The sequence below is a fragment of the Drosophila albomicans genome, chromosome 4 (genome assembly GCF_009650485.2).
Source record: "Drosophila albomicans strain 15112-1751.03 chromosome 4, ASM965048v2, whole genome shotgun sequence".
Lineage (NCBI taxonomy): Eukaryota > Metazoa > Arthropoda > Insecta > Diptera > Drosophilidae > Drosophila > Drosophila albomicans.
Window position 1 is genome coordinate 1,433,527 of NC_047630.2, and position 109,600 is coordinate 1,543,126.

At 33.3% G+C, this 109,600-nt stretch overlaps 6 protein-coding genes and 1 long non-coding RNA gene across 26 annotated transcripts in view; 4 read left to right on the forward strand and 3 right to left on the reverse strand.

The window, feature by feature from the left end:
- Nucleotides 1-3,055, reverse strand: part of LOC117573223 (uncharacterized) — a 3,549-nt gene extending 494 nt beyond the window's left edge. The window contains 3 exon segments of the mRNA XM_034256256.2: nt 1-92; nt 94-1,401; nt 1,790-3,055. The exon segment at nt 1-92 is cut by the window's left edge and continues 494 nt beyond it. Coding sequence (XP_034112147.1) covers nt 60-92; nt 94-1,401; nt 1,790-2,635 — 2,187 coding nt within the window. The 5' untranslated portion in view covers nt 2,636-3,055 and the 3' untranslated portion in view covers nt 1-59.
- A 2,896-nt stretch (nt 3,056-5,951) lies between these two features.
- Nucleotides 5,952-43,819, reverse strand: LOC117573221 (paired box protein Pax-6). 8 transcript variants are annotated; one of them, XM_034256250.2, is made up of 14 exons: nt 37,862-37,956; nt 37,597-37,686; nt 34,586-34,939; nt 31,189-31,323; nt 31,093-31,131; nt 21,079-21,244; nt 19,574-19,771; nt 15,888-16,453; nt 10,238-10,323; nt 9,908-10,166; nt 9,271-9,366; nt 7,841-8,377; nt 7,264-7,371; nt 6,397-7,191 (listed from the first exon to the last, which is right to left on the reverse strand). In XM_034256250.2, the coding sequence occupies exons 3-14, from the start codon at nt 34,926-34,928 to the stop codon at nt 7,031-7,033; spliced, it is 2,694 nt and encodes an 897-aa protein (XP_034112141.1). In that variant the 5' UTR covers nt 34,929-34,939; nt 37,597-37,686; nt 37,862-37,956; the 3' UTR covers nt 6,397-7,030. The 8 variants fall into 8 exon arrangements, with proteins under 8 accessions (XP_051862197.1, XP_051862199.1, XP_034112145.1 ...); XM_052006238.1 differs by lacking the exon at nt 37,597-37,686 and having other exon boundaries at nt 5,960-7,191; nt 37,862-37,959; XM_052006236.1 differs by lacking the exons at nt 37,597-37,686; nt 37,862-37,956 and adding an exon at nt 41,543-41,609.
- LOC117573126 (inhibin beta chain) lies at nt 43,751-58,289 on the forward strand. Its single transcript, XM_052006288.1, has 7 exons — nt 43,751-43,881; nt 46,938-48,083; nt 49,524-49,675; nt 49,875-50,619; nt 53,869-54,149; nt 54,206-54,852; nt 55,434-58,289. Exons 2-6 carry the CDS (start codon nt 47,048-47,050, stop codon nt 54,848-54,850), a joined length of 2,859 nt encoding a protein of 952 aa, XP_051862248.1. The 5' UTR covers nt 43,751-43,881; nt 46,938-47,047; the 3' UTR covers nt 54,851-54,852; nt 55,434-58,289.
- A 5,756-nt stretch (nt 58,290-64,045) lies between these two features.
- On the forward strand, nt 64,046-79,576 carry LOC117573217 (apolipophorins). The gene is made up of 8 exons (XM_034256233.2): nt 64,046-64,160; nt 64,445-64,538; nt 66,816-66,845; nt 67,198-74,426; nt 75,717-75,937; nt 76,318-78,445; nt 79,002-79,122; nt 79,182-79,576. The coding sequence occupies exons 2-8, from the start codon at nt 64,472-64,474 to the stop codon at nt 79,502-79,504; spliced, it is 10,119 nt and encodes a 3,372-aa protein (XP_034112124.1). The 5' UTR covers nt 64,046-64,160; nt 64,445-64,471; the 3' UTR covers nt 79,505-79,576.
- LOC117573224 (lipoma-preferred partner homolog) lies at nt 79,577-85,331 on the reverse strand. Of its 2 annotated transcripts, XM_034256257.2 has the most exons (9): nt 84,943-85,331; nt 84,405-84,870; nt 82,872-83,125; nt 80,969-81,022; nt 80,538-80,835; nt 80,175-80,465; nt 80,036-80,093; nt 79,856-79,976; nt 79,577-79,790 (listed from the first exon to the last, which is right to left on the reverse strand). In XM_034256257.2, exons 1-9 carry the CDS (start codon nt 85,156-85,158, stop codon nt 79,668-79,670), a joined length of 1,881 nt encoding a protein of 626 aa, XP_034112148.1. In that variant the 5' UTR covers nt 85,159-85,331; the 3' UTR covers nt 79,577-79,667. The 2 variants fall into 2 exon arrangements, with proteins under 2 accessions (XP_034112148.1, XP_034112151.1); XM_034256260.2 differs by lacking the exons at nt 82,872-83,125; nt 84,943-85,331 and having other exon boundaries at nt 84,405-84,660.
- LOC127565780 (uncharacterized) lies at nt 82,200-82,974 on the forward strand. The gene is made up of 3 exons (XR_007955169.1): nt 82,200-82,497; nt 82,603-82,781; nt 82,845-82,974. It is a non-coding gene; the product is annotated as an uncharacterized LOC127565780 (long non-coding RNA).
- Nucleotides 85,332-86,415: 1,084 nt separating the features above from the next.
- On the forward strand, nt 86,416-104,167 carry LOC117573225 (calcium/calmodulin-dependent protein kinase type II alpha chain). 12 transcript variants are annotated; one of them, XR_007955161.1, is made up of 16 exons: nt 86,416-86,564; nt 88,757-88,984; nt 89,050-89,144; nt 89,207-89,266; nt 89,458-89,512; nt 89,812-90,137; nt 90,213-90,307; nt 92,692-92,814; nt 92,884-93,172; nt 94,834-94,890; nt 96,352-96,417; nt 98,831-98,909; nt 98,986-99,080; nt 99,150-99,264; nt 100,763-101,092; nt 103,936-104,167. XR_007955161.1 is itself a non-coding variant. In XM_034256264.2 (16 exons), exons 2-16 carry the CDS (start codon nt 88,920-88,922, stop codon nt 100,905-100,907), a joined length of 1,596 nt encoding a protein of 531 aa, XP_034112155.1. In that variant the 5' UTR covers nt 86,418-86,564; nt 88,757-88,919; the 3' UTR covers nt 100,908-101,202. The 12 variants fall into 12 exon arrangements, 10 of the variants coding, with proteins under 10 accessions (XP_051862203.1, XP_034112152.1, XP_034112154.1 ...); XR_007955160.1 differs by lacking the exon at nt 103,936-104,167 and adding an exon at nt 101,669-101,910; XM_034256264.2 differs by lacking the exon at nt 103,936-104,167 and having other exon boundaries at nt 86,418-86,564; nt 92,884-93,010; nt 93,080-93,172; nt 100,763-101,202.
- Nucleotides 104,168-109,600: the final 5,433 nt, after the last annotated feature.

Genomic DNA, 109,600 nt, shown 5'->3' on the forward strand with positions numbered 1-109,600 from the left:
TAAAACATAACAAATCATAACAAGTCAAAATTCGCTTCCTTTTCAAGAGCAAGCACATTCTATAACTTGCATATTGCTCCATGTCGATATTTTTAGCTTATCACTATGCTCTTCGTCCACATGTAATATCTCGATTTCGGTGAGCTTTGAAGGGACACAGCACGGTCGAGGTACGCGATTGTGATCTTGTTGCCATATTAGACTCTGCAAAAGTGCATGGTGGTGAGCTGGATTGTGGCGTGGAGGACATCGACCCTTGCAATATCCAGCATCGAAAGTTTTTGGCTGAATGATAAATTCGAAACCCTTGATGTTCTTGAAGTCAACGTCCAATTGATGTCGACAACACCGTTGATGCGCTCTATAGCAACTATTTGGCAATTTTTTTATGGAACCTTGGCCTTGTCCATAACGATGGTAAAAATAGTCGTTATGACTTTGATTGTTCCACTTCAAATTTAGAGTTTGTGGGTGAATTGCTTCTTCACTGTGCGTCCGACCAATCTGACCAATAATGTTTAACACCGGCGTCAAATGAAATTGGTCTTGGATGTGGTGGGATGTGGATTCAATTAAATGCGGGTTTAATGTTGAAACTTCACTTAATATCCTTGCTCCTATACGTTTACACTTATCGCATTGTATTTCAATGCCAAGATTTTCGCGAGACTTGTTCAGCCAGGATCGAACTGCTACGGTCACATCGAATTCCAGCCATTGACTGTAAGTTTCATCTCCTCTCGTGGCGCTATAATTCAAATCGTTATCGAACTCAATTTGACGGCCGTCTAGAATTTGACGTTTGTTCAATCTCAGCAATTGATAGACTTTTAAATTTAAAATGTGTTTTTTCCTTTTGCTATTGTTTGGTTTTGGTTTTTGAATGAATGTTTTTGATTTAGGATAGTTATTAATATGATCGTTTTTACAGTCCGTTCCGTTTTGTGCATGCTTTTTATAATATCGATTATTGCTTTTTCGACGAAATGCTTTGGAATCAGTTTCTACTGACCTTGAGTGTATAGCCAGCGATGGATTATATAGAATCATTAGCCTCACATTAGCCTCATTGATTTGCTCGTAGTTGAATTGAGCATCATCTACCATTAATGGGAAGTGTAAAAGAATATTTGTCTTATCGTTTTCCTCCAGTTTGTTATGATTGCCAACACGTCTATGGGAATTCTTAAAGTGTTTCGTTGATCTTATGGCACGTTCACTACTATGCCTTCGTTTACGTGTAATGTCCTTAAATTTACTTGTTACGATGCTATAAATCTGAAGATGAGTTGCAGTATTCTCCATGTCGCCATCGTCATTGTTTTTCCGAATTTCTCTTTTTCTAAGGCGCTCTAAGTATTCGATATATTTCCTTGAGTATTCGATTTGGCTTATATTTGCCTGTAATAATCAAAATAGTTAGCATCGGGTACTATGGGACAAAATTTTCACAGATTAAATTTAATAATAATAGAAATAGAAATAATAGAATAATAATAGAATAATAGAAAGTTTATGTTTATGTTTTTTTTTATTTATGTTTTACAAATAAAATTATACAAGCAATTAAAAATAAACTAAAATATTCTTGTTGTGTGTGTAAGAGAAATGGAAAACATAAAATCTAATGATAAAATGAGAAATAAACAATTATGTGCTATTTAAATTGATGATTTAAAGTAAATAATTATTGCTATTACTGAATATTGCCAAAACATGAGTATTAAAAAAAAACAAAAAATTGTTGCCACACTTTAACGTTATCTTAGTTATTAGATAATCGTCTTACCTTTTTCATATCTGGAAGTTTTTTTAAGCCAAGTCCATTCATAACTAGTTTGGTTAGTTTATCTTGACTATTTTTTGAGTTTTTGTATATATTGTGATTGTTTTTGTGTTCACCTGATGTTGATTTCAATATTTGGCTGCTAGCTTCTTTTTTATTTATAATCTTATGTATTGACGCAGTACTATCTTTAACATTAATATATCGTTTAGTTCGATTTGTCGAGGCAGAAGTGAAAGAATTCACGTTTTGCACGGAATTTGTACTTAAGAACTTATTATTTGCCTCATGGACAACTTGAGCGTAGAAATGTTTAGATTGACTTAAAATTATCAGACTATATCCGTTTTCCTTTCCGTTTGAATGATTGTTATAGTATTCGTAGAAGCTTAGTGGATTTCTTCGAATAGTTTTAGGTATTTGATGAGCCTGATGAGTTTTGTTACGTATAATCTTGAAGCTGTTTACAACTGAATTGGAGTTGGCAATTGATAAAGGAATCGGGTCTAAAATATTTTGAGCATTGGTTTGTTGTATACTTAGGAATGGCAATAGTAAGACAATGATAAGACATAATTTTGTTAATGTGTACGATAAATACATAACATGTGTCCGAAGTCGTTTCAGTTGTTGTATTGCCAGTTCCCGTTCTCTTTTAATATTCAAGAGATTAAATACAATATAATATTTGGATAGATGTTTACTAGCTTCTCCTTTAATAGAATAAATTTGGCGTGCACCTTGCACTAGCCCATGTCGAAGTTGTCCTCCAATTCCTCCAATTTCGAATTTATTATAATTCCAAATACTTTTGATTATTTCGGCATTCTGTTCATTCTGCATTGGCATTTTTATACCACATGGCCTCAAAAACGGCTTACATGAGTTATATATATATTTGATATTTTGTAGATCGCTCGCTACTCTTCTACTCAACAGTTAATTTAAGTAAATTCGCTGTCTGCGTCAGTTGAACATTTTACAAATACTGATAAATTAAAGTAGGCTCCTCGCAAAGTTAAGATTAACTTTAAGATCACAGTGTAACTTAAAATCTTTAATTGCATATGGTTTTGCATACTATATATACATACATACATATATGTATATGTATGTGTGCGTGTTTGTATGATTACAATCTTGTGTTTCACATTAATAAATTCCACGCATTCATTTTGTTTGTTTATTTACTTCCGAATGCAGCAAACAAAATGACAGATAGAAAGCTAAACGAACTTGCTAAACCAGCACTTCAGAACCGACTGACTCACTGAAAACCCCAAAGCAGAGTCAACCGTCAACATTAAACAGCAACAGCCGCACAGTATATGTATATACATACATATACAATATATATACATACATTTGTATATAATCAGACTCATGCTAGTATAGACAAACATACAGACACAAAACATATGACGACATGACACCTACACAATAAAGATGCTACATTGGTGATCGTATATTTAGTAACACTTATTTTTACCACAAATTTCGATAAATGAATATTTTTTTTTTCTTCTCAAGGAACGTATATTTCTATGCTAGTGCATTTTTTGTTTACCCTGGTTCCACCCACACACACACGATACCTTACAACCCTACTTATTCATATTCGTTGACATTGTGTCAAAGGTGCATTCAAATTGACTCTTTTATGCAAAAAATGCTGAATGCAAAACCTTTATGCCACGACAATTCATCGCTATGTAAATAACATGATAAAGCCGACTTCGCGATTTCCTTTCCGTTCTGCTAAAATAATATCAATAAGTGGTCAGTGCAATAATTCTGTTTTCAGTGAAATCACTGTCTGGGCTGTTTCACATATCTATGTAATCTTCGGTTAGGTTAAATCCATAGTACATAGCTGAGAAGAATGCTAGAGAGCCTCGTCGATATTTCGTAATCGATTGCTGGCTATCGCCTCTGCCACATTTCCTACTTCGTCGCTAGGTGGTGTTTTACCAAAACGACACATTCTACGGTCGTCAGCGCCATCTGTTAGACTTTATGCAATTTAGATTTATGAACAACTTCCGAAAAATCCATCGAAAACTGCATTATTGGCACGACAGCCGGCTGACTTGCAACTTCGAGTTTCGAACCTCGGACGCAAAGCACAACTGTACGGTTTTTTCGACATGCCAACTTTTTAACAAATTTGAAATTTTATTCAAACAATATTATTATATTTAGAATCTGTTAATCTTATCTATCTTATTCATATTCGTTAACATTGTGTCAAAGGTGCATTCAAATTGACTCTTTTATGCAAAAAATGCTGAATGCAAAACCTTCATGCCACGACAATTCATCGCTATGTAAATAACATGATAAAGCCGACTTCGCGATTTCCTTTTCGTTCTGCTAAAATAATATCAATAAGTGGTCAGTGCAATAATTCTGTTTTCAGTGAAATCACTGTCTGGGCTGTTTCACATATCTATGTAATCTTCGGTAGGTTAAATCCATAGTACATAGCTGAGAAGAATGCTAGAGAGCCTCGTCGATATTTCGTAATCGATTGCTGGCTATCGCCTCTGCCACATTTCCTACTTCGTCGCTAGGTGGTGTTTTACCAAAACGACACATTCTACGGTCAGCGCCATCTGTTAGACTTTATGCAATTTAGATTTATGAACAACTTCCGAAAAATCCATCGAAAACTGCATTATTGGCACGACAGCCCGCTGACTTGCAACTTCGAGTTTCGAACCTCGGACGCAACGCACAGCTGTACGGTTTTTTCGACATGCCAATTTGAAATTTTATTCAAACAATATTATTATATTTAGAGTCTGTTAATTTTCTTTAGCAAAAATTATGGTTAAAGTGCGCTATTGAAAAATTTATAAATGTAAAACTAATGCATTCATTTGCTAGTGGGGTTCAGATATCTTTGCAAGCTGAAAACTGCAATTTTGAATACGTATTATTCAGTAGTTTTAATAAATTGAAATATGGCAAAAAAAACTGTTGCTGTAGTTAGGCCTAACTTGGTTTTGATTGATAATCTGATATATTTTATACTCTATGAATATATGTATTTTCAATATATTTTGAACTGTTGTCGTTGCCGCTCAGTTGTTGCTACTGGCATTGCTGTGTGACACCTATCGACTCGACTCTATTCCAACAGCAGTGCCTGCCGCTGCCACCACTGTGAAGGCCTATCGATATCAATATAAATTAGGGCAACCGCAATATAAAAGCAGCAACAGACATTGATCTTGTGACTTTTATTAAATTCAATATTAATGATTATTGTAAAGTTGGTGAACCAATTCATTAGTTTTGAACAAATTAAATGGTATGATCCATTTTCAAATCGCTATTACTTATCGATGGCCGGTTCGCTATCGGCACTACAATGAGCAATGAGTATGGCATCGATACATGACGAGAAATAATTAAATAATTTCAACCGAATAAATGGAACGATATTATTGCCGTTATACATATTTCGCCCAATTCCAATAAATATTTTCATATAACATTAATTTATTTTCATATAAACATTTTGTAAATTCTAGTATTTTTATAATTTAATTTTATTTATTTCTAGCATTTATTTTAGCGCGTATTTTTCTTGGTTCTAATTTCGACTATGTGGCAACCTTCTGGGACATATGGCGCGACACAAGCAAACATGGCGTTTAAAAAAGTGTATATCAATAATTAAATTAAAAAAAAAAACGAAAAAACACTTCCAGAGAAGCGGTCACGAGCATGCGCCCAATCGAGTATAGACGTCAATCATCAAATTTCCAATTGGCGGAAAATCTTTGTAAATTGTTTAGATGTATGTAGTTGCCATCTAGCGTACACATGGTCCAGCTGAGGGTCTATCGCTGTTTAGCGTAACCGTGACATTAAATGGATATTTTAATAATAATTGCAACACAGAAGTCTTTTAAAATTGTGGTCTGCGGAAGAAGAATAGTCTCTCTATGTAGGAGTTTATCGAGATATCTGACTAAATAAGATTAATTCGACTTTCAGAGAAATATACATACATATCTATTGTGCTCAAAAAATTGTGTTTATATGACTATGACGGACAAGCTTTCTTCCTTTATTATTATAACAGCAAATATTAAGAATAATATACATAAATATGTACGGGCTGGTAGAAATGAAAAATTTCATATTAATTTTTGAGTTGTTTACATTTATTATATAATCGTTTACATGTGTGGGTTTTACGAATTATGAAATATGTAGTATTTATACAGATTTTGGTATATGCTTTCTTATTGATTATCGGCTGCATGATCGAGTATCGAGTATACGTTATTGGAATTCGAATTACATAAAATTCGATGTACAGGCGAAGTTTTATATTAAATTGTTACATCAGTAAATATAAATATATAAATAGTTTTCTAAGTTTATCCATATATAAATAATTCAATTAAGTAATAATAAAAATTCAGTATTTGAAATGTATTTGTTTTCTAAACAATTTCGTTGATATTTCTATTGCGTTCAATTTATTCATGAGTTTTTTTTTGTTTCTCCATGTAAATGAAATATTCAAGCAAATTTTCAGATGGATATCGCAAAATGTATAATTAAATAAATTTTATTTAAATTTTAGTTATAAATTACTTTTTTAATCTTAACAGAGAAATACAATTAGCATAAGTGTACTAATTTGCATACAGTATCACTATGTACAAATTTTTATTTTTATTAATTCCCCAATTACTTTTGTGATTAGGAAAACTTTCACTTTTGTTTTTGTGATTTTAGTTAAAAGTATCTTTAGTGGACTTTTTGGTATATTTGTTGTATTTCTATCTTTTCATACCCTTCTTAAAATATTTGTAATAATACATTATTCATTTTAATAATCATTATTAGTATGATAGAGTGTGTTTTTTGATGTTGAGTGTGCTATGTTTTTATATATGTATGTACATAAATAATCAATGATGAATCAATGTATTAAATGCAAAGTAACTAATTGTATGAGAATTTTTGTTATGAGTTCAGTTCGTAGAAAATCGTCGAGATTTCGTATTTGTGTGATATTGATTCATTGATGATGTATAACAATTAATAATGTATTTGATCAGATCGGAGGGTAGAAATTTTAAAATAAATACTATATTTAAAATTTCGGTTCAAAGATATCGAAAAAACACTCCGCGTGTAGGTGTCGTATAACTTTGTGAAACATCTGCTATCCCTGATGTAGATGTACTTGTAGAATTAGTTGCAGTTCTCCACGGCCTATACAAGAAATAAGTCTGATGTCTCCGACTTAGTGCATGCACTGCCAGTTGGCGATGCGGCTGAAGCTAGCGAGTTTGCTCTAGTTGCCGCAAGAGGCGAGCGTAAATCTTGATTGAGACCCGCTTGATTTTGTCCACATTCGTAATAATATGATGAATCTATATTATCAATAAAACAACAATAACGATATACAAATATATAAATTGTAAGTGCCTTTTAGAAATACTTACTGATTAATCCACTACTAGTGCCATAACTGTACGAACCATAAGCACCACCATATTGTGTATAGGCAGGATTATATGTGTAATCTGTACTTGGCACAACTGGGCCGCATGCTGCAAAGAAACACGTAGGATTTTCAAGTTCAGACAAACTATTTTGATAGGATTTTAAAGTTATCGACTGTTTATAATTTTATGCAACAGACTGCGTTCAATATGATGTGCAAAAAAAAAAGTTTCTTCTGTTATTATACCCGATACCCAAAGGATAAATGATGTTTAGAAAAGTATTTATTCAACCTAAAGCATCAATTTTTTTCTGTTAAAAGTAGTGTGTTCCAAACTCAATTAAAGTATTTTTAACTTCCCTGTGTTGGATAAAAGTACAAAACACAAAACTATATTGCCAAAAATAAATTGAATCTTAAAGGTTTGGAGTCTCATAATGTGTGTACATACATACTTATGTGAAATATTATATAATAAAGAAAGAGCCACCACCAAGTAAATGTATAGTGATACAGATTTCAACGTCGACTTCGAAGAACTTGTGAACTGAATTAGTTTTAGTAGTAGCACTTGCCTGCGGAGTAGGGACTAAAACTGGGAAGCAATGTGGGCGTCGTATAAATCGAGGCATTATTGCTGTTGCTTATTGAATTGGCCTCGACTTCGGCCTCGGATCGTATTTGGCCCGTCGAAGAACTGTTAGTGCTACACTGTGACTGTGACTGTAGGAGTATTAAAGAAGGTGGGACATTGATATTCGTGCCTTCTTGTTGATGTTGATGTAGTTGTTGATTCTCGATATTCATCAGAGGAGCTATTGGTATATCATGATGTTCGGAATGGCCTATTCCACTGGCCACTGGATGCTTTCCAAGGTCATTGCGATGTTGGCTCTTATTATTGCACTTTTCCTCTCCCGTCAAATCTACGCTGCCGGACTCCTTTGTTGTTTGATGATCGTTTCGTGGCTCAACTTCAACTCCAACTCCAACTCCAATTGTCGAATTATTGCAACTTGCAGCACTTGACTCAATAATTTCCATATTCGTTGAGTTTCTGTCGTTGTCCAAGTTTGTTATTGTTGCATAACTACCATTTTCGATGGCTATTGCTAATTGTTAAAACCATTGTATAAATTATTGTACTGACATTTTAAATGTGTCGAATTTTTTTGACGTTTACTGACATGTGATTTAATATACAAACAACCAACAAGCCATAAAACATGTAATTGGCATTTGCTCTGTGTTTCAAAACCAATCCAAATTTATAGCTATAAAATCGGTAGTTAAATAAGCACTAAATGCCACTCAACCTAATAAGTAAAATACCACTGGCGATGTTGTTTTCTTTTAACATTTTTGGGAAACTATAGTTTATAGGCTTCCATAGAGTCGAAATTAACAAGTCTATATCAAGAATATGTATATTTTAAAGGTTTTCAGATGCCTTTTTCTATCTTATGGAGTGGGTTTTCTGGTATTTTATATAATACACAATATTATTTTATTTCATTGATAAGGTTTATGCTTATGTAATTACTTTTTACTCGGAATTTACGAAACATAATGCCAAAATCGTATTGCCAAACGCAAAGAAAAAAACAAAATTATGACGAAAGTGACGACGATCCTATGAATTATATGTAAAAATATTTTAATTCAACAAGTGTAGCTAAATGCGATTTAATTAGACAATCTCAAAAGTCTTGACTTTTTTGTTACGTAACACCATCGGGTTTATTAATTTTGACCAAATTAATTTTTTTTTTTTAAGTGGCTACTGAATCCCATCATTTTTTTTTCAATTGATGTTCTCATTTTTATTTTTCAATATTTTGTTGTAAATGTCCATATTTAAATTTCAAAAATTAAAAATTAATTTGCAGTTTGCAAATAAGGAGAAGTAAGTAATTTTTGTTTTCGGATATCGTTGTGCATTTTTTATGCAAAAAACATATTGTTCAGCCGTTTTGTGACGTTTTACGTTTTACGTTTTTCTTACCTGTATAGAAGGGAGGAATGGTCTGTTCCTGTACATTTGTGCTAAATTTCATATCTTGCAAACTTATAGGCACTAGGGGCGTCAACGAATTGTTTCCTACAGTTACAGTTCATAGATTTAATGAACCAGCATGGCACATACAATCAAAATAAGAGTAGACCAAAAAAATAATAAACAGTACAAAATTAATAAATAAATAAAACAATACAATTTTACAAAATACATGTAGGTATATAATCTGCAGTCCTTTGCAGAGTGGTAATGAAATTAAACTCAGAGTACAAGTTCAATCTAAACTGAAAGCTGTTAAAGTACTTAAAACTATCTTTGATAACCAAATTTCTCAAATTAACTATTTGTCGAAATTAAAATTAAAAAAATTAAAATTGGAACACGTGTGTCAATAAATATTTATAGTACCATAGACTCTGAGGATCTAGGTTTTCCTTAAGACATAAGCCTATAGCTATATCGACAAGTATACACATATTTTATGGAATGGATTGACGCTAGTTCGCCCTCGAAGGTAAATAACTGTGTTATCATACCTTACAAATTAGTGTGTATAATTTAACCTATATCCTAAACGATTATAAACGATTCCGATGACACTCAAAACACTCGCTTTAAGACTCACCAATTGAGGATCCGATGGGTGGCGTATATAGAGTACTCTGGCTTTGTGATATTGTTGCAATACTATCATATAACATTGTAGAATCATTCCCAATAGTACTCCCGACGCTTGCACTAGCACATGAGATTGAGTTGGAGGAAAACGCATTAGGTGGCGCCTCATAATAAGTAGGCACGCCGTTGCTGCTGTTAGTTGTTAAATTGCCCAGTTCGGAGAGCAATTTGTGCTCATCTTTGATGCACCATTTGCCAGACCATATCTAAATGGAAGTAGAAGTAGATAAGATGCATTGAAATTGGTGGCAAAATCGGACTGATCGGCAAAATTTACGTTTTGATATATATGGTCTCCACCGTAAGCGAACCTCTGCCGCTTCACATCCTCCTCAACATGCATATTTACATCCCGATTTTCATCTAAAAGATAGCATATAAGTGTAAATATGTCGAATTATTGTTAATTTTGGTATAATAAATATTGTCAACAATATACAATCATGTCATCTCTATAAAATAAATGTGTATAGCGGTTTTAATAAACTCTTTTTTTCTTTCTCTATTTCTGTTACTATTAAAGCGAGTCCAGCAGAGCTCTCGGTTTGCGTAACCTTGGTGTGTATCGATTGCAGATGATAACCAAATTAAATCGTATGTCCTGGCTACTCTCCGCTAAAAACAAGCTTTCACTGGACAACAAAGTTCGAATTTTCAAGTGCATTTTAGCTCCGAGCCTGTTCTATGCAATACAGGTGTATGGAAATGTATGGTGCTAAAATGCACCTCAACAAAATACGAGTACTTCAAGCCAAGACGCTGAGGCGGATCTCAGGAGCTCCATGGTACATGAGAACGGCGGACATCGAGCGCGACCTCAAAGTACCAAAAATTGGCGATAGATACAGATACAGACAATTGCCCAAAAATATACAGAGAGGCTTGGAGGTCACCCTAACAGCCTGGCTAAGCGCCTAACGCCAGCTCATCGCACTACAGTCAGGAGAAGACTTAAACGATGTCATCCTCAAGACCTGCTGGCTCGGGTCTTGACCTAATAATTAACAGCGATTTCCTTATATCCTTAGGTTCAATTTACACAATCTTTATTTACTTTATATTTATTATGTGCTGCTGACATAATTAATTTTCTGTTTATTATTTCTGATTTGTTTAAGTTGCACCTTTCTTTGTTATCATTTCGTTATTATTTTAATAAAAAAAAAAAAAAAAAAAGTCTTAAAATGATCGAATTGGGGTCGCACATCAGAAGTGGGATCGACTTATCCCCTAGTTAACTCTGACTACCGTTTGTGCGCTTTACTGGAAATGCAGCATCGCAGTTTAATAAAAGTAGTAAGTGCCGTGAAAAATGCGAAAACGGCATTTGCCGAGGTTGCGTTGCCGAGGTTCAATCCTGATTCCAGTGTAGCTCTCTGGTCATAGCACTGAGCAAATCATTGATATAGGACCAATTTAAAAACATATTTCTGCAACAGTGTGAAAGCGATGAGACGCCAGCAGCAATGGTATTCAGTGCCTTCAACATCCATCCGAATATCGGGGAATGCCTTGCTCTGTAAGCTCTGTAAGCCCTCTTGAAGCCGATTGGTGATAACGCATGCTCGACTATGTATTCTCGATGAGCATCATCAGGTGAGACGATATATATTTATATATCCACAAACGGATATTATGTGCCTGCAGAAAATGTTTGTAAATGTCAGAAGGAGTTATCTTCGACCCTTTAAAGTATATATATTCTTAATATATATATATATATATATATATATGACGATATAGCCATGTTCGTCTGTCCGTCTGCTAGTATGGACAGCACTTGTTATAATGACTACAGGAAATTTGTAAGATAAAAAAAATATAAAATTTGGATAAAAATTGTAAGTTTTAAATGCAATCAGGTCTTAGTTGCTTTGGCTAACAATCTGATATTTTTTGTACCAGATTGAATTATATTATATGGCCGGTATCTCATAGACGAGCACACTCGACAGTAGCTTTCTTACTTGCTTTCTATCTTCCTGAAAGAAAAAGATCTTAGACAAAAACCAATGCTCAAAAATTGTTGCCGTGATATTTGTAATTTTTTTGGAACATTCGAAAGACAAAACTAGTTTAAATTGAATTAATGAAAGAATTAAAATTAACATTAGAATAACCATAAAAATATTTTACAAATCAAAAATGTAAATAAATATACACTGTTGTTTGTTAAATGATTATTAATAGATTTATTTAATATAAGTACGCGGGTGGGAGTTTTGTAATATAAAATACTCGTTTCAGATTAAATGTTTCGAATTGTATCAACTTAAATATCAGACGACCGTTCTGCTTGCGACTTTCTTCTTTCGCGTTCTTCTTCAACTGTGTTCTCCTCTTCGTCCTGTGTGACCGTCTTTTGCGTAGCCTTTAATACCACACCTTGCTGCTGCGGTCTGGCAACGCGTCTACATACTACTTTACATACATATATGTATTATATATAAATACCAAGTAAGAAAGCTACTGTGCGACTGTGGGTAGATACCTGCTACCCATTTTGAATAAAAGCAAAATGTTACAGTATTATTCTGAAAATATACAAAAATAGTCTACAAAAATACTAAAAGTATACTAAATGATATATTTGGTATATCGATATAGTACGACATTCAAAATATACCATAGACGGCACAATATACAAGATTGTCAGCCAAAGCAACTAAGACCCCTAGTAAGTAGGCGTTTTTGCCCATACAAAAGTATTTCTTTAATAACTTCGACATTTTTTATCTGATCGCAACAAAATTTTCAGGAATCACAAATACTATCGTTATTATTGTATATAGTATACCATGCGCGACTCTAGCTATAAAATTACGCTTGTTATTCGATTTTTGTTGATTTGCGACGTCTGAAGTGGGCGTGGCAAAAATTTGAAACAAACTTGATCTGCGTGCAAGCATAAATGCTGTCGCAAAAAAATTATAGATCAGACGGACATGGCTTCCTTCTACCTTTTACATACATTTCTTGCCGGTACAAAGTTATAATACCCTTCTACCCTATGGGTAGCGGGTATAAAAGTATACAACAAATATATGTAGTATATAAATAAAAATATAAAAGTAAGCTTACGGGCGACTTATGTTGGAAAATATAGAAAATATATAGTTGGCTCTCAACGTTGATTAAGGGGTTAGATACTTCAATCTCTTATATATATTTTCTGTTTGCAAGAAGTTAGAATTTACATCTGCAAAAAGTTACCGAGAATATCAAAATCCTATGTGGTCGAGGATAAAATTGATAGCACTTGGCAAGTTGCACGGGAAAGGTTAATATTTATTGGCGATTAATAGTGTGCGACAGCGGCGAAAATCCTTTTGCGGCCTTAATTAGGGTCAATGTTCATCAACAACCATGTTTCTACACATGTATCTATGAATATAATTCGCAACATGTGTTGCTAAATTCAAACCCCCTAGTCAATTAAAAATCACATAATTATAAATTTTTAAGTGGCTATAAAGGTTGTGGTGATGGTGACTGTGATGGTGGCAAACAAAGTTGTGATTATAAGGATGGCACTGACAAAACTACCCGAGCGTCAATGGGGATATCAAATTGAGCAATAAGAAAGACGCAAAAATTTAGTAAAAACATAACGAACGCTGTGCACTTGTCATTTTCAATAATCGCCCACTAATGGCCATTTTCTTCGGAAAACTCATCCCTTCGAACTTCGAAGTGCTTGTCCAGATTGCCCGTGTTGTCCCAGCCAGACGAGTTCCCAAACCGAAGACACAAACCAACTAGCGAACTAGCCCACTTGCTGCTTTACACAGCGATGATTTTTCGTTAACAATACCCTCACCCCCACACTCGTCACAGCCTCTTCATGCTCTTAGGCCAGCCACCAGTGCAGCAATAAAAAGAGCAATAAACCCCGCATCTGAAATGAATATCTCATCAGAAGACCCTCGCCATCATCCATCCTTTACTAATGCGCATGTCCCGCTTCATTTTGTTTCGTATTCGGAGAGATTGTTTATCGATTCCCTTAGGATACGAGTATCTGCTGCCTTAGAGTGTTTTGAGCTTGAATTTGTGGCAAATTTGTTAAAATGACTTCGATTTACGGCGACTGAAAGCACTGCCAAATCTCATCGCGCCTCCCTTCTCAAATATGTCAAAAGTGGAATGTGGGCGTGGGCCATGAGCTTCACCCTTCTGCTACTGCGTCAATGCAGGGTTTGTGTACATCTGTCTATGTCTGTGTAGCATCATACTCGTATGTAACAAAAAAAAATTAAGGTTGTGTGATAATATAGTACCATACGGTTGCAAATTCGTTTTAGAGATTTATTTGTGACCCAATTTAGCAAGAACAACATAATTGTCACAACGGAGTTGTCTGTCACACTACCAATAATGTTCATTTTGAGAAATGTAGTAATATGTCCACAAATCGTAAAATACTGTGATGATTGATTCGTAAAATGAACAATGATACTCGTATACTAATATAACAAGTGTTCTTTTAATACACGAAAAAATCTCGATTAAAGAGAAAGAAATAGAAAAAGTAATATCAATAAGATGATAAACATACTTTTCAGAAAAATAATTATTTATTATTATATTATATTTTCTTTTGTGGATCTTTAGCTTTTGTAGCTTTTGCCTGCAGAAAGTAATCATATAACATGCCAAGTAAATTTTTTTAACAAATCGACTTTGGAATACATGTTCACTTATTTCTTGGAACATCCATTGATTATGTGGATTTTATTAATATTCACTGTATATCCGAATTTAAAAAGCTGATGATTTTGAAATGGATACTGCCACTACTGCCTACTACAAATCGATTTCGAAATAAAATGGAAGCAAACAACCAACATTCTAATGTAAGACACTTACATAATTTCTTTATTAAACATACTCGTAAATATAAATTGTGGCATCTCAATTCAATTCATAAATGCACTTAACCGACACGTGTCCTATGACATCGCAGTCAACAAAACCCCTTCAAGAGTGAACAGCAGTAATTTAATTTACTTGAATACTACTACGAGAATAAAATGGGTTGTTGTTATTCCAAAGGAGGGAGGCAAGAATAAATATTTTTTATAATTTATTTCTATAGTTTTATATTTCGACGTTTTTTCGCGGATTCTTAAAGATTGGAATTAGGCAATTTTAAGTCAAATCGCAGTAGCAAATATTTGACATGAACTTCAAATGTTTTCGAATCTATAATAATAAAATTAACATTTTTAGGTATTGTTATTTCTGTACGTTGAGCGAAAACTTTTAATTGCAGGAGACAGTCTCGTGAATGAGATTCAGACTGGATTTGACATTTTGACCCCTTTTCTGCAACTAAGTAACACTCACGTATGAATGGGCATTTCCAGAAAAAGTTCCACAAAGCCAACAAAATATAAATTTAGTAAAAAAATAAAAAATCATGAAAATATTATATTATGTTTAAATTTAAAGTTCAAAACAAGTAAGATGGGTAAGGTACCCGTTTTGAATAATAGCAAAATATTGTGGTATATTTTTCTTCAAAATATACTAAACATACAACAATCATATAAAAATATACTAAATTGTATATTTGGTATATTGATATGGTACTATATATACTCAGTATATACTATAGAGTGCAAAACATACCAGATTGTCAGCCAAAGCAATTCGACGTTTTTATCTGATCGCAACCAAATTTTCAGAAAACGAAGACTATAGTCATAATAAAAATAATAAATTTTGGACCTCACAAACTCAATATAATCTATTTCTCTATTCGGAAAAACTTGTGTAGTTATTTATGATATATTTCACGACATTTGTATAAAAAACGTATAATAAGTTATCTTTAATTTAAAATCTAAATTGATGCGATTTGATGGTTTAAGAAAGTTCCTGTGAAAATTGCAAAATCAAAACAAAAATTATAAATTTCTTACCATGTCCTTCGATTCTTTTTCGTTTGCCGTTTGGATCCGATACGTTGTTGTTAACGGTATTGTTGTTATTGGCGCTTTGCAGAGGGTGTGCATGCTGCAGACCTAGTATGCCATTTATGCTATATACAGACCCAGAACCGGAACCGGAACCAGATGAGCGCTGTTCGGCTACTTGTTCGCTCGTGGAATTGGAGGTATTTACATTGGAATTCCGACTGCTGTTGTTAACTATTTCTTGGTTAGAGACAGGGCCCGGTATTGATATCGTACTGGAACCTGTGGCAGATGTCGTTTGAGCGATAACTGATGCTGCAATGTTGTTGTTGTTGTTATTACTATTGTTGTTATTGTTGTTGTTGTTGTTGTTGTTGTTAATGATGATACTGGAATTGCTGCGGGCAGTTGTGACGCCAGTTGTCAGCGACGCCTGCTGCTCACTTGCCGCTTCTGTGCTGCTGTCGAGGCTTTCACTCGCGTTGTGGTTACTGCCAAGACTTTGTGGCATTTGTTGTTGTTGGTGGTGATGGACATGCTTTGCTTTTTCTGCAGCTTTGTTTCGAACGATCCTGTAGATTATATTATAACATATATTCTCAAAGTCAACGAATTAAGTTAATGAAACCGATTATTAGTATATACTATATATGAAAGGTAACTGATAGACTTAGCGTTGAACTTGTAAGTGTTATTATTTGTCTTCGTCTTAGCGTTAACAAACTCTAAATTATAGGGCTGCAAGTGCAAATAACATACATAGTGTGTACATACTTAGTTCACAAGAGAAGAGGTTATTCTCGGTGAACTGAAGACAACAGTGGGAAATTTTCGATAATCAGAATCGTTAAATTTTGATAGCGACGGTATCACAAACAAAACAAGTAAAAAAGCTACAGTTAAATGTGTTCGACTGTGAGATACTCGCTACCCATTTTCAATAAAACCATATTCAAAAATATACTGAATTAATCTACTCAAAAATACCAAATGTTACCGAAGGAGGTATTATGTACATCGATAATAATATATAAGTATTTTTTAAATGACTTCTAGAAATTTGATACATATACGGACAGACATATGTACATCGTCTTGGCAATAGCCAAGAAATATTGAAATAGCTTTCAATATTTATATAACCATGAATAGCGGTATTTTCTTTTCTCCTCTTTCTATCAAAGAATGATCTTTCCAATGAGGTATCGTTCTAATTTGTCTTTCGTAGGTTATTTGCAATTAGGGAAATCTTACACCCAATTTATATGTACTTACATATATACATACATACGTATGTAAGAGTGTGTGAATGTTTAGTAACTCAGTTAAGCTAAGTTATGCGCAACTACTTTTACGGGATTTATTTTATATTGTATAACTAAGTGTATGAGAATTCGCTCAATTGTCAATAAGCTAAATCACAAGTTCTAAGGTTGTAGGACTATAATTTTACGACATTAATTTTTACTGTTGTAAATTTAAATCAGAGATAGAAATGAATTTTAAATTTGATTAAAGGAATTGATTGACGATGTCCTAGATTGGAACTTAATTTGTTTGTGTTCTTGTCTCAAATTACATTTTCGACGGCAGTCGGTCGAGCGATGTCCTATCAAATGAAAAAGGTGTACATAATAATATTGTAGTAGCTAATATTGATGTCGACATCAAACTCTATTCAAATTGATAAAAATGCTATGACTCCGTTATCGGGCTAACATACGAGTAGCATATTTGAATTGTCCCAGGATTTGGTGGCGGGTCAATTCAAGTGGAATTAAATCAAATTATGCTGTACACACAAAAAAAAAAACAAAAAAAATAGAAATAGAAAGAACAATCGCATCGGGTTAAAAGTGGGTACTTTTGGTATTTCGGGCAGTGAACACAATTGAGACATATGTTTAGGATGATGCTTCATACAGATACTTTTGGTGGTGTTTCGATTTGTTGGTTTAGCTTGCTTGTTTTGCAACTAACAACAGAAGGGACGAATGGCTTACGAGTGTATTGAGTGCTAGGTAGCATAAAGTCAGAATGTAAGTGCCACTCACTCTTGGGATTTGCACGTTTTTATACGAGACTGCGGACTAGGTGTCTACCCACGGCTGGTATGTCACATTCACTTGTAATTGTGCGAGAGTGATTCATCATTGCACTGTAACTGAACTGAATCGAACACACATTCTTGAATTAAGGCATGCTTATGCTCATTATTGCCTGAAATTACTCATCACATCATATTACGCATCTCCCTTCTTTGGCTTTGCATACATACATGTACTATGTATGTATGTAGTTCATTGTCGTCATCGCCTTCGTCACCGTAATTCGCAGCGAATTGATTTTGAATGGCTGCACGTGTAGATTGCGTGCTTATGTGTGCGTGGGAGAGTAGTGGTCATATTTAAATCCCCAGATAAAGTGATGTGTTCCGTTGCGGCGAATTGTTATTGGTATGTGAGGGAGGCGAGAGAATGAGAATGGGAGTGGAATGTACGAACACGAACAAGTGCGGCATACTTTCAGGCGTGCATTTTAATCACCCACCAACACACAGCATTCGCGTCGTTGAAATTGTGTGGAGCTAATTTATGGTATTCAAAGAGCAGCTGCCGCCTGCTGGCTGCTGGCAGCATCAAATGCCAAAATAAAATGAATTATGGTCAACAAGGAAGTAGGTACATTATAAACTTGTGTCGTAAGCACGATGAGAGAACGATGGAGATGATGATGGCAATGCCACCGGAACACGAAAAGGAAACGAACTTTTGTGGTGGTCGTGTGTCAAGCATTGCGCCGCAATTATGAACGCCAAAAACTACTTAGATATTTTTATTAGCTTTTTCGCTTGCTACTTTTGGTAACAGACACCACACCGCACCCATCAACCGGATGCGGAAGCGACTATCATGACAACAAGCAAACATCGCCATCAGTATGGCGATTCACCCTTTTAATAAGTATTGATTTAGATTTAAGAAGATTGTTTATACGAGCACCTCAGAAATCATTAGTATTTTATATATGTAGGTACAAAAAATGATCACGTATCACTTTGAGATACTCCTGGTAGTAAGTAGTAAAAATAGAGAAAACTTTTACGACCAAGATTGGCAATGCTGATCCTGATGACCGTAAACGCAGCAAACAATAATTATATCCACATGCTGTTTATAATTTTTGGGATCTTGAAAAATTAATTACTTATACGATTTTTAATGTTAAATGTAAAGTTATAAATTGTAAATAATCTTGACCAAAATTTTACGACTATATTATAATATAATATATAACATTCAAAATTGAATGCAAATTAATAGAAGAAACTTAAAAAAAAACGGATTGACAGAGAGACACAGCTAACTTAAATTTTATAGTTACGCTGATCGAAAGTAGATTTATAAAAGAATAGAATATATAATATAATTATAGTGTCGACGGTAGCTCCGTTAAAAAGTCAATACAAAATCTTTCATATCAAAAACCTGTAATCTATTATTCAATTAAACAAATTTAGATATTTATCATTTAGGTTTGTCTATTTTTATATGTAAATTATTTTGATGTTATAAGTTATCTCTGTAAAGAAATTATATTTTATGTGATACAAGAGATTTGATACTCTTAACATTATAAAAAATATATGGTATTTTGTTAAGATTTAACATTTATATATATATAACACTTACCTGTTAATAGAAGAAACACTTGGAACGTTGTCCTGCGAACATATTCCTTCAGCGAGCAATCGATCACGAATCTCCCAAGCGAACATTGTTGGATTTTCTCGCTTATAGTTGGCTATCGCATCGACTACTGGAGGGGTGGCTACTTTTGGCTTGGAACCCCCAATGACTCCGGCTTTAAAGCTTCCAGTTTCATAATATCTGTAAATTAGGTGATTTTCAATACAACCGGTTACATAATATGTAGAAATATAATAATAATAAAAAATGAAACAACGGTCATTACTTTTGGCCGCAAAAGGTGGAATGTAATTAAATTTATTCGTATGCGAAGAGATTTTTCTTTATTATTGAATAACTTGATTTTTTGTAGGACAGATCAAAACTACTCTATTCGATTTGCGAAATAGTGGAAACGATAATTGTACTACTGATTTTTTTTACAATCGCTCACTGATTTATAATTTAGTGATAAAAGTTTGGTTGCATTCTGGGCATTCTGTTTTGCGTTCGAGCGGCCACACTCAAAATTTATCGGTGCCCAATTTGTATACCCGCAGGAAATTTATGTAACAGGTAGAAGGAGGCAGTTCTGACCCTATGAAGTATATACTATATATTCTTGATCAATCTAGCCATGTCCGTCTGTCTTCGTATGAAACACTGGATCTCAGAAACTATAAGACAGCATTTGTTATGTTTGCACGCAGTTGAAGTTTGTTTGAAATTTTTGCCACGCCCACTTTCGCCCCGCTAATCGACAAAAATCAAATAACAAGTGTGATTTTAGGGGTAGAGCCTCGAATTTTGGTATATAGCTATATATGGTTGCTATCAAATTAAAATGATCGAAGTTATTGAAGAAATACTTTTATATGGGGAAATACGGCTACGTACTAGGGGTCTTAGTTGCTTTGGCTGACAATCTGGTATATTGTGGCGTCTATGGTATATTTTGAATGTGATATACAAAATATACCATTTGGATTTTTAGTATTTTTGGTATATTTTGAGAATAATACAGCAATATTTTACCTTTATTCAAAATGGATAGCGGGTATCTCACAGTCGAGTACACTCGACTGTAGCTTTCTTACTTGTTGCTTACTTGCTGTGAAAGAGGGGACTCGATCAAATGAGAAAACACTGAGTGGCTGTGGAAACAGCGCATGAGCTTGGAAAAAATAATTGTAAAGTCAAATTTGATCAACAAATAAGGCATCTAACTAAGCATCAGCGCGGTAATATTCCTAAATTAGACCACATTAATATAATTTACGATTTGCGGACAATCTAAAATAAACTAACTCTTATAGAGTGCTCTATCTGGACAGATTGGTCATTACTAAATCGTCTCGGACGCTGTTGAAGAGTATATATGTATATATTCTTTAGGGGTCGGTTCCTTCTGCTTGTTACATACATTTGCTGGAGGTAAAAAGTTCTAATAGAATAATGATGTAGAAGACTACATCATGTATCAGTGTATCAGTACATAACATGCTTACCTTGATAAAATTTTAGATACGCATCCATGGCTTACTCTCAACTGGCGAGATATGTCACAGGGTCGCACTCCGTTGTGGGCCAGTTCTACAATTCTTTGGCGAACAACATCGGGTAAAGGTCGACCATTAACAAAAACACCTCCCAGCTGATTAACTCCACCGTGACCTATAGATAAAATAAGAATTTGATGTAATTATTAATTTTAATTTAAACAAATATTAAAAAAAAAACATTATTTTAAGAACTAGAGTCTTATGTTATAATTATCTTAACTAATTCCTAATTAATTTTAGCGTAGCAGCGTATTATAGTACAGTGTATCCAATCTACCTTTAAAAAGAGAGTGAGAGATCGAGAGATTCACAGATACTGTATATATCTGCTGTGGCCGCGAAATATAATATATCTCTGAACAGCAGGAAGCAGATCATTTGAAGTCTTATTTCTGGAATTTGGGAAAAATTCGATAGGACGAAACGGTATGTAGTTCACATTTAAAATTAATAATAAAACTCATAGGTGCCGAGGAATCAAGAATTTTGCTAAATTTTGTAAATTAATTGAGATATTTTATAGTTTATAAACATTAAAACTGTCAAATTTATGTTCGCATCTGCATATTTTGATATTTACTATCCCCGTTTATTTTTTTCTATGCCAGCATTTTCTTGTCCGAACACGAAGACCATCGGTCGGATCCGTGCGTAATAAGCATTTGCTTGGTATATATGTACATATGTACATACATATATCATAGTACATATGTTCGTCAATGACCAAAAATAAACATGAAGCGTATATTGTGGAGAACATTTGTATCAGTATGTTTTATTTAATATTATAGCTCAAGTAAAAAGGCTACCATCGATTGATAGAGTAGACTAAATTAATACACTGCAAAAATACTAAAATATGCATGGGTATATACATGGTATATCGTTGAACTATACAAACAGTATAAAATTATTTATAAAATAACTTCAACTTCTTTTTATCTCATCGTTTAATCAAGTGCAACTGTAGTTATGATTGTATGTAGTAAAACACTTTAGTTATAAAATTAGGCTTGCCAATTGATTTTTTATACTTGCTACCTATGGGTAGCAAGAAGGTAGAAGGTGCTTGACTGTGAGATACCCGTTATCCATTGTTAATGAATGCAAGACAGCACATCATTATTCTTAAAATATACCAAAATACTATACCACAAAAATACTAAAAATATGTTGGTGTAATGATAGGAGTCGTGGCAAAAATTTTAAACAAACTTGATCTGCGTGCGAACATAACAGTGCTATCGAAAAAAATTATCTCTATCTCTTATAGTCTCCGATATCTAGGTGCGTATATCGTCTCGGCTGTGGACGCTGATCACGAATATATATACTTATAGGTTCGTAGATACCTCGAACTGCTTGTTACATACATTTCTTGCCGATATAAAGTTATAATACCCTTCTACCCTATGGGTAGCGGGTATACAAATTAGATCCATCCATCATATTTAGTAGAAACAACTTTTTTAGTAGGAGAACGTGTTAGAGGAGAACATAAGCATATATACACGTACATATGTATGACTATAGTTCACTTTACTCTCGAATATTAATTATTGCACTGCAAACGTGGCACAAAGAAGAATCAAACGATACCGACGATCAATAATTGTTGAATATTCCGAATAAACGAACAGTTTTAATCTAGGAATCTAACTGCAGCGTTGACAACGAACTACACTAATATTCACTATATGTGTTTAGCACATTGCTATTAAATTTGCTGCATCCGTAATACACATTTTGCGTTCTTATATATTTTTGACAGTTTCATTTTTATACCCGCCACCCATAGGATAGAAAGGTATTATGACTTTGTGCCGGCAGGAAATGTATGTAACAGGTAGAAGAAGGCGTCTCCGACCCTATGAAGTATACATATTCTTGATCAACATCAACAGCCGAAACGATCTAGATATGTCCGTCTGTCTGTTTGTCTGTGTGTGTCTGTCCGTCTGTAATAATTTTCTTCGACAGCATTTGTTATGTTTGCACGCAGATCAAGTTTGTTTCGAATAACAAGCGTAAAGCTTGAGCTGCGAATTTTGGTGCATACGATAATAACTATAGTATTTACGATTACTGAAAATTTGGCTGCGATTAGATAAAAATTGTGGGAGTTATTTAAGAAATACTTTTGTTTGGGAAAAAACGACTACTTTGGCCGACAATCTGGTATATTGTGCCGTCTATGGTATATTTTGAATCTGGCACTGTATCTAACAAATTTTGGTATATTTTTAGCATTGTTGTAGTATTTTCGGTATATTTTGAAATAATACCGGAATATTTTGCTATTATTCAAAATGGGTAGCGGGTATCTCACAGTCGAGCACACTCGTAGCTTTTTTACTTGTTTATTCTTGTTCATGTTCATTCGTGTCAACGCGAACCAATTTTTCCAATTTCTCCAAGCGCTATCTAACATTTCGCAATTGAGAATTATATTACTAACACTTAAAAATTATTTCATAATTATTTAATTATAACATAACTGTAACATTTCTTCGTCTTGATATTTACTATCCCCATTTTTTTCCATGCCTAAATTTTTTGTCCGAACGCGAATAACGTCGAACATCGGTCGGTTCCGTGCGCAATAAGCAACACATATGCTTGGTGTCGCTGCCACCACTTGAATGTATGTACATGTACATATGTACATATGTTCATCAACGACCAAATATAAACTCGAAGTTAATATTGTGGAGAACATTTTCTATCGCTCAAAACCTTGAGCGTAGATAAGTAAATCCTTCTTGACGCGATAGTTTTTAAAGTTCCTCTATTTGTATATTTATTATTGATCAGTGAGACCATATAGGCATGTCCATGTTCATACGCACAGAACACCTAGATCTCAGCGTCTATAAAATATAGAAATACAATTTTTTGACAAGCCTTGTCACCCTTGTTGCACTCAAATCAAGTTTGTTTACGATTTTTGCAACGGGAAAAACTTCTTAGTTTAAAAAAAAAAAAAAAATCATCAAGATGAAAATAATAGTTTTCTACCCAGGGTATAAATATTAACGTAAAAATGCCAAGATGCCAAGATGATTTAAATTATTTTCTCAGTACAACGGATGCCATGCAAATTAAAATCAAAAATGAAAAAAACAAAAAAGAATAAAGAAACAGAGCCGCATTTAATTGATGGCAAGAATGCAGTCCTAATGACAACCATATTATTCTACTTGTATACTGACTGACAAGCTGTCAGCTTACACACCTCATTTACTTTTTTGCACTTGTGAAGACAGAAAGTCTTCAATATTAAATCTCTAATTAAGAAAATCTATATATATATACATATGTATATATTCTTAACTCATCTGTGACATTACTATTAACTAAAATCTCAAATACATATGTATATGTGAGAAGCTGTACAAGCTATTCTGTCCGAATAGCTCCAATCCAATTATTATTTTAGTATTAGCTTTATATGTAAGTAGGAATTGGTTTCAGTAGATTGATATTAAATATATTTTTCTCGCTAGTCGCTCCCATTAATATTTTACACAAACAACTTTAATTTTAACAAAATGATCGTAATCAAATTATTGTGTAAGAATACTGTAAGCAACTCGCGATCCCTTCCATGAACATAGAAGACAATTGTTTTAAATCAGTCGCCCTTACTCACAAGCGAACAAAATTCAATTGCGACATTGATACAACGATCAGATCAACAAAAACGTCAAAAGTATGCAAACAATGGCAATTGCTGGAAATGTGCCAAATACGAAAATGATAATGGACTCATGAGACATAAAGAGGGTTTAGGATTAGTTTTTGCCTAAGAAACAAATGATATCTGCCCAACCATTGTGTTTGTGTACTCAAAAATACAATATCTATTGACATTCAATAGATACTACATTAAATGACGCTCGCTTGTTGCTAAAATCGGACAATAGAGCCTTTATTGTCCAGTACATCAATATATGTATCCCACTGTGCACACATAAATCTGTCCGAAATACTCTTCTAACGACATGGAATGCTATTACTATTTGATGAATCATTTGATATTATAGTTCAAGTAAGAAAGCTATCATCGTTTGTACTCGACTGTGACCCTACTACTAAAATAAACCCATATTTGGTATATCGTTAAACATTATGTAAAAACAGTATACAATTATTTCTCAAAAATAACTTCTACAATTTTTATCCAATCGTAGCCTTATTTTCAAGAATCATAGCAACTTTAGTTATGATTGGATGTACTAAAACACTTTAGTTATAAAATTAGGCTTGCCATTTGATTCTTATACCCGCTATCCATAGGGTAGAAGGGTATTATAATTTATAATTTCTTTTCGACAGCATTTGTTATGTTTGCACGCAGATCAAGTTTGTTTCAAATTTTTGCCACGCCCACTTCCGCCCTCGCAAATCAACAAAAATCGAAAGACAACCGTTTCAAAGTTAGAGTCGTGAATTTTGGTATATACAATAATAGCTATAGTAATTGTGATTCCTGAAAATTTGCTTGCGATCAGATAAAAATTGTCGAAGATATTAAAGAAATACTTTTGGATGGGCAAAAACGCCGACTTACTAGGGGTCTGAGTTGCTTTGGCTGAAAATGTGTTATATTGTGCCGAATATGGCATATTTTGATTGAGGTACTATATATATAAATAAACCGAATATACCATTAGGTATGTTTTTAGTATCTTTGTAGAATTTTTGGTATATTTAAAAAAAAATACCGCAATATCTTGCTTTTATTCAAAATGGGTATCGGGTTTCTCATAGTCGAGCACTCTCGACTGTAGCTTTTATACTTGTTTTCGGTTTGGGGGGGAGAATGTGGCGTAGCAAAAATCTAAAACACATTTGATCTGAGTGCAAACATTACAAGTGTACAATACAAAAATACTAAAAATATGCTAAGTGGTATATTTGGTATAATGATATATCACTACATTCAAAATATAACACAGAGTGGAAAATATACCAAATTGACATTCAAAACAAAGACCCATAGTAAAGTGGGCGAATTTTCCCACTCAAAAGTATTTTGTTAATAACTTCGACAAATTTTGTCTGATCGCAAAATTTTCGGGAATCATAAATACTGTAGTTATCATTGAATGTACCAAAATTCGAGACTCCAGCTTCAAAATTACAGTTGTTATTCGATTTTTGTCGATTTGCGGGGGCGGAAGAGGGAGTGGCAGAAATTAAACAATTGAAACGGACATGACTATATCGTCTGTGGACGCTGCTCAAGATTATACATATACACTTTATAGGGTCGAAGATGTCTGCTTCTGCCTGTTACATACATTTCCTGCCGGCATAAAGTTATTATGCCCTTCTACTCTATGGGTAGCGGTTATAAAAATGATATATTAGATACAACTTCAATTACATGTGTAATATTCCATCATATTTTGATTGTAACGATATGCCGTCGAAAGATCCATAGTAGAAACAACTTTTTTAGTCAGAGAACGTGTTAACGTTGATTATGCATTTGATTTGACTATGAACTTTGATTCCTAAAGAATATCACATCAATGCTATGCAAACATATGCATATATGCACGTATATATGTATGTATATAGTTCACTTCACTTTCGACAATTATTTATTGCACTACAAACGTGACACAAAGAAGAATCAAACGATACCGACGACCGATAATTGTTGAATATTCCGAATAAACGAACAGTTTTAAAGTGCAACTAAAGTAATCTCGGAATCTAACTGCGGCGTTAACAACGAGCTACACTAATATTCACTATATGTGCTTAGCACATTGCTATTAAATTTGCTGCATCCGTAATACACGTTTTGCGTTCTTATATTTTTGACTGTGCCATGACGTTTGGCGACTTTTTATTCTCGTTCATGTTCATTCGTGTCAACGCGAGCCAATTTTGGTTCTCCAATTTCTCCATCTATTTCCGTTTTCCTGCGCTTCTTTTTTTGAAAATCTTGCAGAATTTTTTTTTAATATTTTGTTGCTGACGCCATCGCCGAGAATTTACTTATTATAAATTGTTCCTTTTGTTATTTTTGTTGTTCTGTGTCGTGAAATATTTCTGGGTTTTTTTTCCGGACTGTTTACTGTTAGCCGCAGAGATCCTGCGCACAGTTTGTTTCTTATCTCTATTTATCTATGCGTGCGTCATGTGTATGTGTGGTTATGAGACTGTGTGAACTGCGCGTGTTCTTGGTCCTTTTTTCGCTACCACACCGTACCGTACCGCACCGCATCCGTCCAACCACAATAGCCGCGCATACTTCGCGACCACGATTCACGACAATTGTCCGACTCTCAACTCCATACACACTATGTCGACAAGAGCCAATGAAGACGAACTAAAGCGAGCACAGAGACGGTCGCACAGTGAAGAGTATTTTGCCATCCATTCTTGTACTGGTTAGGGTGATGCAGCTGCTTTTGTTGGCTGACGATGCTGCAGATAAAGGTGTGGCAAGTGTGTATGAGAAAAGTTTTTGATTGTGGTTGTGTCTAGAAGTAGCGTTGCGGCTAGATCTGTCGTCCGTTTGGATTGGCGCTAAATGTTTTTGCATTCAATTTGGCCATGTAAAGAGAAACAGAGAGAGTAATAGAGAAAGAGAGAGAGAGACAGAAAGAGTGCTTTTCAATATATTTGGCTCCTGCTTATTTTCCTAAATTAATTGAATCCTAACTCGTAAATCTCAGAAATGTTATTGTTTTCTAAGTTTAAAGAAATAGCGTTTTAGTTTAATTATTATTATGTACATGCGTTGTTGCATCAAACTCAGTTGGATATTGAGTAAGCCAAATTGATGTCGGTTTGTCGCCTTGGTCAACTCACATATGCCACTCATACATATTTACGTCTGATCAGCTTCTCTCTCTCTTTCTCTCTCTCTCTGGGTGGAAACACACACACGCATACGGAGAGCGAGTGAAAACGTAATAAGTACGCACGAAATTTCCGCCAATCGGAATCAGGAGAATATTTGCTCACCACCAATCGCAGCGGTTGTTTCGACGTGGTCGTTGCCACTGTGGCTCGTTTCTACCACTCAAGCAATTTTGATTCATCTAACCCTCTAGCACTCTCACTCACACTACGCATAGCTACACTTGCCACCTTGTGCCTTGTGGTATAACCATCTCTTTCACACTTGCTCACGCTTTCGTTTTCTTGACGAAGTGAAGTAACATGATGATGGTCGTGTGTATGGGCTAGTGTGCTTAAACATTTGCTATTGCCACCGCTATTGTTAATTTTATTACTGCCTTCTAATCATTGGACTTGTTTCATTCGGTTTATGACTATGACAACAAGTTGTTGTTGTATAAAGACGAAGTAATTCGTCCAAAAGTATTAACAAGCAGATCCATTACACACACATTCACATACATATATATAGCAAAAACTGGTAAACATGAATATTGATGAGCAAATGGCAGATAGCAAGCAACGCTCTCAAACCTTGGTGGAAGCTGCGTACATAATTCGATAACTAATTATTAATAATAATAATGCGTGCAAAAGTTTGGTCAACCTTTATAATATGCTCAAATACGTGATACCCTGTAAATCTTACTTTGAATACATTGACACCGTACATATTCATGGACATGAAATCAGTACTTTCGAGTGAATTAATGAAAGGAATACACATTTATTTATATTGCTCGAGATAGTTCGTGGTGATCTATCAAAACCAAATACATATATTATTGTAGAATAACAAACATTTGAAAAGCTCAACATAGTAAACAGAAAAAACAAAGAAAGTGTTTTAACCTAATAATAATATACATGTTTTTTTTTGTTTATATAGATTTTATCCATATACACTGGCGTGTAAAAAATGAAATTTAAGTTTTCTTGTATTGAAGAATTATTTTGCAAAATATAAATGTAACGAAAATCAATTGTATGGCATTCGAAATTACATATAAACTACTCTAAACGCAATTTAAAAGCCAATAGAACATTCTATTTTAAAAAAATTTACGATGGCAGATGTGTCTAACGTATTAAATAAATATTAGACTGAAAAGCCAAGCAAAGTTTTTTATATGGGTGATCGAAAATATAAAAGAATAAAAGGGTAATATTTTAAAGCTAAAATCTTTAATTTATTGCTATATTAAGCTTTTTACTCTTTTTCTCTTTTTAATGTATAAACATATATGTACATATATGTGTTAAATATATAATATATTCTCAACTACTCCACTGAAGATGAATCATTTGCAAAGATTAAAATGAAATTATAAAAAATATTTCCATTAGTCTGATCAATTATGCAAATTATTTTCAAATTTGAATACCAGAATGTCCCAAAGCAAGAGAATGTAATTTGAAATGTTTTTGTAATGTACGAGAGTTTCAACGCAATAATAATTAAAATAATTCCCAAAGGATATTTACCGACAAGTCAAAGCAGAAGTTAAAAACGATTTGTCAGTTGCGAATTAACAACGGAACAAAACAGAGAAATTCACATATTGTTCTTTACTTCTGCCTGTTGTAAATAACAGTTGAACATCCCATTGGGAATTCAGGCGTTGGCAGAATGTTTTGGGAAATGGAAATAATGACACTTAATCAGTTATATTATTATGTCTGTTAATAAGAGTGTGTATTTATTTGATTTATATTCAAATGATAGGCAAATACAGAAGTTTACACATAGATTGCCGGCGTTACATTTTCATTTTGTTACGCAATGTTTTTATTATTTCGGAGTACATTAAACGATTATAAACACTGTTTGCATAATTAGTATTACATTCAAATCAAATCTATAACATCGCTCTAAATGTGGGGCATGTATAATTTGACTTTCGTCCAATTAAATTGTTTATCCCGACTTCATTGTTCATACCGCTGACTTAAATGTATTTTCAAGCAATTATTGGTATCATACAATACCAACATCGATTAGATTCACCGAGTACTAATAAAGTGCAGTTGAGTAAAGCTTGTCGCATAAAATACCTATGTAAGTAGGCGCCCCTACTATTGTTGGTTTCGGTACGGTACATTAAGATGCAGAACATGCAAATTAGAAATTTGGAAATAACATGTTTGTAGTCTCTTTTTAGTCTTAATCTAAGTCAGTAAAATTTTTTGTAGCGTAATTTAATCTGTGATTGAATCTTGTGGGAAAATGAATTGGCCCATGGATGATGCATTGCCGTCAATGAATCCATTCCATTGATTTTCCTCCCTGTAATTGTATATGCAAGTTGGCGAGCACTTTGCATATCAAAATCAAAGCGCTTTGAGTTTCACATTTCCGGTTACCAGAGAAAAAAGCAGAAGACAAAGAGTCTGTGGCTTTCATTCATGAAAGTACCACATGTTAAAGTTGGTCAAGTGCATTGTGGTTATAGAATTGACCAGAATGTGACTCTGAACATTAAGTAGTGACTATCCCTAGTGACTACTAAGGAATCAAGATTGAAATGTATACCCTCTATTTAGTGAAGTCAACTATTGTAACTACTGTAGCCGCAATACGTAGAGAACGGATATGGAAACCTTTTACCACCATGGAAATGGAAGCAACACGCTCAACAAGTTGTCAGTTGCAGTTGAAATTCCAATTGGAGTAAATGAAACACTGGTCAAGCTGGTCACTGGTCATCTTAACAAATCTCCACAAGTTGCGAAACTAAAAACTTATTTCATGGTTCTTGTGCACTTTTTACTCAATTAAAACAGAAGAAAACTACAGAGACTTGAAAATTACGCCCGACTACATATAGGATGATGATCTTTTGACTATAGCACATCACTCTGTTGCCACTGTTACTCCACAGAAATAACATATTAAAAGTTATAACCAATATATAGAATAGAAAATCATTAAATCACATTAGTCCATAATCAAAAATTTTGTTTTGTGAGTTGTGCATTCCTTATAGCTTCCTTGGATAGATTAAAGAATATGATTCTTGAAAATGCACTTACCATCTCCGGAGATACTGCCTTGTGAACTATGAGAGTCTTCTGAAATTTAATGTCAGCATCATTAAATGAAAATAAATGATTATAATAATGTCGTACCCGTATTGTTTTGGGTATCATTCAGCGATGTAATCCATTCTACAGTGCCTTGTGATTGACCTAGGAATGCACTTCCTACTGGATTTGATGCCTCTTGTATTGACGGTGAAGCAATTGAGTAAACGTCAAATTTAACTGCAAAAAAAAAAAACAATTTCCTGAAGTTTTAAAACATTTTGACATCAATTAACTAATTCATATTAAGCAAGTAGAATTTTTGCAAAATATGTTTAAAACTATTGCAGATCTTTTAAAACTTGTAATTCAAAGTGTATCTTGTATTTTCAATAATCAGTTAAATAGTTATTTATAAGGTAGTGCTTGTAACTTGGTATATTTTTTATGTTCACAATGACCAGAAGTAAGTGTATTACATAGTCCATTTGATTTATATGCTTAAAGACTTTATACATGACAAAAGTACAAGTCGGAGAAGGCAACATTGCGAATAAACGTGACTAGGGAAACAGAGGAATTCAATGAATTTAATGCAAAGAGAAAAATAAGCATTCAACAAACAATGATCGTTCTACACTGATCAAAATCTCTACATACTTAGCTATATTAGACATAAACATTGCAGATGTTTTATAAATACATATACATAAATATACTAAGTAAATTAATTAATTACGTTATAAATAAATAAAGTTAAACTTTTAGGTATTGCCATAAACGCCATAAATTGAATTATACAATATAAGATGTCGCGTACGACAATATTTAAGGTTTAAAAACATTTACCAAAACATTTTTTATTTTGTATAAGATTATTAAGATAAATCATAAAGCTATTTACTTTTTAAAAGTGTTTCAGTTTTCAGTGAACACGAAATTTTTGGCAAAAGAATTTGCCATATTCTTTCTCTTTATGAATGGTAAAAAATAGCATATCTTTACGTGGAGTGTGCTTGACTGGGATATTCCCGGTACCCATTTTCAATAAAAACAGTACGGTATCCTTAAAGTTTACAATTTAAAGTTTAAAATTTCCCAATTCGAATAAGATTGATTATTAAGTTCAAACAGATACAAAATATACCAGATACCAGATTTTCTATCAATCAAATTTTTTCAAATACCTCCTAAGATTTTTATTTCATCGTAACTATTTTCGGAAATCATAAAAATTATTTTTTGAAGCAAAAATTTCTAAAATCTACTCTAGCTTTAAAATTACAATAGCTATTCGATTTTTATGCCCGCTACCCATAGGGTATACATAGGGAATACTTTTCCCATAGGGTATACATTTCCTGCCGGCACAAAGTTATAATACTCTTCTACCCTATGGGTAGCGGGTATAACTAGAGCTCTATCTATTATAGTCTTGGAGATCTAGGTCATGGCTCCATGGCATCAACTCCGCTGTTGACGCAGATCAAGATCACAGGTGCTTCCTTCTAAGTATTACATACATACATTGAAAAAGACCAATTTCTAAAATCAAGAAAATTGTTTTAAAAATTGAGTTTTTAAAACAAGTCCACTTGAATAAACAAATTCTTAAAACTAAGAACTTTCGTCTGAAAAATGAGAAATCCCCAAAATGAGACCAAAAATACTACATTTTGGGTTTGAAATTCTGTAATCCACAAAATCCCTATAAAGTTTTCCTTCATTTAGTTGAAATGTCACGAACCATTCTTGATTGCAGTCTAAGAGAGAGTTGCTCCCGGGTAAATGCTGCTCGAATCAATGATAAATATTTCGTAAGTAGAAAGATTAACATACAAATGAATAACTCAATGCTCTAATTAAATAAAATAATAAACAAAAAGTAAAAATAACAAGTGCGATCTTATTCTTAAAACATACCAAATTCATTTAGCGCAAAAATATAATTGGTCTATTTATATATTAATATAATTTGTATATTTATACATAAATATACATATATATATATATATATATATATATATAACATATATTATAACATTCTAAATATACTATAGCTTACAAGAAAAGTATTTCCTAAATAACTTCTACAATTTTTATCTCATAGCACGATAAAATATTATACAAATTTTGGTTTGTACCAAAAATCCTTTTGTTTCAAAATTACGCTTTTTATTCGATTTTTGTAGATTTGGGGGAGTGGAAGTGGCAAAAATTTGAAACCAATCTATCTTTTATAGTCTCTGAGATATACGTGTTCAGACAGACAGACGGGCAGAGCGACAAACGGTCATGGCTATATCATCTCGTCTGTTGGCGCTGATCAAGAATATATATACTTTACTGGGTCGGAAATGGCTGTTATGAAATGAAATGCCTCTGCCTGTATGTAACATTTCCTGGAAGCACAAAGTTATTATAATATATAATAGTATATTTTTTGATTTTTTTATTATTATTATTAGACCAAAATCTTGATTTCAGAACTTAATTTTTTTTTTGTGTACACTATGTGTAGTCACAAAGTTATAAAACCTTTGTACCCTTTGGGTAGCGTTTTTTTTCCAACTTTTCCACCTGATATTGACTTTAAGCTATTGTTCTTATATGCAAGGCTAGTACGTTTTGGCATTTCGACAGAATATGAAAAAGCAAATGAAAATGCAAGGCATATATTAAATTATAAAGAAATAATATAAATAATCATGTTTGTGGAGATTAAGCTAATAAGTTGTTTCATTAAGTTGGCCTATGAATTTCATGCGGAAACTGTTTTCAATAATGGGGAGGAAACTTGTTTGCTTAAGTGATAATAAAAGATTAATATATGTAACAGTCTGATAAGTACATTTCATAGTCGGCTAAAGGAGTAACTAAATTTAGGAGAGAATACTCTTCATGTAACAAAAACCCGTTATACCCGAGACCCTAAGGATAGGAAGGTGTGATAACTTTGTGCCTCCATAAAATATATGTAACAGGCAGACTCAGGCATCTTCGCCACTTTAACTTTTGCAAATTTGGCTGCGATCAGACAAAAGCAAAATGCAATTCTTAGTTGCATTTATTAATAATCTGGAATATTTTATTCTTCATTGTAAGAGGTTATAATACTCTTATACCCTATGCATAGTACCTATAAAAATTGATGGCGGCAGGACTCGTAATGCAGGCCTTGTGATATAATCGAATTGTTGTGTACGTTTTCTATACATTTTGTGAGTCTAATGTTGCTGTGGTACAATGACATATTTATAAGCTAATACCTTTTATGTATCATGCAATTATCCCAAAAACTTCCGCGCCAGGATATAAATTATGCCCGATACATACATTTCCTGTTTGTATTTAGTTATAATTCCCTTCTGCGCTATGGGTAGTAAGGGGGTAACAACGTTGAAAGTTACTAGAATGGCGCTAGTCATATAGTATTTGTCGAATTAAACAACGCATAACTAGTAATTTATAATTGAAAATTAAGTTAAAATTAAGGGCTTACCTTTCGATTTATTATCGATTTGGGTTGAGTCTGAGTTGCTATAGACTAGGTTATTCACGTGTTGATGATGATGGTGCAGTGAATGAGTGCCAATGTTGTCCTCACCTGCTGTTGTGCTTTCAATTTGTGGTATTGGTATTGCAGGTAATGTTGTAGATGTTGTATTAATCTGCTGCGAGAGTTCGTGCTGCTGCTGCTGCATCATTTGATGTCGATGCAAATGCAGTGCTGAGTGGGGCTGGGATTGATGAGTAAGATGATGCTGATGGTGCACTAAAACCGGCGATTGTGTAGTTAGGCCGTGGCTCAGATGAGACGACGTCTGCATTTCCATTATAAGCATATCATCAATACCTGCAATAAGCGGCAAGGAACCAAAATATTATTCACAATTCGGGCGTACATTTGTTTATATATAGTACAAAATTGGTTCTAGATTTTGGTCTTTTTACCCTATGGTTAGAGGTTATAAGAATGATATAATTTATTTGTGAAAAATGGGTAAAATAATATAACATTTCGCTTAAATTTAAATATTATAAAAAAAGCTAGAAAGCTACAGTCTAGTGTGCTCGACTGTGAGATACCTGCTACACATTTTGAATAAAAGCGCAAAATATACCGGTATTATTTTCAAAATATACCAAAAATACTACAAAAGTACTAAAAATATACCACAATGGTATATTTGGTATGTCGATATAGTGCCACATTCAACATATACCATAAACGTCACAATATACCAGATTGTCAGTCAAAGCAACTAAGACCCCTAGTAAGTAGGCGTTTTGGCCCATACAAAAGTATTTTCAGGAATCATAACTACTATGGTTATTATTGTTTACACCAATTCGCAGCTCTAGCTTTAAAATTACGCTTGTTATTCGATTTTTTTGATTTGTGGGGGCGGAAGTGGACGTGGCAAAAACTTGAAACAAACTTGATCTGCGTGCAAACATAACAAATTTTGTCGAAAAAAAATTATAGCTCTATTTCTTATAGTCTCTGAGATCCAGTGTTTCATACGGACGGACGGACAGACAGACGGACAGACGGATATGGCTAGATCGTCTCGGCTGTTGATGCTGATGAAGAATATATATACATTATAGGGTCGGAGATGCCTCCTTTTACCTGTTACATGCATTTCCTGCCGGCACAAAGTTATAATACCCTTCTACCCTATGGGTAGCGGGTATAAAAAAGTATGTCCACTGACTGACTTCACCGCCTGCTTTGATGAATGAGCCCTAATAAGAAGAGACACTCGTTAAGAGGGTGTTTCTCATGTATTTCTCATACTACACTGTATCAGTTTATTATTTAACAGGTGTCTACAATTGTACCAAAAATCGTGACTCTAGCTTCAAAATTACGCACGGTATACATTTTTTTTGATTTGTTGTTCAAAATTGGTTGCCGCAAAAATGTAAAACAATCTCGATCTGCGTGCAAAAATAACAAGTGCTGTCTTTTATAGTCTTTACGGTGCTCATACGGAGAGACGTACAGACAGACGGAAAAGCTGTATCGTCTCGCTGATCAAGGATATATACACTTGATGGAGTTATGCCCCGCTCTGCCTGTTACTTACGTATTCCCTGATATTAAAAATGTGAAAGTATTTCTTGAGTATTCCCTGATATTACAAATGTAAAAGTATTTCTTTCAAAGAGCAGGGGACAGTTAGGGTAAAAGTTAGTTCTGCTTATTGTTATTTTTATTGCCAGGAAAATCATCAACCAGCTGATGTCGGTGTACTTGGGATCAACACACTACACTTCTGGCATTTTCCCGCTCAATGTGCACCCGTTTCATCCCTTGCGTGCCAACTACACGAGCTATGTTAAATATTAAAAGGCAAACGTCGAGGGCGCGCGCGCGATCTCGCGCTATAGTCATTCACCTGTTCTATTCTTATAATTTACCTTTTCCGAGTGCGCCTTTCAGTTCGTAGGGTCAAGTGCTGAACGCTTCGCTCGGGTGTATGTTTGTGCATGTGTTTTTGGGTATCAGCTGATGCAGTGTAGGTAACGCGCTTGATATTTTTTGTGATGCAAGTATGTACATACACCATTATCATTAAAATATTATATAATTTGGAGCCTTTGGCAAAAAAGCAATGTATAAAGTCCCGTTATGAGCGGTGTATTCTCTCCTCTTCTCTGTTAAGTTATGTTTCATCATATGCAAATCAAAGCTTAATTTTAAAGCAGTCCTGTTCATACAAGTCATTATAATTAAGCCAAATTTGGTATAAGGTATAAACTACACATTCATTTCTTAAATATCAATTAAGTGCTTGAGAGGTCTAAAAGTTCTATACGACAAAGGATAAAACATTTATAGTACTTACTTTGCAGTCCGTTTGTTTATAGACGTATCTGATCTACAAAATTCATTTTTCAACTAGTTATGATAAACACACAAAGTCTTTGGTAGAAAAAATTATTCTATACACTATATTAAATTTTGCTGTACATATATGTTTGAAAAAAATAATCATTTGCTGTAGATGATGACACTATTCAACTTCGCTATTATTTAAGTCACGGGCAGAATTTTATACATAAGTCAAGGCCCGCAAACTATCTTTCAAGTATTCTCTTTTTGTCTGTTTTTAGCCGCGTAATACTTCATTCAATTTGAATGAAAAATAAAAGTGGGAAAATATAAAGTTATTTTCACACAGTCGCGGCATAATAATAGCTTCGACCGAAGACTTAGACTTATAGTCTCGACAAAAACGGGAAAAATAAGCTCAAGGTCAGTAGCGTGGGGTAAGTTTTTATTTTTTTACAATGGAAACGTGCACCGATTAATACGTACATATATATGTCCATGCAAAGAGTATTACTTTGAATTACTTTGCTCTTGATCTTCAAAATTTCATTATTTGTGCTCGGAAATGATTCAGTTTAATACAAGAAAGTAACAACAATACTAATAACTCCAATTGATATCACACATATTGAATATTTCTAACAACGAATTTAAAAAATTTCACTTACCTGATCAAACAATAAAAATAAGTTAAGCATTTATTAATAGTTGCCAACTTTGATTTAGACCTCGGTTTAATATATGTATATTTAAATGCACTGTAACGAATATAATCACAACACACACACTGATAAATTTCGATGATTAAGTTACATTTGTACGAAAGCTGCGTTTATTTTGAATTTTTTTAAGTTTGATCCTTAAAATGGATCTATCACACTATTGATTGAGAGCGGTGAAGCGACGGTGAAGTTAAGAGGGGCAAAAGTTTACCAGCTACGCGATCCACACACTTGCTACTTAGAACAGCCTTCGAAACCTCGCAACAGGTGGCTTTACCAGGTGGATCGGTTAGACCGTACTCAAAGAGATCTCAGGAGAAACTGTTTTGAGGTTGCATACGAACTATCGACCGAAGCCAAAACAGTAACCGAAGTCGAAGCCTAGCCACAGTCGAAGAGCTGCCAAGCCGCGCTCTCACTCAAATCACCTAATGTGCTAGCTCGGCTTGTACATTTGAGTGTGCAAGTGTGTGAGCTACTCTCAAAAACCTAGGTTGAGTACCGATGACTGGTTACGGTTGGTTGAACGTCTGCTGTTTCACTCAAACCAGTGACTGTTTACTGCGGACTAGCGACTAATCGAAAGGGTGAGAGCTACTCACGTCGGTACGAGGGCTTTTTCTTCTTTAGCTTTTTTCAGCTTATGGGCTGTGCGATCAACAAAGAGAGGCGCGATTTATCAATCTTATATATGCATGTATGTAAAGCAAATTTATGTATGCATGTATGTATGTGAGTACAAAATTCATAACAATTAAATTCTACTGTACGTATAGTAAAGTACATACATAAGTCATATACACAGCACTTGTTATATAGGCATATTAATCTCGCATTTATTACACTAACTAAACAAAATATCCTATATGCACTACTGGTTTCAAATAAAATTAATGTATATGCATATACATATACATATACATATACATATACATATACATATACATATACATATACATATACATATACATATACATATACATATACATATACATATACATATACATATACATATACATATACATATACATATACATATACATATACATATACATATACATATACATATACATATACATATACATATACATATACATATACATATACATATACATATACATATACATATACATATACATATACATATACATATACATATACATATACATATACATATACATATACATATACATATACATATACATATACATATACATATACATATACATATACATATACATATACATATACATATACATATAACATATACATATACATATACATATACATATACATATACATATACATATACATATACATATACATATACATATACATATACATATACATATACATATACATATACATATACATATACATATACATATACATATACATATACATATACATATACATATACATATACATATACATATACATATACATATACATATACATATACATATACATATACATATACATATACATATACATATACATATACATATACATATACATATACATATACATATACATATACATATACATATACATATACATATACATATACATATACATATACATATACATATACATATACATATACATATACATATACATATACATATACATATACATATACATATACATATACATATACATATACATATACATATACATATACATATACATATACATATACATATACATATACATATACATATACATATACATATACATATACATATACATATACATATACATATACATATACATATACATATACATATACATATACATATACATATACATATACATATATACATATACATATACATATACATATACATATACATATACATATACATATACATATACATATACATATACATATACATATACATATACATATACATATACATATACATATACATATACATATACATATACATATACATATACATATACATATACATATACATATACATATACATATACATATACATATACATATACATATACATATACATATACATATACATATACATATACATATACATATACATATACATATACATATACATATACATATACATATACATATACATATACATATACATATACATATACATATACATATACATATACATATACATATACATACATATACATATACATATACATATACATATACATATACATATACATATACATATACATATACATATACATATACATATACATATACATATACATATACATATACATATACATATACATATACATATACATATACATATACATATACATATACATATACAAGGATAAAATAGATGTCGTTTGAATTTTTGGAGGCAGTAAAAAGGTGGAATAATTAAACAACAAGATACCCTCTACCCATTTGAATTAAAGCAAAACAGCGCGCATTTATTCTTAAAATATAGCTACAATAATATATACCATAAAAATAATAAAAATCTGCCAAATTGTATATTTTATAATGTACTAAATTCAAAATGTACCATAGACATTTTAATATTCTTTAATATTTCGACAATTTTTGGTTGATCGCAACCAAATTTTCATGTGCTGCAGTAAATTAATGTAACAGTCAGAAGGCGGCATCTCCAACCCTATAAAGTATATATATTCTTGATCAGCGTCAACAGCCGAGACGATATAGCCATGCCCGTCCGTCGGTCTGTCCGACTGTCGGTATGAACACCTACATAGGTCTCAGAGTCTATAGCAGATAGAGCTATATTTTTCTTCCAGTTTTAAATTATTGCTACGTCAACTTACGCCTGCAAATCGTAAAAAAATAATGGCATTCGTAATTTTAAAACTAGAGTCGATTTAAAAAAAACTACAATATTTATGATTCCTGAAAATTTGGTTGCAATCAGATGCAATTTTAGATGATGTTTAAAAAGTATGGCAAAGTTTGTTTAAATATTGGTATCAAAGCCACAAACCACTTATCGTATGAAGCCAATTCATTCATATGAATTATTGAACAAGCGAGTAAGAGGAGGTGATAATCATGCATTTATGTACATATATTAGATGTATGTTACTATTGGATATTATTATTGTGTGCGTATATTATAGATACATATGTATTACTATTGCATATTACTATCATAACGAGAATCTGTTGGGTATCTATTTTCTCCTCTTACTATCTCTCTTCGCCGCTCGCTAGCTAGCTTTTGCTTGCAAGGCTACTGAAACGGCGCGTGCCAAGCAAATGGAGCGACGATTACCGTTGCAAGCCACAAGTTGAGTAGAGAAAAAATATGTGAAGAAGGTTGCGATTGTAAGTTGATCACTGAACCGTCTCGACATAGAGCTCGTGTACTATAACAACTTGCGAGAAATCTTTCTTACCGAAATATTCCACATTAATCCTCTTTATACCACTGTTCATTTGAAAGTGAACCAAAAAATTGAGTGTCGTGTCTTACGGCACACGTATGTTACTCTTCCTTCGTAAGTTTAAGAGTCATAGTAATAGTAGTCGAGCACCACTTTTTGTATACAAAAATAAAAAAAATATGTTTAATGTATATATATGTACATACATATTCAAGCAAAAAAGTATCCAACTTCCAGTTTAAGTTTGTTCTTTCCCTGATCTCCCTTTTTGTATAACAGTTAATACCTTTTTGCGCTGCCCATAGCCCGCGCCTTATTTACTAAACACCTGTTTTTATATTTTCTTTTTTTTTTTGTAGATAGAATCGTGACGTGGTGATCAAAAACCACCCCATGAGATGTCATGCCTTCTCCTTTGTTTTATTCTTGTGTTCTTACTTCCTTTCTTCCGACCCTATTTTCCTTGTTGCTCTGCAATCAACTCGCAAGCTAGAATTCGAGTAACAAAACTCACCATCGCACAACAGGCAACAGGCACTGGGTTCAATGCTCTAAATTTATGTACACTGAGCTAAATTTTTTAAATCCAGACATTTAAGTTTACAGTCAATTTTAGTAAAAATATTGCACAATATAAAATGTATCATTTGTATAGAATATGACATACATGTAAACTATGAGTTTATTGTCATTTTTGAATTAATACTTGAATTAATTTGTTTATTAACACACTCGTAATCTACATTTAGTTTAAATTTCCTTATAAATTTTGAACAGGGTCAGACTATTTTTATTTTTTAAATGATTGCAGAGGTTTCAAGCGTAGTTTTTTTTAGTAAATAAATAAAACACAAGTTTATGTTTTAAAAATATTCTGGTCTGTTATGTATGTAAATAATGGTACAATATGCATTGGAATTTGTACGAGTTGTATGAGTTTCTATAGCACTGGGTCTTTCGTTTTTACAATCAGTATAGTATTCATATGTTTTCGGTATGAAATTCGGTATTTCAATCGTGGCTCGTGGCTTTTCACGGTCTACAAGCCAACCGAGACAGCTTTTCTGCCGTTTCTTTTTTTTTTTTTTTTTTTTTATATTGTCTTTGACTGTTGCTTTTTCTGCTGATGTTGTTACTGCTTTAGTACTCGTATGGTCGTTATCATTCCAAACACTCTTTAGTATGTTATTATTATATTATTATGTATTATATTCTCACTAAGTTTGGTACATATTAATACGCAATATTATGAGCTTAGAGATGAAAATATATGTAAATGTCAATCAAAATCAGATGAAGAAAAAATGTATTATTTCCTAATAATACCTCTACAAAGAAATTCCTTAATGTAAATAATTTAATAGAAATAGTATAGTGTATAGGATAGATAGTGTATTTTAAAGACAAGCAACATATAGTTTTTGGCATAGAAAATAATAATTCAATAATGTATACTAAAATACTTACATAGTAAGAAAAAAATTCTTAACATCCATATGTTAAAGTATGAATTTTATATCTAGAAACAATAATAGAGTCTGGAGTCTGAGAGTAGTGAAAATGAAATCAATTTGATATATTATTCGAAAAGTATGTTAACTTCATTAGATTTAATAATTGATCAAAGTAAATATTTAGCACATATTGCTGAAACAGTATCTATATATATACAATACCTACATATGTATGTATGTATATATAGAAGTTTGTCTATACATTAGTGGTATATTGTGGTATACTTATGCGTATACATATGCATGTATGTTTTTATGTGCTTCACGTGCACTCGTGTGAGTGATCATATATATTTATAGGAAATGAAGCAGCGAACCGTAATTCCTCAAGCCACTAACACAATGACAGAAACTCACCCGCACATTATGGGGCTCAGAGTATTTGTGACTATGACTTCAACTCCATGGCTTATAACAAAGTTTTAGCTTGTTTGAGATGTATGCAGGGAACTACTCAAAATGATAAATGCAATCACACATCTTTTAGTTTAGCTCTTCAAAATTAATTACCACCACTATCAACTTCATATTGAAACATCTGTATTTTCCCGAGAAATATAATTATAATATAAATCCATTGAATTTGAAGAATATATAAATTTATTTGGGCTACAATTAAAGTCATTTATTTCTGTATCTTCTTTCATATTTAAATATTACGGTTAATGAAAGAATAAATTGTTGGTTTTTAAATTACCGCCATTGAAACATTACCATTCACTTGTGTCGTCATTGTGTTAGTTTTCGCAGTGAATGGCAATTTTCCAGTGGTGATAATGATATTTGATAGCATAACATTTCGATACATAACATTCGTTTTCATTACCATTTTAATTTTTACAGTGGCAATATGAACTTCGAAACGGTTTCAAAGCAGTATTATTCATAATTAATACTTCAATCACACTACTCCATTGTAATAAAAAAAAAACATTGATGAAAAATTACATTTTATAAATTGGACAATTTCTGTGTAACCATATATTTTGATTTAGCTTAGCACTTAGTTGGGTACATACACAGCAAAAAGCTTTTGTCACGGTGCCATGACGGTCAGCTGATATCTATGTCAAAAATATCTTATTTTATACGCAAAATTAGGAAATCGAAAAAAAATGTTTGTAAAAGATTAAAGTATATAATAGAAGATGAAAATATGTAAGAGAAATTACTCAGCATTAATTAGTAGAATATAAAAAGTTTGGAAATAGGGCTTAACTATGCATATCAGATGCTAATCGAGTGGTGACTGACTGTTCGTTTATTTGTTTGCGCATTTCGTTATTTTATTTTCATTTAGTCCGTTAACGCCGAGCTGAATAAACGCGAAATCGCATAGGTGTGTGTGAAAATTAAATACTGGTTAAAATTACGAAACTGTAACGAAAACAGTGAGATAAATGTATAAAAAATTTAATATTTAAATCGTCAAATAAATATTTACAAGCAAAATAATTATTTACCATTTTATAGATTTAATAACTAACAATATTATTCACAAGCCACTCAAAACTTTGTGGCACATTTTGCCTGATAATGTAAATTAGAGGATTCGGCCTCGACATAACCATATAAATATAATAGCAATATACCATAGCAAGAGTAGTTGAATCAATTTTTTACAAATAACATGTATGTATATAAATTTGATGTCTTGATTTTGTATGAATCTTTTTCAATTAAGGTTACAATTATGTTTATGTTATTTTACATTTGTAGATAGTTGGATGTACGTATTCATATGTACAAATTTTATGTAGTTAACCACTCTTTTCCCAAGACTTAATATTTCTATGATATATGTAGATAGCTAAGGTATCCTTAAGCTATATATGTATGTATGTATATATATACATACATATGTAACTATATGTATTTACAAGTATTTGTACAAAGTAATAATACTCTTTTACCCTATGTTATGCGTACGAGTATAAAAAGTTCGGTAAGAGGGTGGCTCTATAGCCTTAGCCTGAACACTATTGAGTTATGAACCGGGATTGCCATTGCTTTGCTTTTCTTTCATGACCTTTAAAGCATCCCGACCCATTGCAGATACTTGTACTTTGTATTTTGTCGTGTTTGTTTAGTTGGCGTCGTCTCGTCGCATCTTTTTGACTGGCAGTAGTTACAGATTTTTTATGTGGTTATCTATAAGTATATAAATACTTACGTCATATGTCGTGACAAGTGCCAAGTATGAAGAACTGAAATTAAGACTAAGAAATTAATGCAAATATTTGTATACTAGCTAGCTTGGCTCACAGCTTCGCCCGAGTGGCAAAATAGAGATAACTTGCCTTCATACGACGATATACGACATAGGGGAACCTACTGAAGTCTAAAAATATATTGTTAAATTTTTGTAGTTAAAATAAAATTTTATTATAAAAAATGTGGTGTGTATCGACCACTCCAAATAACAATTACAACCGAAATGTTGATGTTACTTGACAAAAAAAGGGAAAACGTTTTGAGGCTATCTGATAAAATAGAAAATTTGCAAATCAGGGTTCATTTTTCATACTCGCTACCCATAGGATAGAAGGGCATTATTACTTTGTGCCGATATCGATCTAGCCGCAGACAAAGTGTGTTTTCAATTTTTGACACGCCCATTTCGCCACCGCAAATCGTTAAAAATTGAAAAAATGCGTAATTTCAAAGCTAGAGTCGCGAATATATGCAATAATAACTATAGTAATTGTGATTGTTTTTAGATAAAAATTGTCGAAGTTATTAAAGAAATACTTCTGTATAGCAAAAACTCCTACATACTAAGGGTCTTAGTTGCTTTGGCTGACAATCTGGTATATTGTAGTCTATGGTATATTTTGAATGTGGTACTATATTGATATACCAAATATATCATTTGGTGCATATGTAGTATTTTATAGTATTTTTTCGGTATATTTTGAGAATAATACCGCAATACTTCGATTTTATTCAAAATGGGAAGCGGGTATCTCACAGTGGAGCACACTCGACTGTAGCTTTCTTACTTGTTTTTTTTTTAATTATGTACCCGGGACTTGCCCTGTTGCTTATTTAACAATTTGTATCTGATCGCAACCAAATTTTGAGAGGCCACAACTATTGTAATTATTATTGTATGTATCTCAAAATATACCAGATAGTCTCGGCTGTTGGCACTAATCAAGAATATATATATATACATATATAGTTTATAGGGCCAGAGATGCCTCCTTATGGCCATTATGTTATGAAAAGCCTGCATCTGGGATTTTGCGGTATCAGGAATTACAATAGTAAGATTAACCTCTGATTAAGTATGGTTAAGACAAAATAGGTATGTTTATCTGTTTGTCCGTATGAAAATATATGTATAATATATAAATAACTCTGATGTGATCAAGTCCAAGGTTGACCTGTAGAGCAATAGAGTGACTGAATGCATCTGTGATCGTGTGTATCTATTGGATCCCAAGCCACTAGGTCGTCGATGAGATCGCGATGCCCTTGCCAAAGTGGGGGTATGTGTCGATATCCGAAATTTGGTTTCCGATCAGATAAAAATTGTATAAGTTATTTAAGAAGCCTTTGGTATAATGATTTGGTAGATTTTAAGAATAATACCGCTATATTTTGGGGTTTTTATACCCGCTACCCATAGGGTAGAAGGGTATTATAACTTTGTGCCGACAGGAAATGTATGTAATAGGTAGAAGGAGGCATCTCCGACCTTATATCAGCGTCAAAAGCCGAGACGATCTAGCCATGTCCGTCTGTCCATCCGTATGAACACAAAGATCTCAGAGAAAATAGGAGATGGAGCTATAATTTTTTTTGACAGCATTTGTTATGTTTGCACACAGATCAAGTTTGTTTCAAATTTTTGTCACGCCCCCTCCCGCCCCCGAAAATCAAAAAAATCGAATAATAAGTGTAGAGCCAGAGCTACGAATTTTGGTGTATACAATAATAACTATAGTATTTATGATTCCTGAAAATTTGATTGCAATCAAATAAAAATGATTAAAGAAATACTTTTGGATGGGCAAAAACGCCTACTTACTAGGGATCTTAGTTGCTTTGGCCGACAATCTGGTACATTGTGCCGTCTATGGTATATTTTGAATGTGGTATTGATATACCAAATATACCATTTGGTATATTTTTAGTAATTTTTGTAGTTTTTTTTTTGTATATTTTGAAAATAATACCGCAATATTTTGCTTTAATTCAAAATGGGTAGCGGGTATCTCACAGTCGAGCACACTCGACTGTAGCTTTCTAACTTGTTTTAAATCGATTGCGAGTTTGTACAGCCGAGCAGTTTCCTATAGCTTTTTTACTTACTGTTGTACATTTATGAAAAAGTATTATTATTTTTAATTGTTCACAAATATGTTCATATTTTAAATGTACTTGCAGCCATTGATAAAATCATCGAAGTGCCTTTACGAGCTATATGAAGCGTGTGCAAATCATTGGAAAAAAAATTGAAAAGTGCCTAAATGATGTAGTGGCGGCTCAATAAAAAAATGGTGTTTGACTTTGTACCACAACAACTGGCTCCATTTGGATGCCGAACTGCCACCAGCAGTAGCTGCAATATCAGTAGCAAATGTTATTTCAATTGTTCATGCTTCTGTTGCCGTCAGGGATGTTGCACTGTCATATCTTGTTGCTGCTGCTATTGCAGCAGCGAATTGAGTATCAACTTGTGCTGCAGCAATCTCCGCCGTTCATCACCTACTACACTAAAGCCTTTACACAAAAAGTGGAACGGCAGTCTAAGCGTAATTCCAGCAATAGTCCTGTCAATTATATATCATTGGTTAGTTCAAATCATAAGGATATTAGAAAGCGTCTTGCTGCTGCATCGTAAAAAAAAGAATCCGCTAGGAGTAGCAATTATAAGACGCTTACACAGTGTATGGAAGACATCACCGAGTGTTAGTAACAGTGCCAATCCTCAGTGCTTAGATCTCCGAAAGGAATTGAAAGAGCAATGTCGACATGTACATATGTGCTATGATATTGCCAATGATCAGCAGTTAAAGTCGAACAATTTATGCAAAATGTTTTGCAACAACCGTAAACGACAACGAAGGCGTAAGCGAAGGCGTAGAAGACGTAGGCACAACAATAATAACAATAACATTGGCAACAGCAAGCAAACAGCAAGCCACAATCGAAAAAGGCAGCAGCAACCTAATAAACGATGTGATATTCGATGCTGCCAAAGCAATATGCCTCCAAACTTTAGTCTATCCAAGGCTACTTCTGAGAATATGCCTGGATCTATGTCAGCCCTCAGTGAATTCATGTACTCGTGGACATTATCGCACTCCCATGTGCATTCTATAGACACTTTGCCACGGCATTGCTTTAAGGCAAACCGGAATCGTGCAAATTTTGTTTGGCTGTTAATTGGACTCTTCTGGCTGGAAGTAAAACTAATCAATTGCAATACAATCAATGTGAACAGTGGTGGCTATGTCTCGAATCTTGCAATCGTGCAAAAAGCATGTACGCTATGTCAACTTGAGATGGCAAACATTTACGCAGATAAAGGTAAGTGGCTAGTGCTCGTTAGTTATTTCATTTCATCGGATTATTATCATATCCATCGAATTACACCTTGTACGTGAAGTAATTTACGATCCTAGATCAAATTTTTCAAAGGTCCCGCAGATATCAAAACCAATCAAGTTCCAATCACAACCTAACTTTAGGTGTCATAAAACCCAATTGGCGTTACTGTTCATATTTACGTGCAGAGTTGATGAAGATTTAAAAACCATTATTTGGGCTCTCCGGTACCTTAAATCTCACAATTTTGGCTTTAAGTTGGGATCTGGTTGGTTTTGATTTCTGTTACACACCCGATATGTATGTTCTACATAAACTTGCAATGCTATTTATTTACTATTCTTTTCTATAAGTATTAGAGCAGACAATATTGGGCAGTTTAGTTTTCATATTCAGTAAAAATAGATAGAAGGTATTTCACAGTTACCACCTTCGACTCGCCATTTTCCAGCACAAAAAAAAACACAATTCTTCAAATATATGTCGTGAATCTCTTTTATACGGAGGAAGAGAGTAGACCGCTATAATTAATCTTAAATAATTTAATAAAGTCAACAGAAACTAAAAAAATAGATTTACATAAATATTGTACTTTTTTATAATTTGAATTTTACACAAGAAAATACACAAAAATATTAAATATGGAAAACTATTGGTTTACAAACCAAACATTTGAATTGTCGATACACAAATTTCTGGATATTTAATCTACAAAAAGAATTTGTGTTCATTAGGACTCATACAAACATTCAAACACATACATACAATTCCCAATACAGAAAAATTTTGTTTCCTTAGTCGAAAGAAACCCACCGAAATATGTTTGAAAATTATTTTAATTTAGCTTTCAGAATATTAATTGTATATAAACTACTTTAAAATTAGTAGGTATTTTCAGAATCGAAAATATGACAATCATCTGTTTTTATTCACTCCATTGAATGAAAATGAATAAAATAAAACTATTTTTATTTTGAGAAATTACTTATTAATTCTCATTAATTACCATTAATAATATTGGATTTAAAATTAATTTGTTAGTTTAAAATATTACAAAACAATAAAAGAGAAAACGCATTGGGCAAAGAACTGTTGTGATTTTTGCAAACTCATATTGAAAAGTACATATGTACATATTAAAGAATAATAAAGTTGGTTTTCTCACTTGTTTGGTATGTTTATACTTTAAACATCACACTTTCATTTTCTAACTGGCTCGCATAGTTCAAAAGCTTTTTACAACATGAAATTCAGAAAAGATTTTCATAAAATAGTGTAACTGTGTTTGAACAATCTGTATTTTTCTTTTCGAACCAAGATGAAAGGAAATATACATATACAAATATGCCGCTGCATAGGTATAACTGTTAACTTACATAATTTTACATTACATCACACTTTACAATTGTCACATTTACACAGATAACCCTCACATAGACTACAACAATAACAATAACAATAACAATAACATGTACAATAACAATGACTTCAACAAGGTAAAAATGAGTCGTATCCATAAGAAACCTGATGATCACTACAACCTCAATACCAACAATAATAAAAATAATAATAATAATAATAATAATAATAATAATAATAATAATAATAATAATAATAATAATAATAATAATAATAATAATAATAATAATAATAATAATAATAATAATAATAATAATAATAATAATAATAATAATAAATAATAATAATAATAATAATAATAATAATAATAATAATAATAATTATATTTACTATAAAAATAATCATGATAATAATAATAATGACCATCATCATATTAACAATATTATGCTCAGCGATCGTGTGCGTTTGGAGTCAATAAAACGACAGATACTCAGCAAACTTGGACTCAGTCAGAAGCCAAATGTATCGCATCCTTTGCCGAAACAATTTATCTGGGAGACGATTTATCGAGCGGATGGTGGCCTTAACATTGCGCATGATGACACATTTCAGATTAGTGGAAGCAGTCGAGTAATCAATAAAAAGCCGCCGAAACTGCGAAATTTAGTGATGATCAATGACTACAGTTATAAAAATGATGCCAAACAAACACATCGCAGAAATTCCAAATCATCGAATTGGGTTCCACATAATCCAAGAACTTTAATAGGAATAAAATCAGACTCTAAGGAGTGGCGAAATAGGCAAAATAAAAAGAGGAATCAAAGGGCAAATGCTTACAATAAATCAACATATCTTTTAGATATACATCGTAGTAGTGATAGTGTTAACACTAACTCGGATAACGCGAACTATCAACAACAGCATGATCCAATGTATTATCGTAATATCAACAACGGAGAACAAATACATTCAAAACTGAAGGATCTTAATGCAAATACTAATAACAACGCTCCCACACAGTATTATACCAATTATGAAGAGGAAAATATGATTCACGAGTCTATACCTATGGATATACCTGATCAAGATGCACTTGGATTTGAGCGCGAAGACTTCTTTGGTAACACTCAAGAGATTATCACATTTGCAGAGGAAGGTAAGGAATAAAATCATATTAATATATAAATCCAAATACATCTACTATGTAACATTCTGTATCCTGAATAACTGGCAAATGCTTAGGGGTTGCAATTTTAATTGTAAGACTGTCTAAACGTTAGATATAGTTTTCACATTGAAGACTTCAATATTAACTAATAGTTCTAATTTCCCGCCTTAGTGTTGTAAATGAAAGAGCAAATAATCTATTAAAATTCGTTCCTAACGCGTTGTTACCACATGCGCGAAATCGTGTTTTTTCAGTGCAACTCCAAATAAAAAAGAAACATTCTGTATTCTGACTGACTGGCAAATGCGAAGAGCTTGCAACTTAAATTGTGAAACTGCGTGAACGGTAGATCTAGTTGTCACATTCATTCCAGTATCATAGTATCGATGCCCTTTATTTATTTTTTTTTGGAAATTACGGAACGAATTGCCGCCACGAAAATGTTTGACGAGTGTTTTCCGTTACCCATAGGGTAGAAGGGTATTATAACTTTGTGCCGGAAGGAAAGGTATGTTAGAAGGCATCTCCGACCCTATAAAGTACGAGTATATATATTCTTGATCTAGCAATGATTTGCCTTTATTCAAAATGGGTAGCGGGTATCTCACAGTCGAGCACACACGACTGTAGCAGCTACTGCTACCTAAGCACCCGTTCTAGCTTAAATAGACCTAAATATATATTTAGGTAGAAAACAATAATTCTTACTGCTACTACTAATACAGAAACAGTATGTATGTGTGAGTCAGTTTTGATGAGTCATTTGTGGGGTTTATGTCTGCTACTGCATACAATGGAAGGAGATTAGAGAAATAATACTTTTAGCATATACAACGCAATGCGTAGTAGTGTAGTGAACAGAAGCTGGTGTAAATTATTGAAAGAGGGCTGGAAGTTGTACAATGCTGAATGAGTTTTAAACTCAACTGCAATTTCACACGGAAGTAACGTACATACCACTGTTCGGACTCATCAAGTATACGGCCTCTTGCTTCTGGCCTGAGGCATAACCCCTTCTCACAACCTAGCCCCAATTCCCTGCTGACTGTCAACGAGTGTGAATAAGCGGCGAAGTATTATATACCTACTGTCTGAGTGTTTAGCTTAGACAGTGTACGTGAAGTACTTTTACTATTGTTCTAAAGTGTGAAGCAAGTACACCAGACACAAAAAAGGTGAAAACAATTTTAAATTTGTTTGAGTTTTGAATTGAACTAGAATTTTGCATATACCACATTATCACTAAATATACACAAATTTGTTACACTTTAATTCTATCAAAAAATAAATTACATATTTTCAACCTAAAGCACCAATTCTTAACTTCAATTAATTATGGAATAACCAATTCCGATTTTTAATAAAAACAAAACGAAAGCTGTAATATATTTTCGTTAATGTATACTAAATTAATATACCGAAAAATAACAAATAATATTTTTACATTAATTTATATATGCCATAGATATAAAATATTAAATTGTCTTCCAAAATTCTATGGCTTTGTTAATTTTATCATAAAGGATGTAGTTATTATGACATGTACAACAAGTAAGAAAGCTACAGTCGAGTACACTCGACTGTGAGATACCCGCTACCCATTTTAAATAAAAGCAATATATGTTGCGGTATTATTCCCAAAATATACAAATATACTGCAAAAATACTAAAAATATACCAAATGCTATATGTGGTATATCGGTGTAGTACCACATTCAAAATATACCATACACGGCACAATATACCAGATTGTCAGCCAAAGCAACTAAGACCCCTAGTAAGTAGGCGTTTTTGCCCATACAAAAGTATTTCTTTAATAACTTCCAAAATTTTTATCTGCTCGCAACCAAATTCTCAGGAATCATAACTACTAGAGTTATTATTGTATATACCAAAATTCGCAATTCTAGCTTTAAAATTCCGCTTGTTATTCGATTTTTTTGATTTGCGGGGGCGGAAATGGGCGTGGCAAAAATTTGAAACAAACTTGATCTGCGTGCAAACATAACAAATACTGTCGATTATAGCTCTATCTCTTATAGTCTCTGAGATCTAGGTGTTCATACGGACAGACGGACAGACACACAGACGGACATGGCAAGATCGACTCGGCTGTTGACGCTGATCAAGAATATATATACTTTATAGGGTCGGAGATGCCTCCTTCTACCTGTTACATACATTTCCTGTTGGCACAAAGTTATAATACCCTTCTACCCTATGGGTAGCGGGTATAAAAATCGCTTTTTGAGGATAGGTAGGCTAAAATCTAAATCGAATGTGTACTGCCTTCAATAATAATAAATGTCGTCAATAAGAAACTTTAGGCCTATCTCATATAGTCTCTAAGATTTATCTTCATACAGACAGACGGGCATGGCTTCTGCTTTTTCTGCTGGCACCACTTGTGTTATATATTGTTTATCCTCTATACTTTTACTGTGAATAGTTCTGTTAGTAAATCGGGAGATTTATCATCGAAATCAAATAAATATAATTTATAGATAGAGTTGTGCATCCGTTTACTCATAATGGGAATATAAAGAACAAGCTAGAGTCGCTACCCATTTTGAATAAAAGCAAAAATACTACAAAAAATACTAAAAATATACTATAATGGTGTATTTGGTATATCAATGTAATGCCACCTTCAAAATATACCATAGACGGCACAATGTACCAGATTGTCGGCCAAAGCAACTAAGAGCCCTTGTAAGAAGGCGTTTTTGCCCATACAAAAGTATTTCTTTAATACCTTCCACAATTTTTATCTGAAGGCAATCAAATTTTCAGGACTCATAAATACTATAGTTATTATTATATACATAAAAATATGCAGCAGTAGCTTTAAAATTACGCTTGTTATTTGATTTTTTTGATTTTCGGGGGCGGCCAAAATTTGAAACAAACTTGATCTGTGTGCAAACATAACAAATACTGTCGATTATAGCTCTATCTCTTATAGTCTCTGAGATCTAGGTGTTCATACGGACAGACGCACAGACAGACAGACGGACATGGCTAGATCGTCTCGGCTATTGATGCTGATCAAAAATATATATGCTTTATAGGTTCAGAGAGGGCTCATTCTAGCTGTTACATACATTTCCTGCCGGTACAAAGTTATAATACGCTTCTACCCTATGGGTAGTGGGTATAAAAATTGACTTTCGTGCATATTGAACAATGTCAACCGCTAGTACTAAAATCTACTGATATATATGTTGTTTGCTGCAGGAACACAATATCATCAATATCGTATAGTTGAGTTTTCTCCACAAAAAACATGGACACCAAATCAAAAGCTATCTATTCGAAGTGCGCAAATGCATTTACGAATTGAGAAACACCGTAATGGCAAGGATGCAACATCACCAGGAATTAATTTTCAAATACAAAAATTATTTGAAATAAAGGGAAAAAAGAAGAACCATTACATTGGAAGTGGAAGTGTGCCTCGCGAACGAATTAAAATATGGGTATTCCGTATGACTGATAACATTAATATCACAGAAAAGGTATGCAATTTTATTTATTCAATAATAACAATGTTAATTTATGATTCTGATACTAGGTAGTTGATCAAGCTTTCTTATTCCGGGCGTCATTTGAAGTTGTAACCGACAATTTGGGTTGGCAACGTTTTGACATGACCGAAACAATTAGGGAGTGGTACAGCGATCACAAGAATAGAAATTTGCGTCTGTTGATTGACTGCACGGGATGTGGAAGCCAATATTCATTGCACTTGTTCCCAAGGTCGTCGTCCATCCAAGCAGCTTCAAAAAATATGAAATCGGTGAATAACGTAAATCCGAATCGCCCTTTCCTTGTGCTTCATACCGAGCCAACAAGACCGAGACGTGTGAGAAGACGTGCTTTGGATTGTGGTGGTACCACTAGTGGACAATGCTGTAAGGAATCGTTTTATGTATCGTTTAAGGCGCTTGGATGGGACGATTGGATCATCGCACCCCGTGGGTATTTTGCAAATTATTGCCGTGGCGAATGCACTGGGCCTTTTCGAACTCCGGATACATTTCAAACATTTCATACGCATTTCATAGAAGAATATCGAAAAATGGGACTGTTAAATGGAATGAAACCCTGTTGTGCTCCTGTCAAGTTCTCGAGCATGTCGTTGATCTACTATGGCGACGAGGGTATAATTAAACGTGATTTGCCAAAAATGGTTGTTGACGAATGCGGCTGTCCTTAAGAGTAAGTCATTCAAAATGCACTTTATAATATATATGGGTAATTCTTTGACGGATTTGTCGCGACTTTACAGTGAAAAAAACATTAACTGAAACAATTTTAAAAATAAGAAAATGTTATTCTTAACTCTAGTTTTTATGATTCCTGAAATTTTGGTCTTATAATTTCATTATTATGAACAACAATTAGTTGTTTTTGAATATAGTACTGTATCAATATACCTCAAATAGCTTGTGGTATATTTTTAGTATTAGTATGAAATATTAATTTTGTAAATTTTGAAATTATTACCGCACTATTTTTCTTTAAATTAAAATGGGTAGCGGGTATTTTACGGACGAGTACACTCGATTGTAGCCCTCTTCCTTGCTTATTAAGAATATTTCCGCACTGATTTGCTTTTATTCAAAATGTGTAGCGGCATTTCACAGTAGAGCACATTCGACTGTAGCTTTTTTTTCTTAATTAGACCATGTGTTACCTATGTATTTCATTTCAACTGCAAATATTAATAGGCATGTTTGTATATATCAACACTCATATCAATGAAAATTTACTTAAACTAATTTCTTTGTTTCTTGCAGTACTTTTTGGATCTTATTCTGGACTTTCGTAACCATGATATCTTCCGTCTGTCAAAATTATATTATTTTGGACATGAGTTCATTGGAAACATCGAACAGTTTAACAAGTGTGTCACACATAACAAAAATCTTGAAAATTTACTAATTTTGTGTACGTATTTGAATGTATTAAAAATTAATACGTTGATAATTGAATGGATTAAATGATTTTGGAATGTACAAGTAGAACTCATTAACAAAAGTGCCTCTATAATATGCGATCGATCAACTGTATACATAAACATTGTAAACTGTTTTAATTTAATAACAACAATACTATAAAATTAATTATTTATATAAGTGACACTATTTTTGTAGCTGTTTCCAGAATTTCACAAAATAATTTGCCAATAATTTTTACCTTTCACATACAAAAAAAAAAATTATTTCGTTCATTACATTAATGTTAGGGAGTCATTCATTCAGCATAAAGTCAATTACTCAGAAATATTTCCTGACTAAATAATCATATTATCCTATCCTCAAAGTTTATGTAAAGTATATGTTCTTATTCTATTACATGATTATTCTTATTATTCTTTTAGAATATTATATTTTATTTATAACAATTTATTGAAATGTGTTTCAAATTACATATATGTTATCTTTTTATACCCGCTACCCATAGGGTAGAAGGGTATTATAACTTTGTGCCGACAGGAAATGTATGTAACAGGTAGAAGGAGTCACTCCGACCCTATAAAGTATATATATTCTTGATCAGGGTCAACAGCCGAGACGATCTAGCCATGTCCGTCTGTCCGTCTGTGTGTCTGTCCGTCTGTCCGTATGAACACCTGGATCTCAGAGACTATAAGAGATAGAGCTATAATTTTCGACAGCATTTGTTATGTTTGCACGCAGATCAAGTTTGTTTCAAATTTTTGCCACGCCCCCTTCCGCCCCCGCAAATCAAAAACATCGAATAACAAGCGTAATTTTAAAGCTAGAGTTACGAATTTTGGTATATACAATAATAACTATAGTAGTTATGATTCCTAAAAATTTTGTTGAGATCAGATAAAAATTGTCGAAGTTTTTAAAGAAATACTTTTGTATGGGCAAAACCGCCTACTTACTAGGGGTCTTAGTTGCTTTGGCTGACAATCTGGTATATTGTGCCATCTATGGTATATTTTAAATGCGGTACTATATCGTTATACCACATATACCATTTGGTATATTTTTAGTATTTTTGCAGTACATTTGGTATATTTTGAGAATAATACCGCGAAATATATTTCTTTTATTCAACATGGGTAGCGGGTATCTCACAGTCGAGTACACTCGACCTGTAACTTTCTTACTTGTTTCCATTCAAATTTGAATTGTCTGATGCAAAATTTATGAACAATTGTCAAAGTAGTTGGTAATGTATATTATTAAACAAGAATATTTTTTAGTTTTAAATTTAACTGAGTTTATTCAGAACACACATAGTTATTAGTTTGAATTGTTAAATTACAAAATCAGTTTTTACCCATTGGGTCCACTTTTCAAACTTCAACTGACATTTAAACTCTCCAATATATGTGTTATATAATATATTGTATTGTTACAAAAGTCATATGTTTGAAATGTACTTTTCTTGATTACATTTGAAAATGAGTAAAATCTACTATCAATAACCGTACTTGAGAATATCTCCGACCAAGGTTTCAGCACATCCTTGAAAAAAATTAAAGATTAAAAAAAAAAGTCTTCATTTTATGGCCTTGAAAAGTCATTGGGTGCAATAAACCATATACAAACCTCTCTTCGACATCAATAAAATTTAACTAATCATTTGCTACATCTGTTTAGTTCAATAATTTCTCCCTACCATCATGGATTATGAATCGGAGATCCATTATTTCTTATCTGCCCGAGTATGTCTCGTTTGCTATCAAAGAATTCCTTAATAACGAAAGAACTGGTTTTATAAAAAGAGATTTTACCAAAGCTTTCGGCTCCGTTAATCATTCCCTTAATCTTATTGGATGCCCAATTAATTTGTTATGCTAGATATCTAATAATTTTGTTACTAATACGTGCATTACGAGTTACTTCTCGTGTTCTTCAGGGTAGTTATCTCAGCTCTTCACTTTTTATCACAATTTGAACATAATCTCGGGAACTAATATACGCAAATTATGTTAAATTATGCCTACATACAAACAATATCGAGTTGCAAGCAATATCTTGATGCTTTTCAGTTATGATGTATGTGAATTTGATAAAGTTCAACTGTTTTGTTTTTGTCCTTCCATAGAGTCAATCCGTATTTGGCTTCTCTCTTAATGAACGGTAAATATTTGGATAGAATGACTGCTGTTTTTGAGATACTCGCTACTCATACTTAATTCATTAATTTGGTGTCTCTTCAATATATGTTGTCTTTTTATATATATATTATATGTATAAACAAAATAAAACATAGTAATGACAACGGCGAATATATGTACTTACATAATAATGTATCCACTCCATTTATCACCTAAATAAAATAAAAATCTATGAATACCAAAACATTCATCTCGATCTAAGAATCAAGCAAAATATAATCTAATTATTACATCTATAACTTTCAAGCTAATAATAATTATTAATTCTATTATCTCAACTTTATAATATTTACATAAGTTAATAACTAGATAAACTGTATTTGTTTGTATTCATTTAACCAAAAAAAAATCTGTGTATACAAAGGATTCTTTTCATTAAATCATATTTAAAATTATATAATCTATATAAATCATGACATGTACGTATGCATAACGTATACAAATGAAACACCTAGTTTACAAGAAATAAAGTTGATTAAGAGAAAAAAAATATATACTTTTAAAAATTAACTAAAACTTTTTTATTGTCTTTTTGCCTTACTTACTAAAGTAAATAAATTAGAAACCTTTACAAATGTTAAATATTCGAATTAATAAAATGCTGGCAAGATCCTTTTTGTTAATTGTGCCGGCAGGAAATGTATGTAACAGGTAGAAGGAGGCATCTCCGACCCTATAAAGTATATACATATATTCTTGATCTGCGTCAACAGCTGAGACGATCTAGCTATACCCGTCTGTCCGTCTGACTGCCGTCTGTTCGTATAAACACCTAGATACGAGAGACTATAAATGATAGAGCTATAATTAATAATTTTTTCGACAGCATTTGTTATGTTTGCATGCAGATCAAGTTTGTTTCAAATATTTTCCACGACCACTTCCGCCCGGCAAATTGACAAAAATCGAATAACAAGCGTAATTTTAAAGGTAAAGTCGTACATATATATGTATATTGTACATATATATACAGTACTAAATATAGTTATTGTGATTCCTGAAAATTTAGTTGCGATCAGATAAAAATTGTCGAAGTTATTTAAGAAATACTTTTGTATGGGCCGGCACAAAGTTATAATGCCCTTATAATGCTACCCTATGGGTAGCGGGTATAAAAATCTAATAACAAGAGTAATTTTAAAGCTAGAGTTAGTAGTTATGATTCCTAAAAATTTGGTTGCGATCAGATAAAAATTGTCGAAGTTAATAAAGAAAAATGGGCAAAAACGCCTACTTACTAGGGGTCTTAGTTGCTTTGGCTGATAATCTGGTATATTGTGCCGTCTATGGTATATTTTGAATGCGGTACTATATCGATATACCACATATACCAGTTGGTATATTTTTAGGATTTTACAGTATATTTGGTATATTTTGAGAATAATACCGCAAAATATATTGCTTTTATTCAAAATGGGTAGCGGGTATTTCACAGTCGAGTACACTCGACTGTAGCTTTCTTACTTGTTTAATATAATAATTAATATACACATATTAAGCCCTATGTTTAGTTAAAAATGCCTTAAAACCAAAAGGGTCTACTAAGAAACGAGGACTGTTAAATGATGCCACCAGCATAGTAGGCCTCAAAAAAAAGAATCCGTACTGTCTTCCAAGATCATTGCTGGTTAAGCAGAGTGAGAGACTGATGTGTATGAACAGTCTGTAATAACATTCGTAGAAGTCTGACCTGCATACGCAACTCATCTCTTCAAGATTGTAAATGTGTCGGAATATGGATTCTCACACCAGAGAGACGTCTGAGCCATCATTTTGCACATAACCCTCTATGCGGCCAAAGTTATTAATAGTTTAATATTCTTTTATACCCGCTACCCATAGGGTAGAAGGGTATTATAACTTTGTGCCGGCAGGAAATGTATGTAACAGGTAAAAGGAGGCATCTCCGACCCTATAAAGTATATATATTCTTGATCAGCGTCAACAGCCGAGACGATCTAGCCATGTCCGTCTGTCTGTCTGTCTGTCTGTCCGTCTGTGTGTCTGTCCGTCCGTCCGTATGAACACCTAGATCTCAGAGACTATAAGAGATAGAGCTATAATTTTTTTCGACAGCATTTGTTATGTTTGCACGCAGATCAAGTTTGTTTCAAATTTTAGCCACGCCCACTTCCGCCCCCGCAAATCAAAAAAAATCGAATAACAAGTGTAATTTTAAAGCTAGAGCTACGAATTTTGGTGTATACTATAATTACTATAGTAGTTATGATTCCTTGTTCCTTTGGTTGCGATCAGATAAAAATTGTGGAAGTTATTATTTGTATGGGCAAAAACGCCTACTTACTAGGGCTCTTAGTTGCTTTGGCCGACAATCTGGCGCATTGTGCCGTTTATGGTACATTTTGAATGGTGTACTATGTCGATATACCAAACATACCATTTGGTATATTTTTAGTATTTTTTATTCTTTTCGGTATATTTTGAAAATGATACCACAATATTTTGCCTTTATTAAAAATGGGTAGCGGGTATCTCACAGTCGAGCACACTCGACTGTAACTTTCTTACTTGTTATTACATATATGTATATTCTGCAGTTGTAAGCATACGAGGAAATTGAAATCTATATAATAAAAAATTTTGGAACTCATTGGTTTTTCTTCGACAAGAATAATTTACTTGAAGAAAGCACCAAGTTACCAGACCAAATAAATAAACCAAATTCGATTGAAGTAAAGAAAAGTAAAGAAAAAAAGTTAATATTAAACTTATTATGATTTCAAAGTATTGTCTTATAGCCTATTTCCACTGCACCAAAAAGCCTCGGGTTTTTCGGTTATGTTCAGGTCGAATGCTACGTTCGCCCCAATATTTTAGAAACGGAGCTCACCACAGCAAAAATTGATAATAAAAATGCGTGCAAAGTTATGCAAATTGCATTACTGATTTTAAAAAGACATTATGCTTCAAAACACCACACACTTAACACTTACCATTGCGCATTTTTTGTGGAAACAGGACATTGCAAAGTACTAGCCATATTTTAACGGCCACTCCAATTTTTTTCGTTGCGGAGAATGTATATTTTGAACATAATTTGTTTCGCCTAAAGACGTATGAACGTACGCTATCCTGGAAATGCCCATATGTACAATATATTGTATGATCATTGATAACTGCAATCATCGGCAAGAGTCTTTTTTGACTATACCGCAATTGTTCAAATTTTGACTATACACTCAGACTTTTTAAAAAAATATTAATTATTATTAATTTTTAACTTATATTTTGCGATGCAATCTCTTCACCATTGATTGATATCCTTATCATGAATTATTGTTTAAAACGTCTTGAACGTTTCTTGAAGTTAATATTGCTCGCATATGAATATAAGGAATCTCAGGAACCATCTTAGCTTGCCCAATCATAAATGATTTCTTTTTTGGAACTCAAATGTTTAAAATACTTCGTCATTATTAATTATTATTAATCGTACAATGCATGTACACTTTACATTTTCTCCCACTTTGTTTAATAATTCTACAACTAAAAAAATTGATCGAAAATCTCTAGCTAAAATAATAATATCTTCCATTAGACAAAGAACTTTATATAAGTATAAAGATAAGATAACGCTTGCAACTGCTTATCAAGCACCAGAACACGCAGTACTATGGTATGTATTTCTCCTTAAACTATATTCAATTGCTGATTAAAGTTATAATTAAAATGCTTAACAATGTCTTTGGAATCCTCACATTAAAGTGAATTGCTTAGGTTACAGTCCCACAATGAGCATTCTCTAGTCAATACAATTTTTATTCTTTTTAAATGTTTTAATTTTGGTAATCAAAAGAAAGTACGCGTATGTAATTCCCATTTCAACAAGACAACGTAGCCGTTCACTATTTTAACGCTGCTAAATCATTTTTCCGTCCAGAATTATACCAATTTTGGATTGGTATACATACATGGAATGCTAGAATTCACAGTTCTCGCCACTAAAATACCAACAATTGCAAAAGCTTGCAAATCTACTCCAAAAGTTCCATATGGATTAAAAAATAATAATAATGTGAATATAGAAACATATTTATTTTTAAATTAAAAAATTAAATAAACAGTAATTTAACTAAAGTCGACTTTTCATATGGGCAGACATATATTTGGGCATGGCAACTCGTATATACATACATACTTTATATGATCGGAGAGTTACACACTTATTTACTTATTGGCACAAAGTTAAAAAATTGTTGAGACATTATCAATTGAGCAAGGAATATTTGATTTTATTTTTTTATTTTCTTATTTATTATAAAAAAATAGCTCAGTAATGAAATCTTGTTTTATGATGATAATTACTGAATACAAATCAAATCAACTTATGATTGGCTTAAAATATTAAATTCTTTAATAATAATTCGTATGCATATACACCTTATTCCTTAAAGGTCACTATTTTAACCGTAATCTTTAGGGGTAATCTTTTTCGAATGGATACACACTGTCGTTTAATGTAGTCCGCTTAACAGAGTTGACCGCTAAGGAAGGTTTCACTATATTTAAGGAGTCGGAGATGCTTCCTTCTGTCTTTTTTAATAAAAATGTTCAAATGAAGATCATTAGGTATTATAATGTAAATTATAGTTATAGTATTTTTAAACACTTTTATTTCGGAATATTTTTGCGCTAAAGTCGTTTCCCTGGTGTAATTCACGCAAGTGCGTCGCATTTGCTCGGCTGTTGACTTTCTTTCTTATATGTGTTTAAAGATACGATTGTAACTTTGTCGTTACTCAATAGAAATATAACTCAACTGAACTTTGTGTACTTTCATTTATTAAACCCAATCAAGCAATATTTTTGTGAACTGTAATTTTTTCTGTCACAAATGAACAATGAGACGTTTGTGCGCTTATCGAGACGAGAACCTCGTTTTTGCTTTCAAACAAATTTGAATTCACGATTAAAGTTGTTTCTTATCAGGAGGAAATAAAAGCAATTAGTTCACATTTATATATGTACAATATTGTTTTATACACTAAGTATAATTATGCATGTACTTAAAATGTATTATACTAAATTGGAATACTGTTAATATTAGAATACTTATGGAAAAAGCATATAGAAGCTTATATTTTATTCAAAGAGCTGTTCAAAAATTATAAAAAAAAAACTTAATCTACACCTTCGAGATTTATGGCCTTTTAACAGAGACTCACACAGGTAGATACATAGTATATCTACATCGTCTAGGCTGTTGACTCTGATTAAGAATGCAGTGAAAGTTTCCTTACGGTAAATCTTCATTAGCCAGATTGCCAACAATTAAGCACTGGCATCTACAATTTTGTTATAAAAATAAATTTTTGAATAGCTTCTAAGTTTTTTTATGTAATCTTTACCAAATCATATAGTAATCATCAGTAATCATATAGTTTTTAGTTATTATTGTGTCTACTCAAAAGTCGATCAAGTGTACATCAATAACAAGAGTTGTAAAAAAAAGTTCGTTCCATCTTTTTTAATCTTTGAGAGCTACACGAACAGACGACCATGGTTATGGTTGCTGATCAGGACCTTATATAATTCAGTGTCTTAGATGCCTCCTTTTACCTGTAACATACTTTTTCTAATGGTACACACTTATAATCGGCTTCTACTCCTACTTCTTATTGTCCTGTTTGAAGTGTGTTATCGAACTTATTTGATCCCTCCTCCCCTAGAGGACACCCTATTAACCGGATATTCCATTTAGCGGACACTTTTCCTTTGGGGTATGTTATTGCTTTCAGAGTACTGTCAAATTGTTTAAGCGGATACTGACCTTGAGCGAACAAAAATGTCTCGACTATCAGACTATGAGACTATGAGAGCATGGCGGTGAGAATTTTCACTGTACTTACACTGAAGTATACGCAATGAAATTACATATACCGAAATCTCTATTTTAAGATGTGTTGGTAAATAATGAAATACTGAGCTGGGCTCGAATGCTTTGAATGTGGTCTCAGTGTCTGCCTTATCATCAACAAACATCTCTGCATGAGAGCAACGTCGGCCGCGTGAGAACTCAGAGTTTAGAAAAATTTAAGGCCCCTGGTGCGTACCTCCCTCTCACCATATATATGTAAGTAGTTGTGTTTATATTTCATGTATTTGATGTGGGTGTGCTTGTGGAGTATATTATATGCACATACATATACACATACAAAACGTTCCTAAGTTGACGAGCTCACAAAAGTAAGCGATGTACTTAAATTGTGTTCAAGTGCAAAACGCGCTTTATTTCGAAGTCAGTAGTCGTCGGATTCGTATCGTGTCGGTTATTCGCTTTTGTGCATTCTTCTGTGCATGTTCAAAATAATCGGATTGCAGTGAAATATTCGGTAGTGATAAGGTACAAAATACAACATGAAGTCCAAATCCTTATTGTGTGCAATAAATAATATATACATATTTCGATTTTATTAAAGTATATATTTAAAGAAACAATTAAATATATAAATATTTTATTATTATTTTCTCTCCATTTACTTGCTTAAACATAATAAACATAAACAGTAGATTATAATAAACAAAAAACAAAAAAACAAATTAAATGAGAGATATCAAATTTTACGTTAATAATTAAAAATTAACAATAATTAAAATAAATAGTGCAAAATGAAATTTCAATTTCAGCAGGCTCATCCACAGGGGACGGCAAGGATGGCCGGTTCTGAAATTAAGAGTTTCATTCTCATCGGTCTGCTATTAGCGACAGCTATCAATGCAGGTATGTTCTATTTCATTCTTTTAAATATTTACTGCGAATAACATTTTTAAAAATATATTCGACTTCCGTAAAGAAATAAGGAAATAAAAGTAAAGTAAATAATAAATAATATTCTAGGGCGCAATAATAATCTTACACATGTTAAACTGAGCACATATCATAAATATACGCAAGATTATAAAAATACGTATTTCTGACAATACAATTTTTTTTATTTCTATATATTCTAACCTTGCGGTCTCAATAGGCATATCCTCACTGACTTTAATTTCAGTAGTAAAGGTAGCTTAAATTATTATAATCAAATAAAGATCGATTATCTGCCGAAATGAACAATGGCTCGCGGGTATAAAGTATATAAAGTAAAGTGGTAACTTGAAAAGTATTATCCTAACTCTGTAACTGAGAAATATGTACACCGTTAAGAATCGGTTTGCTAGATTTAAACATGGTAGCAGCACTACCAACCTCCTCTTGGAGCCTGATCGAAGTTTCCAGGAAATTTGTTAATGAACTTCGTCGATACACTAACTGGATATAGTTAAAACAATAGAGTTGAAAACAAATCCCCGTGTGAACATGACTACTCAGCAAATCTTTTTTCCAATGACCTATTCTAATTAAAGTAAAGTTAAGAATATATTTTTCGGTAAAGCTAAACTTATTTTCCAGTTTTAGATCATAAGCATTTCAGAGTTTTTCGCTTACTTAAATATATACAAAACAACTATAAAATCCACCAATACCCATTTTCAATAAAAGTAAAACAGAGCGGTATTATTATTCTTAAAATTTGCCGAATGTACAGAACAGGTGCTAAAAATACCAAATGCCGTTTTGGAATATTAATAATGTAGTACGTTTGAAAAAAACCACAAAGTACACTATATACTAGATTGTCACCCAAAGCAACTAAAACCCGACTGCAGCAGCCGTTTTTTTCCATATTAAATCTTTTCTTAAATAAATTCTATAATTCTTATCTGCTCGCAACCAAATTTTCAGGAATTATAAAGACTATTGTTATGATTGTATGTGTATTGTGTTTCTTACCTCAAATTAACAAGTGCTATCGAAAAAAGTATAGCTCTATCTCTTATAGTCTCTGAGATCTAGGCGTTCGTAGGACAGAACAACAGGCAGACATAGCTTTATTGTCTCGACTGTTGGCGGTGATAAAGAATATATGTACTATATTGGGTCGGAGATGCCTTCTTCTGCCTATTACAACATTTTTCTGATCTATCTTTTCAATGAGATTGATGTTTTTCCTGTTTTAAGGGAACTCAGAATGTTTTAAAAGATAAACCAAACAGGGCCATCGAAGAGCTCCGAAGAAAATCACTTTGGGCGACCCTCATTGTAAAATTTGAGGAAACTTACTCTTTATACCCGCTACCCATAGGGTAGAAGGGTATTATAACTTTGTGCAGGCAGGATATGTATGTAACAGATAGAAGGAGGGATCTCCGACCCTATAAAGTATATATATTCTTGATCAGCGTCAACAGCCGAGTCGATCTTGCCATGTCCGTCTGTCCGTCTGTGTGTCTGTCCGTATGAAACACTGGATCTCAGAGACTATAAGGGATAGAGCTATAATTTCGACAGCATTTGTTATGTTTGCACGCAGATCAAATTTGTTTCAAATTTTTGCCACGCCCACTTCCGCCTCCGCAAATCAAAAAAATAGAATAGAATAACAAGCGTAATTTTAAAGCTAGAGTTGAATTTTGGTGCATACAATAATTACTATAGTAGTTATGATTCCTAAAAATTTGGTTGCGAAAAATTGTCGAAGTTATTAAAAAAATACTTTTGTATGGGCAAAACCGCCTACTTACAAGGGGTCTTAGCTGCTTTGGCTGACAATCTGGTATATTGTGCCGTGTATGGTATATTTTGAATGAGGTACTATATCGATATACCACATATACCATTTGGTATATTTTAAGTATGTTTGCAGTATATTTGGTATAATTTGAGAATAATACCGCAAAATATATTGCTTTTATTCAAAATGGGTAGCGGGTATCTCACAGTCGAGTACACTCGACTGTAACTTACTTACTTGTTTTAATCTCGTAAATGTAAATAATTTTTTGGAATATGGTTACGAATGACTACAGTTATTTGAACTTTTTTGGCTTACATACATACATAGATATATTCATTTATTGTACATAGTTTGTGTAGTAATATAATTTTATAAATTCATCACGCCAAGAAATGTTAATTTGTGAGTTATTAATTATTATTTTTGATTCTACATTTCAGATAGTAGCTGTAAAAAGGGGTGTGTAAAACGTAAGTATTATTAATTTTCCTTATGGGCACAAAAATCTGAGATATATGCAATTACTCGGGAACCTCCTTTTGAGCGATCGAAAAGAATATTTAAGTCAAAAAACCATTGTATTAGCAATAAATAGGCATTCATGGAATATATCACAATTTGATGAATGCTTAAAACATATAAATTCTTAATATAATAAAATAAATATATAAGTTTAAATTTAAATTTTCTATTAAATTGTGAGCATATTATATGTATTATGAACAACATTTATAAAGATTTTGCTTTCCCTATGGATATCCTGACAATTCTTTGTTCTAATTGATCATTAATGATTAACGAAAATCATTTCTTCTTCTGCAGCCGACAGTGGATTATTGAAATATACCCCGGGTCATTTTTACGAGTATGCATTTGACAGCATATTAACGGTGGGCTTAAGTACGGGTATCATAAGCGAAGCTGATGATACAAGTCTTAAAGTAATCGGTAATGCGAAAGTGTTTGCTAATGGCAACTGCGATTATACCCTACAAGTCGGTGCTATAAAGGTAATTAACACGAAGCAGTCTTTGGAGAAGAAACTCGTGACAAATATTCAAAAACCAGTACACTTCTCATGGGCCAGCGGTCAAGTGCAACCAGAAATTTGTAGCGATGCCACCGACTCTGAGTACGCGTTAAATATTAAACGTGCCATTATTTCACTATTGCAAGCAGGAAAAACATCGGAATCAAAATCGGAAGTCGATGTATTTGGACTATGTCCAACCTATACATCTACTTCGGCGACTGCAAGTGGCGGAGAAACAATAACAAAAGTTCGTGATCTTAACCAATGTGCCTATCGAGAGCAGATAAATTCTGGCTTGTTATCGGGCGTAGTGAATGAGCAAGCTGGCATTAAATCAAGTTCACTACTGCAAGCGGATTATAGCAAAGAGTTGAAACTGCAGAATGGTGTAATCGAGCATGTGCAACTCGTGGAAGTTTACAAGTTTGCGGGCAGCGTCAAGGGCAGCTCGGATGTGAGTGCCAAGGTTGTTAGCAGCCTTAAATTGCGAAATGGATCTGGCGGAACGCCAGGATCAACGCCAACTCCAACTAGTGGACAACGCGAGGCTAGCATTATATTTCAGAAGTACGGAACTTATGCAGCCAAGAATATTGCTGCTCTCAAGATAGCACTCTCTGATCTTATTGATTCGACTAACGATTATGTAAAAAAAGACACAGCTAAAAAATTTATTGAAATCATTCGATTACTGCGCAACTCGGATACAGACACCATATTAGAATTGGCTGCTGTCCCACATCCTAATAAGGTGTTAGCACGTAAAGTCTATCTGGATGCTCTTTTCCGCACAAATACTGCCGAGTCGGCGAGAGCTATTTTGAAGCAGCTAACCAAGTTGAGTGAAAACGAGAAATTGTTGGGAATATTATCACTAAACCTGGTGGAGTCTGTGGACAAGGAAACCCTTAATCTAGCTGCTGTTCAACTATTGTCTAATGCACCCAAGGAGCTTTATTTGGTTGTTGGCAATTTGATCTCCAAGTTTTGCTTGAAAAATAGGTGCGAAACATCCGTTGTTGAAAGCATTTCAAAGAAGTTTGTTGACGGTCTGAAGCACTGTAAAGCCAACACCAAAAAAGATGAAGAGCGCATAGTATATGTACTTAAGGGCATCGGAAATAGCCATATCCTGGTCAACACTCTGGTGCCTGCTTTGACAGAATGTATTTCTTCTGGACGCTCCAATCGCATTAGAGTGGCAGCACTACAAGCCTTTTCCACTTCGAATTGTAATGAAGCATTAAACTCTAAAGCACTAGAGATCTTGAAGAATCCAAATGAGGATTCAGAGCTCCGAATCGAGGCATATGTGACAGCTGTTAATTGCCCAACTGCTGAACTGGCCAATCAAATTTCAGAGATTGTAAACTCAGAGAAGGTATATCAAGTAGGTAGTTTTATTTCATCAAGTCTGAAGGTAATTCGAGATTCCACGGATGCGAATCGCGAGCTTCAGCGTTATCACTTAGGAAACATACGTGTAACGAAACAGTTCCCACAAGACTACAGGCGCTACAGTTTCAACCGTGGCTGTTCCCATAGACTTGATGCCTTAGGACTTAGTGCCACCACTGATTACAAGCTCATCTATTCACAGCACGGTTTCCTGCCAAGATCAGCGAGATTCAATGTGTCTGCAGAAATCTTTGGCACAAATTTCAATGTGATTGAGGGAAACTTGCGGCAGGAGAACCTCGAGAAGCTCTTGGAGTATTATGTGGGTCCAAAGGGGTTGCTAAATAAAGATTTCGATGAGATTGTCAAGCTTATTGAAGTCGGTAATGCTGAAGCAGCTGGTGGGGCCGCTGAACGTTCGAAGCGCTCGATTGCTGATGATGCTACCAAAATCGCCAAGAAATACAAAACATATGGCAGTAAGAATATCCATGACCTGAATTTGGATCTGTCATTGAAGCTATTTGGCTCTGAGCTCGCTTTCTTGAGCCTGGGTGATAATGTACCAAGTACATTAGATGACATTATTAAATATTTCTCGGATGCATTTGACAAAACCAAAAAGGAATTGTCGTCATTTGAAAAGCAGTTCACCTCACACCATCTGTTCCTCGATGCGGAATTGAGTTACCCCACGGGATTGGGTATACCATTAGAACTCGGAGCCCAAGGATTTGCGGCAAATAAAATCGACTTTGCAATCAATGTTGATGTGAATGATATTCTCGAGCAAAATTGGCAGCGATCCAAATATCGTTTCAAATTCGTGCCCAGTGTTGATGTTAATGTGAATATCCTGCTGGGCTTCAATGCACAGGTGCTATCAACAGGACTTCGTGTCGTATCCACGGCACATTCAGCCACTGGCAGTGATGTATCAGTATCTCTTATAAATAATGGAGAAGGATTCAATGTGAATGTTGACTTACCTCGCGAAAAACTTGAACTTGTCAATGTACAGTTAAATACCGAATTTTTCATAGCTGAGAATGACAAACAATTGAAATCGGTACCATTGAAGAACTCAGACAAAAAGCAAAAATCTAAACCAATTAACGAAGATTATTGCTTTAATCAACTTGACATTGTTGGGGTAAATCTCTGTATATCTAGTTCGGCGAGTCTTAAAGATTTCACTGTTGAAAATAGCCAAAGTGAGGGACACGTCGACGAATTTCATCTTTCGAAACCCTTTTCGTTCGCTGTTTACTCAACAAGTGAACGTAAATTTAATTTCAAAGGAACACAGTCAACACTCCCAACAGGTAGCCACCAATGGAAACTTGAATATAGCACTCCCGGGTCGAGGGTATCTCATGACACAAGTGTAGCATTTGAGCTGGGCACAAAGCCAAAGACCTACGGCCGGATAGCCCTTGATAATCCCCAAATTCACCTCGCCGTTGAGGCTGGCATCACAAATGATAATACAGAGTTGGTAGTTTACGGTCAATACGAACAGAACAAGGATGTAAAGAGGAGTAAAATAGGTTTTTCGAAGCATGGTAATGAATACAAACCACTAATTGAGATTCACGACAAAAATGGCATTGTCAACAATATCAATGGGTATCGCGCCGATGGCAAAATTAATGTACAGAAATCGGGCGACAAGCAGGCACGCTTTAGTTTCCAAAACTTCCAATTATTAAGCCCAAGTAATGAACGTATTGTAATAAATGGTTGGGCTGACCTTTCTCCAAATGCTTTAAGTACTGAATTGCATATTGCTCCAGGAAAGGAATCATATTTGGTGAAGAGCAATTTTAAGTTGGAAAATGGTCAATATGAAGCGGCTCTCTTTGTGAATAATGAGCAAACACCTAATAATGTTTACGGCAGTTCGGTGCAAGCCAAAATTGGCAATAATGCCTATGACTTACAGCTGATTGGTCAGGCTTTCACTTGGACTCTGACAAGTACATCGGCGCTAAAGTTCGTTAAGGGCGATAACTCAAATACATTAACGTCGTCTCAATTTTTATCAGATTTGCGGGTTGACCATCAGAATAAGCCATATGCCTCTGCTAAAGTCGTCACGAATTTCGATGTGAACAAATTAGAGTTCGATGCTACAGCAATTCGTGATCAGAATCATCAGGTATCTGTGAATGTTAAATATCAGTCGAATCAAAGGACAACAGGTGACTACGAATTGTTGGCGAAGGCAAAGCTCAATAAACACTCGATCGAAGTTGTCTCCAAGTGCGATGCAAATGGCAATCTATTAATTGTGGATAACAGCATTATCACATCCTGGGGTACATTGATAACAGTTAAGGGTGAGCTGGGACAGCGCTACACTGCACAAGACGTCCACATCGATTTGCAAGGCAGTGCACAATTTCGTAGCAAAGAAAAAGCCCTGCAATGGATATTCAAAGCTCTAGGAACTCCCGAGAAAACCAATGGCGAATTCCGTGTAAGCCGCGACAATGCAGAGCTCATCAAACTGACAACTGAATCACAGCATCCACTGGACAAAGTGTCTGCGGCCAAATTTAATCTCGTACTTAAGAACCAACTAAATGCCAAGGGTGATTTTAAAATCGCCAAGAATGGCAAAGGCGAGCTCACCGCAATCATAGAAACGCAAAAAGTTGAACCCAAGCATAAATTCGAAGTCGACTCAAAATTCCAAATATTGTCACCAAAATATGATATCGATACATCGATCAAAATCAACGGCGACACAAAATTGCATTTCAAAACTGAAAATATAATCGATAAATTAAAATTCTCAACGAAAAATATTTTCGAATCAGACACCAAAAAGGTATCTCTCGAAGCCAATGGCGCATTGAAGGGTGATTGGCGAAGCAATGGTGATATTCAAGGTGCATTCACATTGGTTACTCCCGATGGACACGTCTATGATGGTAATCTTAATCGACATATAACTACAAACCCCAAGACTCATCTCATTCAAGGCACGGCAAATGTACAAGTTAATGAACAACAGCCTGGCAACAAAGAGAAGCGTTCAATCGTATTAAAGACTACGCTAGATACATTGAATACAAAGACAAAGGAATTTTCATCAAATGCTCAGCTAATCTTGACCTCATTTAATGGCAAAAAAGCGGAACTTAATAGCCATGTTAAGCATAATCTTAAAGAAAAAAGTGGCCTTCAAATTACAGAGGCTGGTCTATCTGTGCAGGGAAATTTAGTGGAAAATCAATTGCCCGTTGAATTGTCGATTATTGTTGACGACTATAGCACACAGCAAGGAAATGGCCGCATCTCTTTCAAGTTTGGTGATCGGATCTTAGCGAATCTAAATGGTAAGCTTCACGTAGGACAGCAGCTGAATGGAGTCCCAGCTTCCTATGAGCTGCAAGCTGACCTGCAAGCACCACAAACCAATTTTAGAAGCTTTGAGCTCAACAGCCATGGAAAACTCTTAAGAACCGTCGAAGGCGGCAGTGGACCCTATAATGTGGAATTCGATCTGAATACCAAGACGGCTGATGGACACTTCACACGTATTAACACCTTCTGGAAGGGATTTGCTCATCAGGGCAGCTATACTTTTGATGCACAAGGCAATTGGCTAGCTGCTCCATTGAAATTCGATGGTAGCTACCGAAACGAAAAAGACGCAGCAGAAAGTAACCGCAAGTGGGAAAATACCTTAAATGCCCAATTTGGTGACAAGTATATCAAGCACCACATCGATATAAATGTTGTAGCAAATACAAAAACTGCAACAGTACAATGGCAACTTGATACTAGTCATGAGTCGATCAAGAACTTAGAGGTTAACATACAGTCGACTAAGGCGGGCGAAGATACCTATACAGTGCGTTTGGAAGTTAAGGATGCAAGCAAGAAGTACGAATTGGACTCAAAATGGTTTGGTGCGCCACACAAGAAGGGATTAGAGCTGCACCTGAATCTACCCAAATCTCAGCCCATCGGGGTAGTGGCCATTGTCGAAATTTTGGGTGAGCGTAAGGCAAAGGTCAGTGTCGATATACAAAGCCTGGCCGACTTGGACTTCAAACTCAACCTGGAATCATCGTACACAACCATTGATGAATTTTATATCATTGGGGACTGGAACTCGAAGAAACTGCAGCTAGACAGCTATGTGCTGGACATCAAGGCACAGAACAAGAGCATCAAAGTTAGCGTAAAGAATGCCCAAGATGTTATCATATCGGGCACAGCCACGTATAACCTAAAGAAGGATCAAAATAAGGCTATTATCGAAGGACAGGGTCAATTCCAAAAGCGGGGTAAAACCGTTTCGAGTAGCTTTAAGTTAACCCGTCAATACTTTGCCCTCAGTACGGAGAAAGAGGTTGGGGCCTCCTATAGTTTAAATGGCAATATTGGACCAACAAATGTGGTTGCCACACTAAAGCTAACTAACAAGGAATTTAATCTGAAGGTATCCACATGCGAAGAGAAGCGTCAATGCATGAATATTCAGGCACAATCTACTTTGACCATTGATGAGAAACAATTGGATACTTCGGAGCATGGAATACTCGTCTTGATGGATTTGCGAGAGATTGGTTATCCATATGAGCTGGAGTGGAAGTCGAGGAGCAGACGACAAGGCTTTAAGCATCAATACAGTCTAGATGGTCACATCTCCGGTAATAATCTTAAATATCAGTTAAATATTAACTTCTTACCCAATGGCTCCACAATTCGATTGACTTTACCAAAGCGACAAATTCTCTTCGAGAGCACACAGACATTGCCAACTGATGGCAAGCTCTTCGGTCATTACGAGGAGTCGGCTGCATTTTATATTGATAAACTGCAGCGACCTAATGATGTTGCGCGTATCTCTGCCATTTTGGATTTATCTGGTGAGGAACACGTCGCCATAAACTCCCGGTTGCAACTCAAAATCGAGCATCCCACTATCAGACCTTTAACTGTCTCGGGCACATTTGATGCGGATCGCAATAAGCGCTCTGTGAACAGCGAATTTACTTTTGACATATTTAAATCACCCGAACAGAAAATAATTGCTTTTAATCAAATTCGAAATACTCAAGCCCAACAAAGTCCCATTGGCGGTTTTGATATTGCATCGAATCACAAAATTTATTCATCGGGTCTCCGATTTAATTATGAGATCAACGTGCAATCAGCGCTAAACGTCGACAAAAAGGAGTTCAGGACATCCACCGAACTGAAAAGCAACAACTTGGATCTAAATGTTGGAGCTAACATCTTGGCAAATAAAGATCACGTCGACGTAACAGTCAATGCTCTCAACAAGCAGATTATTGCAGTGAGTGCCGATATCGATTGGAAGAAATATTCAACGAAAATCAATTCAAAACTGCAAGCCTTAGCTGGACAGAACCCTATTGAAATTATTTCCGAACTGCAACCGAACTGGGTCAAGATCTCATTGAATAAGCAAAGTCTAATTAATGCGAATGCTGAAATTAAACTGGGCAAGGAATTCAAATTTGATGTCACAGGTGCAAGTGGAAAATCAGTGTCAAACGGGCGTGTTTCTCTCGATGCAGCCAATTTCCTACAAACTGAGTACAAAGTCAATGAAGATGATTTCAAAGTATTCGTGGTAAGTTAATTACGATGAATTCTAAGAAAATGTTAACTACTTTTAACTATAACATTTAACATTGTAAGGTATTGAAAGTAAAAAATAGTATTCATGATTTTTGTATTATTATTTATTAAAGTTCCGCAATATTACCATTTTATTTAACTAATTTTTCGCATTTAAATGAATATTAAAAAGGTTTCCAATAAATGCATTACAATTTTCTAAACAAAATCCATGGCGATTCACATGCTTAAATAAAACAAAAAAATGCAACGCTAGAAAATCTAGAAAGTATAATCATATAATTTGTGACTACAGGAAGAGAGAGACTGAAATATTTTCGAAACCATTCAGCTTTTAATAACTGCAAAGATTAAACAATTAACGTCTTTAACTAAATAAAAGATAGGGTGGTGTAACAGGTAGAAGGACCCGACCCTATATTCTTGATCAGCGTCAACAACCGAGACTATCTACCCATATCCGTCTGTCCGTATAAATCACTGGGTCTTAGATACTATATGAGATAGAGCTGTAATTTTCGACAGCATTTGTTATGTTTGCACGCAGATCAAGTTTATTTCAAGCGTAATTTAAAGCTAGTCACGAATCACGAATAATAATTAGAATCTTTGTGATTTCTGCGATCAGATAAAAATTATCGAATTTCTTAAAGAAATCCTTTTTATGGACAAAAACGCCTACTTACTAGGGGTCTTAGTTGCTTTGGCTAACACTATAGTATAGGTTGAGTGTAGTACCATATCAATATACCAAATATGCCATTTGACATATTTTGAGTATTTTATGGTATTTATTGAGAAAAATACCGTAATATTTTGCTTTTATTCAAAATGGTTAACAGGTACATCACAGTCGAGCACACTCGACTTAGCTTTTTTACTATATGTTTGTTATATTAATTTCAAACTAATTAGAATCCTTTCGAAAGACTTGCTCACAGCTCAAAATTGCTTGAGAGCCATTCAGCGTAGCGATGAGTTTAGTTGCTTTAGTGGGTTGTTTTTCACAGTTTCCACTCTAAAAATTGCACACGTTTTTCGATTCGCTTAATCGTTTTGTTTGTACTTTTTATTGCTTGGTCGTCGTCGCAATCAATTAAATAGACAATAGAATAAACTAACAATACTCACAATAAAGAAAAAATATAAAAAATATATATAAATACTAATGCACTAATTACTAATACAAATTAATTTTAAATATTTTATTTGTCATTCTCACTTTTAAAATTATACTTACAAACTAAATTAATCCTACGAATTTTTTATGTTTCAAATGAAGAATACTCTCAAAAATGGATTGAAAAAGGAATCCGAAGAGGTAACAGAAAAGCTGAAGAAACAATTCGATAACGCTCGTAGCGATTTTGGAGAAAAGCTCAAACTCATCAAACAAAGTAGACCAGATTTTGATAAATTATTGAACGGCTACGAAAATCAAGCAGAAACCATAATTCGTGAATTAGAAGTTGATCCAACACTGGCATCTATTATTGATAGCACGTAAGTAACTACATATATATAATTATATATACTTACATATTTGCATATGTACATAACTGATTTCTAATCGACACAAACGTTTCATTCAATGAAGCCAATAGAATAATAAAAATAAATGCGTCGAAAGTTGTTCAAAATTTCTTAAATCTAAGAGTATCAGTTAAATGAAATTGGTAGCCACATCTCCTAATGTCTATAAAACTAAAAATGTTAGAAAAAAATAATAATTAATTAATTTTATCAAGCTTTTAAAATGAAGTAACCTGCATATGTACATATGTAAGTATGTATATGTTTATCATAAAATTTCTCGACACTTCGTTATTATGATCAATATCAAATATTAATATTTTTCATAATTGATTTTTATCCAAATCCAGCCGAAAGCTTATTGAAAAGATAAACGCATTCATTAATGAAATTTCAAAAGCATTTGCAAAGCATTTTGAAGAGTTGCACAAGACTCTTGAAGAAGTCCTTAAAAATTGGAACGAATTATGGAAGAATTCAATATTGAAAGCATGGGAACAATTCGTTGTGTCAGTGACCAAAATTCAAGAGAATCTTCGCGAGGAATTCCTTAATGTATACACAAAAGTTTTCAAAACCGTCGTTGCGGGTCTGGAAAAATATGGACCAGTGCTAAAGAATTACGCAAAGGCACTCCATGAATCACTAAAACCAGTGAGTGAAGCAGTGCAAGAATTAATCAAGACAATTATCAATAGCGCCGATTATATCATTGTTGAGCTTAAAGAATATTTAAGTAAATTGCCAACATTCGAAGCTATACGAACAGAAATAATTGAACAAATTAAGCATTTCAAATTGATTGAAAAGACATTGGAAGTGCTGAACAATATCTTTGATCAATTGCACATTTTACCACAGACACCAGATACAGAAGAATTCTTACAAAAATTGCAGACATATCTAGAAGCGAAATTAAAACAACAGCCTATCAATGATGAAAAGGTGCTTAACGAATTGTCCCAGCTGTTGATAAAATCGCTGCGTTCCATTTGGTTGGCTCTCGAGAACTCTAAGCCAGGTGGTGGTATACCTGTCGCAGATTTGGAGAGTTGGACTGCTATTACGCTGCCAACGTGGTTGGACAAATTGATAAACTTGCCTGCCTTGTTGTCATTCCGCTCGAGCGTGATTAATGCCCTACTTAATGAGAAATGGGAGAACACTGTGAGCAAAAATTTGTATGCAACTTGGCTATATTCGGTTATCTTCCAGAAGTTTGATCTGCATGGTCAGATTGTAGATGGACAACATGTGTTTACTTTCGATGGTCAGAGCTATGCCTACCCCGGTAATTGTCGATATGTACTCGTTCAGGACAGTGTCGATAGCAATTTCACGGTCATCGTTCAACTGAGCAGCGAAAGCAAACTGAAGGCCATCACATTGACTGACAGAGACGGCAACTTTGTTGAAGTTAGCGATACAGTTGCACTTAAACTGAATGGCAAACCAGTTGAGTATCCACAACATATTCCTGGCATTCATGCCTGGCGTAGATTCTACGGTGTTTATCTCCATTCCGAGTACGGCGTAACGATCACCTGTACCACTGATTTGAGGGTTTGCCAAGTCACCGTTGACGGATTCTATACCAGCAAAACACGAGGATTGCTTGGGAACGGCAATGCTGAACCATATGACGATTTTCTGCTAATTGATGGTACCATCGCAATCGATTCAGCTACTTTCGGTAATGATTATGGCGTTGGCAAATGTAATCCAGTATCTTCTAAAGGCGAACAACAAGTGGTGCGCAATGAAATATGTAGTGAAATATTTGGAATTGAATCAACATTGGCCCTTAATTACTTACAATTGGATCCTCGACCCTATCGTAAGGAGTGCGACATAGCTGTTCAAGACGCTGCCGAGAAGGACAAGGAATCGGTAGCTTGTAACTTTGCCTTGGCTTACGGATCGGCTCTAAAAGAATTGAAACAATTGTCTCTGCTACCACCGCGTTGTTTGAAGTGCACCGGAGCTGTGGGGCAGCGTGAGTTGGGCGAAGAGTTCACTGTAAAAACGCCGACAAACAAAGCCGATTTGGTTTTCGTTGTTGATGTCAATGTAACGCCAAAGGTTTTGTCTCAACTTGTTGCACCCGCCATTACGGAGATTCGCGATGCATTAAAGAGTCGGGGATTCACTGATGTACAAGTCGGTGTCATTGCCTTTGATGAATCGAAGCGTTATCCAGCGCTGCTCACCAGCGATAATGGGAAGATCAATTACAAGGCCAATGTAGCGAATGTTCAGGTAAATGGGCCTAAAAACTTCTGCGATAATTGTGTCGAGCAAATCATCACCGATAAAAGAGTACTAGACATATACAAATTGCTTGAACGATTTGTCAAAACAATTGTGCCGCAGTCCGATGAGAATGCTTTTAGTTTGGCCTTGGACTATCCGTTCCGTGCGGGAGCGGCAAAGAGCATTATTGGAGTTCGCAGTGATTCCTTGGAGTACAGCAATTGGGTAAGTTTAAAAAGATGGATTGCTATATAATATCAACATTTCACTAGCACAGAGCTTAAATACAAATACTTACAAAGCCACATATAATTATTATAAGTTAGAATATTATTTGTTAATTCCAACAAGAAATCTCTGTATCTAAAGTAGCATCTCCGACCCTATTAGAATCAGCCATGTACACACATTAAGAACTTAGTCTTTATGAATCCTGAAAATTTGGTTGCGATCAAATAAAATACTTGACGTACTAACGGCACTACCATAAAGGACCCAGCGATACAAAGCACAGGCTTGTTGACGGACAACACAAAATAAATTTTTTGAAACGGTATAGAGATATTGCAATTCGCACACACACTACGGAAGAGCAAGCATTGGTAATAGTTATACGTGGAGTGAAAAGCACTAATTAAACTAATTTAGGTTTAATTATAAAAATCTACTACAGTAAGGTATAATATTAGGGTTCCAAATCAAAATACAGAGAGCAAAAAGTTATTAAAGAAAATATTGATGCCAAATTATAAAATAATTTAAAATTGTTAATTTTTTATAGTGGAAACTTGTTCGAGCTCACATAACTGGAAGTTTAACCAAGTTTGACGGCGCTCAGCTTCATTTGATAGCTCCAATCAAGGGGCTTGCTTTGGAAGGTGTTCCTGCTGATAAACTAGTTGGTAAGTATCATATCTTGCATTCACATATTAATATTAAATAATTCTATTTATATATTTAGGTTTTAATGCACGCTTAGTTGCAACTTTGGATGGAAAGGATAACAAGAAACGCTCAAAATTACAGTTTGAGAATGATATGGGTATCGATTTTGTACTAAACAATGGAGGCTGGGCATTTACCACACAGAACTTTGATAGACTAAAGAGTCCTGATCAAAAGAAGGTTCTTAATCAAGTCACATCATCCATTGCGGACACGCTGTTCAAGACTGAAACCATCAGTGATTGTCGATGTGTGCCCGTCGAAGGATTGTTTGCTCAACACAAGTGCGCTATCAAATCGACCAGCTTTTTGCCAAATAAGAAATCAAAGAGTGCGTGAAATTATTGATCGTTTCATATAAAACAGTAATTTGAATTTAAAAGTAAACAAATAAAGCAAGTAATACAAAAATTGAGTTGTGTAATTTATTTTATTTATATCTTTTTTTATCATCGAACTTTTTGGTACAATAAATGCGATAATAAATAAATAAATCGAAAACTTAGGTCATACGATTTGTCAAAACCTGTACACGTCGGGCATTGCAGCTTTTACACAAAACGTGATCATCTAGAGGATAACATCCCCGACCATCAGCCTCCGAAGATAATAACAGACCACAGTCCTAAGATAGGGGGAAATTTTGAATATTAGTCGCAACAAAAAATTATACTTTTTGATTAAATGGACCTCGCATTTATAACACTCCAAGTGAAAACTTCGATCTAAAGCAACCACTCGGACAGTTTCTTCCTGACCAGATTCCGGTAAAATTGGCTCATAACATACACAGCATCGAGGTGCGAATTTTCTAAACTCAAATTTTTTTTTAGATTATAGATCTATATTTTTATAAATAGAATCTCTTACTTGTGAAAATCAGCAATACAATAATTCTGATTAGTGGCATCTACCGTAAATGGAATCGCTATTGATAAAATGAAATAAATTTAAGAAGAGTTAAAGACCATGTATGATACATACATATTTTTAATAATAATGTGCTTACCGTCTAAGCTATTACCACATACAACACAAGTAAAGCATTGTGGATGATACGGTTTCCCAGTGGCCCTTAAAATTCGTTCCAAAATTGGCTTGAGGCAAACCGAACACTTCTCTAGTGTTTGCAAATAATCATATTCACAAAACGGATTCCCTTCCAACGCATAAAATGGTTTGCCTTGCAAGTTAATTTGACATTCCGTGCATGTGAAACACGAAATGTGATAAATCTGATCCATTGCTGTACAGCCGCTACTCTCGCCCAAAACGCGATCTCCGCATTTAAAGCAACGTCCTAGAAAAAAAAACAAAGTACATGAAGCTGAATGATAAAAAAAAAACATTGCAAAAAATTTTATATACGTACCATAATTTTCCACTTCGTCTACTGAGTCAATAGATGTTAAGTTATAGTGACGGTGATTATCGTTAATCGTACTTCTTTTCAAGTAGTTAGTACAATTACTAGGATCTATAGTTTCAATGGAGCTTGTGTCTATGTTTCCACAATTTGTGGTTAAAGATTTGTCTTCACAAGTCGAACTAGTTGGCGGCATTTTGCATTGATTAATATTAGCATATGTACTAAAACTAGCTCGGGGTAGTACATCGTTGGACATCCGGGGATTTATGGGCTCGTATATCGAATCATAAGTAGAAGAACTCTAGAAATCGAGACAATCATTAAAACTTCGAAGAGGTGTCGAATACAAAACAAATCTTGAATATTAACTATAAAGTATAAACAAAAAACAACAGGAGCTTTTCATTTTCTATTAATTTCCATTTAAAACGTACCTGTGACAATCCACCATATCCATAGAAATCCGTACATGTTTTACCAGAATAATACTGCAATAATTATAAAAAAAAGAGTTCAAATGGGTTTTAATATTTTAGAACGTAGATGTGGTCATCGGATTAAACGTTATCACTCTTATAAATTTTGGACTAATCTTGGTAGAACTGGTAGATAATCTATCTATATATAAAAGAAAGTCTATATAGTTTCACCACTTATAAATCAAGAACGGCAGAACAGATTTGAGTGAAAATTGGTAGGGAGATAGCTTAGAGCCAGGAGACTGCTATAGGATACTTTTTATCCCGTTCCACAGCGCGAATTTTCCTCCACCGACATGGCTGAACTTATAGTAGTGTAACGCATCATACTCGATATTACGATATAATGCCGCGAGCAAGACAATCGAAAAAAAAAATAAAAAAAAAATTAAATTAAATTAAATTAAATTAAATTAAATAAATAATAAATAAATAAAATAAAATACTATAATGAATGGTTGAGTGAACGAGCAACTTTAGCGGAAAAAATAACAAAATCGGCACAATTTTAAAAATCGGAAAAATTTTTGAAAATGAACAAATGTAAGAATAGGCAAATTTTCGGAAATTGGAAAAATTGTAAGATCGGCAAAATTTTGGAAATTAAAAAAATCGGTAAAATTGTGGACATTGAAAAATTGTAAGATCGTGAAAATTTTGAAAATTGAAAAAAAATTGTAAAATCGGAAGAATTTTGATAATTGAAAAATGTAAAAATCGGCAAAATTTTGAAAATTTTTCAATTTGTGTAAAAAATGTAAAAACTTTCTAAATTGAAAAAAATTGTAAAATCTCCAAAATTTTGGAAATTAAAAAATTGTAAAATTCGCAAATTTTGGAAATTAAAAAAAAAATTTAAATCGGCAAAATTTTAGAAATTCAAAAAAAGTAAAAATCGGCCAAATCTTGGAAATTGAAAAAAGTAAAAATCTGGAAAAATTTTGGAAACAGAAAAAAATGTAAAAATCGGCAAAATTTTGGAAATGGAAAAAATCGTAAAGTCGGCAAATTTTTAGAAATTGAAAATAATGTAGAAACCAACTTCGGATAAGCTGCACATTGCTATAATTGAAACAAGTAAGAAAGTCGAGCACACTCGACTGTGAGATACCCGCTACCCATTTTGAATAAAAGCAAAATATTGCGGTAATAATCTCAAAATATTAAAAATAAATATGCATGTATTCTCGATCGGGATTTGAACTCGAGCCCACCAACCAGGTAGTTAAAAAAAAAGCACTCTACCACCAGAGCTATCGCATTGCTTATGAACCCTCTATGCAAACAGATACTAATATAGGCGAGCATGTATATACGTATACGCATACTTACATACAATACATACATAGCAGGCGTTGCGTTTTTCCCAAACAAAAATATTTCTTTAATAAGAAACACAATTTTTATTTAAAATTATTGTAAATACGATTAAAAAAAAAAAAGTTTATACCCCGAAACCGAGATACAAATATAGAGGCGAGCATGTATGTATATACGTATACGCATACATACAACACATACATAGAAGGCGTTTTTGCCCATACAAAACTATTTCTTTAATAACTTAAACAATTTTTATCTGATCGCAGCCAAATTTTCAGGAATCACAAATACCATTGTTATTATTGTATATACCAAAATTCGTCTAGCTTAGATATTACTTTTGTTATTATTGATTTGCGGGAGCAGAAGTGGACGTGAAAAAAATTTGAAACAAACTTGATCTGCGTGCAAACATCAAGTGCTGTCGAAAAAATTATATATATATGTAAGCGTCCCAAATACTCATTTATTAATGTTAGACAAGTAAAATCAGTGAATTTTATTCAAGAATAAACGTAACAATATGACAGCTTACCGTTGTTGTGTTTTGTGTGCACTGCTTTCCATAATTTTCGTAAGCAGATCCTGGCTTTTGGATTGTACTACTTTCTTCTAAATCTACTGCTGCCTCATTGAAGGGATCATTTGCACGTCGAAGTTCACTATATGAAGAGCTCACTGGACTTGGTGGTGTGCGTAATTCATCGTTTATATTTTTTGTCATAGGCGCTGTGCAAATTGACAGTTGCCCATGTAATTGTTCCGTGGTTGAATGATTTAAATCCAAGTCTAAAACACATACACAACTGTTGTTATCACTTAACTATAAATAAAACCCATAATAATGAATCTCACAAACATGCTTATTTTTAATGTAATATAATATTTCAATTTTTAGCGAACTGAGTTCAATATTGCACATTAAATCTAATATTTAAAAAAATTCAAATAAGATTTGTTTAAGATTCACTTTTATACGCACTTTTATAATTTGTAAGAAGAAACTTATCACAAAACAAGTAAGAAATCTACAGTGTATTCTGACTGTGAGATACCCGCTACCAATTTTGAATAAAAGCAAAATATTGCGGTATTATTTTCAAAATATACCAAAAATATACCGAGTGGTATATTTGGTATATCTATATAGTACCACATTCAAAATATACCATAGACGGCACAATATACCAGATTGACAGTCAAAGCAACTCAGACCCCAGTAAGTAGGCGTTTTTATCCATACAAAAGTATTTCTTTAATAACTTCCACAATTTTTATCTGCTCGCAGATAGGACTCATAAATACTATTGTTATTATTGTATAAACCAAAATTCACAGCTCTAGCTTTAAAATTACGTTTGTTATTCGATTTTTTTGATTTGCAGGGGCGGAAGTGGGCGTGGCAAAAATTTGAAACAAACTTGAATTGAGTGAAAACATAACAAATTAGAGTTCTATCTCTTATAGTCTCTGTGATCTAGGTGTTCATACGGACAGACGGACGGACAGACAGACAGACGGACATGGCTAGATCATCTCGGCTATTGATGTTGATCAAGAATATATATACTTTATAGGGTCGGAGATGCCTCCTTAAAAGTTAGAAATAATTAAGGGCAGCGCTTGAAGATTTAAAATCTTCTCACTCCTAAATTTAATCACATTATAACATCATCTTATGATTCTCTAAGCTTTACGTTTGAATAGATGGAGGCAAGTAACACATCCGGGGTTTGTTTGTCTCGTGCGACAAAGGTGTTTTTTTGTAATCTAAAAAAAAAAACCGTAAAAACACGGAACAAGGGGTATTTGAGATATAATGTTGTTGATTAAGTTCTAAATGAAAGTCTTTTTAAGAGAAAATACATCCTTTTTTATCTCGCGAAAAAGTTTCTGGGATTACCCTATATGCAGTTCTGAGATCAGATTTACATTTTATCAAAATTATACTTATATTATTATAATATATTTGTTTTGGTCGAGATATATATTTCGTAAAAATTAAATATATGTTAAAATATAAAGTTCTCACAAAGAGTAACGAAAATATTAATCAATTTCAACTTACTTTTATGAGTAGATTGCGATGATAGCATATTTGAATAGACCGTAGTGCCACTATATTCCGATAGTGTATTGAACGATTTAAGTTTATCGTTATGGGGTTTCTTGAGATTTCTGCGGTACCCATCATAACTTGTTAAATTGTGGGCACTAAGAGATGTTGATGATAGGCTTGGAATGTTTGTCACTGGGTTTGGTTTCGTTTGAACTTTGGATCCTAAGAGACCTCTCTTTTCCATCTGAAGCTTATGATATGCCAAGGCTTCCAGTTGCTGTTCCAGCACAGCTGGATTGTCCAATGTGGATTGACTACACCCTATTTTCTCCCCATTTTGAATAGCATCGATTGGCTGTTTGCGCGAAAGTATTAATGCTTTTGTAGTTTCTTTATGGGCAACGAATTCCAAACTCTGTAGTGGCTGAGAAAACAATGGCTCTTGAGTGTCCATAACTTGCTTGCTAAGTGGAACCTGGTAAGTGAATATATTAAATAAAATGCACAATTTTCTTAACTTAACACAATAATTTAAAAACTGCATCACCTGCGGCATTTCAATTGATCTTCGACTTGGCTTTGGAGGAATGCTTGGTGCTGTTTTACTTGATACCTTACTGTGATTATTAGCACTCTGCTCTGCACTCACTTTTTGCTGTAAATTGCCTACTAAAGCAGCTACTTTTCCAGTTCGCACATACGCATCTTCACATCCACTATTAACTACTCCCAACTGCCTAAGTTGGTTTTCTAAGGTATCCATCTTACAGCACGAATCAATGCTTTTGACCGTACGTCGGCGTATGCAATTCAAATAAATAATTTAAAACAACTACTCAGATTCAATTATGAAAATAATAACTTCCAATCAATACTATTTATCCATTAACAACCTTGCTAATTTTTATTTCTTTGCGACTACTAACTTGTACAGAGTGACCGACTTGTAATTATAAAAATATACTAATGTAAATTTAAAAAAAAAATACTGCTCCGCCATTTCTGCAGCTCAACCGTTTGGCGATGGAGCTGTTTTTCAAAAATCAGAGCTGAAACCAAATAATCTTTTTAATCGATTTCTTTATTCAAGATAAGCTCGATTTTTTTCTATTTAAATTGAATTGTTATGTCGAGCATCATTAAAAATATCTGACAACGGCGGTTTCAAAATATTTAAAATTGATATATTCACATTTGCCCCGTCTAATAGCCTATTTCCACTACACCAAAAAACAACGTTCTTTCGTTTTTTTCCGTTCAGGTCGAATGTTATGTTCGCCCCATGTAACAACCCATAAGAAAAAAGTCAGTTCCAAACGTAAAAAATCTGACTAACAATGGCAATGGCTATACAAAAAAATAGGCTTTCCACATTCGTGAGCTATGTGAAAATATCGGACACAAACTCAAACACCATATTTCAGTATATTTTTTCAACCACGCGATATTTTATCGAAGTAAAACAAAAATGTATAATAAAAGTGCGGGCTAAGAAAATTGCACTACTGATTTTTAATTTTTTAAATGTCAGATTTGCCCATGTAAAATACCGTAAGAAAAACGTTTGCTTGTTAAAATTGAATATACATACAAATTCAAAACAGAGCAAACATGTACGCAGGTTAAAAAAAAATTTAAATGTGCTACAAGTTTGCTTGAAATTAATTTCAATTACAATTTGTTAGACATTGGGTTAAAATCTTTCTGTTGGGACTACTACAGCTTTTGATGTTCTATCGATTACTCCGAAAAACATTGTGTGATGTATGTAGTTTAAAAAAGGGTGAAAGCTTTTGCCTTAGGCATGCGTTAGAAAGGTGGAGACTTTCTCTCGGGACTGCATTTGCCGCTCACTATTCCAATGTTAAGGAAGAGCGAAAATACGAATGGCCTCAGAATATTGTGAGATACAGAAATGTATGTAATGTATAATTATGTACGTATTTATATGTACGAAGATATACACCTACATACATATATAGTAGAATACTCCTGATGCTGACTTGGTATTAAAAGCTATCAGTATTGAATTCGCTTTCCTAACAAACGGACGTTCTGCAATACAAGAGTTAATAGTACGGATACATTTGTCGCGTGTGGTCTGCTCTCGTATAATAAGTTCTTCATGCACATACAACCAATAGTGTAACGCAAATTTTATGTAGATATGTATGTATACATGGACACATATTTTTACATTTATATTACATATGTGGAAATTTATACCTATACTCATGGGTGAACTGCGTATATAATTCTTAAATTATAAGATCAATTTAATTTTGTAATACAATGCTGTACTTACTATCTACTATGTATCAACCACAACCACATGATGTAAAATAAAAGCAACACAAATACTTAAGAAAATTGTTCATGGTTTTCTAACGGTATTATTGCTATATTTTTCACTAAATTAAAAACACAATTAATTATAAATATAGCATCCACCCAGCTACATAGATACGATTGTCACCACAGATATATCTGCACATACATACGTATGCTTATATGTATATACACACACACACCTTCCAAAAATAATGAATGCATATGAATGAATATATATATAATAGGAATGTATACATATACAATCTATAAAATATGTACATTTGTAGAAATTTCTTACATTTAAAGAGCATTAACTGCAGCTATTCCACATAAGTAACAAAACATCCATAAATTTTAATTTAATTACATGTTCTTAAATGTTTTAACTATTCTTGCCAAAAAAAGCATATTTATGATTCGTTTCGTTTGGTGTCATTCATTCATTTCTTTATTTCTTTATTTCCATGGTCATACATTTTGGCATATTACAACGTAGCAATGGCGAATTAAATCAAATTATCTCACTCTCGTAGAGTTCTTTCAGTGAAACAAACTTATTTAATTTGTTAGATACATATGTGAATATATATATATATAACTTTTGATTGATAACATATTGATGTATGTATGGACATCGATAAGCATATTTCGAAAGTTTTTCAATAACACATTTCAATGTGTATAGAGAAATACAAAAACACATTGGTACAATTGTTATTTTTTCGTTTGCATGCGTTTTCTAAATATAAAAAACTTTTATGATAATATGACAGTTTAATTTCAGTTATTCACATTAATATATACATTCATATGTCTGTACATGTAACATATGTACATATGCTCGAATTCATATTTTGATGTCATCTTATCTTGTGATATACGTACATACATGTACATATTACAGACAGACAAATGGAATAACGATGGGAAATATATTCACATTCGTGTTCATGCGCGGCGAAATTGGAATTTCGGAGAGTAAATTGTGTTTATATGTCATCCGTGCATGCATGTATCCATATTCATATATGTACATGCATTCATAATTATAGGAATCAATGTTAGATCCTTTCCTTAAATTGCTTATGCACATACTTATGTAGAAGAATGTATGTACATAAGTATAAGTGAATATTTGCAACAAGTTAGATTCTAGTGCCTTACGTATATGTACATACATATATGCATATGTCCTTAACTTGCATAATATAATATACTTGAGAATAAGTGTATGCCATACAAATATACATTAATGTATCATAATGTACATATACTATTATTATATATGATAAATCCCATACACCCATACATATCTATGCATGTATATGTCAAATTGTGAATAGTACCGTATCTTTGAATACTTGGCTGACTTCCAGGAAAACCAAATCTTGGCAAAGATTGGATAACTAATATGGCATTTAATAACTAAAAAAAAGTTGAGCGCAATACAAAAGTTTAAGTTAATACAAAATACAATACAAAAGTATAATAAAAATTGTATCCATCTGCGTTTAACAGATTAACAGGCCATCTGTTGACCGAGTGAAAAGGCCGAAATGTTGTACACATGTACATACCATAAATACATACATACAGCATACATACAGCATATGTGCGTGCGCCTTTTGGTTTACCACACACATCCATATGTAAACACAAATAAATATTTTGTCTCTTTTTTGTATATTAATACAAAAATGTTATAATAAAGATTCACATCTTTGTCCAATTTGGTGGATATTTTTTGACCCACAGAAAATACTATTACGTAGTGTGACCATTAGTGAGAAAAATCGATTTAATACTAAATGACGTTCATTTGTAAAATCACTTTCAACAAATTCTTTGATTATTGGAAGTTCTGTGTGACCTTTAATTGTTGATAACCAGCTAAATAAATTAAAAAATAATATTTATGAAAATCCTCACTTGTTTCATCTTTGTATGCATAAGTATGTATATCGTTAATACATTATTGATTTATTTACATGTACATATGTATGTAACATTTGCCTTTGTATCATCTACAGAGCCGTCGTAATTTAATGTGGATATTCAGAAAACGGAGTCTTGCAATTGGAACAGAATAAAAAATAAAGTTCAACAACAAATTCCAAGTTACCGACAATCAAGTCGTTTAAGCGCAATTTATAAGCAACACACACAATAGATTTTCTCAAGTGTGCCATCGCGATGGCTGCTCCAGCAGCCTGTACGCGTTTCTCCGATAACTATGATATAAAGGAAGAACTTGGAAAGTATGTACCTAATTTAAATACTTTAAAAACCGGAAGTAATTATCGTAAACTTCTTGTTATTGCAGAGGCGCCTTTTCGATAGTTAAACGATGTGTCCAAAAGTCGACAGGATTTGAGTTTGCTGCAAAGATTATCAATACTAAGAAACTTACAGCAAGAGGTAAGCACATGTGCAATTAAACAATATACATAGCTTGCCAAATTTTTAAATTTTGCTAACAGATTTTCAGAAATTGGAAAGGGAGGCTCGCATATGCCGTAAATTGCACCATCCTAACATTGGTATGTTCATAGTATGTTAAACCAATATGCATATAATTTGTATAACTCTCATGCGACAAGCGGCATTTGACATTTGTTATATATATTTAGTGCATATTATTCATATATAGAATCGGTAGATATAATACAACAAAAGTTGCGATTTGGTATATATATGTATATATATATTTTGATTTTTCAAAAATTTTCAGTTCGATTACATGACAGTATACAGGAGGAGAACTATCATTATCTCGTTTTTGATCTGTAAGTAGCCATACTACTAATACATACTAATGAAAGAAAGGCTTTATAATAAAACTTTTTAAATAGTAAAAAACAATGACTCGACTATTGTTTACTGAGATTCATAGTTCATCCTTTTCTCGTTGAGTTAAAATTAGTATTTGTCAATATGAATGTAATTCCCTGAATACCTGCACACTTAATTTGTAAATTAAAACTAAAATGTTAAAAATACTTGCTAAAATTTTAGAGTTGAAAATTACACTGATCTGATCAAGCCAAAATCAAACCAAATTGACAATTACAAATACATTTTACAGTGTAACTGGTGGTGAGCTATTCGAAGATATTGTTGCACGTGAATTTTATTCAGAGGCTGATGCATCACATTGTATTCAACAAATATTGGAATCGGTTAATCACTGCCACCAGAATGGTGTGGTGCATCGAGATCTCAAGCCAGAGAATTTACTATTAGCTAGTAAGGCAAAGGGTGCAGCTGTGAAACTCGCTGACTTTGGTCTAGCCATTGAAGTACAAGGCGATCATCAGGCATGGTTTGGATTTGCGGGTACTCCGGGTTATCTATCACCTGAAGTTTTGAAAAAGGAGCCTTACGGCAAATCGGTAGATATATGGGCATGTGGTAAGCAAACTCATATTATATACTAAATAAATTAAATATTAGCCACTGACATATAAAACTTATATATTTATATAGGAGTCATTCTTTACATTTTGCTTGTGGGCTATCCACCATTCTGGGATGAGGATCAACATCGATTGTACTCACAAATTAAGGCTGGAGCCTATGATGTAAGAAGTATATTTAGTTTAGCACCGATTTTTCAGTGTCTCAATAAGTCTTTTTGTTTGTACAAAGTGATTTATAAGGACATTTTGGTTTCTTCAATGTCGCAATAGCGCTATGCTACATATATGGGGCGACTTTTCCGACATATGCTGCACATTTCACCAACAATTAGCTGTTTTTTTTTTTTATAAAATACTGCAACATTTTCTCCGTTTTTTGTCATTCGCAATGAAAAGTTCTACATATCTTTATAGGTACATTGAAAAATTTAATTTCGTTATAGAGAACTTTATTGACCAAATAATTTATTTAGACAATAGCCATATATATTATATGGGGACATTGAAAAATTGGCCCTTATGCCGGACAAGGACTCCTTATTATTTCTGTGAATAGAAAATATTTAAAATAATATGTAAAATGCTTTTATTTATTTATTTAATTGATATAAATATTAATATATATGGGTACTCAAAAAAAATGATACACCACTACCAAAACAATAAATTTAATTTAGTCTTTATTTGTTTGTATATGGGTAATTCTCTGACTGAATTTGAATCTGTCACGTGTGACCTTTTCAGTGAAAAAACATAAACTCAAACAATTTTAAAAATAAGTGAAGGTTATTCTTAAAGCTTTGGATTAGCACTATATTTAGAGCTAAGATTGATTTTAGGAACTTGTTATGTTTTACGATAAAATATATAAATTCGTTCATTTTTTGGTTTGCGTGCGAATTTGTTAATTTCTGCAATTATCAGAAAGTAAAAAAAAAAATCCAAAACTATTCTTAGCTCTAATTAAAGTTGTAATCTAGAGCTATAAGAATAACTTTTTTTATTTTTAAAATAGCTTAGTTTATGGTTTTTTTTCACTGTAAAGACGGTTGCACGCGACATCCGGTGGAGAATTACCCATATAGAGATATATTATTATACCCGCTACCCATAGGGTAGATGGGTATTATAACTTTGTGCCGACAGGAAAGGAATGTAAAGGTAGAAGGAGGCATCTCCGACCCTATAAATTACATATATTCTTGATCAGCATCAACAGCCGAAACGATCTAGCCATGCCCGTCTGTCCGTCCATCCGTATGAAACACTGGATCTCAGAGACTATAAGAGATAGAGCTATAATTTTTTTCAAGTTTGTTGCAAATTTTTGCCACGCCCACTTCCGCCCCGCAAATCAATAAAAATCGAATAACAAGCGTAATTAGAGTTGTGAATTTCGGCACATACAATAATAAGTATAGTAGTGATTCCTGAAAATTTTATTGCGATCAGATAAAAATTGTGGAAATTATTAAAGAAATACTTTTGCATGGGCAAAAACGCCTACTTACTAGGGGTCTTAGTTGCTTTGGCTGACAATCTGGTATATTGTGCCGTCTATGGTATATTTTGAATCTGGTACTATATCGATATAACAAATATACCAAATATTTTAAAAAATGGTTGGTGTACGGGCAGCGTTTCTCGTTAGATTTAGTCTTTTCTACGTTAAATTTACCAATTTAATTAAGCCTTGGTACAAATTCATTGTTTTATAATCTCTTTACTTTGTGCTCTATATCCTCTTCTCTCAATCCTTTCACTTTACATCACTATATTATTTTATTATGATTTAAAAGAAAATAGAAATTACTAGGGACATTTCGCTGATTTTTACATTGTTCAAGATGAAGTGCAATATGAACTCTTATTTTCCTCACGTTCGCGATGATGTGTTTTTTATTCAATCTTTATGTATAGCAAATAGTTCTTATAAAATGCATTAAACACCAAAAAAACATTTTGGTGAATGTATGTTTTTGACATAATTCACAAAACTTCGGCATTTAACTCAAATAAAATTAAAATTAATTTACCTTTTTTTGATATACCCATATAATAATTTATTTAATTCAAAAGGTGATTTATGGTTTATGTTACTTATCCACTGTTTTTCTTGGAATTTTCATACCGTAATGCCAAAGACACGAAAAAAGTAAACATTTAGTAATTACAGTAGAATCCGGTTATAACGACTCCACTTATAGTGTCCGTCCGGTTATTGCGACGAAAAGTCAATGGCTTGGTTGGTCCCCATACAAACTTATATGAAAGGGCCTCCGCTTAGTACGTCTCCGCTTTTAGCGGCAAACCGTTTATACGGACGGAATTTTTCAGCTAAATTACTTATAAAGAACGAAACGTAACGCCAGTTTAAAAATGCGAAATTGTAATTGCGACAAATTAATTTTTTCCCCAAGTGTCCAAATTTAAAAATATATCGCTTAAAGGTATATGTACATTATGAATAAATTGCGTTTTGATTTTTATTTAACTCATTCATTAGTAAAGTTGAGTTCTCCTTTTCTCTAATTGATAATTTATAGTATCCATCACCAGAGTGGGATACTGTAACACCAGAAGCTAAAAATTTAATCAATCAAATGCTTACTGTTAATCCAAATAAGAGAATTACTGCAGCTGAAGCCTTGAAACATCCGTGGATATGTGTATGTATTCGATATTAAACTTCAATTTATTTAGATTTTATATACAATTAAATTTATTTAAATTAATAGCAAAGGGAACGCGTGGCTTCAGTAGTCCATCGCCAAGAAACAGTTGATTGTCTCAAAAAATTCAACGCGCGTCGTAAACTTAAGGGCGCTATACTAACAACAATGTTGGCCACTAGGAATTTTTCAAGTATGTTCATGCCTTCATATATAAAACATTATTTTCTGTTTTTCATCAAAAAATTTATTTCACATAAAGGTAGAAGCATGATAACCAAGAAAGGGGATGGATCACAAGTGAAGGAATCAACTGATTCATCTAGCACAACTCTTGAAGACGACGACGTTAAAGGTAAGGCGTACTATTTTATAACAATTTTAAAAGAGTCGATATAGTTTTATTTTATTGCCTTTGTACTGACAAAAAACTGCAGAATCTGTTTTTATTTAAAATTTTGAAAGCAGCAATTGTACAGCTGATTACCCGTATATATTGCGAGTCAATTAATGATTGATTAAACGATCAAAATAAGATTTGATATTCCACAAAGTCAATACTTTTAAGAGGATATTATATACAAAAATTATGTACAAATTAGTCATACAATTTTTTTTCTATCTTTTTCGCATGTATTTTATTTTGTTCTTCAATGTCGTTAATAGTTGTCGTATTTTATTTTGTTGCCTGTTTTTTTTTTTGTTTCAAATTATGTTAATTAACGCTTCAAATAGGTTTTCCATAAACATTTTATTTTAAACAGATTATGCTATTGAAATTTGATCAATTCCAAAAATTCGAATAATACAATCTATGTAGATGATTGCTAAAAACTATATGACTACGAAATATGTAAATAATTTATGCTCATTAATAAGAAACGTAAATGATTCGATATTATTGAGGGGTTAAAAATATTTATTTATTTATTTTAGAAGGGTATTATAACTTTGTGCCGGCAGGAAATGTATGTAACTGGTAGAACAAGGCATCTCCGACCCTATAAAGTATATATACTCTTGATCAGCGTCAACAGCCGAGACGATCTAGTCATGTCCGAAAATTTGGCTGCCATCAGATAAAAATTGTCGAAGCTATTAAAGAAATACTTTTGTATGGGTAATAACGCCTACTTACTAGGGGTCTTAGTTGCTTTGGCTGACAATCTGGTATATTATGCCGTCTATGGTATATTTTGAATGCGGTACTATATCGATATACCAATTATACCATTTGGTATATTTGTAGTATTTTGTAGTATATTCGGTATATTTTGAGAAAAATACAGAATTTTTTTTTTTTTTTTTATTCAAAATGGGTGGCGGGTATCTCACAGTCGAGTACACTCGACTGTAGCTTTCTTACTTGTTCATTTTTGGTTTGGGTTAGCATATGTACATAGGAACATCATTAGGTTAATATAATGTTATGTATTGTTATGAAGACAAATTATTATTTTTTTGGGTTTACAAAATGTAATTTTAATTTGCTTTCTACCTTTTTGAATATGAGGCTTATATTGAATATTGAGATACTATCATATTTGTACATTTATTTACGTTTAAATTGTTTAAAGATACCATATAGACAAACATTTTCTACTCGACTGTTCTCCGTAATTATAAATCAATGCACATGTATGTGAAAGTGATTAATGGACCTAATCTAAACGTATTCAGAATTGATCATGTACGAGTACAGTTCGTGAATATTAAACTATTATTCATTATTAACGATAATAATTTAAAAAAAAAAATGGATGGTTTTGTTTTAATTTTGCGTACATAATATTCTTTTCATTTTTATAATTAATATTTAAGCACAATGCTATTATTTATGTTGTTGCACTTTTTTAAGCATTTTAAAGAAAATCGAGATTTAACAACAAACTAATCTCGTTGCGTAGGATGACGATGATTTCGTATTCAGAAATATAGCTATTTTCCCACAGAATTATAATTCAAGTCACAACACTATCGCATTATCAATTATGAAATTTATTTGTATTTTTTTAGAAGATAAAAAAGGAATTGTTGATCGCAGTACTACAGTCATATCAAAAGATCCAGAAGGTAATGTTCATCTAACATTTATAATTCGTTTTTTATTTTTTTGTTTTTTTTTTTTTTTTTTGGTTCAAGTCACCAAACACATTATCCAATTCTATGATTGATTTCATCTGATTTATTATTTGAAAGCCCTTGAAATAGAATGAATAGTTATCGATTAATCAGTATTTATTGATTGATATTATATTAGGTTTTTAAGAGAGTCAATATATGTACGTATTTTATTATTCTCTTGGCTGAGATAGAATAGTCGTTATTATGGATTCGATTTGAATTTCAGTTATGGAGCTGATTTCATTGGAATAAAATGGAACCGTCATTTGTTGAATCAAAAAATTGACAGCTTCTAACTATTTATTTTAGTTATTTAGCACTTCAACCGTTTTACCGACAAATTAATTTATTCTTCTCGTCGCTTTGCCAAGTTATAGGTAATGTTACTATTTTTCAATTATAAAAAGCCATTTTTATCTTAAAAAAAAAGATATATGACGCTAGATTTTGTTATAGTTTTTTTTTCCTTAAAAAACTCATAAGTATTACAATTTAGAATGCACTATAAAACAAATTTTTATCAACAAAATTTGCACAATGCAGAGCAGAAAGAGAAAGAGAATGTAGTAATAGGTCAGGATCAAATTCTGTATATTCGAGACCACGGTTGAATATATTTAGTTTTATTGTTTTTGAAATCCAGTACAAGGCCATATTAAAAATTATATTTTGCCGCCGTTTAATGATCTTACGTATTATATAAGGCGAATATACCAATATATAATACGGAAAGTGCCAATTACGAGCGAGGCACACAATAATTCCTTCTCTTTCTCTCTCTTAGTCTCTGACTCTTTGATCTATTACAGATCGCATATTAAATTTTTGCTAAATGCTCATCCAGTAAAGGGAACGATTAAATGCAGTTACAAGTAATTGTATGTATTTTGTGACCTGCCGCAAAGCTAATATACTCAAGCTTTTGTAGCTTTTTTGCGAATACTTCAACATTATATTTGTCGTACTTTTAAATTACTTATTTAGCTAGATGCGCGCTTCATATATATTAAACTGAGTTGGGAATAAAATTTGTTATATTCCGTTGTATTTTTATTGTATCCCTGAGAATGGAATATTTTTCTCTGAAAGGGAAAAAACCTTATAATGTATAACACTTTTGGTTGAACATACATGCGCATAATTTTAGTTTAGTGTACCAGTGACTCAATTTATGTTGAATAATTAGGTAAATTTAATGGTTACATTAACTCCCTTTAAACTTTCAAATTGAATTGCAATTACTTTACAGCATTAACGAACACAAAATCACTTCATTCATTTTATTTTCATTGTCATGTACATTTTTCCCCAAATTATGTGTACATAATATATGTATATAAATAACTATATATATATTATATATATATATATATATAATATATATATATATGTATGTATGTGTGGTTTTAGAAATAAGGATTGTGTGTCCTGCAAAAGCTTGCCAGCAAATCTCAGGAAACTCACAGTGCTCTTCAGGTATGTATGTACAGCCATTTTAATGATATAATATCAAAAATTCTTTTCTAGTCTTCTATCAATCATTTAATCGGTCACTCGCATGCTTATTAACAATAATAACCTTCAATTTATTTGTTTACTGTTGTCTTTTTTTGTGCATTATTATTTACGAGCAACGAACACTTGAATTGTATAGATTGTCTTGTATATAATCTTAATGTATAAAGAACTAATGTTATATGAAAATGCATGAAGTTTGTAAACCCGCTACTCATAAGTAGAATAAGGTATTTTCTACCCCATAAATATACACTGATAATCTTAATCTTAATACATATGTACAAATTTAGTAACCCATTAACAATGTATCGAATGTAGAGCAGAAGTAGACATATACCACTCATGAAGTACATCTTTTCGGAATCATCATCAGCAGCTTAGATGATTAAGTTGTAACTGTTCAACCTAGCACCTATAGATAAATAGATATTCCATGTTAGATCTTCAATCTGGATTATCCATTAGACCCACATGACTTGATTTATTTCAGAATAAACATTCGTAATGATTTCGGAAGTGTCACCTTTTGGCTATTACATATATACATTTTTGGTTGCCACTAATATCAATATAGGCCACTTTTTAACGGTCAAGAAATGTAGTATTGCGGTAAACCAATAATGGGAATCATCGAAGTTATTTAAGAAATGATTACCATGAATCCACGTTTCTTAAATGAGCTCTTAGCTTCTGGTAGGAAGTTCATATTTTATTTGCACTTCTTAAGGATGCGAAGAAAGTAATTAGAGATTCTATATTAGTATTGGCGCGGCGTCGTATTACAGATATTAAATAGTAGGTTGTCATTTCAAATAACTCATAAATCAGGATTTTTCATTCTCTCTCTAGATAGGCAAGAGCTTTAAATTGTTAGTAAAGTCCTTCAGGGTTCAATCTCTACAATCTTCAACCATGTGGGGGAAAACTGTCAATTCTTCTCCAACAGTAAGACCTTACCGTAGACAAACAGTAAACCTTAGAATTTTCTTTAATTTAAATATGTATCTGGAGTTTTGCGAATTGATGCCAAAATGGAAAAACTTCATATAAACAAAGCTATACAAAATATTAAAAAAAATTACTCCGAAAAATTTGAGGGTTCTTGCTGATCTCTACGTCATCGCCGGCGGTTATATTTAACTTGCTACCAACAACAAGGGTATTATGACTATATATGTACCAACCAGAGGGCGGCGAGTCCGATCTTAATCATAGTCAACAGTCGAGACAATATAGGCATCTCTGTCTGTCCGTCTATATAACTACACTATAAAAAATAGAGCTATACTTTTTTCAACAGGACTTGTAATGTTTGTAATCAAGTTTCAAATTTTCAATCAGATCAGATAAAAATTGTCGAAGTTTTTAATAAATAATTTTGATTGGCAAATAACGCCTATAGTAATCAGGTTACTTTGGCTGAGAGATATACCAAATATTGCCTAACCAAAAAAGTAATCTCCGACTCCATAAAATATATAGATTCTTGATCAGCGTCAACAACCGAGACGATATAAACATGTCTATCTAGACCGTCTGTCCATCTGCCGGTATGAAAAACTATATAAACACAAGATTTTCTTCGACAGCATTTGTTATGTTTGCACGCAGAATATTTGGGATATTTTTATACCCGCTACCCATATGGTAGAAGGGTATTATAACTTTGTGCCGGCAGGAATATATATATTCTTGATCACCATCAATAGCCGGAACGATCTAGCCATGTCCGTCTGTCCGTATATACACCTAGATCTCAGAGACTATAAGAGATTGAGCTATCAACCAATGTGTAATTATCGTTTCTTACTCTAACATAAAATGACTGTTTTTTTCATACAAGTACTTCAGTAAATTAATGAAGTTAATTTGAAACATAATCTACATAAACCATAATTTATTTCATAAACATAAGCCAAAAAGAGCGTTAAAGAAAAATTGTCGTTCGTTTAATAAGAATTAAATTTCTTTTTTGGGGAAAAAATTATAACTGATCACATAGATTGAAAATACAATATAATTCGCTATTTTTATTTTCAAAATGTAATTTTAGTGTTACTCCAAGCTGTAAGTTAGTCTAGTTTGTGTCATTGAATAGACCACAATATATACTGCAAATATATTTTATATACGGCTTACGAATAATTTAACAAAATTGTTAGTGTTGGTTTTTAATTTATTGATTGCGGTTCTGTTGCGCTGTTTCATTGGTGCGTTGGATCTTTGGATCGTTCAAATGTATTCAAATTCTCATTTTACTCTATCGTAAACCATAAATTCATCTATGGTTGTAATCTCTGTACAATATTTTTTTTACATCCCAAATACTTCAATAATTATGATTAATCATTAACCATTACTTGATTCAAAGCAGCCAGACGACAGGAAATTATCAAAATCACAGAACAATTGATTGAGGCAATCAACAGCGGTGACTTCGATGGATATACGTATGTTTCCATTTTTTCCCCCTTATTTTAAATAACCCATATTAACAATATTACTTATATTTTATAATATATATAGTAAAATATGTGATCCACATCTAACGGCTTTCGAACCAGAGGCATTAGGCAATTTAGTCGAAGGAATTGATTTCCACAAATTTTATTTTGAAAATGGTAAATAACACTGAAACAATGCGACAACAGCAAAATTCCATTTGACGTCGTTTTTTTTTTTTTTAACAGTTCTTGGTAAAAATTGCAAGGCAATAAACACTACAATACTAAATCCCCATGTACATTTGCTAGGAGAGGAAGCGGCTTGCATTGCCTATGTAAGGCTTACTCAATATATTGACAAGTGAGTTATTACATTATATAATTATTATGTTATGTTTATAAGTTTTTATTGTCTGAAATATAAAACTATGCATGCATAGTTTATACGACCAAATCTGGCCCAAATGTATCTTCGTTAAAAAAAAAATATTTAAAAAAGCTAAAAAAAATATTTAAAAAGTCTTAAAATTCTTAGAGGGATTTTTAAAGTCTTAAAATTCTTAGAAGGATTTTGTAATTATTCGTTCAAAACTATGTTAACTAATTGTTTAACTCGAGTTTACGAAATTAGCTAGAATAATGTTCATGGACTGTACCAATTTAATATTTACTATAGTTTTATATCAACAAGTGTACTCAAATTCAGCCACCCAAGTCCGCGAGATTTCCGCTACCCATTTCAATAAAACCATATTCTATGGGTGAGTGGGCGTAATAAAAATCTAAAATACTTTATCTGTAAAAAAAATGGTGCTCATTATTATGGTAGCGCATCGGAGCGCATCTCCGACCCTATAAGGTATATATATTCTTGGTCAGCGTCAACAGCCGAGACGATATAGCCATGTCCGTCTGTCCACATAGAAAGCACTTGTTATGTTTGCAAGCATATCAAGTTTGTTTGAAATTTTTGCCACGCTCAATTCCGCCGCGAATTAACAAAAATTGAACAACTAGCCAGCCTAAAGCTAGAGCCACGATTTTTTGTACATATAATAATAACAATAGAATCTGAGAATTTGGATGCAATCAGATAAAAACTATAGATTGTATTTAAGAAATACTTTTCTATGGGCAAAAACGTCTACTTGGTTGATGTGGAACGATGAACGATGAGCACGAGCTTATTTCGTTACACTGTGCATTTGTTTGCATGTATGCGTCTACGTATTCACATGCGCGCCTATATCGGTATGTGCATATGTATATGAAGTTTCGCAGACAAGCAGCTAGCGCATTTCAATTTTGGTTTGCTGCGACGAAAGTCTCGAAGAAGAAGACGACAACAATTGTTCGTGTCTTAGATGTTTGCAGTTAAATGGACTGCGTTGGCTCTGCTGATAGTTTGCAATCTCAACATACATATTGTGCTGTGCGAGTTTGATTCGCGATCGGGAAAACAAGCACATTTTGATTTTTTTAAATCCTTTCCTAGCTTACTGACAGAAGTAATAACTAATTGCGCATTGATTTTTGATGATTTACAATTTTTTACAACATTTGAATATTAAAATGAAGCCGTAATTATTTTTGCAACCACTATTTAACTATATTTAGCAATAATGCTGTTGGTGTATCTATGTATTATATGGTTACTGATAGTACTACATATATGTATAAATATACGAATATATCAATTGGTATATTTTTAGTACTTTTGCGGTATATCCATTTGGTATATTTTAAGAATAATACCGCACTGTTTTGCTTTTATTCAAAATTGGTAGCGGACATCTCATATTATTCTTACTTGTTTATTTTAATATTAATTGATATATTTTTTTCCGACTTGCTTAAAGGCAAGGACATGCACACACTCATCAGTCGGAAGAGACACGCGTTTGGCATCGACGAGATAACAAATGGCAAAATGTCCACTTTCATCGAAGTGCCTCAGGGAAGATTAGTGGGGCAACGACTTTCGATTTTTTACCACAGAAATAGATTCGTGGCCTAAATGGATTATACGTTGAAATTCATTCGACACAATGATGATGTTAGGAACTCTACACTACTTAAAAATTGTACTGACAAAGGATCGTCGTAGTGCACAGCTATCAGCGTTTTGGAGTTAGTCCCTAATAACACAAAATATAAAAATAAATACATATATTGGAGGGGCGAACATTGTAAGTCAATATAATACTATATATTATTTTTCCCCGGTCCGCGTGACCTTCCAAATAAACGTGCGTTCCATTTTCTGCATGCATAAGACGGAAAAAAATAATAAAATATACATACAAATTTATAATTAAAGAAATGTCCAAGAAACATTTGACAATGATCTTCAAATGGCTAATCACTACTAATCTAGCACTTTATGCAAAGCCCTAATACAGTTTTTGACGTCGCACTCACAAACAAACACAAAGTTACTCACACAGCCAATCATTCATGTATTTATAGTTAATAAATAGCAGTAACAAAAACTTTCTTTTAAAAAAAAAATCGATCTCTATAGTTCCAACTTTGCCTGCAAACATAACATAACCTAACAAATTTACATTAGTACGTTGTGAAACTAAAGTTAAATGCTGCTATATGTATGTGTGTGTGTTCACGTTCTTATATATATACACACATATATATACATACATATGAATTTGTAAGTACTAATATGTATATTTCAAACTTAAGAATTTCATCATAATATAAACAAATACTTACATGTTATATCCATTTACGATTTAAATTCTATAAAGTGCATATAGGATAATCAAACGAGTTAAAACAAGGAAACAACACACAGACACACACAATAATACATTCATTAATGATTCTACATATTATGAATGACATTTTGCTGACATTAACTGGCGGCACCAACCTTAGTTATTTAAGCGTAATTAAAACAAACGCAAACGCATTTTCAGATTTAACTTTGCAACTAAATTACTATATGAAGAAGCAAAAATGAAAAATAAAACAAAACAAAACATGATAATGATAATGAGACCTATAGCTATTTAATAACAAAACAATCTATAAATATTTATATTAACAATTTATTGGTATGAAAACATATTCAAGAAAAAACATACAAATTAGTTATCTTCAATAAGGAAAAAGTTGCCCAAATAACACAACAGATTATTTTGTAATCCCACTCCCATTCTATGTCATCGATGTGGATATAAATATACAAATAAATTATAAAAAAAAAATATTGTGCGCAACAAAAAAAAATCGAATAATAGTTAAATTAAAAATTTTATTATAATTACAATTATTACAAAATTAATTATTATCATCATCGTTTATTACAAATTAAAGAAAAGTAAACTAGAATAGCGGAAATACAAAAAAAAAACAAACATCATTTGATGAATTATAACACTTCACTCACTCTTGTAATTTTTTTAATTTGTTTGTTTGCTTTTATTTTTGTAGATGCGTAGTCTAAGTTTATTTAATTACTGTGTATATCTAATTATGTATTTTATAATATGTGTGGAGTGTGAATACAAGTTGAAAAACCCAAAGTCATGTTATTTGTGCACCAAATAATAAATACAAAGTTATAGAAATATCACACGAATTTACAACAGCAAAATGCGTGAAATTAAAAAACAGATGTTTTATTTGTTTATGCCACAAAATGAATTTAATTTACTGCACAACTTCTTAAATTCGGTCGGTATGTATATGTATATGTATGTGAATTGAAGTGTTGTATGTATATTTCAATTTTATGAATTTATTTATAGTATATGCTGTATCCTCAATAATGTTACTCAAATCAAATAATATGCATAGGATACTTAAGGTCATTTACTATACAATAATTATGAACATACATAAATACGTATTAAAATGTGTATATAAATACTCTGGAATGTCACAATCTTTTAGTTTCAGGTAATGTTACGTGTTAATATAAAATTCTTAATACCACTTATGCAAAACAAAGGCAGGCATACATTTTAAATTGGAAAAGGATATTCTTAACGCTTAACGCTCAACACTGTTAAGCTGTCGGGAATACATTTTTAATAAAAACAAACTAAAAATGAACAAAACCTAAATACAAATTACAAATACAAATGAACAAAAATAAAAACAGAATACAAAAAAGATACAAATTTTCTAGTTAATAAAATGTTTTCTTAATAATATCAAGCCCACATATGAGATATATTTATAATTGTAAAATTCAGCTTAATTACAACAAATTATTTCAATTCGGCGGGCTGAGCAAAGAACAATTGTTAAGAACATAAAACAACAGGTTTGTTAAAAGCCAAACAAAATTGATGATTGCCTACGAATTCTTTTATAAATAATTGCTGTAGTTGATATATTTAAAGTAATATTTCTAAAAGTATTTGCAAATAACATAATGCCGCAGCTAATGATAGTTAATTCTCAAAATCAATATTTAAAACTCCATTTATAATTTAAAAAAAAAAAAAAAAAAACAAAAAAACAGAATTTTGTATTTATGGCAAATGATGGGAAAATCTAATATATTATTATTTACAAAAATAACTGTGTTTATTGTCTCCTAAATAAAATCTATAAACAAATATATTTGCAATAAAAATATAAACTTAAATAACTAAAATAAATTCTCAAAATCAATCTCTATTAGTTCGAATTTAATGATTTAAGTATATTTCTATATATTAAATATAGAAAATTGGAATGGAAATGTCAAGGGATTAAGGGATTCTATTGGATTGATAGATAATATAAATGTAATTGTTAATTTAGCATTACAGAAACCTAATGAAATCACTTAAGTCATAATGAAATAAAAACAATATTTCACTGTTCTGAGAAACCGTGATCGTATACAATCATTAATTAGCTCTTATAGGAACATGTGCTTTTGTATGGTATGTGCATCTGTAGTATTCATAAAGTTTTTTAGTCAATATAAATATTTTCATAATCTTTTAATTTAAGTATGATACTAACAACAAGTTGTGTCTAAGTAATTTATTTTATTTAATTTCTATTTTCATAGCAAAAGGCCTAACTTAGTCTTTGGTGTGTACTGTGTCAGTGGTATTCATGCACAAGCGTAAAGATAATTAAACGCTAGTTCAGTCTCGGACAGAATCAATATTTTTTTATTTTTAATTTATTTATTTAACAAACAATCGGAAAGTCATACACTAACCGCTAAACCCTTATACCAATACCGTCATAGCAATAGTACAACTTTTTTATAATAAAGATGTTTTTTTGCAATTGTAGCTGATTTTGTATCTTTTTTATATTACGACGCAATTACATATTTACATCATAATTAATGATATTTTCGCTAAAATATATTTAATTAATATACAAAAGGGGTATGTTATATAAGGTTGGCAAAAAAGTCTTGCGGTATTTCCGATAGGTGTCTTTGCAAGCGCGTAGTTCTAGTTCTATTCGTCGCATCGGTTCATGCTATACCTTTTGTTTGAGTCGTTCGTGAGTTATAGCGTCACAAACATGGAGCAAAATAAAGAGAAAATACGGCGTATTTTACAGTACTACTACGATAAAGGCAAAAATGCAACTCATGCTGCCAATAAAATTTGTGCAGTTTATGGATTCGATACAGTTTCCATTTCCACCGTACAACGATGGTTTCAACATTTTCGTTCTGGTGCGGAGGTGGTCGAAGATGCGCCACGGTCCGGAAGGCCTGTCGTCGAAAATTGATTGATCGAAAAAGATCGACATTGTAGCGCCGTAGCATCGGCCAAGAGCTAGACATGAGTCATCAAACCGTTTTAAACCATTTGAAGAAGCTTGGATAAAAAAAAAAGCTCGATGTGTGGGTGCCACACGACTTGACGCAAAAAAACATTTTTGACCGTATGGATGCATGCGAATCGCTTCTGAATCGCAACAAAATCGACCCGTTTTTGAAGCGGAAGGTGACTGGTGATGAAAAGTGGATCACTAAAGACAACGTGAAGCGCAAACGGTTGTGGTCGAAAAGCGGTGAAGCTGCCCAGACGGTGGCCAAGCCTGGATTGACGGCCAGGAAGGTTCTTCTGTGTGATTGGTGGGATTAGCAGGGAATCATCAACTATGAGCTGCTCCCCTATGGCCAAACGCTCAATTCGGACCTGTACTGGACCGCTTGAATGCAGCACACATGCAGAAGAGTCCATCTTTGATCAACAGAGGCCGAATTGTCTTCCATCAGGACATCGTCAGGCCACACACATCTTTGGTGACGCGCCAGAAGCTCCGGGAGCTCGGATGGGAGGTTCTTTTCCATCCACCGTATAGTCTGGATCTCGCACCAAGTGATTAACACCTATTTCTGTCCATGGCGAACGAGCTTGGTAGTCGGAAGTTGGACACAAGAGCGTCCTGTGAAAATTGGATCTCCGAGTTTTTTGCAAAAGGGAAGCGAGCTTCTATAATAGGGGCATTATGAAGTTGGCATCTCGTTGGCGCATATTTGACTTAAATCGCATTATAACAAATTTTATGAACAATTGAAAATTCAATAAAAATACAGCAAGACTTTTTTGTTAACCTTATATATTGATATACCATTAACTTACAAGTGTACGAGTGTTGCTATTTATATTTCTGACCTAATAATGAAAATGCGAATATTTATAAAAATAAAAAAATTGATTTATTGTTTTTCACAATATTCTACAGCAAGATTTATACACTTTTGAATGCGCTCAAACCAATTGTCGAAGCACTTTTTTCACTCTGATTGAGGCACCTCCAAAGCATAGTTTTTGAACGCTTCAACAGCATCTTCTGACTTCGAAAATCGATGACCACGCCTTTTTTCCTTGATGTGCGGGAATAAAAAGAAGTCATTGGGTGCCAAGTCAGGGCTGTACGGCGGTTGACCCATAAATTCCACTTTTTTACCGGAAAAAAAGGCGATGGTTTAAGCTGGTGTGTGAGAGTTCGCGTTGTCATGGTGCAGAATGATCCATCTTTTCTTGTCAGGCTAACAAATTGTGGTGTACCACTTAGAATTGACCGTCCTACATTGCGCAAGCGAAACAGTCGCCACATGACCAGTTTTACCGAAGAAACAGGCGACCATTTGCTTCATAGTCATCGTCTTCAAAGACCCACACGGTCGATTGCTGTTTTGTTTTGGGCTCATAACCATAGATCCATGATTCATAATCCTGTGACGCTCTTATAAATGTCTTTTGAAGCACAGCGAATTCTGGTGGAAGAAATGTCCAAGGATGTCTCTATCTCACGATATGTCACATGACGATCTTGCATTATCAGTTCACGCACGGCATCAATGTTTTCCGGCACAATGACTGTTTTTGGACGACCTTCCCAACCTTTGTCTTCGAGCGAGCTCGGCCACGATAGAATTCACTAAACTAGTTTTTCATAGGGCTATAGGATGGCGCTTCATCGTCATACAAAGATTTAAGTTCATCGATACATTTTTATCGTGATAATCCACGTCGAATGTTGTAAAAAATTATTACTCGAAAGTCTTCATGAGTTAATTCCATTTTTCTGCCGAGGTAAGTTTTTGATTAATTGTTTATCGATATCAAACGTGGTCGCACATGTAAAAGTTGTATGGAGCTTTTACCGATAAAAGTCCAAACTTTTTTTAGGAAATAGTCAATTGGTCGTAATATGGCTAGAAGTGATCTAGGCCAGAAACTTAAATAGCAACCCTCGTACCAGATTGACACTTGTTAGATTGTTTGTCAAAAAGTAATATCTTATGCTTTGTCCATTAAAAAGTCTATTATATATACATATATGTACATATATGAAATTGTATTTTATCCGCGCCTATAAACCGCTAAAGTACTCTTTAGCTTCAAAACTACTCTTGCTTTTCGATTTCTTTGAATTTGCGAAGTCGGAAGTGGCACGCACTTGTCAGAAAATCTGAAACTAGGTTGTTGATTCTGATCAAGAATATATGTGTATACAAAGTTCTAATACCATTTTATCCTATGTGTAGCGAGAATAAATATTATAGAATAACATAAATACAGTAGAATCCGGTTATAACGACCCCGCTTATTGTGTCCGGCCGGTTATTGCATCGAAAAATCCGATGGCTTGGTTGGTCCTCATACAAAATTACATATATGAAAGGGCCTCCGCTTAGTACGTCTCCGCTTTTAACGAGAAACCGCTTATACCGACGACATTTTAACCAATTCAATCGAATATTGCGACAAAAAAAAACAAGTAAGAAAGCTACAGTCGAGTGTACTCGACTGTGAGATACCCGCTACCCATTTTGAATAAAACCAATATATTTTGCGGTATTATTCTCAAAATATACCAAATATACTGCAAACATACTTAAAATATACAAAATGGTATATGTGGTATATCGATATAGTACCGCATTCAAAATATACCATAGACGGCACAATATACCAGATTGTCAGCCAAAGCAACTAAGACCCCTTGTAAGTAGGCGTTTTTGCCCATACAAAAGTATTTCTTTAATAACTTCGACAATTTTTATCTGATCGCAATAACTACTATAGTTATTATTATATATGCCAAAATTTGCAACTCTAGCTTTAAAATTACGCTTCTTATTCGACTTTTTGATTTGAGGGGGCGGAAGTGGGCGTGCAAAAATTTGAAACAAACTTGATCTGCGTGCAAACATAACAAATGCTGTCGAAAAAAATTATAGCTCTATCTCTTATAGTCTCTGAGATCCAGTGTTTCATACGGACGGACGGACGGACAGTCACACAGACGGACAGACGGACATGGCTAGATCGACTCGGCTGTTGACGCTGATCAAGAATATATATACTTTATAGGGTCTGAGATGCCTCCTTCTACCTGTTACATACATTTCCTGCCGGCACAAAGTTATAATACCCTTCTACCCTATGGGTAGCGGGTATAAAATCGCATGGCTAGACGCCACTTTGTAAGTAGTGGCTGGCTCCTGGTAAGTACTTATTTCACCGGCAACGAACTAGCGCTCAGAACTGTAGGGTTCTTACATTCTCACTAATCTCTATTAGGTTTAGCTGTCGCCTTAGCTTATTCTTATGAATATGCACGAATACGACTTATTATGAAAAAACGATGTTATTGAATTTAATTTTTTGTTTTGATTAAAAAATTAATTTGTATTATCTTAAAAACTTAATACAAACATGGCAACCATAAAAATAAAACAACAAAAAATTTGTTTTGCTCCTTTCGGTCAGTATAACGAGTATAACGACGTAAGTCGCCTTGAAGTCGCCATAACCGGATTCTACTGTATTATAAAACTATATTGAGTATATGATTCCACTTAAGTACTCTTCAGATGGTCGTGCATTGTTCTTGGTTTTGCACTTTTTACCCAACAGTTTAAGCTTATCGAAGATATAGAAAGTGAGTTCAAAACTAAACAGGACCTTTTGAATCTAACGCCCCCTTTTGGTCCAATCAACATATATGTCAACTGGTGCGTTAGAATTTGCACTCTTTATTGAGTGGAAATGAAGTTATTGCGTTTTAAGTATGTCAGTATGTTTGTGTTATCAGTACAAAAATGAGCTGCGAAACTTTACGAAACTACAAAATTTTATGAGTGTACGAGTGGTTTAAAGTGGTCGTTAGATAAAAATCGTGGACACCGAAAATTCCATTGAAACTGTGCGCAAATTCATAAATTAGCCGAAGTCATCATTGAATTTGAATATATCCAAATCATCGATTTATCGCATTCTGACCAAACATTTGGACTTACGAAAGGAGTGTGCACGGTTTGTTTCGCACAAATTGACTGACCCTCAAAAATTCGTCTCATCGCCGATTATTTGAAAAAAAAAAATCACCTTTTAACCATTAACCACTCCCCGTATTCACCTGCTATGGGACCGTGCGACTTCTTACTTTTCGGAAAATTGCATTTGCCCATAAAAGGAAAGTGTTATGCAGACGTAAAGGCCATTCAAAAGGCTTGTAAAGGGATACAGACGGCCATATCGGCCACCAAGCTAAAACACTCGTTCGACATGATTTTGGACCGTACAATAAGCTGTAGAAGCAGAAGACTATTTCGAATAAAATAAATTTGTTCTGTACGTTCTGAACTCTTCTTCCATAGCAGTCCAATAGTAGCTACATACATATATGTATATACATATATGTAACACGTGGGCTGAAAAGTCCCGGGCCTTACACATAGATGGTTCTAGTTTTATTGCAGTCACCTTTTTTTCAGTTAATACAATCCTTCAGAAGACAGCTGCTAAAATTTCATGATATTCTATTCATTAGTTTGTAAGTTATTGAGCTAAGAGTGACACTACTTTTGCTTTTCAAAACAATGGATCAAAAGCAATTTCGTGTTCTAATCTTACACTGCTTCTTAATGGGAAAAATACCGTTCAAGCACAGCTTTGGCTTGAAAAGTGTTATGGGGACTCCTCTCCATCAGAAACAACAATTAAACGTTGGTTTGCTGACTTCAAACGTGGTCATAGAGACAAGAGACACCGATGATGCAGACCCCAGTGGACGTCCAAATGAGGTCACACCAGAAAACATCCAAAAAATCCACAAAATCGTTTTGAATGTTCGAAAATTAAATTGGCGTGAGTTAATTAACATCGTAAAGATATCAAAAAAACATGTTGGCTTAATATTGCATGAATATTTGACTATGAGAAAGCTCTCTTCAAAGTGGCTGCCGC

Bases quoted from the DNA above. Each gene is read 5' to 3' on its own strand.
- LOC117573221 (XM_052006238.1), bottom strand. From the start codon at position 34,928: ATGCTTATAATGGAAATGCAGACGTCGTCTCATCTGAGCCACGGCCTA. The intron at 31,324-34,585 runs GTAAGCCCTTAA...TTTTTTTTGCAG, and splicing joins AATCGATAATAAATCGAAAG to TTAAATTTGACGTTTACTCA. The intron at 9,367-9,907 runs GTGAGTCTTAAA...CTGTAACTGTAG, and splicing joins ACCCATCGGATCCTCAATTG to GAAACAATTCGTTGACGCCC.
- LOC117573126 (XM_052006288.1), top strand. From the start codon at position 47,048: ATGGTGTTTGACTTTGTACCACAACAACTGGCTCCATTTGGATGCCGA. The intron at 49,676-49,874 runs AATAATAATAAT...CATGATAATAAT, and splicing joins ATAATAAAAATAATAATAAT to AATAATGACCATCATCATAT. The intron at 54,150-54,205 runs GTATGCAATTTT...TTCTGATACTAG, and splicing joins ACATTAATATCACAGAAAAG to GTAGTTGATCAAGCTTTCTT.
- LOC117573217 (XM_034256233.2), top strand. From the start codon at position 64,472: ATGGCCGGTTCTGAAATTAAGAGTTTCATTCTCATCGGTCTGCTATTA. The intron at 75,938-76,317 runs GTAAGTAACTAC...ATCCAAATCCAG, and splicing joins GCATCTATTATTGATAGCAC to CCGAAAGCTTATTGAAAAGA. The intron at 78,446-79,001 runs GTAAGTTTAAAA...AATTTTTTATAG, and splicing joins CCTTGGAGTACAGCAATTGG to TGGAAACTTGTTCGAGCTCA.
- LOC117573224 (XM_034256257.2), bottom strand. From the start codon at position 85,158: ATGGATACCTTAGAAAACCAACTTAGGCAGTTGGGAGTAGTTAATAGT. The intron at 84,871-84,942 runs GTGATGCAGTTT...TTCACTTACCAG, and splicing joins GATCAATTGAAATGCCGCAG to GTTCCACTTAGCAAGCAAGT. The intron at 79,791-79,855 runs GTCCATTTAATC...CCCCTATCTTAG, and splicing joins TGGAGTGTTATAAATGCGAG to GACTGTGGTCTGTTATTATC.
- LOC117573225 (XM_052006243.1), top strand. From the start codon at position 88,920: ATGGCTGCTCCAGCAGCCTGTACGCGTTTCTCCGATAACTATGATATA. The intron at 90,308-92,691 runs GTAAGAAGTATA...GATAATTTATAG, and splicing joins TTAAGGCTGGAGCCTATGAT to TATCCATCACCAGAGTGGGA. The intron at 92,815-92,883 runs GTATGTATTCGA...TTAAATTAATAG, and splicing joins TGAAACATCCGTGGATATGT to CAAAGGGAACGCGTGGCTTC.